Genomic DNA, 138,259 nt, shown 5'->3' with positions numbered 1-138,259 from the left:
GATCAAGGAAAACACTAAAAACTCTCCCAAAAACTCTAATCCATATTCAACAAGCCGGAATGCATCGGAAGCGATGAGTCGTTGGCGGAAGCATTTGAAGTTTGAAGAGATGTTGGAGATCCAAGAAGAGTGCAAAGAGATGATGAAGATCTTGAATTATAGAGAAATTTTGAATCCTGAGCAAGCCCTGGATGAATCTTTCGAAGCCTGGAGGAGATAAAAATTTCGCAGTGAAAATTTTTTTTATAGTAATGGAGTAGATGGATGTCATTCTTTGGTGGCTCTCACTCGATGCTTTATTTGGTTGAAAATTAGTCGCTTGTCGTCGTATAGGCACAGGGCTGTGCGCTTTTCTTCTATCAACATAGAACAAATAAAATTTGGATAAATGAATGGTATAAAAGTGATTGAAATATCTTTTTTCATCACAGGATCCGACCGGTTGTCATATAGCTCGGAGTCATTTTAAAATGTGTCATAATCGCCTTTTTGTTTTACGTGAGCGGACTCTTGCGTGTTATAAAAGATGGTTTTATGCATATTTAAAATTTTTATATTTACTGAAGTTTTACCAACAATTTCCAGCGTTCTATGTTCTATTTTTGCTCATTTTGCTGATGAAATAGAGAGACCGATGTTGCTTTTGGGATTATTTTCACCTGAAGTATTTTGTATTCGCACAGATGGGATGAGGCTGAGAATGAAAAAACAAAAACTTTTGAAAATAGTTTCTAGTCCGGCATTTTTTCCACAGTGCATATAAGTACCACGTTGTGGTGTCAAAATCAGGATTGAAAACAAATTTTAACCTGTGGACTTACTTCCTTGGAGCAAAAAACTCATGCTACAGCTACCTGCTGGTGTTACCCAAAGCCGGATTAGACAACTGTGGGACCCTAGAAAACTGTTAAGGTTTTATTGTGCCTATAAATGGTCAATTGGTATTTGGATGTCGTTGAGTAGTGAGTGGACATCCTCTCTCTTGTTTTCTTTTGCCAATTAGAAGGTAACTTCCCGGTGATTACAGTACTCGCAGCGAGGTCGTTGTTCCATTGTCTTTTAACGCGGTCTGCATACGTGAAAGTCTCGGCCATTCTTCACATACACTTTTCAAAACTTTAAGTCTTCACTCTGGTAGCACTTTACTTTCCTTCTCTCGAGCATGTGTAGAATCTTTAGCGAAAGATTTATGCTGTGAAGGGAAGCCAGAGAGTTGTATCTTTGTTTTCTGTAAGGTCCAGAGACCATAGGGCTATTTAAACAAACACCGATGCTTGGACAACTATATATCTTTGAAACCAATACCCTGATGTGTGGTCATCATATAAGTAAGGTATTTACACTTTACTAATCATTAACCAGCATCAAAATATTCTCTTTTGAGGTTGTAATTTCCTTTTCTGTAAGGTCCGGAGACCATAAGGCTACTGTTAAACAAACACCGATGCTCGGACAACTATATACGTTTGAAACCAATACTCTGATGTGTGGTAATTGTCTTTGACTGGTTTGCTTGTTTTGAGTGATTTAGTTTTTCAAAACCAAACTTATTTTGAAGCCCAAGTTTACAAAGCAAAAGCAAAAAGGGGTCTAGTTTAGAAGTGCACAAGCGGTAAAAGATCAGAATATTCTATTGAGCGCGTCACTGTTCGCTGTTAGTGAGGAGATGGATTTCGTTTATTTTGTTGTCCAGTCATTGCATCCGTAGCGTAGCAAGTGTAGCCTAGTTTTGTTTAGTTCGTATTTCGATTTAATGATTTAATGTTTAATAAATGATATCAGGATATGTTCATTATTCAGAGTTATAGTATTTTAATTGATATAAGCTACAAGTTACAAATTAAAACTTTTCAAAGTAGAACACATGTTTATTAAACAACAACATATGTTGTTTTACTATATCTTTCCTTTGATGTGCCATAAATAAATTTAATGATATTTTTAAGAGAGTTAAGAGATATTTTTCTTTTTTCTACGTTTGTTATTGATGTATATTGCATTTAGGCGAAAGGTTATCTAGCAATGTTTTCATTGAATTTAAAATTACCATAACTCATTAACCTGGGCCGAAAAACGTTCCGTAAGCTTGGAACCATCGCTTTCTTGTATCGTTTTTTCAGTATTAAGTATAGACCATGACATATACGTTAGATAAAATGTCTATGTTTAGTCGCTACAATTTGTTATTTAGTATCTGCATTAATTACATTGGTAACATTAGCTACATTTTGATATGAATGGTGTGATTTAAGCAATAGCTACAAAGGTTTATTACCGCTACAATAATAATAAGGTATTTATATATATTTTCAAGCCGTTAGAACTTTGTTTTTTTAGAGACTTCACTATTTACAGCTTTTCATATCCCGAAACGGTTATATGGTCTAATTGCCTTTATTCAATTGATTTGCTTTTCTCGCCCTATTTCATCTCTATGCTTGTGCTCACAAACTCCTGAGTTCACAGCTTATTGTCGTTTGACCATGAAAAGCTGGGAATTGAACCAATAATTGAGCTAAATCAATACTTGACCCATTGGCATTTCCTCGCGTCAGATTTAAAAATTGCCAAACTTTTGCAATATATATAGAACTTTCGCGAGCTTGTTGTTTTTCTGTGTTGGTTTTGCGTTGCAGCCGCGTATAAGCAAAACCTGTTGAATCTGTTGAAATATACAGCAAAAAGTTTCCCAGCAGGCTTACCTGCGCATTTAATTTTTATAAAGAGAATACAGTTATTGTTTGCTAGCGCAGTTATACAACCGTCTCAAATAAAGAAGGACAGAGTTTGCAAGAGTTCACCTTTTCCTGTCTTTAAGTAGGTGCTTAAGGTATTAGCTTTATTTTTCTTAAGGTGATTTTACACAGCTAAGGGTTGCATAAGGCTGCATTAAGATGACCAAGAAAAAATCGGACCAGGCCGCCTATTATATTTGACAATGCTGTGATTCTCTACAACCAGACTAGAAATGCAAGAAAAAGCCGTTTTTGGCAATGCCATGGCGGACGCGCTTACGCAAACAGTTAATTGTAGAAAGATAAAAAAAATGTTGCTCCAACTTTGAAAAATTTCCCGGTGGCCCGCTTGACTGAGGCTTTGACATAACGTCAGATGAGGTGTTATAGCCTATGCGCGAACGACAAAGTTTTGTTTTTGTAAAACGGCAAACGTATGGCGTATATAACCGCAATTTCATACATAAATAAAAGTTTACATTTTTACTCCACTACACAAGTGTTCAATCAACATGAACGAAAATGTTTGGTACATCAAAGTTTCGCATACATCATTTTGTAGTTTTTTCCGAATGTTATAGTGATGTAACAATAAACACTTTTAGCCGGAAGAAATAGGAACTATACCTGCTGTAAAACCATGCTTTTGTAGTTTTGAACCCGTTTAGTTTAGGAATGCCAAATAGGCTACACTGAAACTTGATATAGAAATTCGATCACCAGGTTTGCTTTGTTATTTACATTGCTTGCTTTTTGTAGCGAATTAAAAGTAGTCAGTAAGCTATACTTGTCTTTGAAAGCTGGCTGACTTGTTCAGCCATCCAAGCTGCTTGCTATTGTGGAAGTGATTTGTAAAAAGTTTTCACCTGTTGCATGTGCAAAGGAACATAAGTTGATTGATATATCAATCAAGCTCCTATATAGCACAGTATAGCACGCAGCCTTTGCTTTGTAGAGTGGAAACAAAGCAAAGCAAGTTTGAATGAACTAAAGATCTTAATTTATGTACTTTAAGAAACGAAAGGAAAAGATGATAAAAAAAACGAGAACTGATAGTGAGGAGAAAAGACATCATAGCGAATGCTGAACATTTAAAAACTAGAACATTTAAAAGTTAGCATGTCATCACAAGATCAAAATTTGTTCGCAAATCCTACTGTGTTAGTACCAAAAAGATAAGATCTACGTGCAAACGCCGTTATGCCAATACTAGAAGGTCAAAACTACTCTCGCTTTTTAAAGTCGGTGCGAGTTGATTATTTTGAACTTTACCCGGGTTTACCCGATACAACTATAATGTGGCCTATTTAATGGCATAGAGATATATGAACTGATGAAAGCAGGAGGTTGTTTGAAGCGAGTATACCTTCTGTTTTGCTACTGTTTTCGTATCCGTAAAAGAACTTCAAGTAACTAGGACACGTTTAAGAAGTCAGTTAAGCGATCAGCCTGATGGACTCACTTTTTTGTGTGTTGAGCGTGACGTAATCTCCTGTATTTCAAATGACACTCATGATTACTGATGAACTATAGCGTGAACCAACACTGAAATGCGCAGACTTCTCTGTTGAAATATACGAGTTGTTTATCAGCTACACGTGCTTCATTGCTGAATACACAAATATTTAGAATATTTAATGCAAAATTTGGTTTAAGTCATTGCCACTCTATGCTTCTAAATTCCAGGGGCGTGTGCTTGTCTGCCCCGGCTTCCTTTATACTAGGACACTAGGTGGTGTGTAGGTTGTATCTTATTACTATGGGTTAGTTTTCCAGGTTGTTGTTTTCCAACTTTTTATGATGCGAAACCAAATGTCCTCAGCCACTCAGGTGATCATGGGTGGCGTCACGGAGTAGCTTTGAGGGGGCAATTGCCTCCCTGCAATTCTTTAAGGGGTCATGACCCAATTCAAAGAGATAAGCTTTTCATTGCTAAATACATTAAATCAAGAAGCTACTATCGCAAAACCACATCATAAACTTCCGCTGAATTTTGGCTTGCAACGAGATCTAGGTTATGACTGCCTACAGTCTTAATTTGAACAGAATCCTTATACTCAAATTTCTATAACAACTACCTCAACTGTACAGCAAGTTTTGAGCTGAAAATTTTAGGACAATTACTCCAAAATACTAAAAATTCAAACCCACACCAAACTTACAACTTAGCCTAGACCTGCAACCAGCTATCGCCAAAACAATAACAAACTAGTCCACGTCGACGTCACATGCGCATTGTACCGGAAATTTTCTTAGTTTTTTTAATATGACGCGTTGGCTGCGACATCGTCACAATCGCCGTGTTGCCGGCTCAAAATTGTCTTCCTATTGGGAAGTGACCCTTTAAATGATTTTCTATCGGCAGTTTACCTTTTAATTTGTTAGCACCTAAACATTTTTGGTCCACAGTGCCACCTCTGCATCTGAACGTAACAGTTTAACTCAAATAAAACATGGATACGAAATGTACGCTTGCTGTAACCAGACTTTACGCGAAGAACTACGAGTACGTTATCACTAAGCGAATGAGTAAAGATTGTGTTCTACCATGGACTAGTCTCAGCTTGAAATGGTTCCAGTGACCGTCCCACAGTGTTGCTTATATCAGTTTTAAGACAGCAGAAACATAGTAGTTTTGAATGAAAGTGAAAATTTTAAAGTTATGTCGTTATCTAGTATCTGCTTTGTTTAGGCTATAGCTTTTAACGTAAGTGGTACAGTGCTAACATTATGCCCGGTATCAATGCATAGAATTTTTTCTTTGGATTGACTTCAATTGCGCACATGTTTTTGCTGTATTATAAAAGTGTGCAGTGTCCCTCGTATAATACGCTATTATTATTTAAATGGTTTTTACAGGAGTTTTAAGTTTTGAGCATAAAAAGGGAACTATGTCGGAATCTAATATGAACTTGTCAGGAAGGTGGCAAGCTTATTGTAGTATTCGGTCAGGTTTTCCTATACTATACTATTAATAATTGGGCTTACGGGTTTATGTCCCATGCCGCATTTCGACAGAGTAGAAAACTAGCTGATTTAGGCTTAGCGTCTGTCATCTCTGACAGGTTTAGTTTAAAGTAGTTGAATATAAAGTTTATAGCAGTGATTCTCAACCGCGGCTCTCAACTGTACATTTTGCGACTCTCACTAACTTAGTGAAAAATTAATCAGCTGTACCAGAATTGCAACAAAGGAAGTAAAAGAAATCTAGAATTAGTGAATTGTCTCTGTGAATTGTGAATTGAATTAGTGAGTTGTTGTTGCTTTCTTAAGTAATGTTTTTTTAATTAGAGGCAGTGGTTCCCAAACTTTTTCAGCTTGTCGCACACTAGAAAAATTATAAAACGCTCGCGGCATAATTACAAGAGAAGAAAAGTTGCTTTGAAAAAATTTATTTTCACGTGTTAATGTGATGGATGCGCTTATTGGATGGACATGTGCTTATTTATCAGCTATTGAAGCAGTTATAGCGCTTTTAAGTCGCATATGCTTGTCTGCATGCCTTAATTTAAATGTTTATACAGTTCTTTTCCAAAATTCCAAAAAGATTTGCGGCACACAGTTTGGGAATCATTGAATTAGACTGTTATTTTTCATGCGGCTCCTTGCAAACCTTAGGTTTGAAATTTGGCTCTGGCACTAAAAAGGTTGAGAATCACTTGTTTATAGCCCAATCTCAAATCTTTGCCAGTTCTTATAATGCAGATTATATCAATCTTTTCTAGTTTCTATCATAGTTGCTTAAAGGTTCTGCAAACAGGAACTGCACACGAAAGTCACTTTAGATATGAAACGATGCTTAGCTGAATTGCTGAGTATGTGTGCTGGGTTCGTAATATGTTTGCTGATTGTGTACGGGAATTATGTTGTTCGATTTGACCATGTTTTACATGCAAGATCGTACCGGTATGAAACGAAGACACCGTCACCAAGACACAAAGTACAGGATTTATGATTTTATTAATCGTATAAATAGTTCTTAACACAAGCACAACCACTTAAACATGATCCGAAAAATCTTCTTATTGCAATATATGGTTTCTGGTTCATTATCGCAAGAAAACGTCATAACACATTAGTCAATCGAAATAACAAAGGGTTGACAAGGATTGGTGACAGTAAAAATGTTCAAGATGTCGAGATATCGCGTATTAGCCTTTGTTAAGTCGTTTTCTGTTTGCCTCAACCTTTAACACTATTTACCTCGAACGAAATGACTGCTAGATAAATGTAATTCTTTCCTCGTAAGTTATTTGAACACAAGCATCGTAAAATTTATACTTTTTAAAACGCTTTCAACGTGATAAGGTTTTAAGTGGTAAAAGCCTTCTGTAAATGTGTGGTGGCGTAATGGTTCTGTTTATCGAACTAGTTACAGAAAATCCCATAAAGGCATCGCGTAGTTTGCATCACCGTTCTCATACATTCGCAAGATATAGCATAAAGGCGTGAGAATAAACAGATGCCTTGACATTATCGTATAACTTCTAAATCCAAATTCAATTGGCTGATTCGATTACAGAGCAAAATCGGATACGAGAACAGACCTCAGAGAACCAGCGCGGTCGTAGTATTCACAACGATGCGGTCAGGCTCGAGCTTTCTTGGCGAGCTCTTCAATCAGCATCCGCAAGTCTTCTACCTCTTTGAGCCACTCCACGCGTTCGGGGAGTATCCGAGCCAAGCTTCGCCCAGGAAGAAAGCTCTTCTCGACCTGGCTCGATGCAATTTCACCGGCATTCCTGACATGTACAGAAAAGCGGTCAGTTTTGGCTTCGACCGGTTAGACGTATTAGACCTATACATATGGTCATATTGTGCAAAACCCTTTCGTGGATAGAGATATTTTTATTTCGTTTCGACTATAAGGCTTCCAAGTAAAATAATAATATGCACTTTTAGATAAATGAGACCGGTAACAACGACATCTCTGCTAAATGCGGAAAAGAAAATCTCTGTTTCGCGTTTAAGAGTCGATTCCTTGCTCGAGATACAGACTTGTGTGATGGTGGCAAGTGTCGAGGTCCTTACGATCCACTCGTGTTGAGTGAAATCTGCAGAAGAAGTCTCTTTCCCGCCATGAAGGTTGTACCATTTAATGTCTTTATTTTGCATATTTATAATAGCAATTATAGACTATGCATTTTTTTTTATTTTATGGTATTTCTTTTTTTAAAGTAAAAAAGCAGTTTGATAAACAATAACAAAAAGTATAAAAAAGATTAGTGGATGAATGCAGTATATTCAGCAGTGTTGGAGTACATAATAAATGTAAATTTTTATATCTGTAGCTTACCTCGATTCGTGTAATAACTTAATGCCCAACTACTTTTGAAAATGTTTTGTGAAACGAGCGACAAACAGAAGGAAGAGGTCACATAAACTTAGAATCTTTCTTTGGTTACAGATCATATTTGAACCATTCCTGAACACGCTTCAGCCTTTGATGGAAGATCCATCTTTAAATGTCAAAGTCATTCACTTGGTTCGAGACCCGCGCGCAGTTATCCAGTCGCGAAAGGTTGTTTTTACGTCATACGACCCGAAAACAACATTCCTCATAAAAAGTCAAAGCCGTCGGCTTTGCCAGCGAGATTTGCAAAACTTAAAATATGCCAACTGTGTCGAGACATTTTGTGATTCAAACGCGACGTTTTGGAAAGAAAAATATTTAAGACTCCGATATGAAGACGTGAGTTTACGTCCGCTAGAAGCCGCTAAAGCGGTCTACAATTTCGTCGGATTAAATTTCGAGCCCGGAGTTAAGGCTTGGATCAAGAAAAATACGGAAAACTCTCCCAAAAACTCCGATCAGTTTTCTACCAGTCGAAATACTTCGGAAGCGATGAGTCATTGGCGAAAAGATTTGTCGTTTGAGGAGATTTCCGAAGTCCAAGAAGAGTGCAAAGAGATGATGAAGATTTTGAATTACAAAGAAGTTTTAAGTCCGGAGCAGGCCTCGGATGTATCTTTTCAAGCGTGGAGGAGATAAAATTTCCTAAATTTAACATATATTTTGGGATGGGATTCGTTGTATTTGCAGAGTTTCTCGCCAAGTTCATTCTAAGACAGTGCGCTGCTCTTCGTCCTTTATTTTCAGCGCTCATTTTAACCTTTTTTCAATTTTATTTTTAAACGAAGCTGTTTTTTTGTGCTTGATCGGTTTAGACTGAAGCTAAATAAATCAGAAACAGGTTACAGTTTAAAATGATAGGTTAGTCTTATATAAACCTGAACGTTTATTAGTTTCCTGAACAATTAACGCCTGAAATCACCTTCCATGCATAAGCAAAATGCTTGTATTTGCTGCAAAAGTAAGCAAGAAAATTGTGATCGCGCGCACATGAAATAGAAAAATAATAGAAAAGTGAATAACGTACGTAGAAAAATTCTGAAAAATAAACACTCCCCAAGCATCGCTTCTTCAATTTCAAAAACAAGTTTTTAGGACAAAGGGTCTTATCCTGCTATTTTGATACAGGATTCTATAACTGTTCGAGCTTGGAGCGCGCTCTTACGTTGAGTGGGGTCGGCGTTCCAGCAGATTTGTAGAAGATCGAAAAACTTTTTCTCCGACTCGACTGACGTAGGTGAAAGATCTAGGCAGTTAAAATGCTTCAGTTATAAATAAAAAGGAAATACAGTTTTGAAGCTTTCAATAATAGCACTTATGTTCTATACGGGTTGACCTATGATTCCGGCAATATCTATGTTAAACTGCGCTTCTTCATGAAAGGCGAAGATAGAGGCTACATGTCGTTGAGTTGGGAATACAAGTTATTTGTGCAATACACTTGTTATACTTAGCAGAAGCTTATCAGTTAAGCATATAATTTAACGAAGGCCCGGCCACTAACCAAGTGATTCTTGGCTGAAGAGTGGGATGGATGGTCTGGCACCAAACGCAACAACGGCAAACACGGCGGCATGGTTATGCTTTCCTGAGTAAGGAAGAATTCTGCTCCAAATCTGCCAGGCTGCGTAAAAAATAGCTTATTTAAGGTTTGAAAATAATTAAGCACATGTACCATTGTACCTTTATACTTCATTCTGATTGAGATCACTATAATATGAAAAGTATAAAAGCAAAAATTAACCGCTAACACAAAGCAGAAAGCAAGACTAGCCCATGGCGTAGCAGTACGATTATAATTGTTCTACTTGCCAGTAATACTGAATGAAAAGATGTCGGCTTTCGTGGTCGGTTTCATACCGCGCAACAGTTCCGGGGCGCGGTAAATGAATGTCCCCATCAATTGAGATCTGCAAGTATATGAAGTACCTTAAAAGGTGGACACCAAAATTAAAAAAAAAATTTTAAAAGTCGTGAATCACGATGATTTAGCAGATCCGGTAGACGATATTGATGACGAAGGAAAGGTCAAAGTTGAAGTGCTGTTGACGGAATCGGAAGAAGTCGTAATTTCTCGAACATTCTCCACCTGATTGTGGACGAGAGAAAATTTAAAGACTAAACTTTATTAAACTTCTTTCATTTCTTCGTTTTTTAATATTTAATATGTGATGAAAATTTGTTCAACTCACCAGTTATCTTCAAAGTCAAAAAATTAAAGAAGTTTCTCATGATTTCGTAACTACGGCACACACAAACGTACGTCATTATTTATTTGGGCATTGCAGTCAGACACCACTTGACACGATCCAAAATCGCAAAGTTTACACCATCCTTGTGACGTCACCATGACGTTGCTTGGCTTAAGGTCAAGATGGGCCATCTGCTCGCCGTGGAGATAAGCAAGCCCGTTCAGTATATCGGAGCAGAATCTACACAAAAAAATTCTGTTAATTTTGAAAAAGTAATTACCGACAACCGCCTCGTTATTTTCATCAATCAAAACTGGTAACAAGGGTGTTTTAAAAACCTATTTCTTCTGCACCTGTATCTTTTTACGTTGCTCATCTGCACGGTAGGGTCGTTAATTACTTGAGAAAGATTTCTTTTCCCCGCATGCTCCATCACAATGTAACTGCAGCACAAAAAGTTATAATTACTTGATAATAGTTTAGAGTCTAAACTTTAGACTCAGACAGTTCAAGGTTCAGTGAAATAAAAATACGTAACATGAATATTGTAATTCTTACTATGGCGCTTTGGCGCTACTAGTGTCCAGTGACAAGCTTGACTGGATGATCACTAAAGTGCGCACTATATTAGGATGGCGCAAGCGAAGACCATTAAGCTCACCCTGAAAACATAGGTGTTTAAAACAACCAACATCTAAGATACAATTTAAGCCAGAACTTTCCAAGTTTCCCACCTGCAACGTTTCGAGGAGAACCTGTCTCGGTTTTGAAGTTGATTTTAATTTCTTCACCGCCACCTCCTCCCCCCTGTAAATACCTTTAAAAAATTAAAGGGAAGTTATGGAAATGTTTCATAAAATGAATCCAATTAAATAAATCGAATTTAATCAAATATTTGAAAATATAAATATTTTTTGCTAGCGTTTGGTTGTAAGACCTTTGAAGACTTGCCCGAATCCTCCTCGTCCCAATTGCTCCTGTGTGATGAGTTCCTCTTCGTCTTCTTCCCAAAAGTAAAGCTTTCCGGGTGGACAACCTTCTACTTCATTCTGATTAGAAGACAAACGCTTACAATGTATTGATTTTCCCTACGTAACACGCATATTGGCAAATTATAGCGTTAGATTGACTTTAACTTATCACTTTTATCAATCATTCGCCTACGCTAGAAAATGTTTTTGCATATTTTTAAATAAAAATGGTGGTAAGGCGTAATTTTACCTTTAAGTGGCCAGCAGTTGTGCTTAGAAAGTTCTCGTTCACAGAATTCCAACGAAAGCGAGCCGGTGACGCGTGACCGAAGGTGCAAATGGGGCTTTGTGTGGCCCATGACACAGAGGACGGACTGAGTGATATTCCGCTTAGTCTCATGATACTGGATTTTTTTCTGGCGCTGCGCGAGACTCCTGGAGAAATTGAAGAGCTGATCACGCATTGCCGTTGCTTCTGGTTTAAGTGAAGTTGTCGTTTGTTGCCGGCGTTTTCAAAAGTAGATTTCTGCAAAAGAAGCACAAATGTCACAGTAAATTCAGAAAAGCAGGGGCAAAACAAGCAGCTAAATATACAAAAGCGAGCCAATGCCAGACCTTAATGTATGTTTAAGATAAATCTACACTCAAAGGCAAGCAATTGATACCTAAAGCCGTCCTCGTTACTTCTCTAAACCATATACCTTTAACTTTGACGCAGAACCGCTCGTGTCACTGACTCCGAAGTGGCGCTCTCTAGCGGTCTTGGATAAATACTTATTGTAAGGAGTTGCACGACCAACGCATAGCAACGGTCTGCTTTCTCCCGGAGTGGCTCTCGCTGAAGTAAGAGCACTTGATGAGGGAGCTTTGGGCAAATCTTTATAAGCTTGATTTAAATTCTCGAGAACTGGAGTCGAACACAAAGCAGGAGAGGTTGACGTACGAGGTGTTGCGATTGAGATTGATGCTAAGTCCGGATGAAATGCTGGAAAGTTGGACAGGATTGGTGAATTAACTGAACTCGTAGATCCACACGAACCAGGTTTCACAGAGATATTCGATTTTGGTGATTTCACCGAAAATATTCTCGAAAAATGACGGAACTTTGCAACCGGAGAAGACATTTTGTAACAGCTCTATACTTGTATTGCTGGATAAAAGTAATTGTAGTTTTGATGGTTTTCCTATCTTGTACTAAGCGTTTTCTGTTGAAAAAAAATTTAAAAATACCTATCTTTATACTGTACAAGGTCATCACTAACTTTTCTTCAAAACCCTTTGCAAAATACAGAGTGCATGTCACTGCCCTAATTAACATACATGATCTAAAACCTGCTTATTAAACATTTTAAACTCGCAGACACTTTACATTATATTATACTCTTATAACACAAAAATCAAACGCCACTGAAGCTTCGACATCGTATCAGTTATTAAGCCTACAGTTTATTGCAACTTCTAACGAAACTGATGCTTGTTTCTTTCAATAGCAATTTTACATTTCAACATCCAAATAGCTTCGCAAAGGCTAAAAGCATTACAGTCTCAAAACATATGTTGAACCGCCAGTTTCAGCACACAAGCCGGCCTTAAGGTTCTTAAAATGACTTCTATTCTGCAACCGCTTGTTAAATAAAGACTAATTTTGCTCCTTTTTCGAACTGGATGTGTTCTTATCGGGTGTCGCGCCACTTGCTGATAAACGATGTTGAAATACGTTTTAGAAGTTTTTAGAACACTGTGCCCTCAAATAAATGCACCACTATGATTACACAATTAGATAAGATTACTCGATTCAAGTTATTGGTGCTTTACATTGGCAGCATCCGCTTATCGTTAGCTGTTGTTTATGTTTCAGAATGCTTATTTTGAAATATATAACCACACAGCAAATGAATATTTAATGATTCCAATTTATTTATGAAGCATTTGGAGTTAAAAGTTATTTCCACTTCTAAGTACTGTAAAGCAAAGACGATAAGTTGTACGACAGTTTTGCGAATTTGGTTCTTGACTTCTTCACATGCGTATGAGGTAATGTAAGTTTACAAAAAATGATATACCTTTAGGTAATAAGCTTTGGAAAGCATCTGTCTTTTCGTTTTCTGCAAATGTTAATGAAATTTGTGAAAGTTTTTGTTGGGAACAAGGATGCGTGCTAACCAGATATTTTGTTTGCATCAACACTTGCGTCACTCACTTGACGTTCTACCAACTTTGAAATATAGATTCCGTGCTTTGTAATTAATCTGAAATAATTTAAATACCCAAGTACTGGAATACGCTCGTCCCTATAACCAGAGCTGTGACATTTTAAACAGCTTTCACCTTGCTGAACACACAACAAGCAGGGTGTCATCAGTCTTACTTCAACGTGAAATTTTTACAATTATATTGCCAAAGATATTGGGAGCAATTGCAGTAGTTTTGCAGGCACAACGATATCAAAGTTTTCACTGTATAGAGAAAAAATGACTGTTTCGCAGCATTTATTTACGTATAAAACATGATAGCGTAGAACACAAGGCGACACCTTACGGACAAAGAAGTTTCAGAAGTAATGCTCAAAATAACAAAAGAGAATACAGTAAAAAGCGATTCGAATCAAAAGAATAAAGCAATGTGTAAGGTGTACAATATACAATGTGGAACATATATAAGCAATGTACAGGGATGATCATATTAAAACTCCGGACTGCATTGTGACAAAGTTTAAAAAAATACCAGTTCTTACAAGTTCTGCTTAAGCTGTCATTGTATTGAGAGCCGTTTCTTCGATTTCGGTTGTCTTGGTCGCCATATTGTTTGGATTGTTGTTATTGCTGTAACTGTAGTTGTACCTTGTCTGGCGAGTGTCGCTAAAGCTGCTACGCTGCTGCTTCTTTCTCCAACAACATTTGAAAGTGTTCCGAAATTCTTTGCGAAATTGAGCTAAAAAATAACGTAGTTTAAAATTGAGCAAAATGTTTAGTAAAGCAAGGCAAGCAAGTTGTGAACTTACCACTGAAGAAGTTGTATATCATAGGGTTTACTGCGCTACTGATATACATAATAAGGTGAGCGACAGTGGAAACTTGATAGATATCATGTCGAGAGTAACTCGAAAACGCTGTCGAGGATCTGGTAAATGAAATATTAACTTTAATTGTATAAAAAGTTTTGAGTTGTTTTAAAAAGTTTTTTTTTATGATGTCTATGGATTTACTCGCACCTTCTCAGTAGGTCGAGAACCATGACCGGGCTGAAACAGATCCCGAATACAGCGATGAGAGTCACCTGCATCAAGGCGCTCTTCCGACGAGCTTTCAATAGAACGGCCTACATAATGACAAAACAGCAAAGGGTTTTTCATGCTTTCTGCAATTGAAAGCATTTTCGCTTTAAGGGAATTCCCATGAAATGTTTTAAGCTTAGCATATATGCCTATAATGCGGCAGTCAAGTCTAGCTTACATTGATTCAACAATCTCATTACTTAGAACATTTCGAAGAAACGTACAGACGTAAAATTAGTATCAACACTATATTAGAGATTACTCAAGGCTGTAACCAGCTTGAAGAAAGCATCGTTTATGTTTACCTCTTTAAAACATCTTCGGCACAGCCTCTTCCTTGAACCACTCAAACTACGCTTAAAAGTGTTGGCCAGCGATCTCATTCTGCCGCGGGGTGTCGCTTTTTGTGAGGCCACTTTCATCTCCGATTTTACACAGCATTGGGTGAAATATGCTGGAAATACAGAGAACGATTTATCTGTAAAAGCCATATGTTGACGACGAAACTACAATTTCACTTCTTTAAGCAGCCTAAATGTTAGGAAGCTTGCGTGTCGATGCAGCCTCGTCATAAAATGTCGTACCTTTGCGACTAACTCTAGACTTTATTTCTTTCTCGGTGTTAAATTTCGAAGTGATATTCTGAAATAAAAAAAGATAATATAGGCTCAATCATTACTGCAATATTGCACAGAATTTTCAGCATGGCTTATCAACAATTGCTGCTAAAATTGTTTGTGTAAGCGAATAGATAACCTGTAGCAGATATTTATTTGATAAAAGCAATGATATTAACAGTATATATACATAGGCTATAACAAATGTTTTGCTGTGACACTCTTTCCAAGGCAAGAATTATCCACAGCAAATACAATATTAGTACTAAACCATAAATTAGCCTACTTGCGTTGTAGAAGGGCAAGACAGCGAATCAGCTCTTTTTGTTATAAGGTTTGGAAATTGATTTTTAGGGATGCTTTCCTTTTCCTCGAGTTTAACAGACTCACAAGTGCATCCGATTCGACGTCTGGCTGAAAAGTGAGAACGGCGTGGCGTGTAGCCAGGAATCTATCATTAAATTTAACCATTGTATGTTCAATCAGAAAAGGAACAAATTGTAAATATTGCATAACATTACATTGAGAACGTGAACAGTCTAAATCAAAGTATACGAAATTTTAAGAGTTGTCTTTAAATCGAAAATTCAGGGTCAGCCCACCTGTGTGTTGCGAAGTTCCTGGAACACTTTTGTGTAAGTGACAGACAGCACAATAAATGGCAAAATGAAACAAACCATTACAAAATACGCGTGAAAAGCTGTTTCTTTTGCGTTGCCTGCGAAATTGGTAAATATGAAATTTATTTGGTTAACTTGGTTACAGTAAAAAACATGTTAAACATCGGCTTTCGTGTAATTTAAGGTAATCTACGTTTGTACTCACTAGACCAATGCTCGGCACAGTCTTTGAAGAAACGCAGGTCGTCTATATCGGGAAAAGCCGGCGCTAAATCCTGGACCACAAGAATCGGGGTCATGGAGGCCAGGCTGATAGTCCAAATTCCGAGCGTTACTACCATCGTAATCCTTTTTGACTTGTTATGTCGCCCTGCTTGTAGAGGGCGACATACTACAAACCAGCGATTTACAGCAATGGCTCCCAAAGTCAACGCAGAAATAGAGGCAACGGAAAGCTGCAGGACGACGTAAAACAATTTTTATTGTCTGCTTAACAAACGCAATGCAATAACAATGACACGCAATAACCTAAGCTACATTTATTGATGTTTATAAGTAGGCGCCAAAAAAATATTTTTGGAACAATTTAATTCACCTGCAAAAACGGAATAAATTGGCACAGGGACTTCCCCAAAATCCATGACTGTAGGAAGTCAACCATGAAAGTTGGCGGCAAGCAAATGATGGTAATGAGCAGGTCAGCAATGGCCAAATTTAACATCAACAAATTGACCGTAGTTTGAAGATGCTTTGAACGAGCTATGTACACGATGACTGCAAAAATATGAGATTCTTTAGAATAAAAGGCAGCCTAACTTCCGTTAGCTCCCTTTGCAACTTGCGTTACGACTAGCTAGCCACTGACCATCGGTGACTAGTGACTATGGAACAGACCAATCCTCCCAGCAAACTTACTTACCGGACCAGACTGCTAAACGCTAACTTTCTAATATTCCTCGCATAAATAACCCATATAATTCAAATCAATATGCGATAGGCACGTACAATTTTATTTCTCAGGACAGTTTACAAACTTAGCAGGCCCACCGGTGGTGTAAGCATAGGCCATAGGTTTAGGCCTAATTGTAACTTGTAGCCTAACCACCGTGCCGTAGCGTGAACGGTTGAAACTAGATTGCAACGGTGGGTAAAATATGACATTATCTTAATATCATCATGCAGTCAGTTCCTTTTTGAAATGAAAGCAAAATGACTGGTGTGCTTAGAATTAGTCTATCGTATATTTAAGAGAATACTATTGGCTATCAAGGTAGGAATGATGATCTTTTACTATGGGCAGTATACCACGACCTAAAGTACCTTATTGCGGTTCTATTTGTTGAAGCCATGCAAAAACTCAAGCGAACCGCTGAGTTTGATGTTGTTTTGTGGTTCACTTAACACAATATTCTTATTATGTAGCTGCAGGACATTAAGTTACGTTTCAATTAATTATTGAAGAGGTTTAATTGATGTTTGGTGACTGCTATTGTTTTTCGGCGCAGTTTTAATTACAAATCACCGTAGGAAGTTTCTAGCTTGTTGCAACGTTAATTTATTGGATTTAATCATGTTTACAATCAGCGAAAAGGCGTAGAAGCAATAAATTCTCTTTGTACTTTAGTACAATTCAATTTTGTTTGGACTGAACTTTTTTAATCTGTTTGTGTGACGTCAAATCGATCCAGTTTGACTTCCTTTTCGTCTTTGATGTCACAAATCTGCTTTAGCGTATGAGATAGTTGACCTGCAAGTTACGTAACACGCGAAAAGTCTTTTACTAATGTACGTTTTAAGTTCTCAGAACTGACACGGCATTAATGTGGGTAAATACTTTGCAATTTGTTTTATACATATCGCAGTTACGACTTTGGGCTTCATCACGTGACATGACAAACCTATATGACCGACTTAGGCTTTACAACTAGCTAAATATCAACCTAAATGGCAATCTATAGTCACAGCTAAATGCTAAATATCAGTTAGCATATAAGACATGGGTAAGCATTCTAATTACCTTTTTCATTGCAACCCCTTGACATATATCAGGTTGGAATTCGAAATATCTTTTGATGAAACCAAGCACTTACACTAATAGTATTACTACTGGTACTTGTACCAAGAACTAGTTTTGATGAAACTAAGCCAGAATCATATACTTTCACATCATGGATTAAAATCCCAGTATTACATGTTGTTATCGTTATCAAAGTGAATTATATCGTCACGTCTGCATTTCTTACAGAAAATTTTCGCAAAGGTAAAAAGCGTATCATTTAAAAAATTTTTGTTAGGGGAAGAACAAACCATAGAAAACTTCAAACGCAAACACACCAGCAATTTAGAATTGCTGCATAAAGATGCAAACACAGACGTATTATTAATATTCAAACAGATGGACACACACTACCGTTACAGGCCACTAACCATTTACAGTTTACACTAATGCTGACAAAGGTCGTCCTTAAAACAAAAGTGCAAAGCGCCTAATAGTGGTAAAGGTCAGTATCCATTAGAATACATTTAATCTACTTACTTAATCCGTTTCCAATGACAGAGATCACAAAAACGACGGCAAAGAGCGAAAAAACGAACCATTGCGCTGGTGTAGGCTTGAGATAAAGATCCCAAAGGTCGATTTCGTAATCGTAGTCCAAAAAATCGGTCAGATTTAAGGTGTCGTTGCTCGCAGTGACATTTGTCATTTCACGCGAAACGGTGCTGTAGGCTGTCACTGTACCGGTCGTCATTTCACCTGCTGCTTGTTCTGCACGATAAGTCTTCCTGCAACGTGCAGAATTTTATTGTCCTGACTTCACTGTGTGACAACTTCCGTACGAGTTCGTTGTAAAATGACGTATTGCCTACAAGTGTCGCAACGCTGACATCCGTAACGACAAAGCAATTGTGCACCTATTGCTCTTATCTTGTGAATAAGTTTTGCGGCCTTGTCCCACGCCCTAGAAATGAAAAAGCTCAAGTTATTTATTGCTAGCGTTGCAAACGATATCCTGTTCCAAAACTGGTTTCTTGCATACTTTCGAAAATATATTTCCGAAGTTCCGACCCAATCTCACAACCATTTTGACTACTTTTTGCGTTAAACTGGTATACGTTGCACAGACATGTGCAAAACAACATTCAAAGCTGTAAGACAAGCTATTGTTGGTCCAGCATGGTATGGATCATCGATGATTGATTTGAGACGAGTAATGTCGCATTTTTTCGGAAATTGGACGAAAAAATTCTAATTAACCTGTCAACAGGTTAAGTAAGTTTATAACTTACCTGCCTCAACTCATTCAGCAAACACGAATATCATTATAAGCTATAAAATGTCGTTTTTTGTTATTCCAGGTCTAAGTAAAACTCTATGGTCTAAGCATAGCAACAATAAACAAGCCTAAGTCGACAGCGTACACAAATAACATGTTCGTAAATTTTTCAAAGTTTTAATTGCCAGTGTTTTGTAAATTATAACTTGAAGAAAGATATAACAGTGAGGTGAATAAATCTTTAATTATAGGTCTTTCGTCCAGCGACGAGTAGCGAAAAAGTTTGCTTCAACTGAAAACAAAATCGAAATTGGATTAAACGTAAGGACAATGCGGCTGCGTTAATGCATAGTGTATGTATCACCATGCGACGGTTGAAACATGTGTCACCCTAATGCAGTTTTTATCTGTTATTTTGTAATAGGAAATCTTTTTTATTAAAAACAGTTACTGGAAAAATGTTAAAAACAAAGTATTGGTAACATATAGTTTCCCGTTTACGTTTGTCATATTTTATTTTGTGCGCTGGTTTTAAAATAAATGTGTGCCCGTACACAGGCACAGCTAACTTGGCGTCTTATCGACACTTTTCTAGTTCGCATAAAGTAATTTCACTCGCACGTGTATACACTGTGCATACACTATAAACAGGTTTTAACATACTGTGAAATTTACTGTCGCGAAAGATTTTATGCACACTCGACTCATATTAGCACTGGGGATCATCTTGACAATATGACGGCTTCCGTAGCTTTCATATCTGTATAAAGACACGGTAACCATGGAGACAACTTTCGCATTCCTCACATATCCTTTCTGCCTGAACAATCTGTAATTTATTCTATAGGTATTTCCTGACCCTTTTTGCCTTACATATCTCGAAGTTAACAAAATCGTCAAACGTCAGAGTGTTCAATTAATCAACTTAGCTTATAATTCTACAAGTCATTACACCTGTATGATATGTGTACAACCGAGGCGGTGATTAGCTGAAACGTCGCTGCTTAAAATGGAAATAGTTCGGAATTTGTTTTTCGAATCGTGTAATTCCAAGCTTAACTCTTGACCTACCAGCTCCTGTGGTCTCAAAAGACCTGAAAATGCCGATTCGTCTCAATATAAATTCCACGCGCTGTGATCGCTGCTTGCTGACGTCACTAAGATTAAAATGTCCTCGAACTCTTGTTAAAACCTTTGTGTAATTGTTGCCTTATCTCATGCTTGCTGTTACGTAATAAACGTTTTTGGTTGTGACGTTGTTTTTCGTCACATGCGATGACCGATAAATTTGCTGTGAACAAAATAATTCGAAAAAATACTGAAACTAGAGATGTCGAGTAATATTTCTGTCATTGTTGCACCAATTGCATTAGACCGCTGGTATGTGCTGAAATGCTAAGTGGTACTTGACAAGTTCAACAGACAACGGCTACAATGCAATAAGTAATGACTTGCTTGCTTGTCCATGCAATAGTGCGGTGTTTTAAAAGCTGTCACTTTTATACTTGCAGCCCGTAATAGTCAATGTTGAAATGCAGAGGCGTCCTTTATGGTTATATAAAAACTTTTACTTCGAACAAAAAGCACGATTTGAAACTTTTCATTTTTTTTCAGACCAACCAAAGGTCGGTGAACACACCTACATCTGGAAAAAGATGATAAATCATAAAAATCATAACAATATTGAGACGTTTTGGTACAATTTATTGATGCCATAAGATCATCAACTGGCGGCTTTGTACCGGTATACTCCAGCTATGTAATAGGCCTATAGACTTTAAAATGTGCGCTACTTTATAGTTTTGCTAAGCATTAACAAGTTGCACACGCGAATCTATTACGCAGCACGTTCCTGTCTTTTCAAGCGAATGATTTTATGACACCAGTGGTGAGATTTAACACGAAGTATAATGTCACGATAACACTAAAATAGGTCATAGGGGACGATTAATGGACAACCTGACAGCCATGAAGAACACACCGCCATATCAGCCTAATCCCATCAACGTAATAATGACATCACCGGAACAAAATGACAAACTAGTGGAATAAAATTAACAGCATAATAAGTTTACAGCCGAAAAGATAGATAAACATTTTATGTTGGAAATCCGGCCGTTTTCGACTTTTTTCTTTCCCACAATTTCATTAAGGTGGTTCGACTTCAAGATAAAAATAGGAAATGACCGCTTCGATTTAACTACAAAGGTTAGTTGTTAAAGATTTATCACTTCCATTAACAGCGTGTCGATCTGAGGATTATAATGGTGTAACGATTTTTACACGCTGCCAGTTCTTTCATTTAGTAAAACCTGACTTCTAAGAATAATAAGTTATTACTATCCTCAATCTGAGTCTTGCGGTAAAAAAGTAACTACCTCAGCATCACGATCAGTTGCAATCAGTACGAAAAACAAGGATGTTTTTACTGCATGTTGGATCTGCAGTTGATGACGTCGGTCTAACCACAGGATTGATGTTAATGCAGAACTGACCAAAATATTTTTAATCCGATTCCTTTGGCACGCCCTAAGCAACCGACGAGTTGAGAGGATAAACTTGGTCTAGGGCTCTAAGCTTACATCAGGACTATCATGTTTATGAGTTTATGTTGAAATGTAAATTACAGTATGTGGACTATTCTTCTTGCCACCTCGCGTTGAAATAAAGTACTTTAGGGTTATAATGCAATCTATCTCTCCTAAATGTAGGAGAGATGTTTTAACTCAATCTCGGTGACTGTTAATCTAGGCTTGTTTGAACGTTTTAAGTCTGGAGAAGTCTCATCTATAATCACAAATGTACACACGTGGACTTAACTGCATGGTCTAAGCCCTAAGGTACCTGCAGCAAATAAGACCCGCTAATTATTAAACTTTTCTTGCCTTATTCCACCCAAAGTAATGGACCAAAACAGACCAAACTCCACCAATCGCTATGATTTTACTGTGGTATCCAAAATCGAAAACATAATGTACGTGGACCTTGTTTGCTGCAGATACCTTATATATCGGCTAAACTGCAAAACCTATTTTCCTCCTTTCTTCGCAAGTGTTTGTGTACCGGCAACAAAGCAGGTGTTTATGGCTTGCTTTAGGTAGCTTTAAAATCTTCCGACATATGCTTCCGGCGAACCTAACTCAATAGATTTTTTGCTTAACAACCATCATGGAAAATAACTGTCTTAAAAAGCCTGGGAGGCAGCATTTTTCTTTTAAAAAAAAGCATTGAAATGCTTCTATACAGTAGGAATAAATATGTTTTATCAGCTTTATCATTATGTTTGTGTGCCAATACATGACGTCTTTTAGTCATAATAGTATGCAACTGTTGCTACGTTGCTATGCCACCGCGTGCGTAGTTCGAACCACATTCAGTTCAAAAACCTATCAGACATATGTTCGCTTTTGAGGCACATTAGGAATGTAAAAAAATACGATATAATCACTAACATAGCTTATTAAGCTCAGATTAATAGATGTATTGAAGTGACATATTCTTACTGTTAACTCCCATGCAATTTCTTTGAACGTTGACGTGATGTCCTTGTTCATTTTTGACTGTAAAATAAATCCATCAAATGGCAGTAACGAGCTAAAAGTAGGCAGTAGAACATCGACGATTGTGAGATTTGTGACAAAAACCTTCATGTGATCCTTGGTTGCGATTGGTTTTGAAATGAATCCTTTAGGTGGAAGTAAAGAGCTAAAATAGGCAGCAGCCAGGCATTGATGGGAAGGAGGGTTTGTGCCTTTGGCAAACTCAAGTGAATTCGGTACGGCTCAACCAAGGCATCGTCAGCATGACTGGAAGGTTCTTGACAATGCAAAGGGTTGTAAGAAAATTGCGGCAGCGTGTGTGTGACTAATCCATGTACACTATCATACTTAATCTAAATACATAATTTCACTCGGCTCAATGGGATGTCATGGTGTTTTTCCCTCAAGAGGCCTTTTTGTACATACTAAATATTTGATTTGTTTGACGTAATAAGAGTTTGTTTTGTGGAAGACGAGGAACGTCATAAATCCCACGAGGTGTCAAATGTTTTGTGTACGCAAGACGTAATAGATTCTAATGTGTGGTAAATTAGGTCGACAGTGAAAAATTTGGGGGCTGCATTGCCATTAACTTAAATCGATGGAGAACTTTGAACACAAGTTGGAGCCACTTTTTGTTATTTTTAAATGTATAGCTCCTGTACAGATTTGAACTTTTTAGCAATCAATAAGTTATAAACATTTTTAAGGTGGAGGTTTTCTCAACAACGAAAAACTTTATTAACTTGATTGTGTTTGAGACCAGCAGTTGCAGCGACTGTGACGGCAATCAACGACCATATGTGAAGCCGAAATCTGTTGTTTCAAAAAGTGTTTGGATGCTTAACATATTGGCCATAATTTAAAATTTATTCAGCTCAAATGCTTGGGCTAATAACACAATCAGGACAAAGCTCAAGTCTTCAATGTCAAAGATGTTTGTGCATACGAGTGAGATGTCCGCAGACCTGACTTCTTCAAAGCTATTAAAACTGAAGCAGTGCCAAATATCACGTAGTCAGAGCAAAAATGTAATTAGCGTTTTCCCTTTAAGCTGTGATATAGAGTGATATGAGCCAGCCTCAACCGCAGTGCATGACGTCAATATCATAAAATCGATAAGATATTTTGTTAAGCTTGGTATTGGTTCACTTATGCATGTCGAGGTCAAAAAGATAATTGGTAAGTATAAGGCAACTTATTGCCACATAATTAAGGTATGTAAGCTATCTAGCGATGGTGTTGGAGCTTTGGAAGCAACTCTTGCTCTTTTCAGCTATATCTAAAACATTTCGAGATCTATAATAATTTAAAACAAGCTGCAAACTCACACAGGACACTTAGCCTTCACCTAGCGGTTACTGCAATAGCCTATAATTTTTTTTATTTTCAAAAAATTATAATTATAATAATAAATGTTCCTATAGTTCTTAAATGAATAAAAATGCATAACTTTTCAAAAGTATTTGATATGTCTAAGGCTTTTAATTTTCTGTTATTACGAAATAAAAAAGACATAGAGTTAATTATAGCCTTATATCACTTGGGTCAAAGAGATTTAAACACGAGTGTTTAAATCTCTTTGCTTGGGTTGAAAATATGACAACTTTCTAAATTTGGAAATTAACTGATAAACAGTTCGTAGGCTACCTTAAAGAGTAATATAAGAAAGGTGATCCAATAAAATCGTTTTGAAATTTGACAGGTGTAAAGCGCTAACATGTTACAACGTTTTTTTAAGAAAAACTAAGTGAATTTATGAAATTCGACGCTTTTGCAAATAATTTTTGGACTGCAAACAAAGCCTACTTTTTACTGTTACGATGTTGTAATGGAATAACAAAAAATTTAATAAATTTTGATTTCATTTCGGTGGTGTATATGATTGAGCTGTAGTTTGTACACAGTAATAATCTTTTGCCTTCTTGCGGCTAGCAGCTACGTCGAATTTATTTGTTAAAATCTTTGTATTATAGAGTACTTGCTTCCTGTACACTTTGTTTGCGTTTGAGCAATTAGTTGAGTTACCATTCACATTTCTGAATTCAGAGGAGATTTATTGGGCCTCTTAAATTAAGTTTATGTTAGTTAATCGCAAATAACATGTATTGCAGTCTTTCATTTCATTTAACTAAGTTGTAATCATGTTTTAAAAACGCTGATTTTAAATGTTTTAAATTTTAATACATGTAGTTTTAGAACATGGAGCCGTGCCGTATGTCACGTAGTCAAAGCCCATACTTGGCTAAATTTTCCAAACATAGTGATTAAGAGTATTAAGCAAGCACTGACCAGGGAGCGAAATGATATTTTGCGGCATCCAGTGGTGGCAGCGAAAGAAAACGGAAAAAAATGACGTGAGTGCACTATGGAATGGTTACATAAGCTCGGCCTTTTATGAAGGCTGACAGCAGTCTAACTTTAGAACGCTTAGCAACGAAAAGACTCTTTCTGTGAAATAGCCACAGAACTAAGCTTTGGATTTTTGAGCCTGTATGACTTTAGGTGTCAAAATGCGCTGCTTAGTGAAATATGAAGCCCGTTTATTTAGGTCTAGGCCTATCTATTTCTCTGCCGCTGTGCCTAAAAGCTTAAGCTGCACCCATAGGCTAGTTGGTAAAGTTCTGGTTGTTGGGTTTAGTTATATACAAGTGCACAACCAAATGATGTCACAATTTGAGCAGCTGGGGTCTAGCATACAAAGGCATTCTGTGGTTATGCACTTCTATACTGGATCCACTATTTTTTATTGAAACCTACAACTTACAAGTATGAATATTTTTAGACGAAATAACAACTTGTTAAAGTTTTATAAACCTTTACATTGGTGCTTGTGTCAAAATGTCATACGGAAAAAGAAGACGAACTGGTTATGATCCTGCGTCAATTCAAGAATACACATTTCCAATTGAGAACATTCCTCGGTTGAGTGCAAGGGATCCAGAAGTTTACAGACTTATCCAGGCTTCGGTATGTTGTTTCTGTTTATTTAAACATTAGGCCCACTTGTTGGGTTTTGAAGGCTGATTCGAGAAGATTACAAATTAACAGTTTTTGAATTTTTTGCATCCGAAACGAATGCTGAGCTATGTTGTTAGTTCTGATTATGCATAGTAATCTTTTTCGCTTTTCAGAGACCAGTGGTGATTAGTGATTCCGGCCTGATTAACTCGGCATTAAAGTGGAATCTTGGTTACCTTCAAGAGAATCTCGGCGATGGAAGTTTCCATGTTTATGGTTCAAAGGATAACAGGTTTAAGGTAAATGAACAAATATGGATAAGCTTTTGTATAAATTGTTGGTAATTATATATATAGATATATATACGTCTGCGGGTGTGAATGTGATTGCAACATGATCCTTTGTTTTCATAAACATATTACCTTGTTAAGTATGACTTTTTATTTGTAGTATTATGACGAGAAACGTGCAAAACAGTGCAAATCCTTTCCTAAACCCGTGAAACGATACGAAGTATCATTTAATGATTTTCTCAAAATGCTGATGGAAAAGAAGAACACCAGAGAAAGGTGATTTGCAACAGGCTGTTAAAATTGGAGTGTCTCTTAAGCAAATACTTTGGTGCGTTATAGGCAAATTGTCAGCGCTGCTTGCAATCTGTAATACTGTATTATTTTATAAATACTACAACTTTCGCCAAACGTTATGAGAAAACTTTGTAAATGGTTAAAGTTGTAAATCTTTGGTCTTTCATTGGAAGCTAACATTTTGTGTCTGTTGCAGGATATATCTCCAGCAAATGTTGAACGAGTCAGTTGGCCAAGAAATAGTTAAAGATTACGTTGATTTCAACTGGGATTGGGTTGGAAGGATACAGAATGAGCAGGGATGGGGACCTCTCAGCTCCAACCTTCTACTCATAGGCCTGGAAGGTAAATCATGATTTGTGAGCTTTGTTTGCAAAAGTAGTTACTGAAAATGCACGTTTGATTTAAAATCAATAATTAATTCCTCCCATTTTGGGAAGAATTGTGTAAATCCGCTCACATATGCCGTGATTTCACGTTTTATTTTCAATTCTCCAACAGGCAACATAACTCCAGTGCACTATGATGAGCAGGAAAATTTCTTCAGCCAGATCTCTGGATACAAGCGCTGTCTCCTCTTCTCGCCAGATCAATTTGAAAACCTTTACCCGCATCCTGTAGCGCACCCTTGTGACAGGCAAAGCCAGGTTTGTGCTCGGATTTAAAAATGTCTCGATAAAGCTTCAGATTTTTTTGAAATTAACACTTTTATGAAAATGAAAAGTTGTGAAAAAATCCATTTGGGTAACGGTTTCTTGCTCATGTTAAGGTTGACTTCAGCAAACCTGACTTCGAACGCTTTCCGAAATTCCGCAACGCAAGAGCTATGGAGGCCATCGTTGGCCCGGGAGACGTCTTGTACATTCCAATGTACTGGTAAGTTTGGTGTAATACGAAATTCCATGCTTAAAATATCTTGCATACTTCGTACACACGCAATACGTTGCTAGTTTTTCATGATCTTCGAAGTTATTAATGGAGTCATGTTTCTTCAGGTGGCATCAGGTCGAATCGTTGAAGAGTTTGTCTCCCATCGACCACAAACTCCGGGATTTCTCAACTACCACTAGCAGCGGTTCAAGCGGCGACATTCCACCGGTGACGGTGTCGGTCAACTTCTGGTACCGAGCCGCGCCGCTACCAGCAACCGTCAAATTCCCAATATCCGCACAGCAACGTGTGTCAGTGATGCGAAATATCGAGAAATTACTGGCCAGTGCCCTTGGTAGCGCAGACGAGGTAAGCTACAAAAGATACCTACTTAAGCTCCTCGAAAACTCTGTGTTCAGCGCGATTAATACGTCATAATTTGCGCTGAATGCAGTTTTCGAGTTAGATTTGTATTTGGCTCAATTTCTTAGCTTCCATATTTAATACAACCGCGCAACAAAATGGCCACTTGTTGCATAATTCAAGCACCGTCCTTCTTAAGCGACCAGAAATACTTGTTGAGCGTGAAATAGCCTTGGGAAAAGTTCCATGTTTACCAGCGCCGTTATATAAGCAACACACATAGTTTTCTAACTTCGTCCAATCAAAATTCTTGAGGAATCCCGCGGGTGTATGACACGGTAGCTCAGTGTAGAAAACCGTCAGCCACATTCACATGAATATAACCGCACGAGTCGCTCGTGGTTATGAAATGACGTCACTCGTATAACTGTGTACGTGATCTAAGTAACGTCGTCTGTTGGTGCAACCACAATGACAATTCGACATCCCGGGTTTAATAGTTCGCCGCCGTTACTTTTAGTTGACTTCACAATAAACACTTTTGTCTGTTTGAATGTTGTTGATGATTTTAATTTAACAAACAACAGCGCCCTCTGTAGGCCGCTTTCGTGTTTATTTTAAAAAAAGTGTCTCGTTTGAGTTTGTCTTCAAGTCCAAAGTCTGCATATCTTCATAAAATCAGCGGTTTTTAAGAAGACGTTTTTTGTTTTTCTTACTGTAATCGCAAAACACGATCTGATACAACATAACCGGCTTTGTTTTACCTGGAACTTACGCTTTCAGGGAATGGGCTTGAACCACACATTTTTTTTCGATTCACGAACCTCAATGATTTTTCAATTCTCGTTGAACTTCGCATACGTGGAATAGAAGTGATAGCCATTTTGGGAAGGTGGCCAGAATAATATTATTACTTCATAAAGCCACTTTACATTTCGCTAGAAGTGAAAACCAGAAGTTTTCACAAGTCTGCGTCACGTTGTTCCTGATTATAAGCGCGATGTGACTGTCTTGAGATCTGGAATTCGCGGCCACATATTTCCCCGAAACAGCTTAATTTCTAATCCACTTATTTGTATATAGATCGACTTTATTTCTAGCCTAAGTCATACAGCAAATGGACGCCTTGGCTCGGTTGAATAATCGACTTGTTTTTATTAAAGGTGGGGAAATTGCTTAGTACGATGGTTGACGGTCGTTACAACGAGGAGTAATCTACGCCCAAGGATGTGACGTCACAATGCCAAACGTAAAACGAGCCGAGAAGGTGCAAGGCGGTGAACAGTGCAAAGAATCATGCGAAGAACATTGCGCATGCTTACTCCGGTGCCGGGCACTGCGTTATATTTACCTCCTACATAAAGACGGAACCCGTATGCAATTTTTGTCGTGTTAACCGTGTTAGTGTTACATACTTGCTAAGCTGTGTTTGAGCTAAGCTAGTCAGACAGCATTTCCGTTCTATCAATGCAGTAATTCTGTTTTTATGGGCTTCTGTCAGGTTTTTTTGCAAATGTAAGCTTTTTGGTTTCCCATCGCGTTTCCGCTTTTACAAATTGTTTTCGAAAAACCTCATTTTACTGCTGTAAAGATGAAACGAGTTACGTGATGCTTGTTTACAATTCAGTAGCCTGTTACATGCTGCTGTTATTTTGTTTCGTCGTGTTTTTAATGTAAGTGTAGTAAGTTGTTTATCCGTGCGTTATTTTTACAACAAATGCAATTTATGTGCTTAATAAAAACCCATTTCTTCGTAAAGACTCGTGTTTCCAGGTATGCTTCCTTAGTCATACGTGTAATAAAACAATTCGTATCGGTACAAACTATTTCACTGAGCTGTTGGCAATGGACTTCGAGCCGACCATCAACTTTGGAATATCGTTCATTTCAACTGGAGTTCTGTACTAGATTGCTAGTCGCTGCCCAGAATGTTTCCATGGGCTTTTACATAAAGTTGTTTTGTTCACTTGACAATATACAGTCAGCTGCTTGACTAGGTTTTTTAGGACCCTGCAGTGATCTCACGTAAAAACAACAGACGATCCAACTGGTGTGACGCAACAAACCAAGTCCAGTGACGATTTTAGAACGTACTCAATATAGCGGCGAAAAACAACAGAAGTTCCAAAAATATCTTTTCTCGGTTTTCAGTAGGTTGAAATATTTGCGAAACAGTTTTTTGCTTGTTATCTAGCTACAATGGTCGTGTTGGTAAACAAGCAATTGAAAGCCCTGTCAAGTGCGTTTAAATGAGCGTAGTGCAGTGTGAAAAACGTGTGCTGGTAGAATTAAATTAGACCGCAATACGTTGTACAACCGTACATAAAGATTTTTACATGCGCATAAATGTCTCTGACTTGATTTACCGCATGAAACCGAGTTCAACAACGCGCATTTAAACCGTTTAGTCAGCCACTTTTAGTACAAGCTCTATCCTAAATTCAATTTGTTTGCGTTGTAAACACGACCGCACATATTTTTGTACAGCTATTTTGCTTTCCTTGAAACTTCTCTTCTTCACCAATAACATTTTATGCATTTTGGTCATTGACAAATAAAGCACGAGATCACAGGCTAAAACCCCTTTAATCTTGGTTGATATAAATCCCCAAGGTGAAGGACTAAGGTTTAATTGTTTGAAAAAATTGTTTGATCGACTTACCACACAAAGGTCATGTCCGCTGGCAAGCAATTTGATGCGTTGGCCAGAAGTGGACGGCAGAGTCCTGGGTTCCGAAAACGTTAACTTCCGCGTTTACAAATTTAGAAACCGTTGCATTGTAATATGTTATTTGTGGATCAGCCTCGCACTCTAAATTTAGATTGCAAGCTTTGGAGACAAAGTTTTCTTATTTCGAGGGAAAATCAAAAACCTTCCAGCACCTCGCCTATAAGAGTATATTTACACATTTTGTAATAGCTGAAAACAGAGAAAATGAATTTTTTTAACATGACTTTGGGCAGGAAACCATGTACCAGATAGCATTTCCACTATTGATGAATCTTTACAAGCAATGTTTCATTAATGACGTGTCCCCGCGTAACAATGACTTGCGTACGTGATTAGATCGCAGATCATTATGGCGCTACCACGCAGCTGCTTTTACAAACCAAAAGTGAGGTAATGGACGTTAGGTTCTCTCACAACGATCGGCGCCAATAATTGTGAAGATAGAAGGTGTTTTTAACAAAAAGTAATTGGTCAGTCCATTATGTTGTTGTCGCACATGCGAGTAGCTGGGCCTGTTTGTCAACTGTGGAAGAGTCCACTCGGAAATCGAGAAAGTAGGTCATTCGCGCTCGGTCACGTAGGCACGACGAAAGGTAGCCATTTTTCTCGGACCAAGCGTTGGTGTAGCGGGAGGTTTTGCTGATGAGCGCTCGATGTAAAACCGCAAACATAACACTAACCTGCATTTTTCAACTTGACATTTTTTCTTTTCACTAAAAACATGTAAATATGGCTAATTTTGGGGTGCTGATCCCTTTTCATTCTATCACATTAGGATTTTGAGATAAGTATTACACGTGATTAAGCGTTTATGGTGAATAATTGCAAAATAACGCAAAGTGTACAACGAGCTTGACTAGAAAAATATACTGATTATAATCAGTAATATCGTTGTGACTTGAAGCAATTAAAATTTTCCCAAAAACCTTACAGATGAAACGACAATGTAATATGAATATTTTGACCTATGCAAAAAACTGAGTATATATAAAACTTTTCCATTGTTACTTGCAAGAGAAAGTTTGATAAATCCAGTCGACCCATGTCCTTTCACAAATTTTATGTGAAAAATATATTATTTTTGGTTTTGCAGAACACAACTTACAAACAGTCAGTCGTAAGGTGGCGCCAAACACATCTATAACTTACGCGTTTACACAATCTCCCTGAGACACATGTCCTCAAGTTCCCAGCCCGTCGACCAAATGTGGCCCGCCCAGCCATTTCATTTGGCCCGTCTTGGTTTGTAAGTGTTGTACAGTAATGTGAAATCCACAAAGATGTCAAATTCGTGAGCCGCAGGTGGTTCTCTCAGACTTCGAGCGCACGCCATAGCATCTAGAATTCTTACACCATGTTTGCATACAAATGACACATCTTAATTATGATGTCACAAGAACCAATGTGATATCATAATTGATAGATCAACAGTTCTATGTGGGGAGTATTTTAATCACAGTACTAATTTCGTAAACCTTATCTCAAATAAGCTTGGCTGGTGTTCAACGATTGCAGTTTTCTAATGTTAATCTAAGTACAATATTACTGTTTCCTAATGCCTATTTCAATTTCAGTAAAAGCAGAAAAGAATGCCAGTGGTGAGTTTAGACGACAACGACATAGCCATGTTCGGGAATGCGCAAAAAATAATGACAGTCTATTTGAAATGACTTGCCTAAGTTCGTCTTTGATTTGTTGGTGCGGCCCGCATGGTACCCGAAATTTCCAATGTGGCCCTAGCTACGATTTGATTTTGACAACCCTGCCCTAAGATAAATAAAAATAGTGTTCGTATAATTGCGGACGTGAGTGTATTAGTGACGAGCGGAAGATTTCGTAGAATATTTCCGAAGTCGGCGTGCTGAAATATTCGGTGGCTACGTGACTCGACCGCGTTGGAAGGATATAATGCGGCTTAATTGTATAAGACTAAAAAAATGAGAGCAGCGTTGGACCCGAAAACCCACGATGCTTCTGAATTACTTTCATCTCGTTCAGCGTTTACGCGACGATTTGCGTTGATACATTTCTCTCGTCACGTTCGCATTTTCGTCAAAAAAACCAGAAGCAAACATGGACGCAGATACACGGCAGCTGACAAACCAATGTCACTCTCCCTGATTACTCGGTTGGAGCTGATACCATACGGTATGACTCATTTTATGCCTTTTCCTGCAGATTGAAAACAAACATCATTGCGCACGCAGCTTTAAAGCACAGGAAATAATACGCGAAGTCTTGCAACGCTGCAGAATTACTATTGCTAAACGTTTGCAAATTGCTTGTCAAATATCATCTTTAAATGAAGTATTCGAGCGGCAGACGACCGAAACTCTTCTGCAACCGAAACCTGCGTTTAACAAACGCATCATCACTGATCTTGATCACGATGCTGAAACGTTTCATTTAAATGAAAATTTTAAATTTTGAATTAATTTTACAGTGCGTGCAGATAGCATTATTCCGCAAAGATTTATAAAAACAACAAATTATTGAAAGCTTTTTTTATTGAATTTATATAAACATTTTGTTTTTTCGTGTGATCTTAAAACAAAAACTCTTCACAAACAGAGCCAATGTTCACCAAACACATTTTACTAACGTATTTTCGTGTTATATTTGGCTCTAAGTTGCTTGCATGAAATTATAGGTGTAAGCTAAGTTCCTAAAAGCCAAGCCTGTTTCGGTCAAGAATTACCACTGGATAAAGTGTAATCATTTTTAGAAACAAGTTTCAGGTGCTAAAGGTCACTTTTTAATAACTTTTATTTTGATGAACGATAATTTAGACTTAAATGCTGTTGTAGACGATAGAATGCCTTTTGTAATGATTTTTTTTGTGGGCATGATGAACGTATTTGCGAACAACATAGCTCTCTATAAAGTCAGCAGCGAGAAAACAAACCGCGAAAATTACTGCTTCTTATTTGGTTACGAGTAGTGCGTACGTGACGAGCGCACGGTTAGACCTTTGGTCCTTCCCACACCCAAGCCAGCCGGCATTGCTATAAGCCGCGATTATAAGCTTCCTCTCTGGCACTGAGTAACGCCATTGTTTGTTTAAGATAGGGGAGAGTTTTACTCCTCCCTCTAAATGAGCGGATTTTCACAACAGAAGGTGGCGCAATGCGAACAAGGCACGTGCACAGAATAAACACAGTGCTGTTTTTGGGGTATTTATTATGGTGTTAATATGTTTACCGAAGGTTGAAGTTTGTGTTTGTCCTTGCGGTTCCCATGTTTGCCATTGTAAAAGATCAAGGTTAATACGTTACAGTCATAAGTGCAAGCGACACATTTTCTGCATTTCGACCGTACCCCTAATTTTTTTTATTGGGTAACAAACCGTGTGAACACCCCATATTTGCAACATCGAAGTCTCTTTAATAAAACAAATAATATCACTAATCTAATACAAATAAAAATAGCAGCAAAACGCTTGGGAACTTGTAGGCTTTGTGCAAAGATGCAAACCGCAGCTTAATTATACAAAACGTTTTCATAAGCGATGAGGTAATGAGGTTTCAGATTGAATTTTTTTTTGCGATTTTTCCGGATCTTGTAATAATTTGCTTGCGAAAAATAATGTTTTACAGCTTTATGATTTCATTTCTCACGCTTAAACGAGCCTCGATAACCCAACTCTTTAGCACTTTCTAGCGGTAGAAACAAAATTATTTTACTACTTTTCAATAATATTACTCAGAAATTCTCAAAAATTGACTTTTTCTCAAAAATATCACAAAAAAGGGGGTATTAAACAGGTTATGCTGTTAACATAGCTTGTTTCTGGTCACCTAAAGGCAACAGTGCCAACAATTTTCTAGCGCCAGAACAGGATGACAGTACAGTACTTGAATTGCTATCTGCTGCTGACAGCGGTTTTTGTTTCTTTAATGTTTGCATCGCACGATGACGCTAAAAACATCTACATTAGCACGGCGACAAAAAATGTGAAAAGGGGTTAATGCATTGTTTCTTAACGTCGGATGCACGACCCACAGATGAGGCTTGTCAAAATTTTGATGGGGCTTGTCAAAACTTTGGATTCAAATTTAACGAAGATACGTGTAATCACTTTTTGCAACTTTTACCTCGAAATTGAGTGAGAAAGCAACAGTACCAGCTCAATAGCGCACTAAGGAGGAGGGCCATGCCCCGTTTTTATCCATCTTTAGTCCTTTTGGTTCATCGCAATCCCTTGTTTGCGACCACGTATCGGCCATAACAGGGGAAAAGTACAGTAAGCAGGTATACGGCGTTTCAAAATTGGTAATCATATGTAGCCAGCTTTTGTGTATAAATGTTTGATTTACATTTTATTTCGAGGCGTTCTAAAGCCGTTTTTGAGGCATAAATAATAAGTAAGTACTGAATATGTACTGCTCATTACACGTAAGTGCTGTCATGAACTACAACTTACACTGCTTTTTGGGCTGGTTGATTATGTAGCTAAGAATGGCGCTTATAGTGGTAACTTGAAACAACTGACAAATTTGAATGAGAGAATTTTTAACATCACTTATATTCACTAGATGGAAAGAATGAAAAAGTACAGTATTTTCTTAACAAGAAACAATTTGTATGTAGGGGCCAGTGTTGCGGTTTGCAGCATTCAATTATGCTGGTATAGAAACTATTTCTGCTTCCAACTTTTACATTTTTTCCTTTCATTTACTTGATAAATGTGAAAACCTTTCGCTTTCGCTCGATGATATGTTAAAGAACATTGTTACTGAATAACTTGTATAAGCACAACTGCCTTGTCATTGAATAATCCAACTATGATAGCTTAAAAATGTTTCAAGCGCAAAACCGTACATGTTATTTATCGCCAACTGTCACTTTTCTTTTTTTCTGGCTATGTCGTGCGTTGGCGCTAAGACAATACTCAAACAAGTCGCACGAAATGCGAAAATGGCACGTTTTTATCACATTTTGCGCCATTTCAAAAAAAAGAACTAACACTTTATTTTTGTGAGAAAAGAATATGATTAACGGTTTAAAACCTAACAAAGTTTTCGTAAACCAAAAATTCAAAGTCAATAAACATCTCAAGGGCATTTTGCAAAAAAAAAACTTGTAAAATACTTGTGCTACTTCATGGCTCGTAAGGGAAAAGCATGGAAAGTGGCAGTTAATGAGCTTAAAGTATTAAAACTCCGAAATACTTGTCTAAATTTACATCTAAATTTGGTCCATTACGCGCGGCAAGTCGTCTTGAAAGCAATTCATATGCACTAAATGGTGACATTGAAAAACTAAAGAGCTCCATCGTTGAAATATACTTGCAGGCCAATATACAGCGCTAAATGAGCTATGTTATAAAATTATAACTTTTATGTGAAAAAAATCGCGTAAACAGCATTTAAGTTCCTGTTGTGTCATAGACGTATGCAAGATCTCGCGGCATCGTACTGTTATGGTCAGAAAATAAAACATTATAACGACACACAGCTGACGTAGGGTGTATCAAAACACTGATGTACTGCAGCGTGCGCCTGCCATCTAGTCTCTTCAGCTCTAAGATCAAACTTTTCCCAAGATGGCGCCGTAGATCACTGCCCATCTTTGTCATATTTCTCTGGCAAATTGACATCACTTGGAAGAACATCTCCCGTCTTCTCACAAACCTATCACACATTGTTTCAATGTTTAACAGAATCATTCAACAGCGGCTCTCTCGAAATCGGGGATTTACCTCTAGCATTCCCATCGATCTCTCGCACCAGAGGCGAATTTGACTCGGTCCTGTCCCTGTCCTGTAAAGAAAAAAGGGTCGGGTCTGGGAGACTTCTTCGGCAACGTTTCGGGGAAACATCAGCGCAACACTCGTTCTCGCAGCGATAAGCAGGCTGAACTGGGAGCGACACCGGCTGGCATTGTCTTTGTGAGGAAGCGAGATTGATCACGTCGTCAGACTCCGAGGAGGACCAGGAATCTGTGAGGAGATTTCCGTTCGGCGTGGTCACAGTCAACCTAGGGAAAATGGTCTGATTAAAACAGTCGTTAGGGGCGGGTCGCTACGTCAATAAGAGAAGACTCGCATTGGTATCAGAGAGACAGCGTACAAAATTGTTGAAATGCAGGTTCCAATTAGGGATGTGCCGCGAGAAAGATTATTCGGGTTCGTGCGAACCCGAATATCCTGAAGGTCGATACGAACAAATCCCGAATCTATTCGTATTAGAACCAAACAATAAAATTTCCTCCAAAAGTTGTCAAGTCTTGCTTCTAAAATGACGTAATCCATAAACAAATCGCTTTCTTTCGAAAAATAGTGTTTAAAAAACGATCGAAAAAGCAAAATCGTTAGGAAAACGATCTTCATTGTAAGTACTGCTGACTCTAGTTTAGCATTTTTTACGAAAGTTAGTAAATTCATAAGTAATATCGTATTCGGGTTCGCCATTGTTGGTGTTCGTGTTCGCCCGAATTTTCTATAAAGGCGATATTCGGCGAATCTATTCGGGTTTGGGTTCGTATCGGCCCATCCCTAGTTCTAATATACAATGTTAAATTACCGTGCTTTCAATCACGTGAGAAAGATTCTGTCGCAAGCTACATTTCTTGTTACTTGTTAGCCTACACGTCTAACAAGTAACAAGAAATGAGACTAAGTGAGTAAAATGGAATCATACATAACTATACATACTCCATTACTTACTGTATCTCGGCGTGATTTTCTGAGTCACAATTCTTTTTAGTCGGCCACCTTACCACATGCTGAGAACTCATTGACGCCATTTTCTTTGCAGCGGCGTTTACACGATCCGCTAGATGCTGCTGTCGTAGCTGAAAATCAAATCGATGTTAGAGGTAACTTGTTTGTGACGGAAAATGAGTTACATAAGCGAGAAGATTTGACCGCCTTTGCATGACGTCATGCAAAGTATACCATCCCATTCAAAATTGCGGAATCTTTGCGAGTCACTCCCAATATTTTGCAGAATAACGCAGGATTATTGTCGACAATGCTCTAATTTTTGTACAGCTGCGTGAACCTATAATTAGCTTCAGGTTTTTTGTTACATCGGAAAAAATACAAACACAGGATTATTCAATCAAAACTTAATCCAAGTCGACTCGAAGAACAGGAGGGCATAGACTTGATTTTGGACAGAAACTCAGTAGAAAGACACTTATTCGATTGAAACAAAAATGTAGACAGATAGCCGTTGCATTATTTATGGAAATCCATAAAAAATGTATAACCTTATCAGATCGATGCAATAAAGAAATGTAAATTGGTTCCAATAAATGCTTGAGCCAGCACTTGAAGCCTGAGGTACTTCTAACCTTCCAAGTTGATTTATGCAGATTTTTAATGTACAACCCTGTAAAGTCATTTGACCTCAAAATCGTAAATTGTGTTAGCGCCCCACATCGCGTACTGTACTAACGAATAAAAATAAGTATCTTTTCGAAAAGTGACGTGCACAAAGCGTAACTTTTAAATTACGTCATTATCTTACCTTACTTGCTTCTTCCGTCTTTTCACGAAGGACTCGCAACTTGCTCTTGCTGTGTTTAAACCAGACAAGTCCAATCATGATGAAAAGACTGCCCACGCCAATGAAAACGTAACCACGAACAGATGCCTATAGACCAGTATAAAATACAAGGCATGGGCTACATCTTGATATCTTACTTAGACTTATACTGAATAAAAGTGTGATCGATACAAATGGATTCAACTGCAGGACCATAGAAACAACACCTCAACGTTCATCTACCGTAGTGAAAAAGAAAGTGACTATTTCAACGTAAATAGGTCACGCAGCCCTTTGTTAAAGATAGGTGATTATGGGATAGGAGAACGGACATGTAAAAAGTTGATATTAGTTATCGGGTTTAATTGATTTTAGATTTAAATTAGAGAAAAAGTTAAACTAGGTTAAGCCTTATCATATGTTCTCATATTCAAGTTATATAGGTAAACAAAATACTGTGAAAAATAGTTTCGGATGTATAATTTTTTTCCGATGAAATAGTGACAAGCATGCTGTACAAATTATTGCATACCTCAGCATTATAAGCTAATAAGTCCACCAGAAGCAGAATGACCCCGACTACCATTGAGAGTGTGGCTAGAACGATCGTGCAGACGCTTCTTCTCAAAATAGGATGCAGTTCGTCGTTTCTGAATCAACAGAGCTCTAAGTTTTAATGCGTTGTTTTGCCTTTGAATGCTGTGGTTATGGACCTATATGTTCTCAGTATTTTTGCTCGTGACGTCATGTTGACATAAGTATATCGAGCAGGTGAGATGTTTAAGTATAAATCAAATTTTTCCTTAAATTTGATTTTGAATTTCTGTTCTTGTTCAAGCGCATACCAATCTCGCCATAATGAAGATAAAGTTATACGTCACAAAAAGCGGTTAAAATAAAAGTGAGCAACGCGGGTTAATGCGATGAGCGGAAAACACTTTCCGCAAGTTATTGATGACGTAATTTTAAAATTACATGGCAACACTGCGGTCAAAAGGATATTTATAAATCTAACGAAGAATTTAGCGACGGTGTTTTTACGTGGCTGTCGGTCATTTGTTTCCAGCACGTGAGTGAATTAAGAATTATTATGCGCCGTCAAATCATTTAACGCAGAACATGTTTGAAAATCCAAATTTAGGCAACCTTGACCTTGCCTAAGGCCAAAATTACGTCAAAAGCATTGATAATTAATATATATATGGTTTCGATTTACGAAGGTTCATTGGTCGCGCTAAGCATGATCGAATAAAGTCACAGGTTGTGTTGTCATAAGTGCAGATGCAGGATATGTGTGATATTAAACTTACTTTTTCTTCCGCATACTGGCTGGAAGTCGTGTTTTTGCGGACGCATAGTTCATCCCGGAGCTGTAAAACACAAAATAAACATCATATTATCAAATATTGTTTGCAACAAGTGGTATAAAATAATTTGTTGGCTCCGTCAGTTTAAAATACCTTATGGCGTTGAAAGCCCTCCTGGCCGGGAGCGGACTCCGCATTGTCGGAGTCGTCCGCCCTCCTCCATCATCCCTGCCTTGGGATAATCCAGTCTGTCCGTCTACACGGAGCATAGAGAACATTCCGGCCATCACGGCGTTGGTTTTCTGCACAATTTAGAATGAAAAACTAAAATATGATCTCTATGTTGGAATATAAGAAAAAGAAAAACGTTATTCGCCGATTTTAACCTAATTGTAAAACTTTGTCTATAGCGAATGGAACTAATTCTTGTCAATAATTTGCCAACTTTTAAATGTCAAAAAAAATAACAAAGTCCTGCAAGATTTAAATCGATGCGCTGAATACAAAATTGAAGTCCACCCCGCCCAGAAACAGCTAATGTGGTTTACCTCAAGCTCAAATAACTTTGCATTCAAAGTTATTGGAGCAATATGTGTTTGTGCTCTCACTTAATATCGTTGTTTGGTCATAGAAATCGTAGACGACCGCAAACGCTTTCAAGCAGAGTGAAGCATACTAATGTGTACACATACTTCTGTAACTATAGCTTGCAGCAAAGCTTGGTTAAACTCTTTTACAAAACAAAATCTTTGAGGAATTTACAAGGTGCAGCTATTTCAGTAAGAAATAAATGTAATTTATAGGGCATTCGTTGCTCAGCTATAGGCGACTATGCGCGTATGATTCCCCCCAATGTATTTCCCAACATCGAGGTTAAAGAAACGGCACCAGCATGTTACAAAAAGACCTATTTCTTCCATTTGTTCGATTTTCTTCATAAAAATGCTGTAAGCTCACTATTTATGACACCAACTAATTCCCAGCATGCACAGGTGTCGTCATTCACGCCTGTGAAATCAAAACAACAATATCGATTTGCGCTAAGCCTTACAGCGCACCTAATCTTGCATAAACTACTGCTGCAACGTGTGACAACATAATAGCACGATTGTTACGCTGAACACTTATGTTTTCGCCGAGGACTGTAATTTTACAGATTTGGAAACATAATTTAGAAAATTATATATAGCATATGTCAAAGCATGTTATTGCTTGGCTGTCACTATTTTACCGAAAACATTGTTCGTTCGAAGCAGTTTTTACAGTTTTTTGTTAACCTAATTATAAAACTTTGCTAAATATAAATAAAATATAATATACATTAGAATTTAAGCGGGATATCGACCTTTCTGAGTCTTCTCAAAAGCTGACCTCATGTATGATGATTGCCGGCACAAAAACTGTCTGTAAATTCTACATTTCTCCACCGTATAGAAGCTGAAGAGTTCATACTTAACTTAGCGCAAAATGCTACTGCGAGTAGCACCACATACTCGTCTTTACGTACATCAGCTTAGTTCTGTACACTCTACAGCCAAAGCAAGGACAAACAGCGGGTCCTTTAGACATTTTTTATCGAAACAACTCAACAACTCTGCTGCGGCTTCACCCTAAGCGCTCTGTCTCATTGTCTGTCGTTCAAATGCGCTGCTTCTGGGCTATTTGCTCCAATTAAGCGTCAAGGTTGGTTGATATGAAAGAGAATAGCGAAGCACGGCAACAATGACGTCATCAAACCGCTAACAACTTGCATGGTGCCAAGCAAGATAGGCCAGTATTTTCGCCCTGAGCTTCGACAGTTGTTACAACATGCCAATGCAATTATTTACAAACCATCGTCTGTACAGTGAAGTGAATGTTTAAGCGCCGAGTCATTTTTGACTTATGTACTTCAAGGTTGCAGAAGACAAAAAGCCAGACTGCCTCTATCACAGCGATAACTTTAGAAGCTGAAGTTGCTTTCCTCTGATGCGTATCTGATTTCTGATGTGCTCCCTTTATTGACACAACATTACAAAAACAAAAGCCAACAGCATCTCTGAAAAGCGACTTTCAAAAAAGGAAATTGACCCAAAACAACAAATCTTTATATTTCGTATTATGAGAAAAATATTCACGGGTTTCAACCAATAAGTGATAAAGCTTTAAATTTATTAAACTAAGTATACTTGGCTAACACGGTTCAGCCACTATCAGCTTTAAATTTGAAATACCAAACGGTTCATGCAGGCTGTTCAAAGTTGGGAAAATGTCCCCAGACTGCTCGCACGCAAGTTACCTTCGTGTACCTTGTTTCGTGTTCCTACTAAACATACTTATCCTCTATACCAGACGTGGGCAAACTGCGGCTCGCGAGCCGCATGCGGCTCTCCGGCATGTTTTTTTTTGGCTCTTCTAGTCGAATCGTAAAATTCCAAAAAATGTAAAGGCTACCAAGAGTACCGTTTATGAAAGTTTCTGTGTAGTTTTTCTTGATTCTATACTCTATGGCAAAGGTTGTCAAAATGCACCTCACCAACATGTTTTTATGGGTCTTTTAGTTAAAAAGTAATATCCCAAAATGACTACTAATAGTATAATAACCAAATTGACAATCATTACTGATTTTGCGGCTCGCTGGTGTTTATATTTTTCCGCAAGTGACTCTTTCATTGAACAAATTTGCCCACCCCTGCTCTATACCCATAACCCTTTTCTATAGTAACGCAAAGGATGCGTATTATTTAACCCAAAACACACATTATGGAATTAGTTCTAAATAAACCTATTTTGTATATGCGTGGCTGTTCAATCAGGGACTTGCTATAGGTTAGAACAAAGACAGATAAGCCATAAAAGTAACTTAAAACAGCACTTGTCTACCTGACATCCACGCGTTGAAATGAAATCCGTAACGAATTTTAAGCAATCAGCTGATACAGAAAAATATCTTTGTCATACATCTAACGCAAAGCAAAGAAATAAATCACCGGCCTTATACACCTTACTCAATAAATCCCTTTTATCTGTTTTATATAAAGTACGATAAAAAGATCAAAGCTTTTTTGATGCTTTTGGTATTTGAGTTTTGAGGTAACTGAGATAATTGCTTACGAAAACAGACATAATATTAGAGTAAGTAAAGATTCATATTTCGAAATATTTTTAAGTCGTCCAGTCTAAATTCAAAGGTAATCGGCGCCAGATAAATGGATTTTGGTTTTATCAGATTCTACGTTAAGATTTAGCGTAAGAATATCTGAGATATTACCGTGTCGTGACGTTCAACTAAAATTAGACAAGCTACGGTTCAATGCAAGTCGTATAGAATTCGTTTGCTTCAGTGATTATGCTACGTCAGTGTTAGTATCATTTGTCCAACCTTGCTATGTGAAAGCTTCGATTTGCAAAGTAAAATGAAACTGCTGAGAAAATTGGACGTTTCCAAATCAGTCTTTAATTTCCTATAATCGATTTTCAATACTTAGAGTATTCATTCTAAAGATCGCTTCGTTGCAGAGCCAAGCTAAGAACGACACGAATCGACCATTGAAAAAAACTTACATTTAATTACACGTTTGCTGAAGTACAATAGGCCTAATACTTGTTCGGTAACTTCATGGCTGCGCTTTATAATGCAAATAACACGTTTGCGTTTAGGCTTTTCGAGGTAGATCTTAAAAAAGGAAAAAAAAATTGTAAGGATTATTTCATCGACATCTTCTCTTGTAACTGCGTCTCGTTTCTCAACTACACAGCTTTGTCCGCAATAAAGCTAAATGGCATAGTCAGACTGTTTTAAAAAAGGTAATCCAACTATTTACAATAAATCAAACTCGTTCACGGTTTTGTGTAGGAATTATAATTTAAGAGACAAACAAAACGCGTTTTGCGAGCGGAACTGTCAATCAAACTGTTTGGCAACCGGTCAAATTAGACGAATCACGTGGTGATTAGTGATTACTTTTCTACATGGGAAGCGAAAGCTATTATGCTAATTTATGCTGAAGTAAATGCCTAAAACCTTTTTCAGGTCATGAACCACAGCAGCATTCTTCAAAAAGCTATGGACCACTTCGCTAGAAACACGTTGCAAAAGTCGAAATTATGTTTTAACTTTTAACCAACGCGATGTTAATCGAAAAGACGGCAAATGAAACGTTTTAACAAATCAATGAATAGCACTCGAAGATTCGTCCAATACATAACTAACTAAACTATACAACAACAGAAAAACAAGTAAATCAGAAAAGCAGTAGAAGCAATGGAGTGAGAAGCGTACGGTACGTCTGTACGCGTTTACTTTAACACGTTTACTGGTGCCATTGATATTATTATTACATCACAAAGGAGGTTTTGCATTTTTGCAAATGTCCAAAGGAGTTGAGGTGCATGTCTGGCTACAGCTGTGGTCTCATCAAGTGGAATAACGGCCTTATGCAAAGACTAAAATAAATGGGTTTTCGTAATAACTGGATTTCGTTTTATAGAACCCTTAAAGAACCCTCAGGGGTCCAAAAACCCCTCTCTTAATCTATTGCACTAAGACTAAATACTACTAAATAATATCATATAGTTATTAATTGTAATTTTATATAATTATAATTATGATTTCGCATTACACCTGAAGAAGCAAGCTTCTGCTTGCGAAAACTCGTGAAGAAAATTATAAATAAAGTTAACCTTCAACCTTCAAAACTATATCCTGATTTTGGTTTACTATAAAATTCGATTAACACGGTTCAGACAACATCAACTTAATTATAATTAATGTATAACTATTAATTTACATGTAAAAGATACGGTATTATATATTATATAATATATTGTATAATTTACATTATTACTATAGTTACGTATGTTACACTTGTTTTTGCCCTGTATTTATTGCGTTTCACCCTTGCGGCCGATTACGCTCTTTCGTGCTTAATTAAGCACATGTGTCTTTTTTCGACTTGTGTCCGACAGATAGTCGCACTGCCAGTTTTATATTGGAACTCCTGAAATGAGCTGTGTCAAGGAAACTTAACTAAACTGCTTTTAAATAAAAGATGTAGCTGTAATTCTAAGAGTGAGGAGAACAAAACCTAACACGTTTAATGCCGTATATTTGTGTATCACACTTTTTCAGACATGTCAATTAGCTTTAACCAAACAAAATATACCTTTTCAATCGAAACTAAGTCATAATAAATAAAATTGTATCTGGTTGTAGTTTAAATGAAACCGACTAGGCGCAAGAATTAAATAAGAATTTTAAACATTTTAGACTTAAAAACTTGTGACAAATTGTCACAAGGAAAATGTTTATCAACAGCGACACTTAACGATATTTTAAAAAGTTGCAGTTCCGAAAGATTTTAACTTTTACCAGGAAAGATCACGGTTATGGCGAACGCAATTTATAGGGCCGTGTATTACGCAGAAATTATAATATTTTGCAAAACACAACTAAACCACCATAATTCTAATATACAGTAGATATATGGGCTAACGTCATTTTTTGTCTGTCTTCATAAATGTCCAAAATCTTCAGAAATTTGAATGTTGAATAACGCATATACATTGTTGTTGTTCATATCATTGTGTACAAAATACGTCAACATAACGACATTTTCAAAAACCTTATCGCAAAAGCTATTAGACCTTTGGAAACATTTCATAAAGTCGTAATAGGCAATTTTTCCGCAAAACTATAACCCAGTTGCTGACGTATCACCAAATCAAATTGCTCTCAATGGTGACGTCATGATTTTCTTTAAAAATTTTTGCCCGGATTTTAAGAAAGAAACTTTAAAACTGTCCGTGAAACGAGCGATGAAAGGAAGAAGGTCAGCGTGTTGTCTTAAGTAATAAAATTACTACTTTCCTAGGACACGACGCCTCGTCATCACTAGATTACTTTTTTAAGCTGATCAAGAATTTCAGGCGGGTACGCCCAAGAAGAAAATTATTAAAAAAGATTCACGAGTAGTTTGTGCCAACTTCGATTTTCCTGTCTCTGACTGAAAAATTCTGACAGACGGTTGTGAGTTTGAAGTTGAGCGCAAGAGTTTTGTCAGGATATAGGAGATTGCACGCACATTCACATTCACGAGATTTTTAAGAATCATTTTAGAACATTTTTGTTCGTTTGTTGTCATTGCCAAAATAACTAATTGCCGTAATTTTAAAATGCGCAGATGCGTTTAGTTTGCCAAAGCATCACACTTTCACACACATGTTACCATAAAACTATACAGACATGTCTAATATCTATACTGAATACATAGTCATAGTGTATACCGTATATACTTGAACACTAAGTCGCATGAATCAAGTAGGAAACCGCGATTCAATTTATAAGTTAAAGATGGATATCATATTCATGCAAAAATCAGTAAAACTCACCCAATGTATTTCGGAAACATTTCTTCGTTCTTTCATATTGGGTGCTTCCGTTGACATGACAACGAAGTCCAAAATTTTAACCAACAATCTTAAAACTAACGACCCTACTAGCTGCTGCATGATATTAAGGCTTGCTTAAAGCAATTACTGTACAGCATAATGGGACTTTCATGCAACAATACTGACTGGTAACCTCCTAGTGCCCCCAAATGGGTAAATGGAATAACAAAGTGATTACGCGACGTGTCTTAATGTAATTAAATTACTTACTTTAACAAGATTAAAGGAAATTGATAACACGGTAAACTTAATCAAGCGTATCAAAAGTTCGCTCTTCCGTTTTTCACGCCTTTGGTTAATTGCAGATATATACAAAAGAGAGTTGTTTGACCAAAGTAAGTCGCAACCAGTTAGGTTAGGAGAATAGGAACGTAAAAAGTCGATTTAAGCTATCTAGGGTTTAATTAAAGTTAGATTTAAGTTAGGTTTAGTTTACTATGTTATAACATTTAAGCTATAGGTATACAAGAAACCACGAAAACTAGCATTGAATGCACGTTTTTTTCACGATGAAATAGTGACAGCCTATCCACATGCACAAATAGTTGGGACAGCGGAAAACAGCTATGGGTTGGTGACGGGAATAGGATAAGACAAAAGTGCACCGTGCACAGCACTGTTGATTAAAAATAACCAAAATCATAGGCTAAATCATAAAATCATTTCTAGGCTCTACACTGAAACCCACACAGTGATACCGTAATACATTTTTGACACGACCTCACACGTGACAATAACAATGGTATTAGGTTGTATAAAACTAACGATAGTCATTGTGAGCGCAATGTAATAAAATCGGTTTGTATTCTTCCTAAATTAGGACTGAATTGAATTTACCTTCGAAAAGAGCAAATATTTCCGAATCAATATGGTTGAAATACGTCTGCTGCATAGACGATTTCAAACACACTTGTTTAATCTTTGATCTTTAACTTCTTTAATGTTGCTGTAACAATCACAGTGTCGTCTTCATTTTTTTCTCACCAAAAGAATCATAAAAGTTTGCTACAACAATTTGCTACTTGTTCTTCCATAGTACCTGGAAGCACGGAGGACGACGGCAAAGGAAATAAAGCAATTCCACTTTCTGCATCCTTCGTAACCTCATTTCACTTTCGTACATGCAAGGGTTGTTCATTAAATATTCATGGCACGCTATCACTGGCAAACGTGTATAACATTGTCTTCTCTGAGCATCTATGACAATTGAGGTTTAATTGGCGTTTCAGTCGCAACATTCCTGTCCTCTGGTTTACGTCAAATACAGCCAAGCTTCAACTTTGCAAAATGCAAGTACGTGTTTGCGTTGTTTTTATTACGTTCGTGCGTCAAGAGCTTGAATTTGCGATCGCGACCGAAACAATTAAAAAATACTCGCTATTCTGTGCTCAGCAGGCTATTGACATATCGTTATTTACGTACTAACGCTTCGCGTAGAAGCGATGCAGCGTGCAGCAACCGGGCTATTATTGCGCAAATAAAACTGTTCTGTTGACAACCGCCTCGTCTGACTTAATCGTTCCCGAAAAAGCGGAAAAATCTTTAATCGTTTTCTCCTAATTCCTTTTGCATGGTGACAGTAATTACATACGAGTTGCGAAGGCTTAACCTGACAGTAAAGACGTCGAGAGTGGATCGATTAATCTAGTTGTAAATTCTGTAATTCTGTCTGTAATTCCGTAAATTCTGTCTGCAGCTAGTCACAGCTCGTGATGGAGTAAGCGGGGGATATTTAAAATTCCATCCCACACATAAGGCTACCAATCTTTTTCAGATAAATTTGTTAAATATCGATTTTTGTCTCTTTGACTCTAGGTTATATTTTTGAAACTCCATTTGGCACAACCTCACGTCAAGTCATTTCGGCCTTGTAAACCTCTCACGTACAAGACAGTCTTAAGCCTACGAGCTTAAAACACCGTATATATCAGCTTTTGCGGATATAGATTTAGCTTTTGCTAAACCGGCCAAGGTTAAAAGCATTTGAAAGTAGAAGTAGGTGTTATGACGCAATTGCTGCTATTTCACTCACTCGCTTGTCGCATTAATTGACGATCAGGTTCATCATCTACTTGCTGTGTTGGGAATATTTCAATGATTTTCTGTGCTGTACCGCTCAATAATTATAATAAGAAAAGTTAACCAGAAATCTGGAAAATAACATACGTTGAAGTCTTATATCTATCTTTTACTTTTTATTTCTATGTTTCTTTCCTTCAATGTGGCATTAGGCTTAAATGCCAAATTAAAGCAGTCGTCGTGAGCGCTCGAACACTATTTTTGGCTAAATCTAGGTCATTTTACTTTCATGCGCTGAGACAGCAGGTCACCATTTATCGTTAAAGTCGCTTGAGCTTATCTCTGAATCTTTCCTAATTGCTTAGAACTCTTTCCTTGAAAATACAGGTTTTAAATGCAAAGATGAAGTGGCCTGATGCTTTCAAACGCCAATACATTGCAGCACCAAAACGCCCTACATCTTCAAACGTGATCTATATCAAACGCAAAGCAAACATTTACCAGCGATGGGAATTTTGTTTTGGCGAGTGAGCCTTTTCTAAAGAAAGCATCGTCGTTAAATCTTTTCTTCAAGGTTGGTTGGCTTTGATTTGACATTTAATCTCGCTGTGATATTTATAATATTGTAGGTCATCGAGAAAATCCTCAACTTTAGACATTTTTCGTCCTTTGGCGAATTGTTACAAAAATAACTTATTTAGAGACGAATAATTTGCTCCTGGAAATAATTATAAAAGACGTCTTGTAAGTTTACAACAGGGGCGTTAAATTACCTACCTTTATTACATCATTTCAAGACTAATTTATTTTGGTTTAGATGTCCTATTACCCTTCTATCGGTTTTCATTTATTTTACAAACAAGAAAGCCGTTCTACTATTTTCTTTACATTTACAGAGTCAAAATAATATTTACTAGTTAACAGCTTATACACTTTACACCATTCGTTTCTGCTTTGGTCTATGTCAATTAATGTCACTGATGGCGTCTTTTGTAACCTGGGATTCTGTAGGGCTTACAGCAATGGCCTTGCAAAATAGAACGTCGGTATCTGATAAAAAGCTTTATAATTTTGAGCTTAACTGAAAGCAGCACAGACCCGTCCGCTCAAAATTTCCAAAGAACGCTAGAAAAGAGAATTGTTTACCTTGTACCGAATTTGTTTACTTTTCAAAGGATATGGTGATTCAATTTGTAAGTGCTTTACTAACTGGAGCGAAACTGCTACTAGATTTAATTAACACGCAGATAGTTTATTTTTGTAAACTTGTACTGTTTACGAAAGCTTTCGTGTCTTGCGCAGTTGAAAATAAAACTAACTTAGTGTTAATTTATACTTAGGCTAGACATGTTCAATAACGAAGATTTTTGGCTGCCACTATTTCACTGGAAAAATCGTGCGTTCGAAGCCATTTTTCACAGTTTCTTGTTAACCTAACTTGAATGTTATAACACAGTAACCTAAACCTAACCTAAATCTGCCTTCTAAGCTAAATTTAACTCCAATAAAGCCTTAAATGACTAAAATCAGTTTTTTTGCGTATCCATTCTCCAAACCTTACCGCCTATCTTTAACAACAGGCTGCGTGACCTACATACGGAGAAATAGTCGCTTTGAAGATATTTAACTTCGATACACTGCATCATGTTATAATATATATCAGTTATAACATTTATATCAAAATATCTCTCGCTATAGTAACTCAGTCACAGTATAGCTGACAGAAGAAGTAGCACGTATTAATTACTAACAAGCCACTTCCTGAACAAATGCTGAATGCATGCAAACTTTCCCCTATCTCATACACTCCCTTCAGTTCAATTGTGGGGAAAATGTACCATGCATTTTTCGTCAGTAATTTTACGGTTCCATGTATTAGTGATTTTATTGATTGATTTGCGTTACATATTAAGCTTACATACTGTCGTATTAATGACAGTAGCTTGTTAATATTCAGCATGTTCTCTCAATTGTTTTGAGAAACTTTATACTATATTGTAGGCTAATTGCAAGCTAATTTTGAGAAAATATTTAACATTTGTCTTATGTACTTTACTCTGCTTTACTTTGTACAAAAAATCGTAAAATAGTTTTTAAATTCTTGGATAGTTTTTATAAATCAGGTGTAATGTACTTCATTCCTAGATGATTTTTATGTCGTTGATTGTATCCTAAAGTGCTTCAAAAAATACCAGGGCAACTTTATTCAAGCCCATGTCAGGGAAACAACCCACGGCACTAGCGACCGTCAAGTACATAGCATTTGGAGTTTAGAAAGTTGTGAACTTGTGATGCAGATTGCTAGCCTATTTTCTGAATGCTGATCGTAGTTCTGGGCAAACTTAAGGTTCACCGGTAACGAAACTCAACTGCACTAAGCATATCCTGTTTATAAGAGGTGTTTCATTTGCCTATAACAGAACAATGAATGTCAGTGCTACTAAGAGGATAGTTGTCTTGATCGACATGGACTGTTTCTATGTTCAAGTTGAACAACGAAGAGACCCTACTATTCGTGGAATGCCTTGCGCTGTCGTACAGTACAATCAATGGAAGGGTGGTGGGTGAGTTATTCCTTTTTGCTGTCCTGATGATGTCTACAGCATGCTGCCGTACTTATGTCTTTCTAACTTGCAGCTAAACCTGCACACCTTTTTAAATTACTAAAGGTCCCTCCAGCTGTGCATTGAAATACATAGGCTAAAAGTCAATGAATGTATTAAAATTGTCAAGCCTTTTGTACTTGTACAATTTATTATTTGCCTGAACAACTTTTTGTCAACGATTAACCGTGAGGTGCAAAAGTAAATTACTTACTGTTGCAGTAGACAGTTCAAAATTAATTATGCTCTTTTTTCGAGGTTATCAAAGTAATAATTTAAAATATTCATACTAAACCCATTTACTAAAACTATGTTGTGATGGATTATTGCAGAATCATTGCAGTTAGCTACGAAGCCAGAGATAAAGGTGTAACTCGCAACATGCGAGGTGACGATGCTAAGCAAAAATGTCCTGAAATTGTACTCTGCATGGTTCCGACCGCAAATGGAAAAGCAGATTTGACAAGGTATTTTAAAATATTTCTGTCAATTTATTAAACGTGGACATTGCATAAAATTGTATGGTGTAGTTTTGTTTAGCCTTTAGTTGCTTTTTTATCAACAACAAGATTTACTGATTTCATGATAAAGAAACACTGTTTTCAGATACCGGGACGCCGGTGCAGAGGTTATTCAGGTTCTTCTTCAGTTTGGAGGCGTGGTTGAAAGGGCGAGCATCGATGAAGCCTACATCGATCTCACAGATCTCGTGGAAGAGAAAATAAAAAAGTATGTTATTAGTGTAGTTGTAAAAGCTGTATTATTGTAGTTAAAAGTATGTTATTAAGTATGTATATTAAATCAACATGCATGTAGAAAGAACTCAATTTTTTAATGCAGCGTTCGAACTTCAGTGTTCTATTCTTAGTTAGAAAGTCTTGGTATTTTGCTTTTCAGCGCTGTTGGATATTCCCCTTCACTGAATGACCTACAACACACATATTTGTTGGGTTGCCCAACGCAACATGATTCTGGCGATAAAGATAAGGAAGGTAATGGTTTAAAATAACAACCCTCATCCTTTTTGCCGGCTAATGAACACTTTAATGCATTTCAGTTTTGAGGATTGACGGTTTAACGGAATACATGGAGCAAACAGATGAACAGCGTGACAACCTTCGCTTGCTAATTGCGGCATCACTGGTTGAGGACATGCGTTCAGCGATATATGCACAGACATCATTTAGATGTTCGGCTGGAATTTCGCACAATAAGGTTTATTGTTAGGTTACTTTAGTTGTTGAATCTTACATCAAAAATACATTCAGGTTGATGAAGTTTGTGTGTCTCAGTTAAATCCACGATTAGTTATGGTTATGTAACAATCTTGTTAAAACTGTTAGGTTCTTTCAAAGTTAGCGTGCGGGATTAACAAGCCAAACAAACAGACTATTCTTCCCTTGGACGGGGTACCTGGGCTCTTTAGGCAAATTAAAATTGGCAAAATGTAAGTCTGCTTAATGATTTATTATCAGAAATTATTATGAAATCGTGTTGCGGATACTCTTTTTAATGGCCAATTTTTTTAAGGTAGATTAGACGTTTGGAATATCAATTCACATGTATTTATGTTTTGTTTGTAGCCTATGTTTATGTTATGTTGATTATGTTTTGTTTTTAGTCGAAATCTTGGTGGAAAACTTGGACAGACTCTAACGACTAACTTCGGAATTGAATTCATTGGTCAGTTGACAGATATTCCGAAACAAACTTTACTGGAAAATTATGGTAGCAAAACTGGGTGAGACAAAACTTACTTAAAGGAAGTTTTCAAATTTTTGAAACAACGTCTTTAAAACAAGTGAAACCTTCTTTTCACAAAGTTCATCAGGAACATAGTCATGATGAATTTATAATGCAAGAATCGATATTTAGGCAATGGTTATATGAAATCTGTCGCGGTATGGACAATGAACCAGTGAAGGAACGACACATCGCTCAGTCGGTGGGATGTAGCAAAACATTTAGTGGAGCTGAGGCCCTTGATGCTAGAAGCAAAGTTAAAAAATGGCTTCGTTGCTTGGCAACAGAGTTGGTTGAAAGACTCACTAAAGACAGAGTTATGGTGGGATTTTAGTGGTAATGCCAGTCAATGTTGTTATTATAATTGTAGAACTGTAAGATGACACTGCATATCTTAATTGGTAAAATACAAATTGAAATTACCAAACAGACACACAACGAATACTTATGAATGAAAAAAGTTGGTTTAAGAATTATTGCTTTGAAATTGTTACACTTATTACTGTCTTTTCTATAAAAAAAGTTTGTAACATTGTAATAATTTTGTAGAATTACAGGACAGCAAAAGGTCTAACAGCATATGTTGGATTGCAAGGTCGCAAGTCTGTCTCTCGGGCATGTCCCATGGAACAATATGATGTCGAAAGAATCGCACATGACTGCTTGTGCACTCTCGAACAGCTTAATGAACTTTCTGACCCCAAAACTGATATTTGGTGAACATTATACTCACAGAAACAAATTTATATCGTCGTCAGGACGTATAGTTTACATAAAATCACTGTGAATAGACACGAATGTTTTTACTTACACTCACATAAGTTCTGAACTTCATGTTTCGCTGTCTTGCAGGTTTCCCGCCATAACGGTTATTGGGATATCAGCGAAAAACTTTGTAGAAGTTTCAGGTAAGTATCTCAGAGATCACATTTAGATCAAGTTGCTTTATTGTTTCGTACACTATATTAATTTTATTTTTAAGTCAAACATTAACTTCACTTCTAGGTGGGCAAAGCAAAGGGAAGAAAAAACGTGTCTCGATGGATGCTTATGTGATTTCACCGAGCAAGCAAAAAGCAAAAGACACTGCTGATAGCAACGTTGTTGAGAGTCATTACTTTGAGAAGAAAACGGGAAAGTCAGCAGACTCGTCCACCCCAAAATCGGACAAAGAATACAAGTCTGAATTTTTGAAGTTGTTCCAATCTCCTAAGACATCAGGCGAAAATATAAAATCTACTTCCTCTATTGAGAAGACGAACGTCCAACAAAAAGGCAAAGGGAATCCCCATAGGCTGAAACAATCTTTTTTTGCTCAGATGAAATCAATAAAGTCAGATAAAATGCCAGTGTGTAAAATCGAAGAGGAATATTTGAAGGAAAATCGCAAAGAAGACCAAGAAAATCATTGTGATTGTGATTGTGTATTCACATATCGATGAAATCATGAAAAATGTTTTCTACCAAGTGCAGTTAAACTTACTAAAGCTTGCAATGGGTGGTTGCTGCATGTGGTCATGCATTATATATTTTGCAGGTGACGATTTGATTGGCGGCGAAATTCCAACAAAAGATTGCAAAATCACAGAAACGTCTTCATCAACTCAACAGCAAGCCAATGACGCGGGTTCTTCTAACAATCAAACATCAGCAAAGGTTTTACTTGTTTCTGTGTCGCTGACTGAAAATAGGTACACTGTGATGAACAAACATCTTTCCTACTAATAGGGCTCTAAACCCACACCGGTTTTGCAATCCTATGATATGGGAGAGGTCGACATGGACATATTCAACAGCCTGCCCGCCTACATTCAGCATGAAGTATGTTGAAATGGATGTGTGGAAATAGGTGGAAATAACTTCTATGTACATTGATGCACATATTTACAGATTAAAATATCAAGCCAAAAATCACAGTCAAACAGTCAGACTAAACAGGGAAAAGGCGAAAATGGGCAAGCGTCGATATCTGGATTTTTAAGCCAAGTTTCGCCTTCGTTCGATAACCCACCTGTTTCGAATAAAACTTCAAAGAAATCGGTGACAAAATCCAGGAAAAAAGGGCGTAAAGGTGGACGTTTGTTCCCTGCATTCACTAAGAAAAGTTCAGATAACCGTCTTAAAAATGTTCACTCAGAGTCTACTTTAACATAGGTGATGTATCTTTCAAAGCGGACCTTTCAAACGCGGTCCCTCTTGGATTTTTTCGTGCACGAACCCAAGCTTCGTCTGCGATAAGAAACGCGGTTGAGAAACGCGCCCAAAAGCGAAAACTGGAATCCACCGGACAAGAAGAAAACAAAACATCTCGTTCTGTTAAACCATGCCCGGACATTCCGAAGCAAAGGTGAACTTAAGCTTATACTATACTCGGTTGTGCGTCGATGCGCTGTTGCTTCACACTAACACAAATTCTGGCCGTGGCCGTCTTTCCTGGCTTAGCTTGCAAAGGGATATCAGTCAGTTGGAAACTTGTCAGCGAAACTTATTCACTTAAAAGTTTTTTTCCTGTTTTATTGAGCACGGTTCAAGTCCTTATCTAGGCTTACGGCGTATACAATATTAGAAGATGCACCAGAAACAGGCGCTTTGTTCGTTACAAGATTTTTCAAGAGAATGCGATCTTTTTGTGTTGCCGATTCGCCCAGTGCTTGACTAAACAACATCAGTGACGCGAATATAAAAATAATAAAAGAAACTTTTATGTTTTATAGAAATCTAGTATTCGTCGCCGTAACTTAACGTTCGTTTCTCGCTCTTAGAGATAACGTCTTGGTACAGGAAACAAGTTTGTTTTAGACGTAGACGCCCTGCTCAACAAATCCGTTGAGAATTATCGTAAATATGGAACCACACCGACTTACAGTCTCTCGCACAATTGTCTGGAAATGTTTACACGTACGACCAAAATTAGCGACAGTTGCGAACTTGCGATGCAACTTCAAGATGGCGTGCGTGCCAGCGAAACTTGAAACTGGCGATGGAAGTTTATTCCCTTCTAATAGAGCTGCGTTGTAAGTCATATTTTAGATTATTAACGGTATTAAACGCTGCGGGAGGACTTAACCTACATATGCGTTTGTTTAAAATTACCGTTGAGTTGACGCTGTTGCCACTTTGTATAACGCCTGTGATATTTTCCAAAAGTATTTCGGGATGTTAGCTACAGGATTGAAGTGTAGGGTTACTCACTACGGCGTAAGATAAATTTGTAGAAGACAAGAGACAATGCAGTTGATACTCTTTTCATTTCAGGTCGACTCCCGTGGAAAATGAGAGCACCCTTTGGAGTTGCTTTCTAAATGAGGAATGTTATTATTGTGATATTTGCAAAACCAGCGTACCTGTCCGTAACGTAGGCACTCACGGTGATTTTCACGCACAACAAGGTTTGCTGTAGGAATGACTTTGCAACATTTTTACGACTTATTAATCTGTTTTCTTTTTGATATTAATTATTATTTGCATTTGCACTGTTTATTTAGGAGAGATTTTTTTATGTTTTATTGAAATAAACTCCCTCAAAAGTACAGAGCACTGCGATCAATACTTGAGTAGGTTTTATCATAAAGAATATGGGGGTGATTGTGTTGCAAGTGCACTGCAATGCAGACGGTGCCTCGTTAGGTTCTAGCGCTGCTGCGTCCAACTGATGGGATCCAAACTCCGTTGATGCAGAGTATCACAAGCTCTCATCGCTGTCTTGCATGTTATCTTGTTCTTCTTCAGTGTCCGCAGAATCCATGAACTCTGCGCCGTTTGAGGTGTCTGGAACGATTTTATACAAATGAGGGGAATGCATCAATTCATTCATAAATCTTCCAAAGTATTCTAAAATGTTTCTGATTTTAAAATTGCGTTTGAAAACACACATGCACATACGTTTACACACATTAAATCAAAACGTTCCAAATTTTTCAAAAGTTTTAGATTGATAATGCAAAACCCTGTCCCACCTTGTTGCTTGTTAATCGCCTCCTTTATGTGGTTATTGATGCCTTTAGGGTCAAGGTCAAGTGCCCAGGAGAAGTTCATCATCGCAAGGTGGTTTTCCCCAAGAACTTTGTACGTCTGAATAAAACGGGAATTAATTTGAAAACGGAAACAATTCCAACTACAGCCACGTTGCAGTTAAGATCACTTTCCACCACTCACCTTCCCTATTAGGAAGTAAACCAGACTTTCCTTCGGAACGATTTGTTTTAACTGAAGAAGTTCTTTGAGTGCTTCTTCGTGCTGGTCGGTGGCAAATAAAATACTCGCTCGATGGAACTTACAGAGTGGATTGCGGGGTTCAAGCGATAGGGCGCTAGCTAGTGTGCTAAGTGCAGTTGATGACCGTTTCTGAGCGTGCTGAACAATCCCTGTAAAAACCGAGTAATTGGTGAAGTATTTATATGGCTTAGATTGAAACGTCAATGCTTGCCAAGCGAATTTGTAATTACCTAGATGGCATAGCAGCACCGAACTATGCTGGTTTATGGAAAGTGCTTTCTTGAAGTGGATTTCAGCTAGAGCAAAGTTTTCCTGCTTGTAGTAGATGGATCCAATTCCATACCTTCAAACAACAACACACTTGAACGATATCAGAGGAACAGTTCTGACATCCGTCAACCATCACAAACCAGTGCTGAGCTATCGCTTGTGTATTTTCAGTGGTATTTCTGCAGCGGCTTTTACCATGCATTGTAATGGCGAGGGTCGCAATGAATTGCTTTCCTGTAACAGGCAATAGCTCGTTCATTGTCATCACTGTAAGCGTACTCGTGTCCAAGCAAGGTATGGGCGTATGCATATCGTGGAGCCAGCTGGGCCGCCCGAACAAAGAATTTCACGGCGCTCTCATTGTCACGTCGAAGGGAAAAGCAATTACCAACAGCACACCATGTCTACAGAAGAAGTTTTCATGTTAAACGCAGCAAAGCAAAGAAAATCTTACAGTGAACGCTTGTTAACCCTGTTTTCGGAGCAGCCTAGTTTGGATAACTCGAATTAAATTGAGAAGTCACTTCAGCTTATGAGTAATAAGCGTCTACAAGAAAGACCAAACTAACCAGCTACGATTAGCCCACATCCATAATATTGTTGGGTATTACTGATTTTATGTCGCCAATCCACGGAAGAATTACAACGAGATAATCTCAGTAAAAACCTATTTCTGAAAGATTGAGCCGCTTACTTCTGCAGAGTGGGCATCCAATTGGCTAAGGTCATGTGCAAGTGTAGACAGAGCTATATTGTCCTGCAAGTGCCATAACGTGGTGCTGTAAAGAGCAAGGCCAGTCACATAATGTGGATAATTACTTCTCAACTCTTGGAAAACTTGGGAAGCCTGGAACAAATAAGGGGAGAAATTTGAAGGTTTTACAACAATACCTTGGCGTTAAGATTATATTTCATTGCACAATATATTTGGATGGCCTAGTTTCCGCAACAATAGCATTGGCATGAGGCTACAGCATCTCAGCTAATATTACAACAAAATACTCAATCAATGCTTCACCACAGAGAGCTCTCAGTTAGGAATAAACCAGCATAGTGGTGTCTTAGCAACTAACCGTCTTATATTCGGTCATTTCAAAATAAGCTCGAGCCAACATCGATAACGACCAACTGGTGTCTCGTTGATGGGGAGGTAAGCTCTCTATGCACGCCGCGGCCTTTCGACAGTCGTACTGACAGAGCCATGAATATGCGTTGCCGATGTCGCAGAGCAATTTCATAAGGCCGTCTAAAAGAATGAAAGAATGTAACATTCATGCAGATGGATCCTGTGAAGATTGCAGGGACAGCTTACCCACTGCTGCTTTCTGGGCAGTGAACACTTGTGACGTTGTAACACTCGTGGTGTTTGTTTTCGTTTTTTCACTTGGTGAATCAAGTTTGCTTATTTCCTCTGAGAGGTCTCGTACCGGCAAGTCAGAAGCCACTACAATAAACAGCTTGAGTTTTAAAAAGAGCAACATAATATCATCAAACAGCGTTGATATGTAGTAAGATTAAGAGAAAAAATTCTGCAGGACAAGTACTGGTTTTATTCCTGATTCTTGTATTTCTCTTAAGGATGTCTTTTGGTTGACCGGATTTGCTTTTTGTGGTTTTCTTCGTGTTTTCCTAGATCAACAATTTAAAGTACTGGTCAAATAAACATCTGCAATCACCCAAATCACGCAGCAATAATTACCTTTGCGGAATTGCCAGAATTGGCAAATATCCTGTTACTCCGGCGTATAGGGGCGGGATTGGGATTATTATGCGGGGTATTTGATTCAATGTTTGAGATATTAGTGTTACTCGGCTCCCTGCGATTATTCTCCGACGAAAACAAGAGCTTGCTCGTGGTTGTGGTGGTATCTGCTTTCCTCGACTGTCTTGTTACCATCTGAGAAGTGAATTATCAACGATTTAACACTGGGCTGCGCAAAGTGCGGCCTGTGGTCAAATGGCACATAAGGCATACTCTACCTTTTTCACTGGCGGGTTGGCTTCAACAGGTGGAGGAGCCATATCTGAGGGTGTTGTCATAGAAACCTTCCTTTCCCACACAGGACTGGGCGTTTCAATTAGTGGCATGACACCAAAGCTAACAACAAAAATCGCAGGTTACTTTGAGTGGCCTCTTAGAGTGCAATTCCATCAAGTCCAATGTTTATGTCAATAACTGTAATCAATATATTTGTCGCACCTCGGTGTTAACGGACTTAAAGCTGCTGGTCCTATTAAGCTTCTTGATATTCTTTGTTGTGTCCTTGTAAATCGCCGCTCACTGCTCTGGCCGGTGTAAGAATCAACGGAACTGTCCCACTGATTGTTTTCCGTAGGGGTGGACTGCAATAGAATTTTGAGCGCAGGTTCACAAGAGAAACATTAGCAAATCATAAATAAGTGGTGGAGAGAGTGTAAAGGTCTCACCCTAAAAAAGTCGGCGTCATTGTGTTCACCCTCGCCATGTGTTGGTTTCGAGGTGATTTTTTTGTCTATATAAGTTTCAACACATTGTGTTTAAAAATCTTTCAATAAAAAGTGGGCATGAAACTGATGCTAGTTTTTAATGTGACAAATCGCAGAACACATCTTACCTTCACTAACAGGAGGAGGGGTGGCAGTATAGGGTAACTGACTTTCTGGCGTCTGCAAAATATGGTAAGCATGCATTTGGTACACATTTAACTTGCAAAAATACTACGCAAGTTTGAGGTTATTCAACATGTTTTTGTAGTGTATACAGTGAATGAAAACCAAAACGTCTTTGTACATGGAAAAATGCACTAGGAATTGACACAATGACACTCGGTGTTCGATCGGAGAAAATACGACCAACCTGTATTGTGGAACTGATCGCATTGGTATCCATATGCTCCGTGTTGGAACCAACTTGGCTTGGAGCTAACACTTTTACAACACTCCCTTTTTTCTTTCGCATTTGATTGACTGGGGGTGTTTGGTTTATTGATACTGTGATAGATAGGCAGAAGATAATACCAGATACCAATCTGTCCATTCTAGGCCAACTAGCTATATTATATATATGTTACTTTTCTTGAATTAATAACTTACTGTTATACATGCTTGCATAGCTCGGTTTGCTTTGTGGAAAGTTTTGCATCGACGATACGTTGAATAAGTCATCAGGATTGGGCTTTTTTCCTATTAAAGCAAGGTCATATAGCATGTACCGCTACTTTACATTTTTATACATATTAACATCGTAAACACTGTTATCATTGGAACATCTATATATACTTGCTTTTGATAGCTGTTGAAGAAAGATGATTAAAGCACCATCAAACAAATAAACGTTTATGTAGAAAAAACAATATTACACCATCTAACCTGCTTCACACATCATTTCAAACGAAGTCCACAAAAATGGATTCAACTTTAAGCTCTTGGTAAGACACCTCTCCGCCCAGTCTGTTCGATCTGTCTTTTGGTAAATCTTACCCAACAGGGATAGAGCAAAACAGGCACTCTCTCCAAACTCAGCTTGCACATTCGACATGATGTTGTAAATACATCTTATCTTTACTGAACCGCCAACTAAAGCTTGTTCTGCTTTTGCGTACCTAATAAAAAGGTTACATATCAGTTAAGTCTGTGGAATTCCTTTCCATAAAACTCATTCTGAAAATACAACAAATATAGGAACAACAGGCCTATCAAAAACATGTTTTACAGACAATAACATGGGAAAGAAATTTGACTGCTTACTCGTCTAGGTCCCAGCAAGCTTGTGCGTAGAGTAACTTGCACTCTGACTGGTGGAATGAATGTTTTTCAAGTAAGACTTGTACAATTTTAGGCTTTCTTACACGGTAGTATGAAGTCGCAAGTAGAAACAAAGCATCGTCCGAACCAACTGAAAATTATTAAATTCAAACAAAAAATGACAAAAAACTTCATATACATATAACTCAAAACATATTACGATTTTTTTCAAAACAATCCAACAACTGCATGTTACTTAATTACGTTCAATAATAAAACCACAGAAGTGAATTTGGTAGCACAATGGGCCATAATACAATCCACATGTGTTTGTACACAATGAAAAGGTAAATCAAAAAATTATCCTTACCTTCCGCAAATAACCTTTCAGCCAGAAACTGGGCATCACTATATGCATAGTGGTTCATGAAGTGCCAAATGGCATTCTAAAAGAAAGTCATTATGATTTTGCTGTTACGGTGTCATGAAAACCTCTGTTACAGTGCTATGGAATGTTTAAGACATTATCCCAGAGTCATAGACTTTACCATGTCAGTATGAATATTTCACAGTTGGAAACATTCTGACTGCTCACCTTTATGGGATCTTGCAAAATGGTCATGGGATTTTTTTTAGGTTGAATAGCTAGCTCCGTAGTTTAGTGCAATTAAAGTGGAGTTATTTTCAACAAACAGGCCAAGTTTTGGCTGACCAGGACAAATTTTATTTCAATCTGTATCAGGGCTGCAGTGTGAATCCCGTTCAGGAGTTTGGCCTGTACCAGTCAAATTTAAGAATTGAGCATGGCCTACATTACGGCCTCACTAAAAACAAAAAAATCATTGCTGGAGGTCGGGCTAAAACAAAAGAATTGGGCCAACTAACTGACTGAACAAACTCGAGCCAACGGCTATCTCGTAGCTTTTGAGCTTATAAATATTACAGACAGTATTAACTATGTAATAATGTAACTAGGCTATCCGTACAAATATATAAGCTAGTGTTGGCGTTCCATGTACTTTACTTACGCTCTTTTCGCATGAGAACTGAATGGGAAGAAGTTATGAGGTAATATACGCTTTATGACGTAACAATACTTTTTCTCTATGATGACATAGAAAAGCAAAGGAATAGGCGACCCCGATGTTCAATGGTGATCATGGAGAGCTCGGAAAAAATATAAGGCGGAGAGAGTTTCTTAGCAACAAAGTTCGCTTAGTGTCTTTTGAAATCAAGTATTGCTTTTTAAATTGCACTTTTTATTTTGTTGATTATTTCTATAGGATACATTTGAGTAGATCTGTTAGTATTTATAATATTTAAGAATGACAGCAAAATTAACGTTGGCAACTAGAGGTATTTTAAAGGTGTGCGCAGTGGGCATGTAGGAATCATCATGTCGTTTTCGGAGATTTTATAAAAAAATTTGAAAAGGTGTACTAAAATTTACCATAAGTCACCAATTAAAAACAATGTTTCTTTTTAGACAAGCCAAATTTGTTTAATTACTTGTATTCTTTGCCGAAAATTGTCGGAATTGAAAAAATTGAAGCAAAAAATTATTAACAGTCCCGTCTCAGACTGCTCAGATCATGGATATTATATTAAACGTAATCTAACGAAATATGTATGCCCAGACACAGAAGAAACGAAATGTTTTACCTGTAGTGTTTGTTCTGCGTTAGATTAACATGTTTTGGTTCAATGCTTGTCAATTTCTTCTGGGTTTTCTTTGTCATCTGTGTTATCAAATTTGTTTCATAATACTTGTTTCAATAATAATTTCATATTTCACTATGACAGTCAATCATTTAATAATTCTAGTTTTCGGGAAAAGCGCGCTGGTTAAGGAAAATCAGGTCAGCTGCTACTAGCATGCGCTAATGAACACCCGACTGGGATTTGAAATCGGGTGTAATAAACGGGAGAAAGCGACAAAGCCGAAAAGACTTATACAAACATACAAAGTTTTAGAGGAAGACATATGAGTTTCGACTATAGACATTTGTATGAAAAGTAAGAAACATTTTGTTTCTTGTTGTAACAAAAGATCTTTAGCAGTTTGCGGAGCTAGCAGTCAACTAAGAGAGTTCCAGTCGGATAAAGCAACTGTGAATCACCTCTTAAACTTAACCTGGCAGAGAATTCCAAGATTACCTAACAACTAACCACGCACCATCGAACATCTTGATATTGCTGATCGCCCAGTTGAAAAAGTTCGGTAAACTGTTAAAAGCAATTTGCTTTCTATTCTTAATACCTGCGAAGTTTCAAATTTTTCTGTTGTTTTTCGTACAGCTGCTCTCGTGAGCAGAATCTGTATAATTCTTGCAACTAAATTAAAAAATTTAACGTGACATTTTCATCAATACAGGAAGAGATAAGCAAAGATTACAAAAATCTGAGGTAACCAAACTCAAGAACAATGCAAACGATACGAACATAAAGAACAACTAAAACATACGAAAGCAAAATGCGCACAATTTCAGATTGGATAAAAAATCTTTTAATACAAAAATGCCAATAAAATGAATAGTTTGTAAATACGACGAGTCCACGCAGGAACACACAGCTGTAAGAATGTCATCTCTTTGAGTCATTTGCATTTAATGAATATGTAATGAAATGGTTGTATGTCGTACCTTATCCTGTAAGGGCGACCAAATCACTACAACGTTTGTCTGTTGAATTGTTTAATGTCCTCGATGTAAATGAGCCTCAAGGTCGTTGTTTCGCTTTTCTTAATCTTATAATTAATTGTACACCATAACCAATGTTCCCTCTAAGCTGCGCGCGTGCGCAAATGCGCACTGCTGACATGGTCTGCGCGCACAAGAAAAACATCCAACCTGAATTGAAAATAAAATAAACGCATAATAATGACCACAGTGCGCACGTCTGATGTTGCTCACAGTGGTCCAAGGGACCGCTCAGAGAGTTAATGTGTTTGCTCAGACTCGTGAAAAATTAGAGGGAACATTGTCCATGACAACTGTATATTCTGATTATATTGAAGCTTCTTTGAACGATTACATTTAAATAAAACATTGTGACAGCAACAGCATAAAGACATGTTGCGGCGTTGAACGTAATAGCAAAAAGAGACTGATAAGAGATAACTCGTACTGCACGCACAATAACCAGGGAAGCAATCGATTACGTCACGCAGTGTTATGCTTCGCCGATTCGATAGATGAGAATTCTATGTCGTACACAATCTTATATTACATTAATTCATAATATTATCACAAATACACTTACACTGAAAAGATATTGATTGTCACCTCCTAATTAAGATTGTGGCAAATATCCAAGGAGAATAGAGTAAAAAAAATATTTTAAATGATCTGAAATAAAATACAGTGCACTGTTGGTTATCATAAAACAAAATGATTTGATGTGAAAGTTTTTTTTGATTTTTGTGTGAATGTAAAACATGGTAACGAGATTTGTCACGTGATGAAAGCCGCATTATCGCCATTTTTAGAACAAGAAATAAGAAGAGATAGTAAAATGTGGTTGTGGTACTGGAAAGCTATTTTGAAGTATACGTTTAAAAGTAGACGAGCTGGAAAATAACCTAAGGGTTAAATACATATGTTGAATAACCTATTAAACTTGGATATGTGCAAATAATTTAATCTTAAAAAACGTCGGAACGTGGTTTTCGAACAAAGAGTCTTGGCCTAGGCCTATTTCATTGGTTGCTGTTGACCGATTTTGAAAAACACAGCTTGCGTTGTTGTGTGAACTGCTAACCGATTGCGCAGGGGTATTTTTCCTCAAGTAACAGCCAGAAAAATAAGTGTAGACTATTTAACAAGTTTTAAATTAGCCTATGCTACAAAATACTGGGTCTAGCATACAAATGCACAAGCAAATGACGTCACATTTTGAATAGTTTCTGTTTAGTGTACAAAGGCTTCGTATGGTTGTGCACTTGCATATTAGACCTGAAATACCGTTGTTCAGCTTAAAATGATATTTTATCTGTAGTTTATTCTAAAATTTATTCCCGAGCACCCTTCAGTGCATGCAAACACATAGATTTAGGTGTGTTGGCGTGTAATGAAGCTTTTTATTATCTTTATTTGTTATACTTGGTGTTCAAACACTCTACATTGCCTTGTTAGTATGCAAGCCTCATGTCATTTAGTCTATATCAGCTTGTTGCTATTTCTGTTAAGTAATTGCAGCATAGTGAGCTCAGAACAATGTTATCCATTTATGGGACAAATCCAAGCAATTTTGCTTTGCGAAATTGAAACTTTATCTGGCAGTGACTTAGTACATATTATATTTGTATTTATGCCGCTTTATGGTAATTCTTTTTTTAATGCATTTATGTAATTGGTATGCGTTAGGTAACGTTAGGCACTGTTCAAAATGGCTGATTATGATAATGAGTATGCATATGATGACAATGGTGATGGAGATTTCACTGACAGCAGAGGCATGCAGGAACAATCATACAAACGACCATACGATGATGGTGGCCCAGGGAACGATGATTACAGTCCTGCTAAGCGTTCCCGTGCAGCAGAAATCGAAATGAGATGCCTTGTCCCATCAACATGTGCAGGTGGCATTATTGGCAAAGGTGGAAGTAATATTAAAGATATGAGACAAACCTTTAATGCTAAGATTCAACTTCCTGATGCTGAAGCACGAGAAAGAATTCTTGTAGTTCGTGCCAGCACTGACAGTTGTGGTGAAATTCTCCTTAGAATCCTCCCTATCATACACGATGAAGGCAATGGCCGTGGTGGGTTTGGTGGTCGCGGCCGGGGTGGTCGGGGAGGGCCACCTGGGGGTCCAAATAAGCAAAGCATCAAATTGCTTGTTCATCAAAGTCAAGCAGGAGGCATTATTGGCCTAAAAGGCTACAAAATTAAGGAGCTCCGTGAAAAGACTGGTGCCACAATCAAAGTCCATCAAGAATGTTGTCCTCAGTCAACTGACCGCATCTGCATAGTGTCCGGCAGTCCCGAAGTAATATCCTCATGTGTAGTTCTAATTTTAGAGCTCCTTGAGGTCACCCCACCCAAAGGGCCAATTCAAAACTTTGATCCTTCCTTCGACATGTACGGGGATGAGTTTGGTGATGATGGTCATTTTGATGATTTTGGAGGTGTCGGAGGTGGCGGTGGTAGATTTGGGGGCCGGGGTGGAGGTGGCAATTTCCATATGGGCCGCGGAGGTGGAGGTGGTGGCGGCGGCAGAAGAGGGGGTGGTTTTGGTGGTGGTTCTGGTCATGGCAGAGGAGGGGGAGGTGGGTATGGTGGGGGCCGAGGAGGGGGTGGTGGTTTTGGTGGTGGGCCTAGAGGTGGTCACAGAGGCGGTGGTCGGGGTGGGCCCAGAGGAGGTGGCTTTGGTCGAGGTGGTGGAGGAGGATTTAGAAGGGGTGGTAGGGGTGGACCAAGAGGGGGCAACAGGGGAAGGTATTGAATGTCCCTGCTGATTTGTTAATGTATTACCACTGAACTTTTAACCATGATATTTGGCATCCTTGTGAAGTTATTTTTGTAGTTATTTCCCACGTTATGTCCTCCCATGATCTAAAACAATTCTTTGTCCATTCTGGTTTTATTATTCTTTATAAGTGGTGCCACATAGACCAATGCATGTCAAGCGAAACCTGTTCATGTCTTATTTCATGCTTTTGTAAGTATTTGCCCTTGTTTTACCCATCTACTTAAAATCCCATGTACAATACATCCTTGTTATTTGCTCCCATCCCAGGTTATTTATTTCCTCCAACTTTCACTGATGGTTGATGCTTTCCTATTTGTCACTAATTCATTGATTGCGTTTGCTCACCTGGCATCCCTAAATTTTATCTCAATGTTTGCTGTCCAGCCCTCAAAACTGATAACATGTTCTATCCTGCCGTATTCACTTTAATAAATCTGTAATAAATGTCTCGGGCAACTGTACATAGTCCCTGGCCAAAAAATCTATTGTGGTAGTTTATTGTCAATTTTCAAACGATTTGTTTAGATGACAGCATTATCGACCCAGCCAGTGGACCCATATTTTATAAATTCCGCTGATCCAGAAACCGAATTAATATGAGTGAAAGCAAACCATACCTAACAATAGTCACTTGGGTTTTCGCATCAGACCAAAGATAGAACGGCAGTCAGTGTCAATTGACTGTTCCAGAAATTGGCCCAACAGCCAAATCCCAGAGCAGCTATTCAGCCTCGTATCCAAGAAAATTAACTTCCTTATGGCACCACTGCATATTCAGCCAAGACTCCAGAACACATTCATTTAGCCCAAGCCTTTCCCTTGTCTAATACCTTTTAGTTAATTCATGAAGGCCTTTAGCCATTCAGCTGTTTGGTCCCAGTTCTGTTGAATTTCCAGTACATTGACAGCTGTTCTTTGAACAAGTACCTCCTTGCCTACATAGAAAATAGAATCATTTACTCTCACTACATGCACATAGTTGATCGATAGTTGACTTCCTCCAGTTGCTACCAAGAAAAAATAGCGCCTTTTCACGACACCAGTCCAGACTCCCAAGCACGTTTGTTTAACCCAGATGTTCCTTATAACTAGAATGTATTCTCCAGGCCCGTAACACTAGACCTTGAGCAAATCGCTCCTAGATTATCTAGTGGGTTTCCAGTCCTATTGATAGGTTCATGTTGATCCTAGAAAATTTTGCCCCTTGCATCCATGGAAAGAGTGCACGTCTGTAGTTATTTGACCACCATTGGAATTCTTATATTTCAATTCATATTGATTGTCCCAGCTCCTGCCCAACTTTCATTGAGAGATGCAACTCGGGTAAGCTACAAATTATTAAGTTGTTAAAACAACTACCACAAGACAAGTTCGCCTTTATTGCAGAAGCACTATTTTCTGCATTTGTTCTTATCACAAAAGACGATTGCACACTTTACATTGTCTCAATTTTCATTCACAAGCAATTGATTAGTTGCTACAAAATCTGATGTTATCCAACTGAAAAACAATCACTCTAGTTGTCCATCGTGTTCACATACAATCGCAAACTTGTAATTGATAAATATAATCTGTTTAAATTCCTTCATCGGAACAATACATTGGATGTCGACAACATTCCTGTCGCTTAGCTATATCGGCGTCTTTTAAAGTGGCAACTCGTCTATATCAACACTTTTATCTCACTGTGTTTATGTATCACAGTATTTGCACACAGAAGAGTAAGCCTAAACGTTTTGCATTAATTCTAGAACGTAATAACTGACCATTTTTGTTGTAATTGTTACGTAACCTTTGCGTTTCTCGTCCCTGAATAGAAATGCAAAAGTGGGCACATTACAAGTTGCCAATTTCATATGACTTGCTGTAAGTTAAGACGGTATGCAGTATCTCAAGTTTTTTGAGTTGTTTTGTTTCTACAGTATGTCCATTGATTTATTTGCATGGTACGTAACTTGTTTTTTTTTTTAATTAAAAGAAAAAGCTCTTAACTAAAATAGCCAATCTAACAATCAAAGCGTCTGAATGAAGTCGGTGCATGACTATCCTTGCTATTTTCTGAATGAAACTGTAGGTCGCGGTATCGCTTAGTCTTATAGAAGTTAAGTCAACAAAAATCTTAAATTTTGATTAAAAATTAGGCCTCCAGTTTAGATAAGATGCCGTTTGACCTCTAAAATGCTACTAACCCTTGAAACGATGTTTTTAGTTTGAGAATGACATGAGAGAAATAAAACTACTTACCGCGTTGTGTGTGTGAAACTCTTTGTTTTATTCGACTACTTGTAAATTTTACTACATTTAGCAAAAGCTTGGTTTTGGCATTTTTATAATGATTCTTTTGATTAATTTGTAGCCTATCGGCACTTTTCAAATGGCTTTTGAAGCGCTGCAACTTTTGCGTAATAGGCCTGTAGCACAAGTAAGTCACCGTTGGCAGGAAGGTTATAGAGCACGTGTCGGCAACCTTCAGCATTGAAAGAGACATCAAACTGAAACCTACTCTAGCCACAACACCTAATTGACCACTTGAAACAAAAAACTTACCGCTACATTCATAATTTAAACCTATGCTTTGCAGTAACACTTAGGACTTTAGTACGTTTCTTTTGTAAAGTAGAACTAACTCGTGTTTTCCATTTTAATAGCAGTCAACCTGACTGAAAAACACCATTATTCATTCACGTTAGGTTTTCCTAAATGAGCTCGCTGGCTCTGAGTCACGGGAGCCAGAGCACAGAGAGGAAAGAACCATGGGTTGCCGACATATGCTGTGAACTTGTAGAGGACTTGCACCATGACTCAAAATCTTTCTGTGACGTCACAAATCTGGCCGTCAGCGGAGCAACTTGGCCCTACTCATTGAGTTTGATAAGTTTTTTAACATTTTTCTTCGTTTTACCACAAGTTGATGTAGCATTTTTTTGACAAATAAAAAAAAGGAAGACAGCCAACTACCTAATTTTTCGCTATGACGCAGGGCGACAAACGCTTTGGAACCTTGTTTTGTAACTTACCGCGACAAGACTCAATAATGATTTGTGCGGCGCATCAGTTAATTTCAGACGGAAAAGTGTTCATAAACAACATGGAATGACTATTTCACAGTGTGTAGGTCACGCAGCTCCTCCATTTTCAAACACAGCTGTGTCAAAATAGGATGAGCAATAAAATATCAAGCTCTTCATGTCAGGGCACAATTTATACCAGGCCCACCCACAAGCGTATTCAGTGGTGTGGGGAGCGTTGTCCTAAGCCTTCTCAGAAAGAGGCTTGGGAAGATTTGACCGCTAGCGGCTAAGAGCTCTTTGCCACTAAACATTTTGTCAGCCGTTAGTTAGTGGAAGGTGTGTTTGGAGCAAAACTTTTGTTAATTTATTGACTCATGGAAATTTGCTGCTCTATCAATAATTTTAACGCTTGAATACCTTATTTTCCTGATAAACTTCGTGGTCTAGCATCCCAGCCCTACTCAAAAATCTAATTGTTTGAGCCGTAGGCGTTTAGCTGTTAGGTCTTCATCTTTTGTTCATCATATCATTCTTTTTTTGACTTCTTATCCGCTATAATTTCAATAGTAAGTTATAGGTGCTATGAAAGCTCTAGCTGTATCGTAATAAAACAAAGCCCGTTGCGCCAACTCGTAGCCTAATATCTTTTAACAAGGTATGAACCAGTGATTATGATGAACAGTTCTAGATTTTGGCAATGCAACATTTAGAAAATATAGATAAAAATGTGTGATCATTAGAACTTGTATGAATAAAGTTTGGTAGCCCGACGGGTGAAAATCATCGCTATGTTAAGTCGTGGAAACGACTTCCTTCAGTTCGAGGATGAAGATTTTGATACCATACTTGATGCCCCATATTTCATGTTACGAGAAAAGTAATGAAATTGCTGCTGGTAGGGCTACTAACAACACAAAAATCACTTGTCTTATGTTTACCAGTAGGCTCATTTAGAAAAAAATTTGTAGTGATTCCACTGCGTAGGCCTATGTAGTTACACAAAAGAATCCTGCTTACAAGACTGAAGGTTATTTCCAGAAGTGATCATATGGAGCTGGATTTTGTGTTTTCTTTTTATCCGAAACGGAGTTGAAAATCTGGCCGATGTAGTCGCTGGGTAGGCCTACATTGTAATAGTTATGGCGAACGATGCTAATTACTGTTATTTCATTTGACTCTAAAAGGTGCGGCTAAGAGACCAGATGTTTACTCACATATTTAATGAGTTATTCATCAATCATTTTATTTTCCGTCAAAAGCGCGATGGGGACGAAAAATCAAGCCAGTGGTAACTAACACGCACCATGAACAAGTGACAAAACCGAAAAGGCTTAAAACACCCAGCACTGTCACTAAACCTATGATTAGTTAAATCCATAAAACATAAGTTGAAAAAGCGAAAATTAAGCAGACAAGCAGGTGGTGTGTTCAACCAACTGATGAATGAAAATTGGTTCAGTGCTGTACATCAGTGGATGGGAAAAGAAACTCCATCCCAGGCAAGAGCCCGGTTTCTGGTGTCAAATAGCACTAATGAAGGGCGTTGTTGATTAGCCCGAGTTTGTATAGCAAGAATGCACACCAATCATCGAAAATTATTGTCCAGCATCGTTAAACGGCAAGACTAATGTTCAGGTTTCAGGCATAAAATTTCTTCTCTTCATATTAAAAAAGTCGCCCTGGTGGCCTGTAAGCGCTTGCTAGCAACACGAGAAGTATTCCCTCTATTAGATCGTAAAAGTAGGTAGGCCTACTGTAATTTGCTGGCACCAAAAACGTTTGTTGTTAGATAGTAAAATGTTTTCAGTTTTAATATCAAAAAATAGTGTGATGGGCTGCTAATTTTAGTATCATTTGAATTGGCAGCTATCATAATTTTCCGGAGTAGGAGCCAAGGTTGAATTTAGTTTATCTGAGCTGGAACAGGAATCTGAAAATTCCGACTCCAATCACCTTTGGTGATTTCCCGCTGTGCTTAGAACCGACAGAGCATATCTATCACGTGGTTTCCGTTTGAAGACAAGCACTAAGCACGGGTTCGCGCTAGAAACCGCACAGAGCAGCAGCCAAGAGACCCCTAAAACACTGTTATTTTCACTAAAGATATGCAATAAGTGATGGTCTGCATCATGACTTCGTTGGTAGATTAGCTTAGTTCTTCACTAACGATTACGAAGTGCTGTGGGATATGTCGACTACTAATACTTTGTTCTTGCGGTAGACTTGTGCTGGTGTGGTAACATTGAAGTTTAGGCTGCAACCGAAAAAAATCGTGCGTTCAAAGCCACTTTTCATAGTATCTTGTAAACCTAACTTAAATTTTATTACATAGGCCGAGTGACTTGTACTTACACATTTCGATTTGAAGGCAAGAATGGTAGGTTATGTGGTCTTATGACAAATTAACTTTCGTTGCTGTATTATTTGTGTGAAGTAGCCTATTACACAACAAACATATTTGTCACAAAGACCGGCTTCATTAGCGGCTGTAGCAATATGAGCGGTGACGATTGATGGTTGATAATTCGTTTTGCTTCTGACTGGATGGTATGAGTTCTCATTTCTCGAACGGCGTGATTATGCTGTTAGTTGCTTAACTCTGTCTATACAAATTACTAAATTATAAAGTTCCCATTTTATTCATTATCAGACAAAAAGGCTTTCACCTTCGGGCAAAGCTTACTGAATGTTACATAACGCAGTCTAAACAAGTGAGTGAGAAAAGTAAAAAGGCAGGATTGCAAACATTACAACAGTATATATATGGCACACCAGTTCAAGCGAAGTAATTTATCTGATGTCATTAAGCAGAGTTAAAGCTCGGTCAACAACTGAATTACAAGATTTTATTACAAAACAACTCATGCCTCGTGACGTAACCGTCACAGTCTATATTCGTTATAAGGTAACAGACAAAACAATTATGATGTTATACAGTAATTATAATATACGATGTGATGTCTGATGTGGAAATACAAAAGTAAAGGAGACCCCTTTTTGCTCCCCACAGTTAATGGCAAAAAATAAGCGATATGATAATAGCCTACATACACATCTGTAGGCCTATATAGGCTATACTGGTAATATAAAGTTTAGTTAAATGTGAAACGTCAATTCTGTGCTTAAAAATTAACGCATAAGCCAGCTTCCACAGTTCCTGTGCTAAAAACTTTTTCCGGAGGGTGATTGCATGCTGGACTTCTGAACCTAGGTAGAAACACTGAACTAGGTGATTGCAAGCTATCCACAAGTTGTTTGGTTAATTATTGTAGGCTATCTATTATATCGGTGGTACCTTCTAAGCTTGTCTAGGGAAATTGTTTTACTTTTTTGTAAGCCTCATTAATTTAAACTCGACAAAATTTCTCATGTTAAATGAACTCGGCTTAAATATTATCATTAAGCATTTTGCTTAAAAGTTCTTTTTTAATCTTTCGTTTTGACCTGACTATTTTAATGTCAAAAAAGTTAAGCCGCAAGCTAGTTCTGGTCTGCATGCTAATGCATAGCTAAACTGAAAAGTATGCCATATTTTTAATAAGGAAACGAGGATGAAGAGTGACAATACTTGATGTGAAAGCTTGCACTGAAGCCTCATTTGCTGTTTTATATATTATGAACTGCTGTTTTGTATATTATGAACTGGCCTCAAATAACCTTGTTGGCTAACTTAATAACTCGCTCAAATAGCCTTGTTTTGTTACTATAAAGCGGAAAAAATGTTAAAAAGTTTGGCCTGGTGTTGATGAAATTCGTTTGTATATTGTTTAGCACTCCACATCAGGTCTTACATGTAGGCCTTGGTGAAATGTTGCTCTATTATATTGCAAACAGATTATGACTGAAATTTTTTGATTATTTTGTTTTATTGCTAAACTTAATAACACTTTGTTGATATTGTTCCCTTTTTTGGTGTTATTCAAGACGTTACATAGATTAGTATCACACTTAGCCCATTTGTACACATAAGTTAAATTCCAGACAACTGTGCAATAAAAATGGCTAGTTATACTGAAGAAGCATATGTTGAATATGAGGATGGTTTACAAGTGTCAGGAGACACCATGGGCCACACAGGAGATCCCACTTTAGACTTAGAATTTGAAAGACATAGACAGGTTAATGTTCCAGACGCCGTACAAAATTATTTGCAGTACTTTCAGAAGGCATTGAATGATCAAAACATGTATGAATTGGAGAGCTATTATGAAAATGGATGGAATCAACTCACAGAACGTTACTATGCCACAGAGGCCTGGCCTGAAGCAGAATCTATTTCTCCATTTGTGGGCAACGATGCTTTATTTTTGATTTTGTATAAAGAGTTGCATTATCGGCATATTTATGCTAGGATTCAAAATGGGCCGTCCCAGGAGCAACGCTTCAAATCTTACTATAACTATTGTGATCTCTTCAACTACATTTTGAATGCTGACGGACCAGTGATGCTGGATCTTCCAAATCAATGGCTTTGGGACATCATTGATGAGTTTATCTATCAGTTTCAAGCTTTTACCCAGTATCGATGCAAGCTTAGTAAGAAGTCTGAGAATGAAATTGAGATTCTGAGAAGTAATCCGAAGATTTGGAACATTCACAGCGTTCTAAACGTGCTCCATTCACTTGTGGACAAGTCAAAAATAAACGAGCAACTGGAAGCTTACAACAATGGAATGGACCAAGAGAGCATTGTGAGAGTTGCCGGCATATTCGGGCATCATTCTTTATACAAAATGCTTGGCTACTTCAGCCTTATAGGTCTTTTGCGCTTACATAGCCTCTTGGGAGACTACCACCAAGCTCTCTCATCATTGGAAAACATCAACATCACCAAGAGGAGCACTGTGTACTCCCAAGTGCCTGAGTGTCAGATTACGACTTACTACTATGTTGGTTTTGCCTACATGATGATGAGGAAGTATCAGCTAGCGATCGATACCTTTTCCAGCATTTTGACTTACATTCAACGTACCAAAAGCACCACTCTGCAACGATCAAGTCAATACAAAATGGACATGATAAATAAGCAGACTGATCAGATGTTTAATCTTTTGGCTCTCTGTGCAAATCTCTATCCTGTGCGTATAGATGAATCCTTGGCACAAAGTATGCGGGAGAAAGTGGGAGCAGACAAGTGGCAAAGGATGCAGAAAGGTGACAAGAGTGCTTTTGAAGAGTCGTTTTCCTTTGGATGTCCAAAATTTCTCTCACCTGTTGCTCCAAATTTTGATGCTGGGCCTCTTAATTCTCACAAAGAGCCGATGATCCATCAGTGCAAAGTCTTCCTGGAAGAAGTTGAACAACAAGCTCAGTTGCCGACGATTCGGAGCTTTTTGAAGCTTTATTCAACGATGCCGGTTGAAAAATTAGCTGTGTTTTTAGACATGGATGTCGATGAATTTACTGCCCAGCTGCTTTGCATCAAACACAAAATGAAAAATGCTCGTTCAGGCAAAGACCAGGAAGGCCAGCTCGAGGTTGACTTTTATATTGACGGGGATATGGTTCATATTGCTGACACCAAGATTGAGAGAGGTTATGCTGATTATTTCATTAAGCAAATTCACAAATTTGAAGAGTTAAATCTTCACATTAAGCAGCTGAAATAATTTAAATTTGTATCGTGTACTTTTCGTGTAATACTTACATGGACTTAACAAATATTGACAAACATTTGTGTTAGTAAATTTCCAGATTGTGTTTTTGCTTCTAAGTAATTGATGTCATATTTTGGTGCATATAAATATTTTGACTTGGGAAAGTTGTTTCATTACCAGAACTTTACAGTAGTGTGGTGTAAGAATTGTTGTGTTCTATCAGTTGAAATTAGGTTGTTGGTGGTAAAAAATTCAATTAAATATTTGTGAATTGATGCCTTACGTTGGAGCATTCATTGTACAACAGAACAATTTTTAATGTGTTGGCTTTTTGTAATTTATACTTCGATGGTTTTCTCAAGCAACTCGTGTATGAAAAGTTTGTAATGTTTTCACAAGAATTGTTCTTCGTCTGAACAAAAACTAGCAAAATATGTGAATTTTAGCTAAGTGTAAAACATAGAGGCTCGTGTGCATTGTTGATTCTAACACAGATTAATCAAACTGCAATGTTTCTTGTGTGCAGTGAGCAGAAATTTAACTATTATTTGTGGCCTGTGACTGATTTGTTTAAAGCGATGTCCTTCCCACGAGCGCCCGTGAAGAGATTCAACGACACTGAGGGTGAGGATTCAATGTTTACTTTGATAGTTTTATAAATCGATTTGTTAAAACTGTTGGAACGTAATAATAATAATATAATCAAATAGAGCCATTTGTGTGTCACTTTTGACTTTTACAAAGTTATTAATATGTTGTAGGGTACATTTTCATGAATAAAGCACCATAAAAATTAAAGCATGTCCAATATATTTACTATTCGTATTTAGTGGATCATCATGTTGTCAGGTTTGGTTGTGGTGGATCATGGCAGAAATCATTTGAACACCCCTGGTATAGTGTATATGTCTTCATTCTTTGACTTTATTGAAATTGCAAAGATAAAATGACAATGAGAATATTTGTCTTGTAATCAGGATGTGCACCCGGCGTAGGCACTTACAGCATTCGTGGTGCAGATAAATCAGTGGGCGTGATCAAGTTCGAGAACTGTTCCGAACGTTTTAAGTCCACTGAATCACTTAACTCTGACACCGACATGGAACGTTCCAACACACCCTCCAAAGAGTTTGCGAAGCCAAGTAATCGACCCAAGAAGAAAGTTTTTAACACAAAGTTTAAAACCCAAACTTTGCAGGCAAGTTATTCCTATCATTCAGCTTTGCGTTGTCTTAGCATATATGATAGTAGTTTGTTTTTATTCAAACACGATTGTGAAGATAAGCTAACTTTGAAATCTTTAGGTTGAAAAACAAGCGTCTAGTCAAAAATCACCACAAACTTCCAAACAAAAACAGGATCAAGAAAAAGAGGTAATATATATAAATTTAATATATATGTAATATATAATAAAGATATGTATGATTAATATATATATGTATGATTAATATATAAGGTAATATATATATATGTATGTATGATTTTTGTCATAAATTTCTTTCATTGAATATTTTTTTGCTTAAAAAGTTTGTTATGTTATTTTAACAGAAATATTTCAGTCAAAGTCAAACCAATCTTAACCCTCAATAACAATTTTCCATTTTTTCTAGTTTTATTTTTCTAATGTGCTTTCCAGATAAGAAAATTATTACAACAATGTAACGACCGAGAAAGGGATCTACAAACTTGCAACGATGAAATTTTAAAGTTGCAAGGGAAAGTTGCAAACTTGACTAAAGAGAAAATTCTTTTGGAAAGCCAGGTCCACAATGGACAACAAACAATTACTGCGCTTGAAAAGAAAAATGAATTGCTTGTTGCTAAGGTAAGAAATATAATAGTATTGGCTGAAGCATTATACTAAATGAATTTGAGTTATAAAGCTATTAAAACTTACCTGTACTATTAACATTATTGTGTGTATACATAAGAAGTAAGTTATGCTTCAGTGTAACACTACAGCAAAACATTAAGCAAATTAATTATTTTTGTGCAAAATCTATGTAGTAGGATAAGTTGGAGACATATTTTTATTATGTTGTTACTTTTTTAAAAGTCATTTTCATTTATGTCTAGAATGCTGAGGTGCCATCTTCGGAGAATTTCGAAACAAATCTAAAGGCAGCACAAGTCCAACTTTTAACCTGCCAGCAAGTACGATCCAGTTGTTTTTTCCAACAGATTTCCGTAATAATTTTTTAGGTCAAGTTCAATGTGCAGAAGTATCATTTAAAGATAACCTTGGATTCTTTTTCAAAGAAAATTGAGAAAGACGAAATAAAATTGACGTCTCTCACCGAAGATTTACTGGTTGAAAAATCCAAAGTATCTGCCCTCGAAGAATCAAATCAAACTCTGGGTCAGTAAATAGTAAAATCTAAATTACTGAATTTTTAAAACAGAATATCAAAAACTCCAAATCCTACTAACCGGATTCCTAATTTACATTATTGAATACTTTTATTCTCGTTCAATCTTTGAGTCCAATATGATTGCACGTCATCAGTACTTATATGCATTGTCATCACGTCATTTTTTTGCAGAAGAATTTTACCAAAGTAAGGAAAAGCACAGGGAAGACGTTGCCGCTGAAGTTCGGCGGCTGCAAAGTAGGAACCATTTTTGGGAAGTTTGTTAATTGCTTGCTCACAAACCACAGCAACGTTATACAAAAACAGTTACATTACTTACTGATGTTCATGTTGGCTGCAAAAATAGTTTGCTTCAAAATTTAATATCTTGAGGGCTGAGGCCCTATAGTTCTTGATCACTGATTTACTTATTCTATGTCTATTTATTTCAACCGACTTAACTGTTCTGTAGATGTGGCCGACAAGCTACGGCTGGAGAATACTCGTTTGCACAAAGAGCTTTCCACCTGTCAGATGACGCTTTCGAATATTCGAAAAAGTTTCCACAGCACCCTGCAGGCAGCTGTTAACCAATGCTTGACTGACTGCAGTGAAAAAACTCAAGTGAGTGTACTTTGTATGTGATGCAAAAGTTATTTTCTGCTCACTTGTCACGTAATTGGAGATGAAAGTTGAGAAATATGCATTGACTTTCATTACTTTTATGCAATGGATAACAACAAGTCACAAGCGAAGCAACTATGCTAGAATATGCACAATATTTATATAGATAATATAATTGATTGTATCTACTGATTTCTTAGTTATTGTAAAAAAACTCAAAATAAAAACCAATAACAAAGTTTCTTTGTGGATGCATAAGTATGCGGATGACGCAATGCTGAAGTTACAAGAACGGATCGAAATAGCTAACCAGAAGATCGGTGGACTAAACTCAGTAATCACAAATCTGACAAATGACAGGTATCGTGGTGAATCGATTTTCATGTTGTATTGAAAGTTAACTGTGGGCAAACTGATACCAATTAAATTTTAAAGTAAGTATTATAGTTGCTAGTTAATTGGTTACGGTAACTAAATGATTAGTTAAATTATGAAGTGATCACATGGATTTATTCGTTGATTGATTATAAAATCATTAATTAAAGTCATTGTCGGGTTGAAGTCAAGCAGAGACTTATTTCTCTCTGAGCATAAAGATTGTGATACCGTACTATACTTTCTAATCAAAAAGTTGGTTTTTATTTTTGGGTTTTCCCGTTTTTGTCCCAGACGCTTTGAACACGTCGTTGTATGTGAAAAGACAAATTAAAGCATTGGTAAATTAAGTGACAAGTCGATAAACAGGAAATAAATCATGATTGGCAGTGTAGTTCATTGTCAATATTATGTACATTTGTACAATTATACATTTACAGAAATTCACTGAAAGAGGAAAATAGCAACATGCGTGAAAAACTTGATGATTTAACGCAATGCAACGAAGCACTGTCATCAGAAAAGAGGTAATTGGATGTTGCTGAAACCAGATTTGTAACCAAGTCAAATTTTTTTGACTCGAGTTGAGTTGATCTAAGACAGGGATGGGCAAACTACGGCCCGCGGGCAGCATGCGGCTCGCAGGCCCATTTTATGCGGCCCGCCGGCACTTGCAGAAACTCCTACTCGTCACTTATTGTTTTAATTAAACAGGTTACATGACAGAATATTATTCCCTTTACGAGTGTGTTTTTCTCTTCACTTTCAGTGCGTAAACACACAAACGTCAGTCGCGCATGTATTGCAACATGCTCTCAGCAACTAGCCGTACACTTCTCAAGCATTGTTTGATTCAATTGTTTGATCATAAAATACAAATGCGATAGCGGCTACCGTAGGCCTACCAGTACTTCCACTTTCCTCCAAATAGCTTTTCATTGTTATTTGAGACGCAAAAATTAAAAAATACAAAAATTGTGTTTAATATGAATATGCGTTTATTTACACACCGGGTAAATTTTCCTACTTTGTAATGAGAGTGTGCGGCCCCCCGGCTGCAACATTTTTTCAAATGCGGCCCTCAGTACAAAAAGTTTGCCCACCCCTGATCTAAGACATGACTTGAGTGTGCACCACGCCATTCAATTCATGTAAGCCAAAGGTGGGCGAACTGCAGCTCGCGAACCCCATGTGGCCCGTCGACATGTTTTTTGTGGCTCTTCTAGCTGAATAGCAGTATCCCAAATTGACTACTAATTACATAATATTATATATTATTTTATAATAACCTAATTGACAAACACTATTGAGTTTGCGGCTCGCTGGTGTTTCTAGTTTTCCGCAAGTGACTCTTTCATTGAACAAGTTTGCCCATCCCTGGTATAGACTCCAGAGTTTTCTGGCATAATCAAGGTCATTATTATTTTCCTGCCTCTTAAGTTTATTCTGGCATTTAATTTGTTGTCTTGAAGTATAATTTGTTATGGATATATTTTCTTTTATGTGTAGCATTAACCTTTGGGTGCCACAATTATGCTAATTTGATACGAGTCAAGTCAGACTCATTTGATTTTCAAAAACTTAAGTCATTGGAAAACATGAACCGAGTCAAATCAGGATTTGTTGGTTAGAACTGTAGGGAAAGCTTTGTTACTGTCATGGAGTAATTGTTTTTGTTTATATTTCTTTATAGATAGTCTTAGAATAAGAATCTTGTTCAAAGAATTTTTCCTAGTGTGTCATAATTTTTAAGTACAAACAAGAATTATATGATTTTATCACTTAAATTGATTAAATTTTTGTGATGCAACAGAGCCCTTTGTGATGTGATGAAGACAAAAGAAGAAGAAGTCTTAACATTTCAGCAAAACATTGACAGCTTAAATAGCCAGTTGGAAAAGGTCACCAAAGAACACAGCAGGTTTGTCAAACTTTTATTTACAACACGTTTTGTGTAAGTTGTTGACTGCTATTTACAGTTGGTTAGCAATGGAATTTAATACCCTTCCAGTTCCACTGCTGGACAAGGTTGCATTTAATTACCACAAAGCTTTCATTTATGATGTTTGGTTTTTACTTTCAATACGTGATTAATATACTCTGGTTGGGACATGCTATATTTTCACTGCATGTTTTGACAGTTTTTATCAGTATAACTTTGACTCGATTAATTACTTTTTTACAGTTTTTTGTCAGTTGTATTTTTTTCATTGATAATGTTATCAGTATTAGTACTTGGTACCTTGTTTTTTCTTTTGACGTCCTACCTACCTCAAGGGAAGGTTTGATGCACCAGCTTCCGGTATTGTATGTTTGGAATTGCTAGAATAGAATTGCTTGCAATTATAGTTACCATGTCTGTAGGATTACGCAGTAGTTATCATTTCGTTTAATAAGCAAGTTGAGTGTTTTGTTATCAGCAGGTAAAATAATTTAAGACCTTCTTTTTTCGATGAATAATAATAATTTAAAAATGCAATATTCTTGCAGGTAGATGCTTGTGTTTTTTGATACAGATTTGAGTATTTATTTTCGTGAGCGTTAGTGCATGTATCTTCATACATTTTGTTTCTTATACTATTCATAGTCTTAATTTACCCACATTTTGATATTTTTATTGGAAAATGCCACAAAAAGACAGTCAAATAACAAATACAGAAGTACAATGCAATGCATCAAGCTAATACTGCGTTTTAAATATAAAATACTAAAAAGTGCTTTGCAAGCTGTATGTATAAGAAGATAAATTTACAACGATTTGCTTTGACAGCTCTAGTCGGTAATTATAATCCATACAACAAAAAGGCCATAAAGACTTCCATTTCAATGATTACTTGCAAATGTCTTTATGCATTCCGTTTTGTGATTTACGCATCAGAAATGTATACATTCTGGTGCAGTGGTTCCCAAACTAGGGGAACCAGTCCCAGAACATGGCACAGATGGTCCGCCACATATACTTTAATTCCTCATAAATAAGTAACAAATTTGAAATCGGTGATCTGCGATAAAGGAATAAATTGCCACTAGGGGTCCACAAATAGGAAAAAGGTTGGCAACCAATGCTCCAGTGATAATGTGGTAATATTATTTGTCTTTATCACATTCACGAATGGTTCATATCATCAGAATACTGATCAGTGAAGTCGCTGTTCATTGAGTAAACTTCCCCGTCCAATGTACGGATGGTCGTGGCTTTGTTGAGCAGTCCCAACCCCGATGACACCATCGCCTTATCCACTTTGATGTTCGCCCCACGCCCAAAGTCGATCGTCCCCAAATGCACCATGTTGTCTTCCAGGTCTTCCAACATGTCAAACAGGATGTCTTGAATGTGCATGCACTCGGTCGTGAACCCTCTGTCTACCTTTGAACTCTGACCCTTTGACGGAGTTGACCTTCCAGAAGTGGCCGGTGACATACCGTCGGATATATTCATCGCGTAACGCACGACGCTTTCTACCTTCACCTGCAAACAGAACTAGTGTTAAAGGCGTCGTCATAACTGGCAGCTCAGACTGAACCGTCTTCTCTTTTACCGTCGACATTTTCATGTCTTCTAATTTGTCCGCCAGATGTCGGTGTAGAGTCTCGAGTGCTTCATGCCAGCCCATACGATCTGGATATTCGCTGATGACCGTACCCAGGTTAATAATGATTTCATCATGGTTTGTCAGTTCTTTAAGTGTGACGTTATCACCGACCTAATCATTATAGAATCTTTAAAATCTCACCGTAATCGTTATGTTTGTAACAGGCATAATAAAACGTATAACAAAGAATCGCTTTAAGTCGCGGTTTTGAACGATATTGCGATAGACTATGAGACTCGTACCAATTTCCACAGCTTATCTGTGAACGCGACGAGAGATTGTTTGTCGAGCGGATTTTTGACCAAGTTGTTTTTGTTTCTTTTCTCCTTCTTAGGCTCAGGCGCAGTAAAAACGACATCATACAGAGGCTCCTCCTGAAAATATTTTGAAATATCTAAAAATAAAATTCACTGCCTCTTACGTGATCAGCTTTTCGTGAAAATAGCTTTGCCGGTTAAATCACGCAAGAACGCGCTCTTAAATCGCATATTTTCGTTTTTTAAAACCATCTTATTTAAATATACATGACCGGACAAAGTCTCTTGTTTTCGTCATCAAAGCCAACCTGTGTGACCCCGTTCTTTAGCTTCGTCAGACTAAGTTTAACCTTTGCCCAAATCTGTTCTGTGTTTTGCAGCAGGAAGAAGTCTCTGTACGTCATTAGCGAGAAAGCGGCCGGCTCTGTTTGTATTTTCTTGTAGCTTGGAAGTCCGTTTTGATAGCCTAAAATTTGAACCAGTCAATGCGAACAGTACATAGAGTTCTATGAGTCAATTTACAATCTACCAAAGACTTTGAATGCTGCTTGTTTTAAAAAACAACTGAAGTATTTTGATCTCTTCACTTACCAAGTATCTCTCGCAACTTTTCATCGTTGTCTTGGTGATAAAAGTCGCTTTTCAACATGATGGCATCACGAAATTTAACAATCGCTCTTTTTAACATGTGGTAGTTAATGAAGACGGTTCCTCTGCACGTCTCCATCTCATCGAGGCTCTCAAGTGTGTCCTGGATGTCGCTCATCATCATGTTTAGGCCTTGCTGGAAGCTAAAATCCATTTTCTCTCGTCAGTTGTGTTTCATTTCTACCATTTTGTTTTTGATTTGGTTTTGTATGGGTCTGGTAAATGTTGAGCGTTGTGGTTCGTTTTGGGTTTTGGTTGTTTTATAAAAACTGTCTTTTATACTTGTATCATTTTGTTACTACTTTTACAAAACTTAATTCTGTATTGATAAGTTAATATTGAAATTCTCTGTAAATAATCGGACCTGTTGCGTACCTGAGCGGTTTTAGCTTAATTCCCTTCTGGTGCAAACGTTGAATTCCTTCTTTGTTGTATTTGTTGTCCCACGAAAACGGATGAGCGAATGTGAACTGGATGTTTGCTTTGATCGAATTTTTCTTGCAGTGTTCCAGCAATCTCTGTGGATAGTTGCCAGGTCAACAACTTAACAATTCCATAAAACAACTCCCTACAACATGTTCTGCAAACTTTGCAGATTTTTTACATCTATCGTTTTGGCTTCGATACATAAACTACACGGCGGTTGGACACAACTGCATTATACTATGACGATGCTGCTGTGTTCTGTGGCGGTATTGGTGGTTTCTTTGGACTTTCGCGTGCGAATTATGATGAGCAATCATAGGCTTGGCTCGCTTGCCGCCTTATTACCTGCAATTCGTCCGCGCCCACGTTACTTGGGCTTCTGCTCGCCAAAATGTCGATTGTGACGGAAGAGTTCGCCGGAAGTTGGCTTTCGCATTCTCCGTTGATGTCCATTAAACTTGAACTACGCACCAAGCTACCTCCGTTTGAGACATTTCCTGAATAATGTAAATTAATTGATTTTTTAAATTCTTCGGCAAGAAAAGTGTGAAGTAATTTTCGTTGGTGACACAGAGTCATCCATTTCAATCGCAGAGATAAAAGTGCGATTAGATACATGCATCTAACTTTTTTTCTTTCGACACTCACCTGTTTTTCCAGTCATATCAAACACGAACTGCGTGACAGGATCCGCGGTTTTTCCGCCCACAATTCTGCTCGAGTAAATGACATGTTCCGCTCCTGCCTTATCTAACTTGTACACTGTGGCCATCAGCAAGCTATGATTTGGATGTCCGACTTTGTCCTGGTCGTTTCTGCTTTCGTTCGTGTCGTTTTTCAGCAGAAAATACGTTAAATAATCTTGTAGCGACAGGGCTGCCATTTGAATTTCTTCTTTCCGTTTTCTAAGAAAAACAAACCGACCTGCATTAACCCCATTTGACATCAAATTTACGCGAAAACGATTCACAGGTTGGATATTTTTATCTTAGCCAACTTTGTTCCGCTGTGCCATTTGTGGCTTTTTGCTTTGATTTGTCAAATACTAGTTTGTCTTCTATGATAAGGCAAGTTCTGTTTCTCACAACTGGTTGCGATCGGTCGCAAGACAATAATTATAATTGCTAAAACCGCTCGTATTTACGTTATCGACTTCCTTTCGACTAACTGAAGTAACACAGCTATAAATCAGTCACTTGCCAATAACTGACTCATCTTGTAAAACTATCTGACTTTTATTTTCCAACTCTTAAAAGTTGAACTCTTAGAGACAATACATAGACCACCATCTACTTGAGGTGCGGGCTCTGAAATTTTCACAATAGCCCCTTCATGAATTCTTTCCTGTCGTTTGCGTTAATCATTAACTATTAAGAACAGGCACCTCGTATTTTGCAATAATTTAACGGATCTTTGTCTTGAATGAACTCAGCCAACACGCCTTGTACTTCGTTTGCTCAAGGTCAGAAACTTTTGCTTTTAGCAAATGTACAGCAGCTAATTAAATGCTTCAGTTCTGGCTGCAGCAAAATCGCCTCAAGTGTAAAGAAAATTGTTCTCTTTCCTCTAACTTGCTTACAGTGTTTTGCAACTTCAATTCTAACTACTGAATGAAGGACAAGTTATAAAGATGTTGCGATATTTTCGTTATAACAGTTGCTTAGTTAACATTCGTTTTTCACTTTTGTTGCCAGACCGTTAACCCACATTTTGCCGCTTCTTTAAAGTATTTATCTAAGGAGCCATTGTTACGTCACAATGACTTTTATAACAGTCCTCGTGGTCGGCGTTTATTTGTCAACCGGGCCCAGCGTGACGTCAGAAAACCTAACAATAGCCCAGATTTCTACAAAATACCCACATGATTTTTTTGTTAATTTTTTATTTTTAACTTATTTTTGCGACTGACTTAACTGGTAAGTTAATTGCGTATTAAGTTTCATCAATGAACAAGATTACTTTATATTCTTATTACTACTGTAAAAGTAATGAGTAGTTTAACATTGAGAAGAATAACTTCAGTAACAATCGTATTTGACGACAAGCCGAAGTAGCAACCTTTTGTGTATAAATACACGAACTATTTTCATAATACCGGTCTTGTTATTTCAACATTCACGCGACAAACAAGTAGCAGATTTCGGTTTGAATTTAAACCGGCCGCATAGTACGAAGCTCTTGAGATAAGTGGGCACGCATACACACGAAACAGAAAAGAAAATAACATTTCAAATGTTCCGCGCTAGTCTGGCAATTAAATTTTATAAACTGGACCGATTAGCTTGTGAATATGGTAACAAAATCAATAGGTATTTTGTTAACTTGTTCGTTTAATAATTCTCGCTGGTCTCAAACTTTCCAAATTACTCTTTCTGCTTTGATGTTACTGCGTTGAAATAACGTCTGATTCTGTGAAACCTTGCCAACTTTTATCTGGAACTTTTTTCAGCATTTCTCCTGTGGGGAGCGCTACAAGATTACCAGTACTTTGTGGAGGATTCCCTAATCTTACGTAATGTTTCTTTCAACCCACCGCCACAAAATTCTAATTTCCATGCTCTATTGCTCTGTGCCAAGCACCATCTGACATCAGACATTTCCAAACGCTCACTATATGGCGCTTAACGTTTTTTTTTCGCCAAGAAACTTCTCTCGTAATTTAGTGCATAGACGTAATATTTTGACTTGTTACATCACGAAATCGTCATAATGACTTCGTATAAATGCAATAAACTGTTGTTTTGATCGTAAACCCACCATGATTTCACTTAAGTGGTATTTCTCTCACGCCGATGTTTGATCGGTCAACAATAAAACTTGTGCTGTACAAGACTAAGACACACGGCGCGGCCACAAGAAGATGTTACTGGAAAGTATTCACTTCTTAAAAGTTGATCGTGTTTGTTTGCCAGCACTGTCCACGCAGGTGAGGAGAATATTCAAACGACGCAATTCCTATTGTCACGAATTGTTTTCCATCAATTCATCGAAAACCGTTTTGGCTTCACATGTTTTCATCTTAGTAATCTTACCAGTTTTGGTATCAACTTGAACTAGTTTAATGCGTCTTAATACATCATACGTACCTGGCCAACATTTTCTTTCAAAAAAAGCGATGGTTGGTTTGATGACGGCGAAGATGCTTTCGTTCTCAAATCTAAGTCCACAGCAGGTTTTGAACTGAATTGCTCGTCAACCAATATCCGTCACTGTGGCGACATGACTTGCTGGCAGGATTGCAGTGCATGCGAAGTTAACTCAAAACAAAGCCCACCTCAACTTGAAGTGAAACTTATACCTTGAGAGAACGCGAAAAGGTTTAACGCTTCTTGTATTCACTTGACCTCTATTAGACTTCTACGCTCCAGCAGATCTTCGTTACTTATAATAAACGGCGCGTGAAATTAAGGAAGTCTTTTTTAAAAAACTTGCTTTCATAATTGAGCTTCAAATTAAATTTTTAATCGGATGTGCTCCGTTATAATTATTGCCGTAGATCAGGTCACTCATCATCTGAACTTTCAGTTAATCAAATTGTTATTGTTTTTGGCATAGCGCTGAAAAACTTCAAACGGAAAAGCTGGAAGTGCTGAAATTGGAAAACGAAGAACTGAAGCGAGAACTCGGTTAGTTCCTATCTGTTGCACTTACAGTCGTAACTAGCGAATGACATCTATACTTAGTTCTAGTTCGATTCAACTCACGGACGGTTGAACCCAGAATGACTAAACCCAGTATAACCCAACCAACGTCCGTGGGTTGAATAGTCATTAGATTAATACTTGTTTTAAAGCAAATTGTAACTGATTTGATTTTACTGAAATAGCAAAGTATTTCCAGATAACTATTAATAAATAATCAAAATGAGTTGATTGCAAGTGAGTTAGATGCTCAGCTCACGGTTGCCAGCTGCGTTTGCAGTTGACAGACCTTCTCAATGTGAGATTAATATTTTAACTGTTGCCCTATAAATGCTTTGTTGTGTTGATTTTAGAAACTAAATGCGTATTAAGTGAAAAACTGACAGAGCAGCTGGAGGAAATCTCAGCGCAAGTGGGCGCCTGTCACGATGAAAAGGATGTGCTGAGCAAGGAAAATATCTCGTTACAAGACCAACTTAAAGAAAACGAAGTAAGTATTAAGGCGCTGGGTATTTTTGATTTATAGCCGTCAGAGGTCGCACATTGTACCGGTGTTTCGATCGTTATTTTATCCTTGATCTCAGACTTCCCTGGAGTCAGCGAGAATTGACAACTGGGCTCTACAGACACAGTTAAATGAAATTTCCACGGACAATAAAGTCCTCCTTGAACGAATAGAACAGGCTGAGAGCGATTTAGTTTGGTAAGCGACTTAGTTTGACGTCATAGGTCCACGGGATGTTTTTAAGCAAACTGTAGAAGCTAATTCGAGACTATAAACGACTTTCCGTTTAAAGTTATGAAGAGAAATGTTCCGCTTCCAACGATAAATGCGCAACCTTCGAGAACAAACTGACATCTGTTGAATCCGCTTTCAAAGAAGCAGCTTCCAGGTTGGATGAGGAGAAAGAAAAGGTGGAGCGTATGGAGCACACCATCAAGGACATGGAGACACAAAATAGTGGAAAGTTGCATGAATTTACAAGGTTCTTTCCACTTTCATTGCATCGACTTTTCTGAGATATCAACTAAATATGGGGAAAATGCTGCTAATCTGTTGCCAATACTTTTTCTTAAGTGAAATATCGTAGGTCATTGATTTTTCATATTTTGTTAAACCATCCCTGAGTCTGAGTGATTAAATTTATTACGTTTTACAACAATTTGGCCTTTAAAGTTTCATCCTGGATCCGGAAATATCTTTAAAATCTTAATGAAAATTGGCAAAAGTCAAATGCTAAACTTAATTAAATAAATTCAACATGAGCCATTCGTTTAATACTGATGCACACTTGCCATGCTTCATCAGACGCATCATGGATACTCAGAAGAAACTAAACCAACGAGATGACGAACTCAAGGCGAACCGAGAGGAAATGACGTCACAGAAGAAACTGGCTGAAAAACTTCAGGCAAAGTTGATCAGTGTGGAAACAGACTATGAGATGAAAGAAAAAAGGTAAGTTCACTTCCAGAACCGTCGATCTCATTGTGTCAGTCGCCTGTCCTAAGTATAATTGTGGGACTTGTCCCTGTCTTTTTCCAACCATTTTTAAATACCCAGTGTTGCGGTCATTGTCGAGACTATTCATGACAGAATCATTTGCATACATTATAATGTGATTGCAACAGCGTAATAAGCTCAATGTTATACGATTGTTATGTCATAGCCTGTTAGAGCACAAAAATGAACTACAGGCCGACCTTGACCAAGTTTCCTCTGAACTAGAGGAATTAAAATCAAAGGCAAGCGAAGTTGATACGGACGAACTCATCAAAGAACTTGAAAAGTAAGACTCCATCTATCACATCTAGCGTTTGTTATTACGGTATAATATCTGGATACAGACGCTAAACTGTAATTTCCCTCGAATTGACTGCAGGTTTTTGTTTCGTTCTAAAAAGTATTTTCCGACTGAGACGTCAAACGACTCAGTTTGAGGTAAAGTTGGAAGCGACTAATCTAACTAGAAACAGTAAATTAGTAAGACAGTAAGTAAACGGGTTGGTTGTATGTGCAGGTGGAAAGCGATGTATGAGAATCTTGAAGAAAAGGTCCGACCGTTCCAGGTACGTCATATCGATATCGTGTAATATTTAACGTAACGAGCTATATACAATGCCGTTAAACTATTCAGTGTTAAACCAAGACAGTCTCTTAAATTTATCCAACTGTCTTTCAAAATTTATACTACTTCATCAACAATAAGCAGTTAGTCTTTAAAAGTTGCGATCTCTAAAAATTTATTCGTGGTCGCCAAAGCCAAACAAACACTAAAACTTTTTGTTATAAATTTTCTCCTGCGCTTGTGTAAGCTGCCGGTGAGCTATTACCGGGGAGAATTGAAGCTGCAGAGTTTGCAGAAGTGACAAATCAGTTTCCTGATAATCTTCACCGCTTTTACACAGAGTCAGTTAGACGCGTACAGTGCGGAACGGAACATGCTTCTGTGTGAGACCAACGCAGCACAGGCAGAGATGAACCAACTTGGCCATAAATACGCTGAACTACTCGGACATCATAACCACAAACAGAAGATCAAGCACGTTGTCAAGATCAAAGATGAAAACCTCACCTTGAAGCAGGTTTGCCAGTTTTTTGTCAATGTGCTTGCGAAAAGTTACCTGTTTACGCAGAAAACGGTTCATGTTTTTCACTGCTTTTATATACTTGTGGGGAAGAATCTCGTTGTCAAGTGCACTTGGTTTAGATCTTTCTACGCGTACAGTCCTATTACGTATGCTTCAAAATGGCAGGCTGCTGATCAGGCCTATGCTTATAAAAACATGTTTTGTGACGCTTTCAGGAGAACTCAAAACTGCGCAACCAGGTGATCAACTTGCAAAAGCAAGTGATCCACAACAGAAAACCGAGATTTGACAAAACAAAAGCGTTCCAACATCAGAAGGAGAATGCAGACCCAAATTAAACAAAAACGTTATCTTTCATAGTTTATTGCACGTTACAAACCCTCACGGGTGTTGGTAAGTTGACTTTATCTATTTTCCTATTTCGTACTCTTTTTTTTCTGGTATCTGACGCAATGCAGTGTAGGCTAAATCAGAAACCTTAAAGGGATTGAATTTATTATAAAACGTTACCGCCGTTTTCATTCTTACTTACGCGTTGTATATATCAATAGTTTACTTTGCATCTGTACATCCTTATTTGTCCTTCGATTTCAAAAATTCTGTAACCCATAATTTTTATACCCTGTCATATCGACCAAATGTGTCTGCTCTACATACCGTTTGTTGCTAAGTAATTCTTGTCCATCTACAACTCAACCAATCATACTTTTACAGGTGCCTTAAAATAAAACTATATTGCCTTATCTTTGTTGCATGCTGTTTGAGAATATTAATACAAGATGACTGTTGTTGTATTTGTGCACATTTGAACTGCAATAATGTGTTGGAAGAAAGTGAATTGTTGAAAGGGCAGCATTGCACCAAAGCCCAAGAATATTAAAGATTGCAAAACTTGAGATATGACAGATTAAACGTTACTGCAAATAAAAACATAAAATGCACATTGTGAAAAAAGGTTTGATGATAAAAGCAGACACGAGTTACACAACCGAAAAAACACGTTTCAAGCTACATTTGAAAACAAAAATAATGTTATGAGGGGACATTTTTGCGATTTTTCATTGCCTTTGCGTTCATCGATCTCCAGGTATTGGCGGTGGCTCTGTCTTGTTTGGTGACTCCACTGAAGTCGAATGTTTTCAGTCCGGGCAAGGCAGAAAGCACATATTGCCTGAGGCAGTGAAAACAATAAATTACAAAGGACAATATAGGCCTAGGTGTTTTAACGTTATTTGACTATTTGTTCTAAGCATTCTGTAACATTACTTTCAATCCGTACAATTGTAACTACTACAAGTAGCCCATTTTCAAATTTTTTCATTTTCTCCAAAGTAATAAACATTTACAAATTCAGTACCTATAACCTTTTTCGGTTTCGATTGGATTACCATGCAGGGTCAGGCTTCTCAAATGCGGTAAAGCGGCAAGTTTGTTTACTTCTTGAATTTTATTGATCATGTTTCCGTGTAAGTATAGAACTTTTAGGTTTTGAAATTTTGTAATAACCTAAAAAAACAGCAAAGTATATGCGTTAAAATTGGAACAGCAAAGAAAAAAGCTAATAACATAGACAAGATTTCGAAACCTGGTCAACTACAGCAAATTGTTTTTTTGCAGGGTTATCGATATCAAGTGTTAAAATTATTGATTGCACCGTCAACTGTGTTGCATTTTATGACCATTAACCTTGTCGATAGTCTGTAGTTCGTTAAAAGAAACGTCAATCCAGGCTACGTCATCCGAATTTTCTATTATTTCTTGGACAGTGTCATCAAAGCCATTCATGTCACTCATGGAATTGTTATTTAAACGGATGGCGTTGCAAGAATATTTTTTCGTCCGCGGTGATTTAGGAAGATTTTCCTGTATGTGGTTTTGTACTTCTTCTTTAATATCTGTTGTTGAAGGTATACACAATTTAACAACCAATGCTCTTCTAGGTTTTGAAACCCTGCTACAGTGGGTATAACTATATCTACTACGTAACCACGCTGTGTATTGTACAACATACGTCCAGCACTACCTACTAGTAGCCTACTACAGTCAACGGAATACGTTTGAATGAGATCAAACTAGGCTATCGGCTCACCACTAGCAGCTAGCATGCATTTAAATGACAAGTCCAATGGCGGGCCAACAACTGGGGACGATTTAGTTGTTGAAGTCGAAGCGATGCTGGAATTTTCCGGCTCGCTTGTCTTATTTGGGTCAACGAGAGCCATATCTATCGAAAACAAACATTACACTCAAAAATATTACCGGCACCGCACGATACAATTCCCTAGGTTAAGATACCGGTGCTTGTTAAATCAACAAGCTCAGACAAGCACACTTCCATTTTGAAGCGACTTTGGGTGAACTTGTAATTTAAGAGAATCTACAGCAGTTTTTGGTGGTCAACATAGGTATATACCGACCTACGTAATTCACTACTGTTGACTAAACAAGTTCCGGTAGTATAGTTAAAAAAAAGACCCATTGGAACATTTTTAAAAGAAATATGTACAAAACAAACACCAAAACTAAAAAATTGATTACTATGATCAGTCATTTGATGAACATTTTATAAATTTAGTCGAAACAGATATAGACGTAGCTACCGGCAGCCTTTTAAGCCTAAGCTCATTCATTTAACTGTACCTGATAGGTTGGTCGCTCAATTTCATTTAAAAAATTTTAATATTAACAAACCGTCTTGTTTACATACTTTGAAGTGCTGTAAGAATGTCACGGATTTCCATTTCGCTTGTTGATCAAGTCATGCGCACTTGCGTTCCAGTTACCAAGGATACGACGCCATCTAAGGAAACGTTTTTAAAAATCAGAAAGGAGAATACGTGAAAAAGTTTAAACTGCTGGAAAATCAGAGTTGCAAGAAAGTCAACGTAGAGTTAAATCGAACATCAAAGGAATAGAATGAAATACGTTTCTAGTTGAATTATATTATTATAAATTAGAATATATCCTAACAACAAATGTTTTAATTCTAGTTTAACTATTCTTCTTTGGCCAGCTGCAATGAAATATGAGGTGTTGGCAGATTTAACTATGTATGTGCTGTTGCGAGGTCGACTTCATGGAGATTCCTGATGATGATTATTTTCAGGTGGTTGTGGTGAAACAAGATTCCTGATACTTACCTTTAAATTAGACGAAGATACGTCATGACACACAAACGACGTATAGATGAAATCTGTCCTACACATCCGGGATTTTTCTCTTAATGCTTCTTACCCAACACGACTTCAAACACAAAGACTACAACCTTCGGTTTTTTTATTAGCAAACTGGTAAAGTAATCTACTGAAGGCAGAAACACTGCCGGCAAAAAGAAATTGACACGCTGATGCAAAGCGTGAGAATAAGCAAAGGTGTTGCGAGAAATAAAAACACATTCAAAATTACTCAATCAAGTTACGCGATATCCACAACAAATTCAGTTTTTCCATGTTAATAAAACAGCTGTTTAATCAAATTTTAAAGGATAAGTTCAACAGGCGGTCCGGTCGGAAAAAGAACCCGGTTTGACAAAGAATATGGTTTTATCCCCGTACACAAAGAAATATAAGCAATATAGTGGCAACATTGATCAGTAAATTATATCAAATATTCTCATGGCTTTTGCTTATCTGGACGGCTGTCATCAAACTTATAAATAAACTGGACGGTTAACATCACTAAAAGCTGTAAACCAAAATAACAACGTTAAGGAAAAACTTTAACACTACAAGTGATGGGATTCAAGGTTACACTCGGCCACAATACGCTATAAATCCACAGGTAGCCGCTGTATTCGAGCCGCACTAACCATTTCTATCGATAGGATTGAAGCACGTTGTCAAAACCGGTTGGATTGACAGCAAGGTGTAAGTTATAGCGAACTTATAGCTAAAAATTCTAATCCAATCACTACATACAGGACGTTGTTTAGCAAGTGTTAGTTGCAGGAAATTAAACGACCTTTAGAATTTGATTACAATATAAATTCAAAATCATGTAATGGAGGAAAATATGTTCATTGTTCAAACGGTAGAGTTACAAACTCGGAAAGATATGACACCAACTGGAGTCAACCAAGAGCTTACAATCAGGTGATGCGCGTGGAACCAGACGCCGTGTTCCCTGAGTATGCAAGAAACTGGACAATGTTCAAGGAATTCCATTTCAAGCATCGAAGGAGTAAAAAACAACTGTAAATAAAAATACTGGAATATCACAACATCCCAAAGCCTTTGGAGTACTTTATTGCCTTCAGGAGACGTTCCTTCAGTTTTTCCCGGTCTTTGTAATCGGGGAGAAGAATGACGTTGAAACAAGTGTGTGCTGTTGGAAGACGATCCGAGTCTGGTCCATTGCGTGCGATTATCTGTGCAGCAAAGTTTCTAACATTTAACGCAACTTTGAACCCAACCAGGGCTAATGAGAGACGTTTGTGTGTGACTCTGTGTGTGCATGCAATGTTTATCGATGCTGTTTACTTATTAGAAGCATGCGGCAAAAGATATAAGTTATACGTATAGAAGTTTGCAATATGAAGTTGATGTGAAACTAGTCACAGCAAGAAATAAAATTTAATCTCATTGGTTTTAAAACATTCTACTGAATAATTTACCATTTTCAGCTTGGAAAGTCCGCCCATGGGCGCTCTGTCACTGCCAGTGGTGAACTGGAGTAATGTGCGTTTGTTAACATCAGACAAATCATGAACGACTGCCCAAAAATCCCGAATGGTTTGCGAGTGCTTCTCAAACCCGCCGTCGTACTCTGTTGAGCGTTCCAGCTCATCAAAGTCATAATTCTGGAGGAATATTAAACTTTCACTTTGCTTCATCGCAATGTGTTTATACATTCAGAATGCACATTATCTCAAGTTGATCACATACGTATCAGTTGCACTGCCACTGCCACTTTATCATGTGAGAAAATATTAAATTGAGAAGACATCTAATTATACTAAAACCATGTTATTGCTTAAAAGTAATTACGCTTGTTTGCTTGTTAACTTCACTATTTAAGTGAGATAAGCCGGCAATGGCACAATATGGCATTTAACTTACCTCGCTCCCTCTTATCAGAAGTTCTAATTCATTTGAATCGAACAAATACTTGAGAGGAGATTCATTTACAACCATATCAAAACCACAGAGGAATGCATTGAATTGTGCAGAAACCGAAGTGTTTAGAAGCCAATCGGCATACAAATCCACATACTCCTAAAAATGCTAGATTTAAAGCAACTATTCATACCTATCGACTTATATTTAAAACTACTGTTTGAAGAAATGATGAATGGAAATGCCAAAGAAAATTGCAAACTACACATAGGCTATTACTTAAATGTATTTCTATAAAACTTAATTTTCTACAATATGCCTCTGATAAACAGTGGCCAGTCAATGAACAGTAACAAGATAAGTAAAACCTCTCTCAATCTGGCCAATAACATATTTAACTCTACGTCATTTTATGTCACAATTTTCAAACACAACGAAATACCCTGCGGTTGTCGTTAGTAACCGGAATACTTTCAGCGCCTTCCATCAGGTCATGAGTGTGCTGGATGCCGTAAATATCTTGGTATTCAATGCAGAACGTCGCCATCAAATCTTCTTCGACATTTCCTTCGTATTCGAGCAATTCACATAAACTTTTATGAATCACCTACAATGTATAGCGAAGTCAGACAAGAAAAAACGCTACGCAGTCGCTGCAGAAAAAACTTTGATTACACAAGCAAACTCGTGCACACTTTTTACCCACATATGGTAAATATTTACTAAAAGGATCTGGATAGGCAAAGTATGACACGTTGCGTTTTATTACTTCTACCAACCAAAACCTAATGTACTGTACTACAACTACAGAGCAATGCATAGAGCTAGCAGAGTGTTTATATCTTGCATGTGCATTTTGAAAGAGAAGCATACAAAAGTTTACAATTTGGTAGTGCACTATAACATCTTCACAAGATTTGACAACCTAATGCAAGTATGTGCTTAAAACAGAAAGGTCCTATTTAAAAAAAATTGCCATCACCTTACTCAACTCTTTGCTGTAAGGTGTTATAATTCATGCAGAACATACTACAAAAAATGTGACCTAATAGCTTTCTGTTATAAGCGCTTCGGTAAAACGTAGCAATAACTAATTAACACTTACTGGATGAGAGATTGCCATATCATCAAAATCAGCTTTTCTTCCGAGTAATTTTTTGTACACAAAGGTAGGAAAATTGATATCAAGTATGCAGTTATTGTAAATGGCTAATCCCAGTACAATGCCAATGAGTTTGTACTGAGTCAGAGCTTCAAACGAATAAGCGTTGAACCAAAAAAGTCTGGTATCATCATCGTACACAAACATACCTTCCAAATAAAAGTCGTTATAATGTTGTAGTGGTTTGAGACTGAACAATCAAATCAGTTTCTCTTGCACAAGGAATGTTTTTACTTTACAACTCAAGATTATACAATACATTGGTATTATTCGTCTTACTGTTGAAATAATACCACCGGTGGCAGAGTGAAGCCAATGACTACAGATAACAATTACCACTGTCAATGTCATACCATTTCCGGGGTCAAATATTTTATCGACCACGAGTTGGAAAAATTCTTTTGAAACTCCACCCTCATCCACACCTTCCTCCCCATCGAACTCGACGTAAAGTTGCTTTTTGAAATCTTTCACGTTCTCTGATGCAACTTCCAGCTGCATCGACACAAAATGATAGAGTTGTTATGCTACTCACTTCTGTTTCATGAAGCATGGAATGAAGTTTTATTATCATCTGAGCTTGGCATTTGACAGAATTTTAATCTAGACAAATTTTCTTGTTTTCTAGACAGTGAAATACAAAACCTTACATGAACCAATATTTCACCGATTTAAAAAAGAATACTTTAACTTCACTTGTACTGAAAGTTTATGTCTTGAAGATAGATAAAAAACCACCTGAATCAAAGTGTCGTCAATGATGTGTGACCTTCGCACTTGAATTTTAAGGTAGGGGTGGATGAAGGAACCCTGCATCAGGCTAGAAACCAACGTCCTTCGTCGCTCACTGCTTAGACACATAAAAATTAAACAACTTCCCCGATTTATCGATAACATATTTTTTGTTGACTTCATGTTTAATTCTTCTTTAGATGTTAGCTAGTTGCAAGCTGCTACAGCCGTTAATCGCAAAGTTACACGATTGTAAACTGCTGATTACAAGCCAACAACACTTTTCGTTCAAAAAAAAAAACATAATGACTTTTAGTGCTATCAAAGGTTTACCACAACAAGGAAATGTAGCAGTGCTTTCAGGCATTAAAATAATAATGATTAGAAGCTCAGAGCATGATTTGTCAATGTCTTAGAGATGATATACAGTTCTAAGTCTTATGACCACAATTCTTTCAGACAAATGTCTTTTGCTAATAGCTAACAAGTTTTTAACATTCTAGCAGATTAACCAACAAGTTGTTATATCAGAAAAATTTTTAAAGCTTATTTTATAGGGGCAGTCATCACACATAACAGTAAAATACATTTGCACTTAATTCTTTTCCATTTTTATTACATTTTCATAGAAATATTAAAAAATTGTTTTTGGGAAAATTAGCACATGTAGTGGGTGGTAAAGATGGCACCTACCATGGCACATACTGTACATGTGACGTGATGAGAATAAAAGTATACTTTTATACCACAGTCAGTATGATAATATCTTTAAGTTAGACAAAGTTGACATAAAAACAGCATTTTACACAATTTTGCTGAAGTAGCTGTTGTGATGAGCTAGCTAAAAATGATTTTGAAGAGGACTTTTCAGAAAAAATTTGAAAAAAAAAATTAAACAAAAAATAAAAAAAGATGATTTGATTTTTGCCAACAATTGATCGAACGTTACCTGAACATCCGTACTCGGTTGTCATAGAAGAGATAAGTTGTCTTGTTAACCGTGGTCAAGAGAAAGGGATAATGGAGGAAGGAGAATTTATTTGGAATTGTCTGCTTTTTGTCATGAAGCTGTTGGCTTATTCTGTAGTTTGCGTAGTCTTTGTCAATCTGTGATACATTGAAGTAATTATGACAAGAAGCAATATTTCAAATATTGCATTACCCAAATACTGTATTTGGGTAACAAAAAAAATGGGCCGACATTCACATATTAACTAACAGTTCTTTTTTTTGAAAAAACTATTTTAAATTATTAAAATATTGAGCTTATGTTGGGTCGGCAACCTTAATTGAGTCATTTCTGACCGATTTTCACTTAATAAAGACCCCGCTCGTAATGCTGCATACCCCGCTTCAAAACTTCAATGAAGATACAGCCACGTAATTATATATATGACTTTTTTATCTTTGCTCACTGCTTTTCCTACATTTATTTGGTTCTGGAACTAGTGCATGGGGCAATTGATTCAAAAAAACTAAACTATGATGCTGTTCAAATTAGTTACCACAATTACTGCACAGTATGAATCTTGACTAGCAATCGCATTAATTAAACATTTTTGTGATTGAACATATTTTTCACAATTATACACATTTTCTTAAACTTCAAAAATAACAACATTAAATATCTATATATCGCAAGCTACTGATAAATATACTGATTAAAATATATCTTAAATTAGTGTACACTGTACTGTGAACAAATCAAAGGGAGCAAAAGAGTCAAAGAACTGCAAGTTGCCCCTGCTGGGCTAATGCAAGTAGAAGTTTATGGAACATTACCGCCAATAGGCTATTGTTTATCGAATGTTATGTCGGCAATAGGCTATTGCTGCATTCAAAAGAACATATCTTGCTGCTTATTATTAGTAACACATAAATTGATTTAACAGTTAACACTCATTCAGTTAATGAGTGTTGTTAGACATCAGATCTACTCGGATTTGTATTAAACCCATAATTTCAGGTTTTGAGCTTGAAAACTACCGGCACCGCATTCATAGGCTTGTTTTTTCCTAGAACAACCGGGGGTAGAAAATTTTGGAGCAATTTGCCCGTATAGTTGTTTTGTGAAAGCTTTTGTGTGTTGTTGGTAGTTTGCTCCACATGCGAAGCGTAACTTCATAATTTTGTAGCATTTATGGCTGTTACATTTCAACTAAATCTGGTTTCTAAACCAGAACAGTGCAACAAATATAACTTGCCTTCTAAACAGAATGAAGTAATTATATTCTATTATATTGTGTTCACTGATTCCTCCTTTGATCTAAACCTAACAATGCATCTGGTAATTGTTCCATCACATCAAACAAAAGACGTGGTGGTGACCAGAAAAATAGGGAATTCTTATGAGTGTTATTGCAGTAAGTGTTATATCCGGGTAAGTCAATAACCTTACAGCACAAATGAAAGCCTGAAAAGCAAACTGAGAAACACTCTAATAACACAATTTCAAGCAATGCAGCTCAGACATAGAGAAAATTTCTCTACTGGTAAATGGTGGGTGGCCCTACAAAAAGGTGAAAACCGATGCCAATGACTGTATTAGCTTGCAACAGTATACTTGATGAGTTGATGGGTTACATTGTGACATGATAGAGTATGATGCGTTTACCTGAACGTGCTCGTTGAGTGGCTCGTTTATAAACTCTTCAAAGGGCACAAGAGGTTTAACAATGTCCAGCTTTGTCAACTTTAGCTCTTCTGCCAACGAATCCACCCAATCAAACTGGAATCTCTCATCTGTAAGAAAACATTTTACAAACAAATCACAAAAGTATTTTTCAAGTTTTAAAAAATAAATCTTTAAAGAATACAGAAAAAAAATACGCAAAAACTATGCATAAAATTGCCAAAAAACAAATTTTATATAAAAACACTCTCTATTATATATTAAGGCTTCACCAGAAGCAAACAACAGACCTGTTCCATCGATTAGTCCTAAATCGAACTCATCTTCATCTTTGCTCCAATTTAGTTTCTGCTCGGCTGATGCATCCCTTCCAGATTCATCTATTTCTCTGTTGATGGTTCCGCCTAACATCGAGGCACAATAGATAACATTGAGGCAACGCGAAGCAGCAATAATTGCTTCATTAGTGTGAGCATATTGAGCTATCACTTCATCATTGTCTACTTCGGTGACTACCTAAAGATTGAAATGCATTGTCAGTGGAATTTTGACTGAAGCATTTTAGTGACTTTTATCCAACCAAGAACACGTTTTATCAACACCATAAATAAGAAAACCAGCTGCAATTAGAAATACATAGCAATCTATCATTTACATAATATCATACTTTGAACGTAATGAGTTGCTGAAGATTTTCAAGTATATTTCTTAAGTGATCTCTACTGTAGGTTGACCAATATTTAGCTAGCCCTGCCTGAGCTGGGATCGGAAGACTTGCGATGAGTTTACAAAATGAAGGGAATGCAGTATTCAATCCATGCGGTGTGTGTATTGCACAGTTCTCCATCAATATCACAAACGTATTTAAAAAATTTTGGTCTTTTTCGTACAAGTTAGGAGTAGCCTTCAGCTGATTGTGTAAGTCGTTAATCAAATAACAAACAGCGTTTAGCATAACACGTTCAAGCTGCATATGATTGCTGCAATGCTTGTAAACATGGATGACTGATTCCATATTAACCGTCGGACAAAAGTCTTGCCGCTGTTTTGAACAGGATGGTACATCAACAGTAATTTTATTTGAATCTTCTATGACTTTTTGGGTCGAAGCGGATGTTTCCATCTTATTGTCATCTGCCATTACATCCTCATCTATATCGTCCATGGATAGTTTTTCTGGGTGACTTTTACCACTACATGTTGGAGTGTCATCAACCGACATTGTTTCTATTGGGGTTTCAAGAACATTCATTTCCGTTTCATCAACATCTTTGTCTTCATCGAGATGAATCTGAGATTTTAGTTCTTCTTTTGACACCATAAATCTGGGAAATAATAAACATTTCAAAAATATTAGATTTTATAAAAACCTTTGGATTTCTTAAACTATGTAAGGTATTCTGTCTAACAAAAGCTTGTATATTAGAAAGAACCTGTTTAAGTTGTCTGCATTTGAAAAGACACTCCATATCGCTTGCTGCAATGACACAAATACACCATTTTTTTCATCAGAATAATCCACCTTGTCAACTTTCTTTAAGATTTCACAGTGTGATTCTGAAAAACAGATTTCCGCAGTTAAATTATAGACTACAATACTCTGCATAGGTTTACCCTTCCAAAAAAAAAACTGAAAGTAAAGTGATTACCAATCTTCTTAAGTGTTGCAGAATCAGCTTGTTCTGTTGGAATACTTGTAATCTCTGAACCGTCAGTTACAGAGATTTGCTTAAGTTTCTTATTAATATTTTCTGCACAACCAGAGGTAGCATTTGCTCTTGTCCTTTGATCCGTCTGCCTGGAGGTGACGTTACCCGAAGAGTTCACATCAGTATCAAGGCATTCTGGTTTGCGCTTATCATTAGAACAATCTGTCATTTCAGTATCTCCACAACTAGTAGAAGCTTCAGTTTCAATAGAAGCTGTGCTTGTGATTGCTGTTTTCTCAGAGCTTCTTGACATTTCTTCATGATTTAGATCTGTTCTTGCTATCTTTGCTGGTGGCTTCTCACAAAAGTTGGCCTTGTTTTTGAATAACACAATTGATCTTGCTGCAGCATCATCTGACGACAGCTTTTCAAAGTTTGGATTTGAAGCACAATCTGGGTTGTTGCAATAATTCTGTCCGCAGCCTTCAGTTAGCTGGAAATAATACTGTTGGATACGTTGTTTTATTGCACATCGTTTTGACATTGCTGAATTGTTCTGTGGATCTTGAGAACTGGCAGGCCAATTCTCTGCTCTGTAACATATAAGAACACAACTCAAGGTAAGCAAAAAACACCAGCAAATCCAAATCACATTTAGCAAGCGTCAACAACCTTGAAAAATGATTCTAAAACAATAAAACACATAAACATTCAATCAATATTCAACAATCTCAGACTAGAAAGCATGGCACTTTTCGATGAAATCTCGAGGGTGCAGGACAACAAAAATGAGGGTGATCGGATGCGGAAAAGCTAAATTTGGGTGCACCAGGTGCATTTTGCAGTCTGGCAGGCAAAACGCAGAACCTGCGGGGTCCGTTTTCTAGACGTATTATATGAGACGTTAGGGTGCAGCAAGCACAGTCTTTAAACATTTCAAGGGGGCAGTTGCCACGCTTTCCACCAAGTTCGATTTGGAGTCTGACTATAACCTATTCAGATTCAGTGAGTGTATTCTGGCATTAGCCAAAACACATTTTACTTTTTAGGCTATACGTAGCTGAATAAGCTACATTTACAAACAGACAAACCTTTGTATAGACCCGCTCATGAAGAGTTGATAAGGGAACCACCCAAGTTTTGGATTAGTCCAGAAATCCTGCAGGAATTGGATAAAACTCTTACCGGTAGCCTATATTTTTAAATGACATGTAAATTATAGCCTACAAACCTAATTCCGAATTACGTCGCCTTCACAGTGTGCTTGTGCACTATACCTTTTGTATGTAAGTAGTGTAAGTTATGTGTGCACAGACGGTAAAAATAAACCTATCTGCCTGCTGCATTGGTAGACTGGAGTATTGCTAGCAACCTACATCACATGGCCTTCATCACATTTACCCAAGCACTCAAGCTGTCAACTGTCCCAATTAATTCTGATTGGTTCGACGTCATATTCACAACGCTTCATTTCGTAAGTCGCTATTACCTGAGCAAGACTCACCTGTATAATAAAAAATAGTCAGACATTTTACTGCACTCGCACAATTTTGAGATCCTCATATCGTAGTTACGCGCTTAAAATTCTAATCAACAGTGCTGTAGAGAAGATGAAATACTTCATCCAAAGATTTCTGAGTGCCAGTATTGTATTATGAAATACCAATAAGGCAAAATTTTCAATTTGCGTATGAACAATGAATGTATCGTCTAACAGTTTCACATCAAAAAGCGTTTTTTATGGTTGTTATCCACTGTTAGAAAGCGTTTGATTAATTTTGTCACAAACACTTTATAAAGCATCGGTTATCTCATTTGGCGGAGTGGACCATGTTGGCTTTTTAACGCAAAGTTGCCTACTGTTACTACTGTACCTAAATTTGGCTTTCTTTTTGCTGACTGGCGTCAGTTTGCGGCTTTACTTGATTGATGGTATGATAAATGTTTTTAAAATCAGTTAAAATAATTCTGTAATCCATAAGCCTATTAGTCCCGGTTTGTGGGCGCAATCACGCTGGTATCGTGCCCACAAGTTGCGAAGTAAAAATAATCTCGTAGTTAAAAACCAGTTAACAAGACTTTTCTAGCTTTTTCGACTTTTTTGTGATTTGGAATTAGGTATAAGAAACTTTTAATCTAGCAACCTTGATTGTTTCAGCCGTTCATGGCAAATCTTGACGCCCATCACGTGATATTCCATTTGGGGTAGTAACGGTCAGTTAGCAATATGTGTAGCCAACGTTGCTATTTGGTTAAGATTTTTGGGAGAATAGTTCAATTTTTTGAACTTCCAGTTTACAATGCTGCTGTTCGTTGCTTAAATCCCCCCTACCTTGGTTAAAGTTAATCCAGCGAAATATGCGAGCTTTAATAAGTTTACCGTATTCGCAAGGCTGTGAGCTAAGCTTGTTCAGTTGTCGTTGTAGCCTACTGCCGTCAGGCTGTGGTTTAGCGCGATTTGAAACTGGATAATGTGGAAACTGAGCGACTAATGTAAAACTTTTTTCCAAGCAAATGCGCTCGTCATATAAAGGCATGAAATGTGCGCCTGCACATTTTCCAAGTTTAGAAATTAGAATGATGGATGACTTTGCTCATTGTCCCAAACGGACGGGTCTAGTATACAAGTGCACAACCAGCAGCTGACAGCATCTGGGGTCTAGCATACAAAAGCATGTTGTATACTAGACCCGAGCTTTCAGCCTCAAACATTGCAAGCAAGTCGCTAATGTAGTACTATTATTGATAAAAATGATTACCATAGTGGTTCGCATGTAGGTTGCAGACCAGGCTATGCCATTTTCATCCCTATCGCGGCAAGAAGTGTCCGTTTTAAATAAATATGGCTTCTTGACCGCATTCACATTTCGAAACATACCTTGTCTATATAGCTCTAATTTACAGAATTTGGCTGCATCCGCGCATATTCTTAAACAAAAAAACTGTGTCAAATATTCTTTTGTTGAGAGATGTTACATCACTATCTAGTTCTTAATTTCTCTTAAGACCCATTCAGACTTTCATGCTGGAGTTTAGAAGTAACAGCTGGAAACCGAAATGGTGTTCTTTGATATTGTGTTCAATTAATTATTTTTACTTTTGATTGTCAGTTTACTGTTTCATTAAAATCATGTTGTGGAAAGAGTTTAGAATAGTGCTGCCCGTTACCGTCAAAGAATACCAGACAGCTCAACTCTGGGGTGTTGCCGAAGCAAGTAAAAATGAAACTGGTGGCGGTGAAGGAATTGAAGTAATTAAAAATGAGCCGTATGAAAAAGATGGTGAAAGTGGGCAATACACCAAAAAGATCTACCACCTTGCATCTCGAATTCCTTCGTTTGTTCGATTTTTTGTCCCTGAAGGCTTAACGCATGTGGTAGAAGAATCATGGAATGTTTATCCACACTACAAAACGGTTTATACCAACCCAACTTATATGAAGGAAAATTTTGAGATCTGTCTTCTTTCGTTACATCTTCCGGACCTTGGAACTTCAGAAAATGTTCATAAATTGTCACCAGAAGAATGGAATAAAACGGAGGTGATAAAAATTGACATTGTTAATGATCCGATCAATTCCGGGGATTACTCAGAAGAATCCGATCCCAAGTTGTTTAAATCTAAGAAGGCAAACAGAGGCCCATTTGGCACAGACTGGATTGACCGGCTCAGGCAAAAGAAAGAAATATGTCAAAGTCAACAAAATTCTGACGATGCCGATATACCTGCCTATATGTGTGCTTACAAGCTTGTGTCGTGCAAGTTTAAGGTACGTTTTCTTCAAAACCGAGTCGAGTCTACGATTATGAAACAGGAACAACGGCTTTTTACCAATTTCCATCGCCAGTTGGTCTGCTGGATGGACAAGTGGTATGGGATTACGATGGAAGAAATACGAGTTTTGGAAAATGAAACTAAAAAGGAATTGGATGAGTTGAGAAATACTGGAGAAATACGTGGGATGAAAGTTGATTAAATCATTATTAGTAGTTGAATTGTTGTAGGCTATTAGTTTAATTTTTATTGTAAATATGTTCTTGTCAAAGTTTGTATATGATAAACATATTCAAATGTTAAATAGGCTTTGTGCCTTTTACTGGTTTTACTAAAATTATAAATTGGTTTTATTGGCTAAAGAAAGAATATTTGTACACGAAAAAATATCTATTTTCCAACCATTCAAAGACGTAATTATGTCATTCTACTTAAAAGTATACATAACCAGTTTTATCTACATGCTAAACACTTTGATTCTGAATTTACGGCATTTATCGTTTATCTTTTGATACCTGTTTGATAGCTGCACATAGCAAGGCTATCACTGTAAAATGTTTTGATTTTATTTATGGATGAAATGCTCTTAATTATATTTTCTGTTCGCTCTGTTTTTTATCCACTGGAAGTGCAAGTGTATATCTCAAAGCAATTGCAATAGTTTGTATCGATGCCACAGTTTTGTCTTTCATTCCATATTGCAATATTTCATATGCACTGTAAATACCAAATTGTAGCTAATGTAACTGATGAATCTAACGCAGCTAATATATACTACTAATGTAGCTAATGTAATCAGTGCAACTAATGACGTATACGTAACAGAAATTATGTCATGAACTAATGACTATTATTATATCTACGTTGATTAGATCAGCTACATCAGTTGCATTTTAGTATTTAGAGTGGTTCCATTGTCATCAGTCATCACCCATGAGAAGTATATGTTTGTGGATGAGCTTTAACTCAATTTACAATCATTAATGTGGATTATATGATGGAAATTATTTATCGTATGTGGCTGGTTAGTTTAGTTGATCTTTGCTACCCTGCTTTCATTACAGAAGCACCGTTTTTCTCACAAATTTTGTATATTTGTACAATGCAACCTTCTCTTCATTGATTTTCTATTTATTTTTCATTCAGCAAAGCTTCATGTTCCACTTTTGCAGATGGCATGTTTTTCTACCCATTTGTATTTAGTTAAGTTTGCAATGACAAAAACTCTCACGCTTAAGACTTAACTGATTTGCAGTAATTGATTTTTGCTTTTCTGCATCTTATTGGTAGAATAGTTCACATGGTGCAATTTGTTTTTGAAAGTAATTAAGCTATTTGTAGTGATGTATGTATATATATCCTGTTTAAATGGGAAATCAGTAAATCATAGTCAATGAAAATGCAGCTGCCTCAGCCCTCTGCTGAGAACTTAAGTTTTAAGCATTATTGTAAAGTGTTTTTTTTGTCTTTAATATTCATAACTTTTTAACTAGGCGCAAATTGCAATGTATGCAAGCTATATTTTTCCAGTTAGAAGATTATATGATTTCTTCGTTGTGCTTCTCATTTTGATCTGATTGTGTTATTTAGGTTATCTAAGTTTAATAATATTCTTCATGTGTATACATACGCTTGCATTAGTTGTCATGGTATAAATAGAATTTTAATTATTTTTAAGTCTACAATTTTAGAGTAACAAATTTCATATTTCTGATAGAATTCATTTCGTATCATTTTGTAAATGCTTACTGTGTTGAATTTACTATATATATCATAATTCCGGTTAATGCAATAAGAAATGTTTTAGCAATCGTTCACTGTTCATGCAATTTCTATTTAAGTCAATAGGTGATAAGTATTAAGCAAAATGTTGCGCAAGGAATTTAGAATCATCCTGCCCATGACGGTAGAGGAATACCAAGTAGCACAGCTCTGGTCAGTTGCAGAAGCAAGTAAAAATGAGACTGGTGGTGGTGAAGGAATTGAAGTCCTTAATAATGAACCAACCGAAAAGAATGGCGTAAAGAGTCAATACACCAAGAAAATTTATCACCTTGCCTCTCGAGTTCCTCGTTTTATCAAACTTTTGGCACCAAAGGGGTCCTTGGACTTTCTCGAAGAAGCTTGGAATGCTTACCCTACTTGTAAAACCGAAGTCACTAATCCAGGATACATGAAAAACGACTTTATAGTTCGAATTGAAAGTCGTCATTTGCCTGACTTAGGGACATCAGAAAACGTTCACGGTCTTTCTGAAGCTGATTGGAAGAAAACTGAAGTGATAAAAATTGACATTGTTAATGATCCGATTGATGGCGGTGATTACAAGTCGGAACATGATCCAAAATTGTTTAAATCCAAGAAAGCAGGCAGAGGACCATTCGATGCGCATTGGATAGAAAAGTTAAAAGTACAAAAGGCAATCTCTGATGGTGAAAATTGTGAAAGTGCTGAAAAACCCGCCTTCATGTGTGCTTACAAGCTGGTGACGTGCAAGTTTAAGTTGTGGGGTTTTCAGAATCGAGTGGAGTCAATTATTATGCGACAGGAAAAACGGCTCTTCACCAATTTCCATCGCCAAGTTGTCTGTTGGATGGATAATTGGTATGGAATGACCATGGATGACATAAGACGATTGGAGGATGATGCCAAAAAAGATTTGGATGAAATGAGACGATCTGGAAAAATTCGTGGCATGGTTGTAAAGGAAGACTAAGTTTGTTGTCAATTTACTGAGTAGTTAATTTCAGTATCTATTTTGTTAGTATTATGAGCAATGATTGAGGTTATGCGCAGTTCCACATCGCTTTGTTAACACTAGAAAGTTTTGCTTTAAACTGATCAGAAAGTTAAGCTTTGGTTGAAAATTTACAGTATTTCTGAATGAATATATTTGCATGAATGGAATTAAGTGCATTTTGCAATACTCTAAAAGTTCTTAATAAGTGATATCAAGTGATTATGCATTGCCACAGTCAAATATACGACGTGTTTTTTGAAGTGAATATCGATCGTTTGGTTCATATAGCAGTTGTACAAGGTATGAGCAAAAAATAACGATTTTTTCAACCCACTAACTTCGTTGTCATTTATATACCATACATAAGTGCGTTAATCAACAAAATGTCTTTTATTAACGTGAAAGATTAACCATGCTTATATCGTACATTTAAATTTGCCATAGTGCATTTCTTAGGGTTATTCAAAAGCTATATAAAGAACCAGAAAGTGAATTTTTAACACCACAAATGCTTAAACTTTAGACGCAATTACATTTTTGAAAATCATTTTTTGTCATGTTGGAGTAAACGGTGTGTCAATATTTACTGTACTAGGTATTTACATTTTGCCATATATTTGTCTCTTAAGGTTATGGTTAACAACAATACATTCACTAATTACATTAGGATTCAAATTCAATATTAGTTTCTGCAATATCATATAATAACAATCCATCTGCCCAAAATGTGTGTTTCAATTTTTAGCTGCGGAAGAAAAGGGGTTTACATGGCAATACCTTATTCTTTTCTATTGCTGTTCGTTTTTAACGTAGGTTAGGTTTATGTGCTAATTTTGTAATGCAGTCAACCACTATGTGCAAAGTGTATATATATACCTGAAAATTCACATGTATCGTTGGTTAGTTGGTTTCCTGGGTGTGCAAGGATATGTATCGCTCGACGACGTTAGGCAATATAAATTAATGTATAAATTTGTGTACTTCATACAGTTCAACCTTTTCACATGATTTTCGTGTTTCAGTGTATATATCACAACATTTAATAATATAGACAATGTATAATATTTCTTAGAATGAATTATGTATTGTAATGATGTAATTTTACTAATGCGTTTCATGTAAGATAAAAAGTAAATAACTATGTTCAAACTTTAAAGTAGTAACTTATCTATGGAATGTGGTCTATAACAGTGATCAAATCTTTTCATAAGTAACATACCGCAAATATACATTATATGTTTAATTAGATATGTTCATTTTGCTGGGTTACAGGATGCACATGAAAACTGTAACAGTCATTTCTACACAATACGTTGCGCTTTATATCGCTGCAATCTTTCATCTAAATATCAATATACAGCTCAAAATTAATACTTAACGTACTGATTGTATGTACGAATTTATCGGTGATAGTCGCATTTTCCTTATCATACGTTTTCCTCGAATACTGCTAATATATTTTTTCTGATTTGTTTTACTTACATTGTCCTGCAGGTGGCGTGCTTAGGGTTTAGAGATGCTAAGAAAAGAGTTTAGGATCGTGCTGCCTATGACTGTGGAGGAGTACCAGACTGCTCAACTTTGGTCAACCGCGGAAGCGAGCAAAAACGAAACAGGTGGCGGAGAAGGGGTAGAGATGGTATGTAACGAGCCGTATGAGAAAGATGGTGAAAGGGGGCAATACACTAAGAAATTATACCATCTTGAATCTCGTGTTCCTGCTTTTGTACGATTATTGGCACCAAAAGGTTCGCTTAGTGCATTAGAAGAAGCTTGGAATGCTTACCCTAAATGTAGGACTGAAATCACCAACCCTGGCTACATGAAAGACAATTTCAGAGTTACCCTTCAGACTTTGCATCTTCCTGACCTAGGCACGTCTGAAAACGTTCACAAATTACCACCAAACGAGTGGAAAAAAACAGAAGTCATAAAAATAGACATCGTAAACGATCACATCAGTCGTGGAGATTATCGTGCAGAGTTTGACCCGAAATTGTTTAAATCTCATAAAGCAAATAGGGGACCGTTCGGATCACACTGGATTGAGCAGCTAAAAGCACAAAAAGAAATATCTGATAGAGAGGAAAACAACCCTGGTGCTGAGAAGACAGCTTACATGTGTGCTTACAAGCTGGTTTCATGCAAGTTTAAATGGTGGGGATTGCAAACGAGGGTTGAAGCGTTGATATTGAGGCAACAGCGAAGGCTCTTTACCACATTCCATCGCCAGGTTGTTTGTTGGATGGATAATTGGTTCGGTATGACCATGGAAGATATAAGGAAGTTGGAAGAAGAGACCAAAAGAGATTTAGAAACAATGCGCCGAACTGGAAACATAAAGGGTATGGTGATGGAAGCAGAGTGAATGTTTCTTAGACATGTTTTCTTTTTGATTTTTTTCTGTTTGAACGAGTGCTAAAAGAAAGCAACCAGAATACATGAACATTTTATTTGATAACATTTGACGGTGGAATTAAAGTAATTTCTATTGCAGTTATAGAATGTTTACTTATCCCAACAAAAACAAACGGTTTTTGGAAACATCATATTCATAATGGCATAAACCAGTGATTCCCAAACTGTGTGCCGCCACAGATTCTCAGGTGTGCCGCGAATCTTTTTGGGATTTTGGAAAAGAACTGTATAAATATTTAAAATAAGGCATGCAGACAAGCAAATGCGACTTTAAAGCTTTCTAACTGCTTCAATAGCTGATAAATTAGCACCTGTGACGATGAAACCAATTATGGCATTGCCGATAGAGTAGGGTAATTTTTTAAAGCAACTTTTCTTCTCTTGCAAGTGTGCCGCGAGCGTTTTATAATTTTTCTAGTGTGCCACAAGCTGAAAAAGTTTGGGAACCACTGGCAGAAACTGTACAGGCCTATTGTTAACATTGGGCGTCTGTTTTAGAAAAGTTCTTTTCAAAGCCCTACTTGTACATATGCTTGAGGAATTATGAAAGAAGCTGTGCTATTACAGGATGTAGGATAATTATGCACTTTTTACGTATTTTACACTTTTAAATCTATGCCATTTGTACAATAGCAGCATCATTATTCATTGCACATTTATATATATATGAGTATTTATTGTTTTCTTGTGATGGGGTCTTAATATTTTTACAATCCAAAATGATATCAAACAAACATCTTTATACGACTGTGACTTAACTAGACCAAACCCAATGTTTTAACATCTTCCTTCTGTATATTAAATGGAATGTTTTTGTGTTATGAGTATGACGATAATTTGTTTTTTATGCTAGAGTTTGATAGTTTCATAGCCTGGAATTCTTCATATAATGGTACGTCTTTAGTTTCGTGTTTTATCATATGCTGTGCTGTGTTGTAGATTGTGTTTCTTTTACTGTTTAAATTAACACAGAAAACTTGCCTTACCTCTAGTTGGCCTTTATATTTTTATACGCTTTTTATATAAGTTGCACATTTTGTACTCATAGCTGTTACCACTATGCTTTTTTGCACGCATTTTTAACAAAACCATCTCGATATTTGCCTGTGATTTTATACGATTATTGTGTAAACTGTGCCATCATTGAACTTAACTTCATATGTTTTGTCATAAGCTTCTGAACAGAATTTATTTTAGGCGCCATCATCTACTATAAAGTATACAATTAATTAATTATCAATCATGATCCTGTCTAAATTTATTCCACAATCTTCAAATTAAAAACCCTTTTAATCGTTGACTTTTGGATCCTGCAAATATATGACATTTGCGCTGTAGTTGAAATACTATATTTCTAAATTCTGAACTCCTAAATTGTGCCATTCTGTGAAACTTAAAACACCCAATGAACATGGTTAAGCTTTTCCATCGATGTAATTTTACTAGCATTGATGCTGTGTGCCCTAAATGTGTAGTAGCTGTGTGTAATAAATATGCAATAAAATAACAAGGATTTGTTACTTTAGGGACACTGTCCAAGAAGACTGTCAAAGATTTGATTGTGTCATAGGGAAAGATTGTTTGCCACTTGGCCCTTATATTTGAGATACTCAGTTAGTCCATGATGCCCATTTTGATTTCGTGTTCTTATGAAGTGCTCAGATTAGGCGATGGGAAATCCCCGGAATGTAACAAAAGATGTGAATGACGCAATCTTAGTCAACGTCCCGGAACCGCTGACTGCGCGCAATTGAACAAGTTTTTTGTGTTCTTTTATCCAATGTATTCGTTGCTGCTACCAGCACCTTACTAACACCAATACAACGACAAATCAACACAAAGGTATTGCACGAACATGATCAATGCTTAGTATGACATCCCAGGCTGAGAAGATGAAATAAAACAAACTTGGCCTAAAACTCTGTCCAATTTCCAAAATACACACAATAAAGTTAAATAGACAAACATAGCATGGACTTTGTTACATTGAGCGCTGTAGTTGATGTTCAACTTAACCTATGTGAATACGATTTGTAATTCTGTTACAGCGCTATTATTTCTATGGTTCGAGTTGGCAGGAAATTATGACGTCACGAGTTTATTATTGTGGGATCAATCCTGTCGTGATAAGGGAATACGTCATTAAGCAATGATTCACAAAAGGTTATGTTACGTAACTGTGGTTTACATTAAAAACGTGAATAAGAGAGAACGCAAAAGTGTCACACATACGACGATATCTTAAACAGAACAGCGTGTAAAGTTGTTTGGTAAGATTTTCTGGCGATTTCAATTGCACTTGTTGACAACTACAAGCAACTAGCATTGACACGGGCAATACATGGAACGCGAGTTACGTGAAATAATCGTTGTGATAAAATGACAGCTAGCTTCATAGCGACTTTTTAACGGGTTAATCGATGGAAGGAAATAAAAACATGTGTTAACAATTTTCTATATGAAATGACTTAATTCGACGAATATGATGTTGGCGTTGAAGGCTGGCCATCGATGGAACTGATAGAGGCAGTTGACATCTGGCGTTCTACAGCGTGGCGGTTTCGAAGTCGTGCCACAGATTCAGCGATGTTGTGCTTTCGCTCGAAGAACTCACACAAAGCTGGCTCGGTGAGAACGGACGCCAAGAACTGCTCGAACGAAACGGACCATCCTTCGTCGTCGAAGATACGCGTACCGAATGACGTCACAATGCCTCGCATTTTTAAAGGTGATTTTTCGAACCCTCTGGCCTCCGCAACATCGGCGATGGACGCGTTGCCGGCGTCTGCCTCGACCGAAGTCGAAGACGTAGTTTCGGGCGCTAAACTGAGAGTTATATCGGATACGGTGTCCGCGCACTCATTGACTTTATCTGAAAATGTTTCCGATGAAATTTCCTCCGCGGCGTTGGAAACTTCCTTCACCCGCACAAATTTATCCGACCCGTTGCTGGCGTAACCATCCGATGTGTCGCTCGTGATCTGGTAGTTGGAAACCTGCACGAAATCGCTGCTCGTCGCAACGGATGACGCCGGAGACGACTTTTCCTCCTCCAACGGCACGATCTTAATCGGCACCGCCGACACCGGCGTGGTTTCAGCGCCACCTGTGGTGTTATTGCTGTTTGCTGAGTTGGATTTTGTGGTCTTGAATTGCTTACCTACCTATAAAAATATTTTGGCAAGATTAGGATTGATATCTTGGTGCCATTGCATCGAATTTTAAGTGAAAGTATGGTTCAATGTTATGAGAGACGATATTATGTTGGTCTTGTGACAACTTTGAGTAATATTTGCTGCAAAGAAACCCAACCAAACAGTAAACGCAGTTACCCGAAACGGTACCAGCGAGTCCAGTCTGTGTTACTGTTTGTATTTATTCAATCATCCAGGCTAAATCCTGTTTTTGAAACTTTACCATAACCTATGTGTAAAGACTAAATTGAGCTTATTGAAAATGTCAGCCTCGCAGCCATCTAATTGGCTCTTCACCAACAAAAATCGATTAGAGGTGACCTGAATTGCCTTATTCCGGGTTACCTCGGGTTAAGTTGAAATAAAAATGACGCAATAAAGATAATTTAGTTGCGTAATAATTTAAAAGGATGACGCAATCATCCAGCGTTTTAAAAAGATTAAAAATAAAAAACTAAACGTTCGAGATAGAACCAATTTTCCTTTGTACTGCCATCCAGGTATCCAATCGCCCTACAAATGTTTACAAAATAAAGCGCGTGGAAAATTTCCCAAATCCAATTGCTGCATTCCGCACAGTACGGCATGATATTGATGAAGAGGTGACGTATGGCTCATGCATGGTTATTTACATTGCACTGTTAAATCCTTTATGCGCGTAATTATCTAGTCCCCAGATTATCACGGGTGGTAGCCGGTATAAAGCGTCAATTCAGAAAATTCCAACGATTGACGATATCTACGTGTCGACCTTTACGCAAACATAAACCACATTGCATATGTAAGACCCATGCCAATGAATGCCAACAAGCATCACGCCGTACCAGGTTAATTAATAACCGATCTGCACAAGCGGTTTGTGACATATCTACCACGCAATAAATACGCCACGTGGAACTTGCGACTCATTGGATGTACAAATAAATTAAAAATTATTTACGTGAAATATTTAGTGAATGCAGGAACTACATACTGCTTGAAATGAGAAATTTAAACTAGTTTGCAGTTTACACCGATTAATCGTTTAATCGGGTTGTAATTTTAAAATTCATTGTAAACTTAATAAACGTCGCCATTGTTCTAAAACAGCGTGGTCCAACTGCAGGCCCGCGGGCCAAAGTTGGCCCGCGAGCACCGATTTTTTGGCCCGCGAACTGATAGTCAGCTTTGATAGTCGCTATTGTCGAGGAAGAACCTCGACCGCAGATGTCACATTGATCAGCATTTAATAGCTAAATTTTGAACTATTCTAATTTCAGTTCTAATTTCACATTTCTTCAGTTCAAATTTAAAAACATTGGCCCGCAAGATAAAAAAATTTTCTGATTTTGGCCCGCGATGAAAAGAAGTTGGACCACGCTGTTCTAAAATAATAATATCGGATCTAAAATTCTAATTCCTTTTGACGCACTACTACTAAGTTATAATCAACATATTAAACATATCGACATTAAACCAATCAACCTATTATAAAATGCAGTCGATTATAACGATGGTCAATTCGCATTATTGTACGCTCGCTATTTCCGCTACCGCTTCGTTATTTAACTACAAAGACGCCATTATCAACTTCAAGGACAAAAGACATCCAAAGTAGGATTAAAGCATACATCGGTAGCTGGGTGGAAAATTTTAGCGATTTCATGGAATCAGAATTTTAACGGGTTCGGTTTTATTGCTACAAGGTTTGGTTCATGACAACGTTTATGCGGTGGCAAAAAAGCACGAATGCTTGTTGTATTTCGTGCTGTCCGCCAGATATCTAGCACAAATTTTGTTATATCAACAACTGCAAGTGCATAAAAGCGATAACCACGAAATTGCACCCACCAGCATAAATTGTTTGTTGTGCTTTTTTTTAACTGGTTTAGCGGTAAAAATTACTTTGTAAAGCTGGCGATAATTTACAGTTTAAGTGATAGTTTAAGTAATGTTAAAACATCACGTTTGTGTCTTTACTTGTTCTAACAACCCAATCACAGTGACAGCACATCTACACAGCATCGTAAGTTTATAGTACGCTTGGAGTAGCTTTACCTCGCCCATTTGTAGGATGAGTGAAGCCACCTTTGCTATGGCAGGATAAAGCTCTTGTTCTCTAGGATCGTCACGGAAGATGCTGTACATCGTCTTGCAGAGCTGGATAAACTGATCCTGTATAAAAAGTGTATTATCAAACCCAATGATAACATTACATTGAAGAACCTGTTTTATTTCGTTACCAGTAGCGTTAGCTGATACGTTAGGTATTGACGTTAAAGACTTTAGCGTTTAATAACTAGCATCAAACATCGTTAACCTCTCTTTTTCCAACATTATAATCGTGCTTTTTATGCGCTAGGTTGAATATGAAATGAATTTGAGAATATAAGTTTATACATTATCCACACATCATGCACAATGGATGCACTATGACTCGGCAAAGGCTTATGAAAGAATCTGAATCGAGTCAGCTTTTTAAAGACTTGACCTTAGTCTTTGCTGAAAAGACTTCAGTTGTCAGTATCAAAATTTTATTTATATTGGCGTGATTCATGCAACCATTTTAATTAACCCGCCACTAAATCGTATTCTTAGCTAAGAAGAAGTTCTTTAAAAATTGCTTCTCAACATACCAGGTTTCATAAGACGCGTCATAACTAAGTAAGATTAGACACACGATCGAATGTTACAAGGATTTGCCATACTGCTTATCGTCAACATCAACGCAGTGTAAAAAAGAACACAGGACTACCACAACATTAGTGACTTTGCTGTGACTCAGTCTGTGTAATGATAATGACACTTTCACATGACTAGAATTTGACTTGCTCTTTAGGCAACTTGAATTGTGTCGCCAGTTTGCAACGATAAAGATGAGTTAACATCCCTGAATGACGACGCAGTATTTTGGTAGTAAATCTCATCACACATAAGAGCATGAGCTGCAAGGGTCAAGGCCAGTTCCATACTAACCTGACTTAAATGTGGGAGATCTTTCATGGATACTTTATCCGACTTTTCTTTTGTGTACTTGGCAAGATAATAGTTATAATCTTTCACCTCGTCAGCAGTTTCTGCTGGTGTCTCATCTGAAGTGAGATTTGTTTCGTACTCGCTGCTCCCACCTACCAACAAACAAACATAGCAATATAACTGTGTGGCGAGTAGTAACGAAGTGTTGTGTTTCACGAGGGAGATTCCATGTTATAGGGGAATTTATTAAAATTGATTCTTTAACAAAAAAGAGAGTAGGGTCATGTTGAAAAAAGCATGTAACGTGAATTACTCAAGTTTCACACTAAAACTTAAAGTTAGTAAAAACCTTGTGTTCCTTCCGACTGCACTGATGTAAGTGACAATGAAGTTGGACGATCCAACTCGTGGCTTTCCAAATTTGTCGACTCATTCACTTCTTCACAATCTGTCACTTCTGCAGGCTTTAATTCGATATCATTGGTTGAAGTTAACGGAGGTTGATCAGAAGACGAGTCTTGCGTTTTTTCCGACTTGTTCGTGATGCCTCCCGCATCACCAAAAGCTGGGGTGACCACTTTGCTCTCTTTCATCTGCTGATCCGCTTTCTCCGTGGAGAAGTAATTTTCGACCGCTCGCACAGTGATGAGCTCATTGTCGATGATGATGTCATCTGCGTCGAAGCGTTTGAGATCATATCCGGACACTGAGGTCAAGTTGAATGGAGATTCAAGACCCTTCTTGTTTTTTTCTGCCGAAAAGTAGAAGCTGGTGAGATAAAGATATCAGGATTTTGATCATATCATTTGATCAAATGTGACCATATCCTAGAAAGGATTGAACACACAACAAAAGCAAAGAGCGTTTCAAGAATAATGATAAAAGCTAACTAAAAACACTTATAACTGAGTGCCAATTAATAGTAATAACATAATAGTAATTCTAAATCATCTAGATCTAGATCAATAAACGTTTTCATTGTCAACTGAAACCACGTAAAACAACACACAACGTGATGCAAGAAATGGTATTACCTGCGTCATCTTCTGTGCCATGGAAATAGTGATCAGCTTCAACACCAAGTTCTGCATCCTCTTCATCCAGGAGAGAAGGGAGAGCAGGAGGAAGATGGAGACGGTAAAGAAGAGAGAGCTTCTGCTGGGGATCCGCTCGGCAGATCACTGCGAGTGTCAACGCAAAATCCTGGCAGAAATGAAAGTCGCCATATACAGTAGTTTGTTGTTTTGAAAATATCAGGTTCACGCTGCACGCAAAGATATATAAATGATCAAAATTTTTTCGTAGCATCTTACGCTTACCTTAAAACTCATCAGTTTTTCTCCGTTTTTGACACAAAGACGGAAAACCTGATCTGCTAATTTGTCAGTGGCAGTGCCATCACACCACGGGCATAAAGCAAGGAAGAGCAATCTGTCAAAGAGAGGCAAAACGATTGTCTTGCGTCGTTTCATTGTGTGTTAAAGTAAAAAGCAATATGACGGCACTGGCAATTCCACTGCGTCGGCTTAACCTAACATCTGTGCTAGTAGCAGGTTGTAGTAGCAAGGCAATGAAGTATGAAGAGTAATCAATTTATACCGACACCAACTGACCTGAACTGATCAACGTCAGCTTTGTATTGTTCTTGTTGTGGCTTCGATGGGTCGTGGATGTTGTTGTCCACTGCTGTACCACTTGCCCCCCAGTATGTCCTACGTACAATTTACACTGGTCATGTTGAGCAAGATGCATGAGTGTTAAAAATAAAGCTCTCATCGATACTTCAGCTGGAAGTAACTGGGTTTCGCATGCTTGACACCAATCACCAGTTAACGTTAGCGGGTTTGCAATCGCACGCACGACAATACCAACGAGAAAGGAAAGAATGCGACAAAGTGAAAGCTGGTTAATATATACTGTAATGAAATTTACTTGGTGAGATTTTCTTCTTTAAAAAGCAGAAACAAATCTTTGAGTTCCTCATCGGAGAATTTAGTCTCGCTCTGCAAAGCTTTGACAACTGTTCTTGTGGTTGCATCTTCAAGTCTTTGTACAACCTACAGTTTAATTGAGAACAATGTAGTCTCTGAATTATGATTATGCAGCAATGTTTGTTCACTGATAAGAAGTATTGCTTTTTTTGAAGTCAGACAACTGTTGCATTGTGGAAAAACTTTGACCAAGTGCCGTTGTAGAAAATATGAAGCAAGAATTAAAGTATGATGACCATGTCACTTAGCATGAATGCCCAAACGCAATAGCACAGCGAGTACGAGAGCACAAAACACGAAGAAGAAAACTGATCATATTAAAAGAAGATTGATTTTTACATGGATAGTCATTTTTACCAAAATAGTGACAAAAAGCGACTGAACAAAAGTCTTCATGTCCGTGGTTGTAATTAGCAGCTTCCAACTACACTTCCATTATAACAGATTTGGTTCAATGCAAAGTATAAATGTGGCAATTACGGCATTTTTAACAGTAACAATCCACATTCCTTACCGTCATCCTCTGTTTAAATCTCATGTTTTCGATTGTTTCGGCACTGATCTGTGTGTAGTGAGAGTAGGCGTTGGTCAGCAGCTCAGATATGTCAATAGGTGGCGCTGGGGAGGTGGGAGGGGACACAAAGACCTGAAGTATCAAATGATACGAAGTCAAAATTTTTTTAAATAGGCAGGTTCATGAGTCAAGCAACAATCAAGAAAGAATATGGCAAAGAATTATAATCAAATTAATAAATAATCACAGAAGGAAATATTGTAAACAAAGCAAGTTAACTAAACTAACAGTTAAGCGTTATGATCAACCAGGGTTTACGAAAAAATGATTAAATATCCTCTTCTATAACCTTATTAAACAGAAGAGTCGAACAAAATGTTCGAAGAGTCGTACCTGTGAGGAATGAGTAAAGGTGGGCACTCTTGTGTCACGATTTCCTACTTTGTCTAGATAAGATGCGAGAATAGTCATCGCTTCACCATCATCGTTGCATTTCAGTAATTGCTCCTTGAAGGATTTAAAAATGTTAGTATTAAAATGTGAAATCTTAGATACAGAGTGAGGCATAAGCTTAAAATTGACAGAAGTTTACAGATTAAAAACATCATGGGAAACACGGATAACTTGAGGTTTTTAATTTTGTACCTCATTTGCCTTTAGTATGCACAGTGCTATTTGGAAAACAACTCGAGCACCATCGAAGAAAAAAGCATCAACAACACGGACAGCAGAATCAAACGGCATAGAGCACAGGAAGAGGGTGAGAAACCAGGAAAGGGTGACGGTACGGACCACTCCAAGCGACTCCAGCTTCTCATGGATACGAGGAAGATAGATCTTTGTGAGATCATCAAAGACTCCCTGGCGATTTAAAGATCAATCGGTAAATTTCATTTCACCAATCGGCTCAAATCTTAACACCATATCGTTAAATAAGTTACACCTCGCCGTGTGGTTAAGTAATATGTTGTTGGGTTTTGAGCAAATATTTAAACTTCGAGATGAGAAAAGTCCCCACCTGGTCAACAAGAGCACCGACCACCCTCGTGTTGTAATAATCTGGGAGTAATCGCTCACAGAGGGAGACAAGGAGCCAAAATGCCTCCTCTTCTGTTGCATAGAGCAGCATCACCGATGTCACAATATTCATCGCCTTCAAAGAAAAATTTGAATATGTAAATGTAGCATTTAGTAGAAGGTAATTGTTGAAAGTTACGACCAAATTGCGAAACAAACAACGGCTCCAAAATGAAAGTTATTCAGTTTTCAATTTTCCTTTTGATGGTACAACCATTGTTGTTAGCAATATATTGCTATTAAATCAGGTGAAACATTCTACATTAAAAGCTCAACAAACATATAAGCTTACTGACTCAATTTGCATTTGCTATGGTAGTGGGCATTTCCTATTTCACTGACCACATTTTTAATGCAAAAAAATAAATAAGTTTCACAGAAAAACCTAACGATGTTAAGGAAGTCGCTGGAACGTTCACGTTGTCGTAAAACCAAAGTATATTAATTGTTGTCACACATATGTAGAAAAATCTGTATTCTAGTAAGAAGAGACGAAGAAGCCAAGTAGCATTCTAAACTCACCTGACAGTATCCTATGCTGGGATTACGAAAAGCATAGGCAGTTAAGACTCGGCGCAGGGCGTCAATTCCTCTTTTTGACTGGAATGCCGGGTGTTCTGGCAATGATCGATGCAAGTCTCTTTCTACGAGGAGATCACCAAAGTCAGATATTTTACAAAACGCTACCAATCAATTTCACATAAAGTGAGAAATTAAAAAGAGTTAAAAGAAAACAATCAGCCACGTAAAAATCTATGCTTTTGCATCTTGCATTTTTCAAAGTCACCAAAATAGTATTCACAAGATAAGGGAAATCATATTTTTTTACCTATTTCATCAGTGGCCAGGGTTGACTTTCCGGTAGACTCTTCAACCAGGGATTGGTAATAACCTTCATGGTTTGCCATTTCATTGATGGCGCCGGAATAAATCATCCATATCTCACCACGGAGACTGTCAGGAACGCCCTGCAAGAAAAAAAAATTCCATGGTAGCCTAGTGTTTGACTCTAATAACAATATGGTTATAATCTAATCATACAATACCTCAAGGTTCTCTCGTAAAACAGACATAATATAGTTTACTAGATACAGGATGGCTTTCACTGTGCTAAGATTGAAAGTCGCTAGCTAAAGCTACAACCATCGCATGTTATGTTTCTAAGCTGGCTAATACCTCGTGTTGCTGAGTTAACGACGGAGTCACTTGTTTAAGAGAAGGGTATTCGATCACCAGCATATCGGAGCGTTTTTTATTGATTAGATAACAAGAATCTTACGCCAGCATTTACCTTCATTACAAGCTCCCTGGTTTTGGGCGTGCGATACATGCACACCCCTCGACCATATTCTGAGAAGTGAATACTCCAAAGATGCTTCTTTACTGTTTCTTTGGCATCGATGTCATTCGGATCTCGTCTATAGAAAAACAATTACGGTGACAAGTCTTTATTAGGGTTGTGCCACGAGAATGGTTTGTGTGAACCCGAATACAATAAAGGTCAATCCAAATAAATCCCGAATCTATTCGTATCAGCACCAAATGATAAAATTCTATCAAAAAGCTGCCAAATCTTGCTTGTAACGTGACTTAATTGCTAAAAATTAATGATTAAATGGCAAATTGAGTTTTAAGCGAAATCCTTCAGTAAAACATTTTCAGTAAGAAATGTTGACTCTACTTTAGATAAGCCAGGAAAATAGAGCACTGCAGCATCATTATAGAACAGTCGATAAATTTGTAAGTAGTATTGTATTCGGGTTCGGGTTCACCATTGTTAGCAATTGTGTTCGTCCAAATCTTCCAAAAAGGCGATATTCGGTGAATCTATTCCAGTTTGGGCTCGTATTAGCTCAGCCCTACTATTTATACATAAAAGACTTTCAATAAATCCGTAGCAAAATGGAACACCACAAATTATGAAAAAGTTGCAGTTGTGTGACAGTGACAAGCTGTTGAATAGAATCGATACCTGCTGAAAACTGTTGCCAGTGCTGGTTGTAATTCAATCACATTATTACTTTCATCATTTCCTTCTGAAGAGTCACTTGGATCTGAAACTATCTGTTACAGAACAATTGAATATTTACACGTGATCAACTGACCCTACTACCACATATTAATAAGTATACATCAATAGGATGTCAGGCCGATGATGTAATATTCTTGCAAATCATTAGCACAATTATGATGTAATAACATTAAAGATTATAAGTAACAAACACAAAAACAACAACAAACTGCAAATAGTAATGGTGATGACGATAATGCTCACAATTTAGCATAACTTTTTTGACTGGTTATAAGGCTTGTTTTTGTTTGAACAATATGAAAATGAAGCAATTTCTATTTGAGTATGGATGTAAATTTTTCATACGTGCAATTACATGTGAGGGCATTTTCGAGGGAACTAGTCTAGACATAATTAACAAAAATTACTAATTAGTAAACAAAAAACATTATACAGTATTATTGATAAATGTTAGACAATATATAACGCAATCTGATATGAACATGACAAAGATTAAAACAGCATGTAACGCTTGGGCAAGAAAATAATAATATGGTCTAGTTTATAATATTTATTTGAAAAATAGATTTATATTGAAAAAAAAATAATTAAATACATTTCACTAATCAGTGATCAAATGAAACAATTTTACCTTTTTAGTATCCGAGTTTGGGGTTGAACAGGATGATTTCTTGAAGCTTTGATGTTTTGTTTTCGACAAGAAATCAGAAATAAGATTGAGAAGATAATCGCGGTCATGCAAGTTGCCAAACAGGAATGTCATCTTGCCCCTGCCACCCAAACAAAGATACAAAAACAAGAACACATAAAAATACGCGTGGAGTTAAAAATATAAACACCTGCAGATTAACTCACATACATCATGATTTATGTCGTATGATGATTCAGCATAGTTTAGCCAATAATAAAATTATGTTATACTGTATCAAGTGGAACACATATTACATGAAGACTTACATTATAATTTGAAAAGGATTTTAATCACAAAACAAACAAATGTTCGACTACCTGGTACTGATAGATATGGGGAATGGTAACACATTGGAACTGTCAGCTTTCTCCACAATATTCACTTCTCTCATTGGGATGACCAGATGAACTACTTCTTGAAATTGTCTTCATGTGAAACATTAAATTAAGTCTGCATTAGACTAACTGATTAAGCTTCATCAGCAACAGACATTGACAGATCATAAAAATATTAAGAACATTAATCTTAAACAAAAGAGTTTGGTATATATATGTCGGCTGAAGATTTTTAAAAGTAAACCACATAAAAAAAAAACTTGGCAAGTTTTCTGAGTGGACAAATGCCATGTTCTTACGCAGTGAAACACATGTAGTTGTGAGAAAGAAAAAGATTTCCCCAGATATGTTTTTTCTCATATGCAGCCCATAAAGTGCATTGGATGTGGCCGTCCAATCGTTCATTCTTTGGTAAACGGAAAAGAAATCGATATTTTTCACTGCGAGCCCTGGCATCAAGATCTCTTTTCAAAGTGAACACCTAAAATGGCGACGTAATAAAAATAAACTGCGTATGTGCATGTATATTGACAGGAGCATTGCTTACAGAAACAAAAGCTGGGAAATGGGCGGTTCAACTACATACACTTATGTGACAATAAGAACCAAACCATGTTTAGCAGAATGTATGGCCAACGAACTGGCTATAATAGAAAACGGACGAACCTTTTTCTTTTTCCGGTTACGACTGCGTTTGCTTGAGTTACGAGAGGTTGTTTCAACTGTGCCACGGTCCTTGAGACTAAAGTCTTCTTCAAAAGTTTCTCGATCAAGCAATTGGCGTATTGCAATATTTGCTAGTTGTGTCATGAGGTTGTGTGTTTCGCTTATATTCATAAACATAGAAAACACATAACTGTCTTCTCTGGTTGTGACGTTTATACTTTCAGGTACAAGCATCGTATTATTTTTCTCCATTTTTGTAACATCCACCCAACTGGAAAAACAAAATACTAGCTACACAGGGATTATATCAATAACAACAAAAAGTAAATTATACATTATATGTAATAAAATTTAACTGGCATGCAACTGTTACATCTAAACAACAAATAAACATTTTGCAAAGACATAGGAGTTATATATCATACAATATATCCAAAATAGCACTGAAGCTACCACTACCCAAGCAATCACTCACCGAATTATGAGCTTCGCTTCTTTACCAAGCAGAAATGAATAGAAGCATAAATGGTTGACACTGAGATATAACCAGCCTTGTCTTGGAACTTTTCTCTTCCAGTAACTGCATGAGTAATAGTTTACCAATTTTTCTTCGTCGGGCATTCCAAACAGACGGCGGAATTTTATCGACGCCTCTTTGAACTTTTTACTATTGTTGCCTTCATTGGACTAAAAATGAAATTCAGCCATAAATCGAAGCGTTATGACATCACCAGTACTACAATAAACATGTATATTATTACTCTCAAGAGAATAATCCAAATAAGACAAACAGCAGTTCTCATACCGCAGGTCTTCCCTGAGTTGCAACCAGACTCTCAATCTTTCCCAGTAAGAAATCAGTGGCATCATCTTCAGATTCAAAAGAAGACAAAGTTTTCATCAAATTTTGTTCTAACCATTCCCATTTGGAAAATATGTCACGTTTGGAAGTTCCTTCAAAAAACATTCATAGAAACACATAACACCAATGTGCAAATAAGTTAAGAATGAGTTTTACATTATGACTGATATTTTAGTTTTTCAATTGCAGTTTACAGTGCTTTTAAATGTTACAGGTGTTAAGTCATTTATCAACCACTACTATGAAAACATACCAGTAGCAATTTGAAAGCTAATTTCAGAAGTTGGAGTTTGATGCAAAATTCGATAGGGTGAAACTTTTGCACTCGAATCTAAAACTGTGTCCAAGGTATTTACAAGAATTGAACTCAAGCCTCTGTCACCGTGACCTTTACGTCTTTGCAGAATGAAGAATGTGTTTTCTCGTTCGGTAACCCACAGTGCATTCGCCAACAGGACTTCATGTGGTTTCATCCACATTTTGCAGATAACAGTTTATACTTACAAAAAAACAGTGGGTTTATTCGCATCTAACTGATGTTTTTTTAAGTGTCCTACATTGTACGTATCAAACGCCCAAGCCAAATATCTGTAAAAAATTTACCAAGTGATTATGTCAGACAATTTTAAGTAGTTCAAACAACTAGGCCTAGCCAAAACTGGAAAGTTTGCAAGCAACCTGACAAATTTTTAATTTACGCAATATTTCATTAGATGAATTTGATCTTTTCCAATCAGCTAGAATTTAAGAAATATGAAATTTTGCAAGTGCAGTGAAAACTCAAAAGTGATGTAGTGCAAAGAAGTTTCCATACTTTGTTTTATAGATAAATAGGAGTTAAAATGTTAGGTCCACCTATAGACTCTGCAATTACGTCGATAACTTATCAGACGGTATAAAAAGAAAGCGAAGTGAGGTCTGGAGCAAAAATAGAAGCAAAAAGTTTAACTTTAATGCACAAATCTAGTCCCCTTTCTCTTATGCACACGATGTTTATCAAAAGAACTTATTTTTGTTTGCTATATAAGAGCTTTAAAATAGCCTAGTTCATCTTCTTCAGCCTCTATGGAAAAGAATTCAGTGCGAAAACCAGCGCGTTGATTGGCATGGAATACATTTATAAGAGGTTGGCAGCAATGGATGTAACAAAACATTTAAAACTGAATGGAAAAGATGATTAGGCGACACTAATTAATAAAATGAGAAATGGCATACCACATAGTTTATCAATAAAAGGTGAGAAATTGAGGATTTTACAAAATACTTTCAACACCGCAAGTTTGTGGAAAGAGGTTTACAAAATATCATATTTAATCTCTTAATATGATTGACTACATAAGGTACATACATGGCAATAAACAGGCTAGTATAAATTGGAATTCTTTATAACTTCATATTAATTAACGAAGTATGTAGGCCTATTATGTCTGCAAAAGGCAACATTTGGGAAGTGTGGTACCTAGTTGTACCTAACTTTCTACAGCGCAGGAGACCTATTTTTTAATTTCAGAAATGCTAAAAATGTATTTTTCGAGAAAAATACCAGTAATCCGCACAATTAATTCACTTTTGTCTACTCTCATTACCGTTGAGGTCAATCAATCATTTTATTTTTCGTCAAGAGCGTGGACGTTTTTTGATGGCAATAATTTTTAAACACACTTTTCGCCTTCTTTAATTTCTTACGCTACCAAGGGTAAATTCCATATACCTTACTTTGAAAAGCATGACCAAAAAAGGCCATGCAGGCTAAGCTACTTTGCTTATAAAGACAATGACTGCAAATATATTTTATTGTTTGGTCTGAATTATTTTGGATGGGCGTACAAATTGCAAACAGTTAAATTTAGCTTTTTAAAGTGTTTAATTGAAGTTAAATTTTGATTAGAAGGTAGATTTAACTTAGGTTTAGGTTACTATGTTATAATATTTAAGTTTAACAAGAATTTAGGAAAAGAGCTTCAAAGGAAGGCTACGATTTTTCCAGTGAAATGATGACAGCTTTAAATTATGCTTTTTGAATATACTTTGGTTACCACCGGGCGTAATAATTATCAAATAGAAGGCACAACTGGTGAATACAGAACTTTATTGTCAATTTATTGAACTTTATTGGCAGACACTAAAGTTCTGTATTCACCAGCTGTGCCTTATATTTGATGAATAATGTTTTTAGTTAACTACATAATAACTGCAGTGTTTTGCGATTATCCTGGAGGTGGCGCTAAAAAGCTAAAAATCGTGCAAGGGCCCTCACGAAAAACGTTTAGTTCTATTGTCAATAACCAATTTACTTGATATGAGCGAGCTCGTTTCGATATAGAAAAGAATAGCAGCATCAGTTTATGGTAGTGCTTGTGTATACACAGGAAATGTTGTACCAAATGAAAAGCTGATATTAGAATAACGAATAGGCCAACTGCTACAATTCACTAACAAGGATAGGTGATAATAAGCTATTTCATGGTAATTTGAAAGTGAAATTTTTGGTTTAGCGCGTGGAAGTGCTGCGGTATAGCTCTATTTAGTCTTTCTCGTGACTGTTTCGATATGTGTCAGTTTTACCATAGGTAGACCGGCAATAGGATGCACCGTATTAACAGCAACCAAGACATCATTATTTTACCAAGCTTTGATACAAAGATAAAACAAAAGCACAGAGTCGTGAAAAGCTGGCACAGGCTAAGTAATAGTCATCCAGACTTCATACTTCAGTCATATACATAGCATATAGATAACATAGGTCTATAGTGTTAAGTCTTCCATAAAAATATCAAAGAAACTTTTGGAACACCCCATTGACGTGATTTTGTTACACCCTTATAATTATGGTCTGTAATAGCCTATGTATTTTTTCATGCAATACTGTACAATCATGAACGGTTAACACCTGGCAGGAAATATCCATTGCTTAATTAGACGATAAGTCTGTTTGCTGTCTTTTTTTGACAAATCATAAACTAAAGCTACGTTTTGTGATTAATTTGAATTTCGAAATTCCCTGAAAAAAGCGATTTTGATAACTAGTAAGAACGCTATGTATGCCATTACAAAGGTTAATAATTATAATTATTACATGTTGTGGTTGATTTTTGTATAAAATGTAGGTTAATATTGTTATGAGTTTATCCGGTATGATATCGCGGTTGATGAATAGAGTAGATTTCAACAAAAAATAAATTTTCTCTCGAACGTGATAATTGATAAAACGGAAGCTCCATCAAACTGCGAACACAGCAGGCAGGAACGCCTACTTACAGTTCTTTTCAAAGAAAAAAACCTCAGACGTAACGCGACGTGGCTTGACATATTACAGGAAAAACCTCTGCGTGAATTGACGGATGTATGGTATGGTGCAACGGCATTTACAATGAGGATAGAAAATAAACCTGATGAACTAACCTCAATCGGTATAGTGTAGCGAGGCACGATTTGCATTGGCTGGTTAGCCTATACTGCACCAACAGCCGATTGCAGAAAACGACGTCGTCTGTTGTTGATTAGTCACGTTATTTAATGAAAATTAAACACGCCTAATCTACACTGTCCTTAAGACTACAGCAATTGTCGTAATTCATGACATAATTCTACATGACAGTTGTTGCCTGTGAGATGCAGACAGTTATAATTGGCTGCGTATTTATAGGCTACCATATGTAGTATAATATAGACGTGAGATGGCAAAAATTCAGTTTCGCTTTCAAGGAGAAAATGCTATTTATAGCAAACAGGCTATAAACTGTAGCAAGCATTGTCGTAAACATCGACTTGATTTTTCGGAGTCAACAACTGACGTGATTTGTTTTGCGCTTAATTTATCAACAAACTCTGCACTTCCGCAAGCCGCCGTGGAAGTATTCAGGTTAAATCAGAGCAATGGAGTTATTTTCGTGGACAATACAGAGTTATTTTCGTGCTTAACCTTGTCAGTCAGAAATCTTATAGTAGTTACATTTTCAATGAATGGGGAAAAACAAACACATGATCAACCATTTTCCCTTGAAATCGATTACATCTGCTAGGTGTTGAAAATAATTTCAAAAAAAACAATTTTCAGCATCACCCGACTACACAAATGCGAGACTATTAACGCCCAGCGAATGTGCTATCAATGACCACAAAATACCAACTATGTAGCCAATGGTAATTATCTCTGAAACGCAAATAAACAACTGCATTTTAAGATGTGTTTGGGCCCTGAAGTGTAACTGCTCTAATAACAAACGACTTCCAGGTAAGCAGCCTGGTGGCACGCAGTGGTATGGCCTAACGAGCACGCGAAAATGCACATTCACGTAATTACTTCCTTCAAACGATCAAACGCTATAATAATATCATTTGTTAATAAAAAACTGATGCGTTGCAGCCACCGCTGTATTGTTTATTTACAGGGTAAGTAATAGAATTTTCTGCCGTGTTGCCCTAAGGGTTTCCAAATTATGTACTTGGCCTGTGGGTATGAATTTGCCGAATAATCAGTTTCTTTAGCCGGTTCTGCGATCGCTTTAGTTTGTAATGTTTTGGTATCATCAGCATAGCACATGACACGAATGTGCAGGCCGTGCGTGCGAAAATATTGATAAGCGTTTGCAGCATTAGAAGAACCATGGACTAGTGACTTGTTTTGAAAATCGTTTTAGACATCGTCTTCTCTAACTGCCAGCTCCAGAGCTGATTGGCGATACAATGGTTCAATCTTGTATCAAAATACAAACTCGCAACGTAACTTTTGAAGGTATTTGGTAGTGGTGCAATGTCACGTCGAGTCAATTATTGACGATAGCAAAATACACTTGATTATCTGTCGCTGTGATGGACTGGGGGCAAATTCTAACAGGTCTTGGATTTGTAAACAAACCTCGTTATCATAATCTATAACGTTATCAGACTTTCAATGAAACTTCTTTCTAAATTTTTCTACACACGCAGCCTATAAAAGACTTTCGAAATGCTGTAATACCACTTGTTACATCTTGCTACTGTTACTGAGGTCAGCCTGCGCAGAATTACTACGAAAATGGGAAAGAAACCTCTGCCAAAGCTGAAGATTGCTGTAGTGGGTACTTCGGGCGTCGGAAAGTATTCGCTGAGCCATCAATTTGCAAACGGCTGGATTGCTCCCAGGGATTCTAACGGTGAGTTGGGTGTGATTTAGTTTATTTTGTGACGACATTTCATCAGCAGAACAGTGCATTCGATAATAATTACGCTACCTCTACAGCCCTTACAGTAATATAAACTCCCGTTTGAAGTATGATTTAACATCTCGTGATTTTGTAACGATATTGCAAAGATTTTTAGAGTTTTACTACATTTTGGTAAATCTCTATTTCTGATTTATAATTCACAGAACCCGGTGACAATCCTTCCAAGATCGTCCAACTCGACACTGGGAAATATGACGTCGAAGTCATCGTCTTTCGTGACCTGGACGACGAGAGGTTGAAAGACTGTCAAGGCGTGATGGTCGTTTACTCGGTCGTGGATAAGGCGTCGTTCCAATTCCTCAAGACCACAGCGCTTCAGAAACTTTTCGAAAACCTCGGGTCGAAGTCTGAAGCCCCTGCCGCAAATAACGACCCAGAAGGGGCAAGAAATGACGGGCAGAACCCGGTGGAGACGCCGACAAGATCTCCCGCCACGGCGGGCCTAAGCATACCGGTGGTACTTGTGGGCAATAAAGTGGATGAGGCTAAACTGTCCAGAGAAATCGAGCAAGATATCGGTGATGCTTTGTCACGTGACCTTTCGTGCGTCGGTTTCTTTGAGACGGCGGCAACTTGCAACGCTGAAGTTCCCAAAGCTTTCCGTTGTCTTCTGGAGGAAATGACAAAGAACTTAGGCGTGGAGAAGAAGAAAAAGAAATCGTCCAAGAAAAACTGTTGCATTATCTCTTGAAGGTGCTCGAAAAACTTTGACTTATGTTTTCGTTCGTTTTTACCGTGTTGTTAACGCACAGGATTGTTATATTGCACGTTTTACATTGTGATGGGTTTTTGCAACGCGAAAAATCTTGTTACATTTAACATTGCGGCTTCGTTTTATCTGTGTCTATCCTGCCTTACTGCTGAATAAAAGATCTTTGCTTTCAATCCAAGCCATGCTCTTTGTTTCATTATTGTTTAGCCATTTGCTTTACGCTTCCATCAATTTCACCGGGAAAAATCGCGCATTCCCAACTTAAATGTTATGATATTCTGACCTAAATCCTCCTTCTGGTCTAAATCTAGCTTTAATTACACTCTAATTAACTAAAATCAACTTTTTACATAATCATTCTCCTAACCTAACCGCCTGTCTTTAACAACGCTCTGCGTAACTTACTCAAAGTGAAATAATTTATAACCCTCTTTGCCTTACAGTTCCACTAACCGCATAATTACCGTGTCCTCAACCCGTACGTAAATGATTTCGCCCAATATTGGCTAATTGCATATTTTCAGTCGTCACGTGTTTGAAGATTTTAATAAATAAAAGCAAGCAAAAGCCTCCTTGATCCGACGCTGTAGAATTAAGGGATTAGAACCAAGACCAAGTGTGTAAAGTAAAACACTTACACCAGCAGCCTGGATGTCCTTCTGTGGTAAAACTCCACACTAGAACAACAACAACCAACAAAATCAATTGTCCAGCAAGTTGTTACGTCACCAAACTAACCAGTAAATATGAGCCTACATCGCAGGAGAGCTGAATGTGCTTTTCCCCGTCGAAGAAACATGAAGAAATAAAATAGTTTCCACACTTTGTTGTTAATGGACACAGCCAAAATGGACCGCCAGGAAAAGTTTTGTCGGCCGTAACAAAACGCCTTGTGCTAATACTATGGCAACTTGCAACGTGGTATGACAGACCGACGAAAAAAACAGCGACAAACAATTGCACGGTAGTCAACAGGATAAATTGGATGAGAGAACGTAGAGGCTGCTAGGCTCGATCAGCCAAAAACATTGACTTTTCAGAAAATAAAAGAAAAGAGAGAATGAATAAATTATAGCGATAAATCGACGGACTAAGAATAGAAAGTTGCGACAATTTTGTTATAACTTGTGTTTAATGTTTCTATGTCTTCAGAAGTTTTGCATTGTTTGGGTCCGTGCTTGAAATAAGATTTGATTGTAGCCTTGACAACTTCTTTCACTATAAGACAAAAAGTAGCGAGTTCATAAAAACCTCATAAACAATTTTTTTACAATAAAGTTCAAACCTGTTCCTATGAATAAAAATTTGTCGATAGAATATAATTTTGGGATCCTTAAAATTGTCTTTGCCAATAATAGGCAATAATGAACACCCAAGAACTTTCAACCCCGCGTGTCAAACTAGTTAGGACAAAAGCTTCAGTAAAACTCGGTAGAAACTGTAGGCCCATGCGAAGGCCTATCTTATACAATGCAAAGTGACATTTTTCAATTTGAATTTGCTACTAAACAAGCCCGGTAACCTAGCTGAGTTTTGTATCCACCGAGATGTAGGATAAAAGGACTTAATGCAGTATTTTGATCAAATTTTCGTATCTGGAATTCTCACACCAAATGCTTTAAGTTTTAAACAGCTTTTTTCCTTGCATATTTTCAAAAACGCAGCCAAACAGCCTTAATTTTGAACCAACACAAAATATCAACTTTAGTCTGGACCTACATTCAGCAAACGCCATAACAACAACAAACCATCACAAATTAAAGTCACATGCGCACTGGACCGAAACCATTTATACTTTTTCTATAGTGACGTCTAGTTGCATGCGAATTTCGTCACAATTGCCATGTTGCTGTTTCTAAATTGCTCAAAATGGTGCAACAGGCACTTAACGAAAACTGCTCTTTGAAGAAGTTGTCTCATACCGACTTGGAGATGGTTTCGTTATCTCCACCGCAACCCCCGCCATCGTACAGGTCGTCGTCATCAACTGTCCTGGTTAAACAAATATTATCGAGTTCTTTAGGATTAGAGCAGTGGCTCCCAAGCTGAAGTCAGGAAAAGTGGCGCAAAGGGTACGCGAGATATACTTTAATTTTTCATAAACAGTGTATTAAGTCACAATTTTGAAGTCGGAATCCACAAGATAGGAATTATTACGGCCAGATGTCCACAGGTAGGAATAGGCTGTGAACCATTGGGTTAAGGCAACAGAGTCTACGACGCGAAAACATAAAATCAAAGGATTTGGTTTGCTTTTAATTTTAACAAGATACTTCTTGTTTTTGTTGCTTGTGGAACAAAGCAGTGGCTCCAGAGCAGATAGTCGATGCAATGGTTCAATCTTGTATCAAAAGACAAACTTCCAACGTGACGTTTGAAGGTATTTGGTAGTGGTGCAATGTCACATCGAGTCGATGATTGACGATAACAAAAATCACTCAATTATCTCTCGTTGTGACGGACTGGAGATAAATTCTAACAGGTCTTGGATTTGTAAACAAACCTCGTTATCATAATCTATAACGTTATCAGACTTTCAATGAAACTTTTTTCTAAATTTTTCTACACACGCAGCCTATAAAAGACTTTGGAAATGCTGTAATACCACTTGTTACATCTTGCTACTGTTACTGAGCTCAGCCTGCGCAGAATTACTACGAAAATGGGAAAGAAATCTCTGCCAAAGCTGAAGATTGCTGTAGTGGGTACTTCGGGCGTCGGAAAGTATTCGTTGAGTCATCAATTTGCAAACGGCTGGATTGCTCCCAGGGATTCTAACGGTGAGTTTGGTGTGATGTAGTTAATTGTGTGACGACATTTCATCAGGAGAACAGTGCGTTCGATAATAGTTACGCTATCGCTACATCCCTTATACAAAAATAAACTCCCGTTTGAAGTATGAATTAACATCCCGCGACTTTGTAACGAAATTGCAAAGATTTTTAGAGTTTTACTACGTTTTGGTAAATCTCTATTTCTGATTTATAATTCACAGAACCCGGTGACAACCCTTCCAAGATCGTCCAACTCGACACTGGGAAATATGACGTCAAAGTCCTTGTCTTTCGTGACCTGGACGACGAGAGGTTGAAAGACTGTCAAGGCGTGATGGTCGTTTACTCGGTCGTGGATAAGGCGTCGTTCCAATTCCTCAAGACCACGGCGCTTCAGAAACTTTTCGAAAACCTCGGGTCGAAGTCTGAAGACCCTGCCGCAAATAACGACCCAGAAGGGACAAGAAATGACGGGTAAAACCCGGTGGAGACGCCGACAAGATCTCCAGCCACAGCGGACCTAAGCATACCGGCGGTGCTTGTGGGCAATAAAGTGGATGAGGCTGAGATGTCCAGAGAAATCGAGCAAGATGTCGGTGATGCTTTGTCACGTGACCTTTCGTGCGTCGGTTTCTTTGAGACGGCGGCAACTTGCAACGCTGAAGTTCCCAAAGCTTTCCGTTGTCTTCTGGAGGAAATGACAAAGAATTTAGGCGTGGAGAAGAAGAAAAAGAAATCGTCCAAGAAAAACTGTTGCATTATCTCTTGAAGGTGCTCGAAAAACTTTGACTTATGTTTTCGTTCATTTTACCGTGTTGTTAACGTACAGGATTGTTATATTGCACGTTTTACATTGTGATGGGTTTTTGCAACGCGAAAAATCTTGTTACATTTAACATTGCGGCTTCGTTTTATCTGTGTCTGTCCCGCCTTACTGCTGAATAAAAGATCTTTGCTTTTAATCCAAGCTATGCTCTTTGTTTCATTATTGTTTAGCCATTTGCTTTACGCTTCCATCAATTTCACCGGGAAAAATCGCGCATTCCTAACTTAAATGTTACGATATTCTGACCTAAATCCTCTTTCTGGTCTAAATCTAGCTTTAATTACACTCTAATTAGCTAAGATCAACTTTTTACATAATCATTCTCCTAACCTAACCGCCTGTCTTTAACAACGGTCTGCGTAACTTACTGAAAGTGAAATAATTTATAATTCTCTTTGCCTTACAGTTCTACTAACCGCATAATTACCGTGTCCTCAACCCGTACGTAAATGATTTCGCCCAATATTGGCTAATTGCATATTTTCAGTCGTCACGTGTTTGAAGATTTTAATAAATAAAAGCAAGCAAAAGCCTCCTTGATCCGACGCTGTAGAATTAAGGGATTAGAACCAAGACCAAGTGTGTAAAGTAAAACACTTACACCAGCAGCCTGGATGTCCTTCTGTGGTAAAACTCCACACTAGAACAACAACAACCAACAAAATCAATTGTCCAGCAAGTTGTTATGTCACCAAACCAACCAGTAAATATGAGCCTACATCGCAGGGGAGCTGAATGTGCTTTTCCCCGTCGAAGAAACATGAAGAAATAAAATAGTTTCCACACTTTGTTGTTAATGGACACAGCCAAAATGGACCGCCAGGAAAAGTTTTGTCGGCCGTAACAAAACGCCTTGTGCTAATACTATGGCAACTTGCAACGTGGTATGACAGACCGACGAAAAAAACAGCGACAAACAATTGCACGGTAGTCAACAGGATAAATTGGATGAGAGAACGTAGAGGTTGCTAGGCTCGATCAGCCGAAAACAGTGACTTTTCAGAAAATAAAAGAAAAGAGAGAATGAATAAATTATAGCGATAAATCGACGGACTAAGAATAGAAAGTTGCGACAATTTTGTTATAACTTGTGTTTAATGTTTCTATGTCTTCAGAAGTTTTGCATTGTTTGGGTCCGTGCTTGAAATATGATTTGATTGTAGCCTTGACAATTTCTTTCACTATAAGACAAAAAGTAGCGTGTTCATAAAAACCTCATAAACAATTTTTTTACAATAAAGTTCAAAAATGTTCTTATGAATAAAAATTTGTCGATAGAATATAATTTTGGGATCCTTAAAATTGTCTTTGCCAATAATAGGCAATAATGAACACCCAAGAACTTTCAACCACGCGTGTCAAACTAGTTAGGACAAAAGCTTCAGTAAAACGCGGTAGAAACTGTAGGCCCATACGAAGGCCTATCTTATACAATGCAAAGTAACATTTTTCAATTTGAATTTGCTACTAAACAAGCCCGGTAACCTGGCTGAGTTTTGTATCCTCCGAGATGTAGGATAAAAGGACTTAATGCAGTATTTTGAGCAAATTCTCGTATCTGGAATTCTCACACCAAATGCTTTAAGTTTTAAACAGCTTTTTTCCTTGCATATTTTCAAAAACGCAGCCAAAGAGCCTTAATTTTGAACCAACACAAAATATCAACTTTTGTCTGGACCTACATTCAGCAAACGCCATAACAACAACAAACCATCACAAATTAAAGTCACATGCGCACTGGACCGAAACCATTTATACTTTTTCTATAGTGACGTCTAGCATGCGAATTTCGTCACAATTGCCGTGTTGCGGTTTCAAAATTGTTCAAAATGGTACAACAGGCCCTTAACGAAAACTGCTCTTTGAAGAAGTTGTCTCATTCCAATTTGGAGATGGTTTCGTTATTTCTACCGCAACCCCAACCATCGCACAAGTCGTCGTCATCAACTGTCCTGGTTAAACAAATACAATCGAGTGCTTTAGGATTAGAGCAGTGGCTCCCAAGCTGAAGTTAGCAAAGGTGGTGCAGGGGTACGCGAGTTATACTTTAATTCTTCATAAACACACTATTAAGTAACAATTTTGAAGTCGGAGTTCACAAGATAGGAATTATTACGGCCAGATGTCCACAGGTAGAATTAGGCTGTGAACCATTGTGTTATGGCAACAAAGTCTAGCACGCGAAAACATAAAATCAAAGGGTTTGATTTGCTTTTAGTTTTAACAAGATACTTCTTGTTTTTGTTGCTTGTGGAACAAAGCAGTGGTTCCAGAGCAGATAGTCGATGCAATGGTTCAGTCTTGTATCAAAAGACAAACTCCCAACGTGACTTTTGAAGGTATTTGGTAGTGGTGCAATGTCACGTCGAGTCGATGATTGACGATAACAAAAATCGCTTAAAAAGATCTCGTTCCATTATTATCTGTCGTTGTGACGGACTGGAGATAAATTCTAACAGATCATGGATTTGTAAACAAACCTCGTTATCATAATCTATAACGTTATCAGACTTTCAATTAAACCTTTTTCTAAATTTTTCTACACACGCAGCCTATAAAAGACTTTCGAAATGCTGTAATACCACTTGTTACATCTTGCTACTGTTACTGAGCTCAGTCTGCGCACAATTACTACGAAAATGGGAAAGAAACCTCTGCCAAAGCTGAAGATTGCTGTAGTGGGTACTTCGGGCGTCGGAAAGTCTTCGCTGAGCCATCAATTTGCAAACGGCTGGATTGCTCCCAGGGATTCTAACGGTGAGTTTGGTGTGATTTAGTTTATTTTGTGACGACATTTCATCAGAAGAACAGTGCATTCGATAATAGTTACGCTACCTCTACAGCCCTTATAGAAAAATAAACTCTTGTTTGAAGTATGAATTAACATCCCGCGACTTTGTAACGAAATTGCAAAGGTTTTTAGAGTTTTACTACGTTTTGGTAAATCTCGATTTCTGATTTATAATTCACAGAACCCGGTGACAACCCTTCCAAGATCGTCCAACTCGACACTGGGAAATATGACGTCGAAGTCATCGTCTTTCGTGACCTGGACGACGAGAGGTTGAAAGACTGTCAAGGCGTGATGGTCGTTTACTCGGTCGTGGATAAGGCGTCGTTCCAATTCCTCAAGACCACAGCGCTTCAGAAACTTTTCGAAAACCTCGGGTCGAAGTCTGAAGCCCCTGCCGCAAATAACGACCCAGAAGGGGCAAGAAATGACGGGCAGAACCCGGTGGAGACGCCGACAAGGTCTCCAGCCACAGCGGGCCTAAGCATACCGGCGGTGCTTGTGGGCAATAAAGTGGATGAGGCTGAGATGTCCAGAGAAATCGAGCAAGATGTCGGTGATGCTTTGTCACGTGACCTTTCGTGCGTCGGTTTCTTTGAGACGGCGGCAACTTGCAACGCTGAAGTTCCCAAAGCTTTCCGTTGTCTTCTGGAGGAAATGACAAAGAATTTAGGCGTGGAGAAGAAGAAAAAGAAATCGTCCAAGAAAAACTGTTGCATTATCTCTTGAAGGTGCTCGAAAAACTTTGACTTATGTTTTCGTTCGTTTTTACCGTGTTGTTAACGCACAGGATTGTTATATTGCACGTTTTACATTGTGATGGGTTTTTGCAACGCGAAAAATCTTGTTACATTTAACATTGCGGCTTCGTTTTATCTGTGTCTGTCCCGCCTTACTGCTGAATAAAAGATCTTTGCTTTCAATCCAAGCTATGCTCTTTGTTTCATTATTGTTTAGCCATTTGCTTTACGCTTCCATCAATTTCACCGGGAAAAATCGCGCATTCCTAACTTAAATGTTATGATATTCTGACCTAAATCCTCCTTCTGGTCTAAATCTAGCTTTAATTACACTCTAATTAACTAAAATCAACTTTTTACATAATCATTCTCCTAACCTAACCGCCTGTCTTTAACAACGGTCTGCGTAACTTACTCAAAGTGAAATAATTTATAACCCTCTTTGCCTTACAGTTCCACTAACCGCATAATTACCGTGTCCTCAACCCGTGCGTAAATGATTTCGCCCAATATTGGCTAATTGCATATTTTCAGTCGTCACGTGTTTGAAGATTTTAATAAATAAAAGAAAGCAAAAGCCTCCTTGATCCGACGCTGTAGAATTAAGGGATTAGAACCAAGACCAAGTGTGTAAAGTAAAACACTTACACCAGCAGCCTGGATGTCCTTCTGTGGTAAAACTCCACACTAGAACAACAACAACCAACAAAATCAATTGTCCAGCAAGTTGTTATGTCACCAAACCAACCAGTAAATATGAGCCTACATCGCAGGGGAGCTGAATGTGCTTTTCCCCGTCGAAGAAACATGAAGAAATAAAATAGTTTCCACACTTTGTTGTTAATGGACACAGCCAAAATGGACCGCCAGGAAAAGTTTTGTCGGCCGTAACAAAACGCCTTGTGCTAATACTATGGCAACTTGCAACGTGGTATGACAGACCGACGAAAAAAACAGCGACAAACAATTGCACGGTGGTCAACAGGATAAATTGGATGAGAGAACGTAGAGGTTGCTAGGCTCGATCAGCCGAAAACAGTGACTTTTCAGAAAATAAAAGAAAAGAGAGAATGAATAAATTATAGCGATAAATCGACGGACTAAGAATAGAAAGTTGCGACAATTTTGTTATAACTTGTGTTTAATGTTTCTATGTCTTCAGAAGTTTTGCATTGTTTGGGTCCGTGCTTGAAATATGATTTGATTGTAGCCTTGACAACTTCTTTCACTATAAGACAAAAAGTAGCGTGTTCATAAAAACCTCATAAACAATTTTTTTACAATAAAGTTCAAAAATGTTCTTATGAATAAAAATTTGTCGATAGAATATAATTTTGGGATCCTTAAAATTGTCTTTGCCAATAATAGGCAATAATGAACACCCAAGAACTTTCAACCACGCGTGTCAAACTAGTTAGGACAAAAGCTTCAGTAAAACGCGGTAGAAACTGTAGGCCCATACGAAGGCCTATCTTATACAATGCAAAGTAACATTTTTTCAATTTGAATTTGCTACTAAACAAGCCCGGTAACCTAGCTGAGTTTTGTATCCTCCGAGATGTAGGATAAAAGGACTTAATGCAGTATTTTGAGCAAATTCTCGTATCTGGAATTCTCACACCAAATGCTTTGAGTTTTAAACAGCTTTTTTCCTTGCATATTTTCAAAAACGCAGCCAAACAGCCTTAATTTTGAACCAACACAAAATATCAACTTTAGTCTGGACCTACATTCAGCAAACGCCATAACAACAACAAACCATCACAAATTAAAGTCACATGCGCACTGGACCGAAACCATTTATACTTTTTCTATAGTGACGTCTAGCATGCGAATTTCGTCACAATTGCCGTGTTGCGGTTTCAAAATTGTTCAAAATGGTACAACAGGCCCTTAACGAAAACTGCTCTTTGAAGAAGTTGTCTCATTCCAATTTGGAGATGGTTTCGTTATTTCTACCGCAACCCCAACCATCGCACAAGTCGTCGTCATCAACTGTCCTGGTTAAACAAATACAATCGAGTGCTTTAGGATTAGAGCAGTGGCTCCCAAGCTGAAGTTAGCAAAGGTGGTGCAGGGGTACGCGAGTTATACTTTAATTCTTCATAAACACACTATTAAGTAACAATTTTGAAGTCGGAGTTCACAAGATAGGAATTATTACGGCCAGATGTCCACAGGTAGAATTAGGCTGTGAACCATTGTGTTATGGCAACAAAGTCTAGCACGCGAAAACATAAAATCAAAGGGT

The 138,259-nt window shown here is 37.4% G+C and overlaps 19 protein-coding genes, 1 long non-coding RNA gene and 2 pseudogenes across 26 annotated transcripts in view; 13 read left to right on the top strand and 9 right to left on the bottom strand.

Moving 5' to 3' along the window:
• The window catches only part of LOC143460136 (carbohydrate sulfotransferase 4-like), a 3,219-nt gene extending 2,317 nt beyond the window's left edge, over window positions 1-902 (top strand). The window contains exon 4 of the mRNA XM_076957539.1: window positions 1-902. This exon is cut by the window's left edge and continues 365 nt beyond it. Within this exon, the coding sequence (XP_076813654.1) occupies window positions 1-220 (220 nt within the window). The 3' untranslated portion in view covers window positions 221-902.
• A 4,399-nt stretch (window positions 903-5,301) lies between these two features.
• On the top strand, window positions 5,302-9,153 carry LOC143469442 (carbohydrate sulfotransferase 3-like). The gene is made up of 4 exons (XM_076967138.1): window positions 5,302-6,675; window positions 7,258-7,497; window positions 7,638-7,820; window positions 8,143-9,153. The coding sequence occupies exons 1-4, from the start codon at window positions 6,523-6,525 to the stop codon at window positions 8,725-8,727; spliced, it is 1,161 nt and encodes a 386-aa protein (XP_076823253.1). The 5' UTR covers window positions 5,302-6,522; the 3' UTR covers window positions 8,728-9,153.
• On the bottom strand, window positions 9,143-12,450 carry LOC143469431 (uncharacterized). The gene is made up of 11 exons (XM_076967129.1): window positions 11,953-12,450; window positions 11,502-11,777; window positions 11,218-11,329; window positions 11,015-11,097; window positions 10,839-10,942; window positions 10,634-10,723; window positions 10,352-10,520; window positions 10,071-10,177; window positions 9,901-9,998; window positions 9,593-9,712; window positions 9,143-9,334 (listed from the first exon to the last, which is right to left on the bottom strand). Exons 1-11 carry the CDS (start codon window positions 12,373-12,375, stop codon window positions 9,195-9,197), a joined length of 1,722 nt encoding a protein of 573 aa, XP_076823244.1. The 5' UTR covers window positions 12,376-12,450; the 3' UTR covers window positions 9,143-9,194.
• A 1,273-nt stretch (window positions 12,451-13,723) lies between these two features.
• LOC143470868 (orexin/Hypocretin receptor type 1-like) lies at window positions 13,724-19,421 on the bottom strand. The gene is made up of 10 exons (XM_076969159.1): window positions 18,299-19,421; window positions 16,358-16,536; window positions 15,968-16,217; window positions 15,745-15,860; window positions 15,429-15,593; window positions 15,110-15,167; window positions 14,831-14,979; window positions 14,463-14,569; window positions 14,253-14,371; window positions 13,724-14,182 (listed from the first exon to the last, which is right to left on the bottom strand). The coding sequence occupies exons 1-10, from the start codon at window positions 18,510-18,512 to the stop codon at window positions 13,995-13,997; spliced, it is 1,545 nt and encodes a 514-aa protein (XP_076825274.1). The 5' UTR covers window positions 18,513-19,421; the 3' UTR covers window positions 13,724-13,994.
• Window positions 19,422-25,338: 5,917 nt separating this feature from the next.
• On the top strand, window positions 25,339-29,115 carry LOC143468471 (hypoxia-inducible factor 1-alpha inhibitor-like). The gene is made up of 8 exons (XM_076965716.1): window positions 25,339-25,546; window positions 25,711-25,836; window positions 25,988-26,106; window positions 26,321-26,469; window positions 26,626-26,771; window positions 26,894-27,000; window positions 27,120-27,363; window positions 28,521-29,115. Exons 1-8 carry the CDS (start codon window positions 25,418-25,420, stop codon window positions 28,569-28,571), a joined length of 1,071 nt encoding a protein of 356 aa, XP_076821831.1. The 5' UTR covers window positions 25,339-25,417; the 3' UTR covers window positions 28,572-29,115.
• A 5,885-nt stretch (window positions 29,116-35,000) lies between these two features.
• Window positions 35,001-45,723, bottom strand: LOC143468719 (uncharacterized). Of its 4 annotated transcripts, none has more exons than XM_076966076.1 (8): window positions 45,258-45,723; window positions 39,042-39,190; window positions 38,892-38,951; window positions 38,114-38,231; window positions 37,564-37,689; window positions 36,756-36,883; window positions 35,790-36,067; window positions 35,001-35,721 (listed from the first exon to the last, which is right to left on the bottom strand). In XM_076966076.1, exons 1-8 carry the CDS (start codon window positions 45,375-45,377, stop codon window positions 35,714-35,716), a joined length of 987 nt encoding a protein of 328 aa, XP_076822191.1. In that variant the 5' UTR covers window positions 45,378-45,723; the 3' UTR covers window positions 35,001-35,713. The 4 variants fall into 4 exon arrangements, with proteins under 4 accessions (XP_076822191.1, XP_076822217.1, XP_076822200.1 ...); XM_076966102.1 differs by lacking the exon at window positions 45,258-45,723 and adding an exon at window positions 40,234-41,041; XM_076966085.1 differs by lacking the exon at window positions 45,258-45,723 and adding an exon at window positions 39,437-40,201.
• A 3,692-nt stretch (window positions 45,724-49,415) lies between these two features.
• On the top strand, window positions 49,416-55,212 carry LOC143458532 (DNA polymerase eta-like). Its single transcript, XM_076955321.1, has 16 exons — window positions 49,416-49,900; window positions 50,272-50,406; window positions 50,546-50,668; window positions 50,837-50,931; window positions 50,997-51,154; window positions 51,283-51,386; window positions 51,561-51,680; window positions 51,815-52,004; window positions 52,232-52,398; window positions 52,535-52,590; window positions 52,688-53,092; window positions 53,220-53,338; window positions 53,411-53,503; window positions 53,573-53,753; window positions 53,837-54,029; window positions 54,938-55,212. The coding sequence occupies exons 1-16, from the start codon at window positions 49,761-49,763 to the stop codon at window positions 55,080-55,082; spliced, it is 2,424 nt and encodes an 807-aa protein (XP_076811436.1). The 5' UTR covers window positions 49,416-49,760; the 3' UTR covers window positions 55,083-55,212.
• Window positions 54,204-54,931, bottom strand: LOC143458548 (uncharacterized). Its single transcript, XR_013117675.1, has 3 exons — window positions 54,776-54,931; window positions 54,547-54,689; window positions 54,204-54,337 (listed from the first exon to the last, which is right to left on the bottom strand). It is a non-coding gene; the product is annotated as an uncharacterized LOC143458548 (long non-coding RNA).
• LOC143458506 (cell division cycle protein 27 homolog) lies at window positions 55,159-61,033 on the bottom strand. 2 transcript variants are annotated; one of them, XM_076955319.1, is made up of 21 exons: window positions 60,919-61,033; window positions 60,486-60,714; window positions 60,261-60,336; window positions 59,894-60,041; window positions 59,516-59,748; window positions 59,240-59,329; window positions 59,004-59,137; window positions 58,762-58,813; window positions 58,595-58,659; window positions 58,368-58,510; window positions 58,148-58,265; window positions 57,867-58,064; window positions 57,712-57,796; window positions 57,480-57,611; window positions 57,241-57,413; window positions 56,862-57,014; window positions 56,363-56,571; window positions 56,128-56,240; window positions 55,838-56,046; window positions 55,639-55,753; window positions 55,159-55,513 (listed from the first exon to the last, which is right to left on the bottom strand). In XM_076955319.1, exons 2-21 carry the CDS (start codon window positions 60,510-60,512, stop codon window positions 55,365-55,367), a joined length of 2,622 nt encoding a protein of 873 aa, XP_076811434.1. In that variant the 5' UTR covers window positions 60,513-60,714; window positions 60,919-61,033; the 3' UTR covers window positions 55,159-55,364. The 2 variants fall into 2 exon arrangements, with proteins under 2 accessions (XP_076811434.1, XP_076811435.1); XM_076955320.1 differs by having other exon boundaries at window positions 55,159-55,450; window positions 60,919-61,030.
• A 3,199-nt stretch (window positions 61,034-64,232) lies between these two features.
• Window positions 64,233-67,351, top strand: LOC143459207 (heterogeneous nuclear ribonucleoprotein K-like). The gene has a single exon (XM_076956252.1). It carries the CDS (start codon window positions 64,277-64,279, stop codon window positions 65,336-65,338), a length of 1,062 nt encoding a protein of 353 aa, XP_076812367.1. The 5' UTR covers window positions 64,233-64,276; the 3' UTR covers window positions 65,339-67,351.
• A 3,096-nt stretch (window positions 67,352-70,447) lies between these two features.
• Window positions 70,448-74,499, top strand: LOC143444356 (eukaryotic translation initiation factor 3 subunit L-like). Its single transcript, XM_076943561.1, has one exon. It carries the CDS (start codon window positions 72,375-72,377, stop codon window positions 73,983-73,985), a length of 1,611 nt encoding a protein of 536 aa, XP_076799676.1. The 5' UTR covers window positions 70,448-72,374; the 3' UTR covers window positions 73,986-74,499.
• On the top strand, window positions 74,473-89,274 carry LOC143444354 (uncharacterized). 2 transcript variants are annotated; one of them, XM_076943560.1, is made up of 20 exons: window positions 74,473-74,597; window positions 74,951-75,171; window positions 75,278-75,346; window positions 75,610-75,798; window positions 76,050-76,127; window positions 76,233-76,332; window positions 76,520-76,582; window positions 76,797-76,948; window positions 77,208-77,308; window positions 77,764-77,850; window positions 79,137-79,244; window positions 85,803-85,873; window positions 86,242-86,378; window positions 86,473-86,591; window positions 86,686-86,874; window positions 87,198-87,347; window positions 87,559-87,678; window positions 87,910-87,958; window positions 88,298-88,474; window positions 88,696-89,274. In XM_076943560.1, exons 1-20 carry the CDS (start codon window positions 74,483-74,485, stop codon window positions 88,816-88,818), a joined length of 2,418 nt encoding a protein of 805 aa, XP_076799675.1. In that variant the 5' UTR covers window positions 74,473-74,482; the 3' UTR covers window positions 88,819-89,274. The 2 variants fall into 2 exon arrangements, with proteins under 2 accessions (XP_076799675.1, XP_076799674.1); XM_076943559.1 differs by having other exon boundaries at window positions 76,517-76,582.
• LOC143444357 (uncharacterized) lies at window positions 79,917-85,359 on the bottom strand. Its single transcript, XM_076943562.1, has 9 exons — window positions 85,334-85,359; window positions 82,896-83,152; window positions 82,593-82,744; window positions 82,197-82,339; window positions 81,765-81,964; window positions 81,482-81,639; window positions 81,159-81,290; window positions 80,863-81,027; window positions 79,917-80,792 (listed from the first exon to the last, which is right to left on the bottom strand). Exons 1-9 carry the CDS (start codon window positions 85,342-85,344, stop codon window positions 80,430-80,432), a joined length of 1,581 nt encoding a protein of 526 aa, XP_076799677.1. The 5' UTR covers window positions 85,345-85,359; the 3' UTR covers window positions 79,917-80,429.
• On the bottom strand, window positions 89,254-91,257 carry LOC143444358 (leucine-rich repeat-containing protein 51-like). 2 transcript variants are annotated; one of them, XM_076943563.1, is made up of 5 exons: window positions 91,188-91,257; window positions 90,570-90,704; window positions 90,167-90,375; window positions 89,838-89,986; window positions 89,254-89,651 (listed from the first exon to the last, which is right to left on the bottom strand). In XM_076943563.1, the coding sequence occupies exons 1-5, from the start codon at window positions 91,219-91,221 to the stop codon at window positions 89,513-89,515; spliced, it is 666 nt and encodes a 221-aa protein (XP_076799678.1). In that variant the 5' UTR covers window positions 91,222-91,257; the 3' UTR covers window positions 89,254-89,512. The 2 variants fall into 2 exon arrangements, with proteins under 2 accessions (XP_076799678.1, XP_076799679.1); XM_076943564.1 differs by having other exon boundaries at window positions 91,121-91,219.
• Window positions 91,258-91,739: 482 nt separating this feature from the next.
• On the bottom strand, window positions 91,740-101,094 carry LOC143459283 (ubiquitin-protein ligase E3A-like). The gene is made up of 15 exons (XM_076956364.1): window positions 100,941-101,094; window positions 100,801-100,868; window positions 99,710-100,302; window positions 99,494-99,617; window positions 98,728-99,385; window positions 98,351-98,576; window positions 98,043-98,170; window positions 96,378-96,535; window positions 95,435-95,543; window positions 95,050-95,191; window positions 94,640-94,845; window positions 93,977-94,141; window positions 93,538-93,693; window positions 93,093-93,278; window positions 91,740-92,846 (listed from the first exon to the last, which is right to left on the bottom strand). The coding sequence occupies exons 2-15, from the start codon at window positions 100,818-100,820 to the stop codon at window positions 92,694-92,696; spliced, it is 3,024 nt and encodes a 1,007-aa protein (XP_076812479.1). The 5' UTR covers window positions 100,821-100,868; window positions 100,941-101,094; the 3' UTR covers window positions 91,740-92,693.
• A 985-nt stretch (window positions 101,095-102,079) lies between these two features.
• Window positions 102,080-105,324, top strand: LOC143464929 (phosphatidylinositol transfer protein alpha isoform pseudogene; annotated as a pseudogene).
• Window positions 105,325-107,717, top strand: LOC143464921 (phosphatidylinositol transfer protein alpha isoform pseudogene; annotated as a pseudogene).
• Window positions 107,718-107,722: 5 nt separating this feature from the next.
• LOC143464914 (phosphatidylinositol transfer protein alpha isoform-like) lies at window positions 107,723-110,151 on the top strand. The gene has a single exon (XM_076962969.1). It carries the CDS (start codon window positions 107,740-107,742, stop codon window positions 108,589-108,591), a length of 852 nt encoding a protein of 283 aa, XP_076819084.1. The 5' UTR covers window positions 107,723-107,739; the 3' UTR covers window positions 108,592-110,151.
• A 238-nt stretch (window positions 110,152-110,389) lies between these two features.
• LOC143464906 (TBC1 domain family member 9-like) lies at window positions 110,390-123,542 on the bottom strand. Its single transcript, XM_076962954.1, has 23 exons — window positions 123,212-123,542; window positions 122,902-123,050; window positions 122,572-122,783; window positions 122,097-122,367; window positions 121,730-121,911; window positions 121,413-121,520; window positions 121,036-121,174; window positions 120,345-120,436; window positions 119,664-119,790; window positions 119,202-119,340; window positions 118,895-119,016; window positions 118,314-118,448; window positions 117,941-118,156; window positions 117,689-117,802; window positions 117,296-117,427; window positions 116,723-116,847; window positions 116,404-116,502; window positions 116,110-116,221; window positions 115,825-115,993; window positions 115,140-115,541; window positions 114,791-114,942; window positions 113,873-113,989; window positions 110,390-111,805 (listed from the first exon to the last, which is right to left on the bottom strand). The coding sequence occupies exons 1-23, from the start codon at window positions 123,435-123,437 to the stop codon at window positions 111,110-111,112; spliced, it is 4,236 nt and encodes a 1,411-aa protein (XP_076819069.1). The 5' UTR covers window positions 123,438-123,542; the 3' UTR covers window positions 110,390-111,109.
• Window positions 123,543-125,289: 1,747 nt separating this feature from the next.
• LOC143468636 (uncharacterized) lies at window positions 125,290-129,050 on the top strand. Its single transcript, XM_076965968.1, has 2 exons — window positions 125,290-128,093; window positions 128,309-129,050. The coding sequence occupies exons 1-2, from the start codon at window positions 127,976-127,978 to the stop codon at window positions 128,854-128,856; spliced, it is 666 nt and encodes a 221-aa protein (XP_076822083.1). The 5' UTR covers window positions 125,290-127,975; the 3' UTR covers window positions 128,857-129,050.
• A 1,810-nt stretch (window positions 129,051-130,860) lies between these two features.
• On the top strand, window positions 130,861-132,567 carry LOC143444201 (ras-related protein Rap-2c-like). The gene is made up of 2 exons (XM_076943356.1): window positions 130,861-131,657; window positions 131,873-132,567. The coding sequence occupies exons 1-2, from the start codon at window positions 131,540-131,542 to the stop codon at window positions 132,127-132,129; spliced, it is 375 nt and encodes a 124-aa protein (XP_076799471.1). The 5' UTR covers window positions 130,861-131,539; the 3' UTR covers window positions 132,130-132,567.
• A 2,468-nt stretch (window positions 132,568-135,035) lies between these two features.
• On the top strand, window positions 135,036-136,524 carry LOC143461192 (ras-related protein Rap-2b-like). The gene is made up of 2 exons (XM_076959021.1): window positions 135,036-135,234; window positions 135,450-136,524. The coding sequence occupies exons 1-2, from the start codon at window positions 135,117-135,119 to the stop codon at window positions 135,995-135,997; spliced, it is 666 nt and encodes a 221-aa protein (XP_076815136.1). The 5' UTR covers window positions 135,036-135,116; the 3' UTR covers window positions 135,998-136,524.
• The last annotated feature ends 1,735 nt before the right edge of the window (window positions 136,525-138,259 follow it).

Source organism: Clavelina lepadiformis, chromosome 1 (assembly GCF_947623445.1).
Source record: "Clavelina lepadiformis chromosome 1, kaClaLepa1.1, whole genome shotgun sequence".
NCBI lineage: Eukaryota > Metazoa > Chordata > Ascidiacea > Aplousobranchia > Clavelinidae > Clavelina > Clavelina lepadiformis.
The sequence above is the reverse complement of the archived record's forward strand: the minus strand, read 5'-3'. Positions and strand labels throughout refer to the sequence as shown.

Coding starts and splice junctions, on each gene's coding strand:
- LOC143469442 (XM_076967138.1), top strand. CDS start 6,523: ATGAAACGATGCTTAGCTGAATTGCTGAGTATGTGTGCTGGGTTCGTA. Junction 6,676..7,257: donor CACCGTCACCAAGACACAAA/GTACAGGATTTA, acceptor ATTCGATTACAG/AGCAAAATCGGATACGAGAA. Junction 7,821..8,142: donor GTCTCTTTCCCGCCATGAAG/GTTGTACCATTT, acceptor CTTTGGTTACAG/ATCATATTTGAACCATTCCT.
- LOC143469431 (XM_076967129.1), bottom strand. CDS start 12,375: ATGTCTTCTCCGGTTGCAAAGTTCCGTCATTTTTCGAGAATATTTTCG. Junction 10,178..10,351: donor ATGCCCAAATAAATAATGAC/GTACGTTTGTGT, acceptor GTCCACAATCAG/GTGGAGAATGTTCGAGAAAT. Junction 9,999..10,070: donor ACCGGATCTGCTAAATCATC/GTGATTCACGAC, acceptor ATATACTTGCAG/ATCTCAATTGATGGGGACAT.
- LOC143470868 (XM_076969159.1), bottom strand. CDS start 18,512: ATGACGACCGGTACAGTGACAGCCTACAGCACCGTTTCGCGTGAAATG. Junction 15,861..15,967: donor CTGTGCCGAGCATTGGTCTA/GTGAGTACAAAC, acceptor CCAATTTCGCAG/GCAACGCAAAAGAAACAGCT. Junction 14,183..14,252: donor GATATACAACTTCTTCAGTG/GTAAGTTCACAA, acceptor GTTATTTTTTAG/CTCAATTTCGCAAAGAATTT.
- LOC143468471 (XM_076965716.1), top strand. CDS start 25,418: ATGTCATACGGAAAAAGAAGACGAACTGGTTATGATCCTGCGTCAATT. Junction 27,001..27,119: donor TTGTACATTCCAATGTACTG/GTAAGTTTGGTG, acceptor ATGTTTCTTCAG/GTGGCATCAGGTCGAATCGT. Junction 27,364..28,520: donor CCCTTGGTAGCGCAGACGAG/GTAAGCTACAAA, acceptor TTTTTATTAAAG/GTGGGGAAATTGCTTAGTAC.
- LOC143468719 (XM_076966076.1), bottom strand. CDS start 45,377: ATGCAGCAGCTAGTAGGGTCGTTAGTTTTAAGATTGTTGGTTAAAATT. Junction 38,232..38,891: donor GCCAGTATGCGGAAGAAAAA/GTAAGTTTAATA, acceptor CTGTTGATTCAG/AAACGACGAACTGCATCCTA. Junction 36,884..37,563: donor AGACGGAAGAAGCAAGTAAG/GTAAGATAATGA, acceptor TTTGATTTTCAG/CTACGACAGCAGCATCTAGC.
- LOC143458532 (XM_076955321.1), top strand. CDS start 49,761: ATGAATGTCAGTGCTACTAAGAGGATAGTTGTCTTGATCGACATGGAC. Junction 50,669..50,836: donor GTGGAAGAGAAAATAAAAAA/GTATGTTATTAG, acceptor TTTGCTTTTCAG/CGCTGTTGGATATTCCCCTT. Junction 53,339..53,410: donor ACAATCAAACATCAGCAAAG/GTTTTACTTGTT, acceptor TCCTACTAATAG/GGCTCTAAACCCACACCGGT.
- LOC143458506 (XM_076955319.1), bottom strand. CDS start 60,512: ATGACCATTTTGCAAGATCCCATAAAG. Junction 58,266..58,367: donor TTAAGTCCGTTAACACCGAG/GTGCGACAAATA, acceptor TTTTGTTGTTAG/CTTTGGTGTCATGCCACTAA. Junction 57,015..57,240: donor AAATGACCGAATATAAGACG/GTTAGTTGCTAA, acceptor TATTTGTTCCAG/GCTTCCCAAGTTTTCCAAGA.
- LOC143459207 (XM_076956252.1), top strand. CDS start 64,277: ATGGCTGATTATGATAATGAGTATGCATATGATGACAATGGTGATGGA.
- LOC143444356 (XM_076943561.1), top strand. CDS start 72,375: ATGGCTAGTTATACTGAAGAAGCATATGTTGAATATGAGGATGGTTTA.
- LOC143444354 (XM_076943559.1), top strand. CDS start 74,483: ATGTTTCTTGTGTGCAGTGAGCAGAAATTTAACTATTATTTGTGGCCT. Junction 77,851..79,136: donor GCACTGTCATCAGAAAAGAG/GTAATTGGATGT, acceptor GTGATGCAACAG/AGCCCTTTGTGATGTGATGA. Junction 88,475..88,695: donor AAAACCTCACCTTGAAGCAG/GTTTGCCAGTTT, acceptor TGACGCTTTCAG/GAGAACTCAAAACTGCGCAA.
- LOC143444357 (XM_076943562.1), bottom strand. Junction 82,745..82,895: donor TGATATGACTGGAAAAACAG/GTGAGTGTCGAA, acceptor TACATTATTCAG/GAAATGTCTCAAACGGAGGT. Junction 80,793..80,862: donor AAGACATGAAAATGTCGACG/GTAAAAGAGAAG, acceptor TTCTGTTTGCAG/GTGAAGGTAGAAAGCGTCGT.
- LOC143444358 (XM_076943563.1), bottom strand. CDS start 91,221: ATGGAAATCCGTGACATTCTTACAGCACTTCAAA. Junction 90,705..91,187: donor CATTCTTACAGCACTTCAAA/GTATGTAAACAA, acceptor TGTTTTCGATAG/ATATGGCTCTCGTTGACCCA. Junction 89,987..90,166: donor AACTACAGACTATCGACAAG/GTTAATGGTCAT, acceptor CTGTTTTTTTAG/GTTATTACAAAATTTCAAAA.
- LOC143459283 (XM_076956364.1), bottom strand. CDS start 100,820: ATGAGCGGGTCTATACAAAG. Junction 99,386..99,493: donor AATGCAGACAACTTAAACAG/GTTCTTTCTAAT, acceptor ATTATTTCCCAG/ATTTATGGTGTCAAAAGAAG. Junction 95,192..95,434: donor TTGACGACACTTTGATTCAG/GTGGTTTTTTAT, acceptor GTGTCGATGCAG/CTGGAAGTTGCATCAGAGAA.
- LOC143464914 (XM_076962969.1), top strand. CDS start 107,740: ATGCTAAGAAAAGAGTTTAGGATCGTGCTGCCTATGACTGTGGAGGAG.
- LOC143464906 (XM_076962954.1), bottom strand. CDS start 123,437: ATGTGGATGAAACCACATGAAGTCCTGTTGGCGAATGCACTGTGGGTT. Junction 123,051..123,211: donor TAGCTTTCAAATTGCTACTG/GTATGTTTTCAT, acceptor TGTTTTTTGAAG/GAACTTCCAAACGTGACATA. Junction 111,806..113,872: donor TCATCCTACAAATGGGCGAG/GTAAAGCTACTC, acceptor ATATTTTTATAG/GTAGGTAAGCAATTCAAGAC.
- LOC143468636 (XM_076965968.1), top strand. CDS start 127,976: ATGGGAAAGAAACCTCTGCCAAAGCTGAAGATTGCTGTAGTGGGTACT. Junction 128,094..128,308: donor TGCTCCCAGGGATTCTAACG/GTGAGTTGGGTG, acceptor TATAATTCACAG/AACCCGGTGACAATCCTTCC.
- LOC143444201 (XM_076943356.1), top strand. CDS start 131,540: ATGGGAAAGAAATCTCTGCCAAAGCTGAAGATTGCTGTAGTGGGTACT. Junction 131,658..131,872: donor TGCTCCCAGGGATTCTAACG/GTGAGTTTGGTG, acceptor TATAATTCACAG/AACCCGGTGACAACCCTTCC.
- LOC143461192 (XM_076959021.1), top strand. CDS start 135,117: ATGGGAAAGAAACCTCTGCCAAAGCTGAAGATTGCTGTAGTGGGTACT. Junction 135,235..135,449: donor TGCTCCCAGGGATTCTAACG/GTGAGTTTGGTG, acceptor TATAATTCACAG/AACCCGGTGACAACCCTTCC.